Source organism: Fundulus heteroclitus, unplaced genomic scaffold, assembly GCF_011125445.2.
Source record: "Fundulus heteroclitus isolate FHET01 unplaced genomic scaffold, MU-UCD_Fhet_4.1 scaffold_41, whole genome shotgun sequence".
Taxonomy (NCBI): domain Eukaryota; kingdom Metazoa; phylum Chordata; class Actinopteri; order Cyprinodontiformes; family Fundulidae; genus Fundulus; species Fundulus heteroclitus.
Genome location: NW_023396824.1, coordinates 1,553,695 through 1,697,873, shown reverse-complemented (window position 1 = coordinate 1,697,873; position 144,179 = coordinate 1,553,695). Strand labels below are relative to the sequence as shown.

Sequence of the window (144,179 nt, the reverse complement as noted above, 5' to 3'; positions counted from 1 at the left end):
TGCTCCCAGTTTTAAACACACCTGAGATCAACATGCAACAACACAACATCTGAGCGGGCATAGGGAGGATCGGGGGTCTTTTGCACACCCCCGATCTCCTATCGTGGCACGGAGTCTGGGGCCTGGAGGAGGTTCGGGCCACTGGGTCTGGGGTCTTGGCGGGGGGCTGCTGCGGGTAGCCAGTGGCTTACCGGGTCTGGGGCTGACGCCTTTGCTCTCCCCAGGAAGGGATGGGGGGCAGGGGTGGCTAGGGTAAGGTCGGGGTGGGAGGGGGTTTATTAGGTATATAGTGGATGAGGGGGGGCTCTGGTGGGTGGCCCGCACGGGTCGTGTCGGACCCCCCTCTTTGGGGGGCCTGATCCGGGGGGCGTCTGGTCCGGGGGCGGGGCCGGGGGTCGGGCACAGGCAGTCGTATTGTTGAATTGTGGTGACCCCCCCCCCCCCAACTTGGGATTTTTGGATGTGAATGCTATGTGGGAATGTGTGTACAGCGTCCTTTTTTTTTGTGTCTGTGTGTGGCGAGTGGGGCACAAGGGAGGGATGGTGTGAATGAGTTTTTTTTTTTTTCCAGGTTCGGGTCCGGTCCGCTCCCTCTCCCAAGAACATCTCAAGTCTCTGATAGGTGCGGAGCCCATCCCCCCACGTCCTGCCCTCCTCCGCTGCGTTGGCAGGCGCCTTGGCCCTCTGGCGTGTTGACGGTCCTTGGGTTTGGGGCGGGCGCCAGCCCTTTCCCGGTGGTGGCTTCGCGGGGCCTGGCCCCCCGGGGGGCGGCCGGGGCCCCTGCCGCGGGGGCAGAGCGCCCCTGGGGCCTCTGGCCCCCAGGGCCCATGGCCAGGACCACTTCAGCGCGGCCGGCTGCCGGCGGAGCCCACGGGCTCATCCCCGCGGCTCTTGGGGGTGTCGGCATTGCGGTGGCAGGGGAATTTCCTTGAGGTCGTCTCTCCTCTTTCCTTGGGGGGGGGGGGGGGGGGGTGCAGATTTCCTGTGAAGGCCCCTCTCGGGAACACTGCTTTGGGGGCCCCTTTGGGAGTCCGGGGTTACGGGTCCTCGGTGCTCGGGGAAGGTGGGTCTTCGGTTCTCCACAATCACTATCGAACTATTTCCTTCTGGATAATTTTCACCTAAACTAGTGCACTCTCACAATCTCCCACAGGTGCTGGGTCCCAGGTATTAAATGTTTACTTATATACAGAAAGGCTATAATTTATTTACTTATTTTCTTTTACTTTCTTTTTTAGGTATCACATTACACATGTCAGCTTAAATAATAATACATATGATTTAGCAATGGTATCAAGGTGTTACACGATTGTATCTGTTGCTTTATGTCTGTTGGTTGTGCTGTTCTTTTTGTGTCTCTTTCCAGGTGATGGAGCAGACAGGACATTTTATCATTCTCTTCCTTTTATCTCTTCTTTCTTTCACCTCTTCTTTTTTTTCTCTCTTCTTGTTTTTCTTTTACTCTCCTACTTTCCCATTGTAGTGTCCATATAATTTGAAATTCTCCCTGCAGGAATCACAATAAAACTATTTACATGCACAAATCAAGCGGAGCATTATGGCGAAAGCTGTTTGCTCCACTTGTGAAAGTAAAATCTTTCGAGCTCTATTTGGCTTTAAGATATCAATTCTTATTGCAACATTGCTAATCAGGACACTGGAAAAAAAAAAAAAAAAGAACTGACAGAAGGTGAAGAATCATAGAAATGTTTGGGTACCTCTTCATATTTGTTATCCTTAGAATTTCAGGGAGAGAGCTGGGTTTTTCCACTGATGATGACCACTTTGTGTGCCACAACTTCACTTCCTGCTTGAATGTTGATCCTGATGGTAGATCATATTTATATGATGTAAAGATCTCTTTCTCACTCTCATTGTTCATCATATGCAAGTTGCTTGGAAATAGTTTTAATCGCGTTGTAATAACGCAAGATCTGAGCTGTGAGCAATTCAAATTCATGCTCGGACAGACCTGGCTACAGAAACAAATTAGAGGAGGGCATTACATTTTTCAGGGGGGCACACTTTAAAAAAAAAAGAAAAAGCATTTTACATGCTTCAGGCTGAACAGTGGCTCTGTGACAACTCCTACAGTGTTAAGAAACAAACTCTCAATAAAATCCCAAAATCTAAAAAAATCTAACTAACAAAAAGAAATAGTGTATTCAGTGTTACCAAATTAGGCAGGTTTCCACCCAATTAGGCTTCATTTGAACACAATGAGCTGGAACTAAAATAGGTTATGGGCAGGTTGTAAAAATTTTGGAAGCTTTTCACATTTGTTGGGCTTTTAGAAAGAATTACTAAAAAAATATATATCTAAATAGTTGTCTATGTCTGGAAGTAGTGGTGATGGACTCAGACCTGAACCTTCAAAAGCATCTAAAGACAATTACAAGGTCAGCTTTCTATCACCTGAGGAACATTTCTAGGATTAAAGGACTGATGTCTCAGCAGGATCTGGAAAAACTAATCCATGCGTTTATATTTAGTAGAATTGATTACTGCAACGGTGTTTTCACAGGACTTCCTAAAAAGTGGGTCAGACAGCTGCAGCTGATCCAGAACGCTGCTGCCCGCGTCCTCACTAACACTAAGAAAGTAGAGCACATAACCCCAGTTCTAAAGTCCTTACACTGGCTCCCTGTATCTCAGAGAATAGACTTTAAAATACTTCTGTTAGTCTATAAATCCTTAAATGGCTTAGCACCTAAATACATCACAGACTTGTTATCAGTGTATCAACCCTCCAGACCACTAAGGTCTTCTGGCTCCAGTCTACTCTGCATACCTAGAACCAGAACTAAACATGGAGAAGCAGCATTTAGTTCCTATGCTCCGCTTATCTGGAACAAACTTCCAGAAAACTGTAAAAGTGTGGAAAGCCTGAGTTCTTTTAAATCAAGATTAAAAACACATCTGTTTAAAATTGCCTTTGACTGTTCTAGTTAAACAGTTTTACTGTTTTTAATGTTCTTTTTTGTTACTACATTCTATCCCTACTTGCTTTTATTCTATTTTCTATCTACATTTTATTTTTTGGTATATCTTAATCATGTAAAGCACTTTGTATTGTCTTGTACTGAATTGTGCTATATAAATAAATTTGCCTTGCCTTGCCTTGCCTTGCCTGGAAGAAAACTAAAACACTTAACAAAATGCCATCTCATTGAACTCATTGTACTGGTCAATTTATTTTTTAAATGAGTCGAATCGGACATCATAATAGTTATAATGAATAATATTGATTGTTATAATAAAACAAGAAAAGAATAATGGTTAACCTGACGTCACTTCCTGTTTGCGGTAAGGCGTATTGTATCACTTCCTGTTTTCACTGCGTGAGCAATGGTTTGTTGCTCCAGATTCTCTCGCTTTTATCTTTAATCTCTTTGCTGTAACATCTGTTTCTAACACATAAGCACTTTTAAAACATTTTCTGTTGCTGCACATCACGCTTGGGAACTCCTCGTGTTTCACGGTTTGCTCTCTTGGCGTGGTAGAAGGGCGCTAGCCTAGCTTTAGCCTAGCCTAGCTTTAGCCTAGCCTAGCTTTAGCTCCACAATGGCTTCCTCTCCTACTATTACTTCAGCTTCTCCGTCTCTGACTAAGTCTCCCCTTATCTCCTGCTCTCTGTGTCAGATGTTTAGCTATTCCTCTGCCTCCTTTAGTGATAATGGTACTTGTAATAAATGTAGTGTTTTTGTAGCTTTGGAGGCGAGGGTGTCAGAATTAGAGTCCCGGCTCCTTGCTATGGAAAGACCAGCTGATAGCCGCCCCTCTGCTAGCGCGGAGCCACATAGACCTAGCGTTAGTTCACTTAGTGGTCCTCCAGAAGCACCGAGCAGCCGGGTAAGCAGGCCGGCTGGGTGACAGTTCGTAGGAAGCATAGCTCTAGATTTCAGCCCCCAGTTCACCACCAACCCGTCTGCGTTTCTAACAAATTTTCCCCACTCAGCGACACACCCGCTGAGAAGCCGACCCTGATTATTGGGAGCTCAATAGTCAGAAACGTGGCACTAGAGACACCAGGGACCATAGTTAAATGCCTGCCAGGGGCCAGAACGGGCGACATAGAATCTTACCTAAAACTGCTGGCTAAGGATAAGCGTAAATACAGTAAGATTGTTATTCACGCTGGCGGTAATGACACCCGATCACGCCGATCGGAGGTCACTAAAATTGGTGTTGCTTCGGTGTGTGAGTTTGTTAAAACAATGTCGGACTCCGTAATTTTCTCTGGTCCCCTGCCTGATTTGACCAGTGATGACATGTTTAGCCGCATGTCATCATTCAACCGCTAGTTGTCTAGGTGGTGTCCTGAAAACGACGTGGGCTACATTGATAACTGGAGAACTTTCTGGGGAAAACCTGGTCTGATCCGGAGAGACAGCATCCATCCTACTTTGGATGGTGCAGCTCTTCTTTCTAGAAATCTGGCCGGATTTATTAGTCCTCCTAAATGCTGACAACCCAAGGTCCAGACCAGGAAGCAGAGCCGTAGTTTAACACACCTCTCTGCAGCTTCTGTACTGTTACCCACCCATTATCCTATTGAGACGGTGTCTTTCCCACGGCCAAAACTTAACAGATCAAAAACTTATCTAAAAGGAACAAATCATAAAAACCTAATAAAATCAATACGGTTCACCTTGAACCTAAAAATAAAACAATTAAATGTGGTCTATTAAATATAAGGTCTCTCCCTCCAAAGACTTTGTTAGTTAACGAATTGATTTCTGATAAACAGATTGATTTGTTTTGTCTCACAGAAACCTGGCTACAAGAGGACTACGTTAGTATAAATGAGTCAACTCCCTCCAATTATTCAAATTTCCACATTCCCAGATCTGTGGGAAGAGGAGGAGGAGTGGCAACCATCTTTCAGTCTGATTTATTAATTAGTCCCAGGCCAATTAATAACTACAGTTCTTTTGAACATTTAACCCTCAGTTTCCCTCATCCAAACTGCAAAGCAATAAAACCTCTTCTGTTTGTTGTTTTGTATCGTCCACCAGGCCCTTACACTCAGTTTTTGGATGAGTTGTCAGATTTCTTATCTGATTTGGTGTTAAATACTGATAAGGCTATTATAGTGGGTGATTTTAACATCCATGTTGACACTGAATGTGATAACCTTAGTGTAGCCTTTAAAACTATCCTAGATTCAATTGGTTTTGCTCAAAATGTGCATAAACCGACGCACTCTTGGCTCCATACTTTAGACCTTGTTCTGACATATGGCAGTGATTGTGAAGAATTAACAGTATTTCCTCACAACCCTGTCCTATCTGATCATTTTTTAATAACATTTGAGTTTAATCTAACTGAGTTCTCCACCCCCAAAAGAGGGTTCCATTATAGTAGATCTTTATCGGATAATGCTGTATCAAAACATAAAGAGTCTGTCCCCTTTTTAATATCCTCCGTATTGCAGAAATGCCCTGTAGATGGCAGCAATGTTGTTTCTTCCAATTCACAAATAGATGTCTTTGTAAACGGTATGACTTCGTCATTGCGTTCTGCATTAGACAATGTAGCTCCCTTGAAAAAGAAGTTGATTATTCACAGGAAGCTGGCTCCTTGGTTTAATTCAGAGCTGCGTTCCTTGAAGCACAATGTTAGGAAATTGGAGAGAAAATGGCGCTCTACACACCAAGAGGAATCCTACCTAATCTGGAAGAACAGTCTATTGTTGTATAACAAGACCCTTCGCAGAGTTAGAGCAGCATATTTTTCATCATTAATTGAGGAGAATAAGAATAATCCTAGATTTCTCTTCAGTACAGTTGCCAAACTTACCCAGAGCCACAGCTCTGTTGATCCATCCATTCCCTTAGCTCTTAGCAGTAATGATTTTATGGGATTCTTCATAAATAAAATTGATTCCATTAAAAATAAAATAATTGGCATCCTCCCAAACATGATTACCTCATCCTCAGTAAGTGAGGCAGCATTGGAGGAATCCTTAGAACCTCCGCAGTGTCTGAACTGTTTAAAAGCAGTAGAGCTTTCTGAGCTATCTAAAATTTTAGCTTCATCTAAACCTTCTACCTGTATGTTAGACCCAATCCCAACCAAGTTGTTTAAGGAGGTATTCCCTCTGATCAGTGGTCCTATTTTAGACATGGTTAATCTATCCTTGGTAAATGGATATGTACCACAGGCTTTTAAAGTAGCTGTTATTAAACCTTTACTTAAGAAACCATATCTTGATCAAGATGAGTTAGTAAATTACAGACCTATATCTAATCTTCTTTTCTTATCTAAAATTCTTGAGAAAGTAGTTGCTAATCAACTATGTGAACATTTACAAAGTAATGACCTACTTAAGGAGTTTCAGTCAGGCTTCAGAGCTCATCATAGCACTGAAACAGCTCTGGTGAAGGTCACCAATGATATTCTCATGGCCTCAGATAATGGACTTGTGTCTATACTTGTCCTGTTAGATCTCAGTGCTGCATTTGATACAGTTGATCACAATATTCTCCTACAAAGACTTGAGCATACTGTAGGGATTAAGGGAAAAGCATTAGGCTGGTTTAAATCTTATCTGTCGGACAGATTCCAGTTTGTTCATGTTAATAATAAATCTTCCTCAAACTCTAGGGTCACTTGTGGAGTACCACAGGGTTCAGTCCTTGGACCAATTCTATTTACTATATATATGCTTCCGATTGGCAAAATTATCAGACAGCATGGGATTAATTTCCACTGTTATGCTGATGACACTCAGCTATATTTATCCATAAATCCTGATGAATCCAATCAGTTACTTCGACTGCAGTCATGTCTTGATGACATCAAAAGCTGGATGACTTTAAATTTCCTGCATTTAAATTCTGACAAGACAGAAGTTGTAATCTTTGGGCCAGAGTCTTCAAAAAATAAAGTTCTTAATCAATCACTTAATCTGGATGGCATTAACTTGGCCTCTGGTAATAAAGTAAAAAATCTTGGTGTTGTTTTCGACCAAGACATGTCATTTAAATCCTATATTAAACAGGTTTCCAGAGTTTCTTTTGTTCACCTCAGGAATATCGCCAAAATTAGAAACATTCTGTCCAGGAGTGATGCTGAAAAACTAATCCATGCATTTGTTACTTTAAGGCTGGACTATTGTAATTCTTTACTATCAGGAAGTCCACAAAATGCAGTTCGAAGTCTTCAGCTGATTCAAAATGCTGCAGCAAGAGTTCTGATGAAAATCAACAAGAGGGATCATATTTCTACTGTTTTAGCCTCCCTTCATTGGCTTCCTGTTAAATCAAGAATAAAATTTAAAATTCTCCTTCTAACGTATAAAGCCCTTAATAATCAAGCTCCATCATATATCAGAGCTCTGATTACCCCGTATGTTCCTAACAGAGCACTTCGCTTTCAGACTGCAGGTCTGCTGGTGGTTCCTAGAGTCTCTAAAAGTAGAATGGGAGGCAGATCCTTTAGCTATCAGGCTCCTCTCCTGTGGAACCAACTCCCAGTTTTGGTCCGTGAGGCAGACACCCTATCTATTTTTAAGACTAATGTTAAAACTTTCCTTTTTGACAAAGCTTATAGTTAGAGTGGCTCATACCCTGAGCTATCTCTATAGTTGTGCTGTGATAGGCCTAGGCTACTGGAGGACATCAGGGTCTAATTTTCTCACTCTACTGATTTCTACTGTTCTTCAGTCTACTGTTCTCCAGTTTTGCATTGCATTACATTGAAATGACTGTCGTCATTTCAGCTTTTAACTTTTTGCTCTCTCTCTTTTTCTTCATAGTAGGTACACCTGGTCTGGCGTTCTGTTAACTGTGACATCATCCAGAGAAGACGGCTCACCCGCTACTACCATCTAATGTAGAACAGATTACTAGATCAATGTGTGCTTCTGTGCTTTTTTGTCTCTCCTGTTGTGTCTCTGCTCTGTCTTCTGTAACCCCAGTCGGTCGAGGCAGATGACCGTTCGTACTGAGCCCGGTTCTGCCGGAGGTTTTCCTTCCCGTTAATGGGGAGTTTTTCTTCCCACTGTCGCTTCATGCTTGCTCAGTATGAGGGATTGCAGCAAAGCCATGTACAATGCAGATGACTCTCCCTGTGGCTCTACGGTTCCCCAGGAGTGAATGCTGCTTGTCGGGACTTTGATGCAATCAACTGGTTTCCTTATATAGGACATTTTTGACCAATCTGTATAATCTGACCCAATCTGTATAATATGATTGAACTTGATTTTGTAAAGTGCCTTGAGATGACATGTTTCATGATTTGGCGCTATATAAATAAAATTGAATTGAATTGAATTGAAAGTTAACCAAGTGTCACTATGAAATTGTATTGGTCAATGTAAACGCCCCAAGAGGGGTTGAGTTCTACTGATCAACTTAAAAATATTTCATGGCTGTGTGAAAGGTAAATGTTTGATTGAGCTATATTCTGTAAGAGAAATTACGTTTATATTAAGGTAGATTTATTACTCATGTTGGGAAGCTATTGATAAAAGTTTTTTTTTCTTTTTTTTTTTTTCCGGTTGATATATCATGATTGTTATAGTGATCTTGTGTGTTATTTGGTTGACTGCTTGTAGATTTTGTGTACATTGTGGCATGTTCTCATGTGTTTCATACTTCTGGCTTTTAACATGAGAGAGTTTGAGATTTGGGCTTGTTTTTTTCTTTTAAGTTGGGCAGGTTTTATGCTGGTTTGGGATAGAAACTAACAGTAAAATACAGCGACCTGTAGAGCTGTGTCTTGACTCAAAAGTCAAGCATTAGCATACATAAACATGAGCACTGGTGTCAGGCTGAACACTGACTGAAATAAAAATTCATACTAGAAGAGGTTCTGTAATTACAGCAGCTGGGAGCACAATGATCAGAACAAAGCAGAGTTCCCTTCTGCCTGCAAGGAACCCAAGTTTCTTCAGTTTAGCAGTTTTCCTGCTTGGTTCTGCTCCTTGTGCTGCTAGCTGTCTAGCTAACCCTCCTCGCTGTTTAGCTAACCCTCCTAGATGTCTAGCTAACCCTCCTAGCTGTCTAGCTAACCCTCCTAGCTGTCTAGCTAACCCTCCTAGCTGTCTAGCTAACCTTCCGAGCTGTCTAGCTAACCCTCCTAGCGTCAATGTTTACGCCAGTGTTGACTTCAATGCTGACATTTCAAACAGAAATTAATAGCGCTACTTCCAGGTCGTTTTCACTTGCTTCTTTGTTACTTCTTGTAATTGTTTGGTAATCAGACCGAATATCCATCCCGCACTACCGACACCAACGGTCTGCTCCATCACCTGGAAAGAGACGCAAAAAGAACAGCATAACCAACAGACATAAAGCAACAGATGCAATCGAGTAACACCTTGATGCCATTGCTAAATCATATATATATTATTATGTAAGCTGACATGTGTAATGTGATACCTGAAAAAAGAAAGTGAAAAAAAATAAATAAATAAATTACAGGCTTTCTGTATATAAGTGAACATTTAATACCTGGGACCCAGCACCTTTGGGAGTTTGTGAGATTCCCCAATTTAGGTGAAAATTTTCCAGAAATAGCTTGATAGTGGTTGTGGAGAACCAAAGGCCCGCCTTCCCCGAGCACAGAGGCAGGGGTCAGGGGACCCATAACCCCGGACTCCCAAAGGGGCCCCGAAAGCAGGGCGCCCAGGAGGGGCCGACACAGGATATCTGCACCCCCCCCCCCCAAGGAAAGAGGAAAGACGACCCCGAGGAAATCCCCCAGCCACCGCATTGCCAAAGCCCCCAAGAGCCGCGGGGACGAGCCCGTGGGCTCCGCCGGCAGCCAGCCGCGCTGAAGTGGTCCCGGCCATGGGCACTGAGGGCCAGAGGCCCCAGGGGCGCCCCTCCCCCGCGGCAGGGGCCCCGGCCGCCCCCCAGGGGGCCAGACCCCGCGAAGCCGCCACCGGGAATGGGCCGGCACCCACCCGGGAACCCGCCCCAAACCCGAGGACCGTCAACGCGCCAGAGGGCCAAGGCGCCTGCCAGAGCAGCAGAGGAGGGCAGGACGAGGGGGGATGGGCTCCGCGCCTATCGGAGACTTGAGATGCAAGAACAGCACCTGCTTCTTGAATAACACTGCTCAAAACAAACATGCCCAACATGACAATCAGAATCCATAAACCCAAAATCAGCTTCTGCTGAATTAACCAATTACCCAATTTCCGCTCCGTTTGTAACTTCATACATAAACCGGAATACTCTGTATTGAAAAAATTGTATCTTTAGATCGGGGTACACTTACTCCTTCACCTGAAAAAATGTTATGACAAAGTATGAAACAGAAAACAACCCTCTTTTGAGGTCAAAAAAATCCTAAAACTATTACCAACTTACCATAAAGGCCCTTCAGCAAATGTAACCTGAGAACAGTGTTCTTAGCCCAAACAAGTCAAAATAATATAACACCAAAAAATATTGTAAAAACTAGATCATTATCCCAACATTTCTTATAGTTAAATCTAGAAGAGTAAAAAAGCATATAAAATCACTTAAATGTTTACAAAGTTGTCTCTTTTTTTTTTTTTTACAACAACGTCGCCTTCTTTCTTCCAGACGTTCTTAGAAGGGTGGCGTCCCACAACCACTCAATATGACCATGATGAATTTTCAGGCTGGATCTTCACCACACGTGTAGACTGCCTGTAGTGTCAAGAACCAGAGGATTTTATTCTGACCCTGAGTCTGGTTACATTTACAGCTGACTGAGCCCAATCAGCTGATCCGCTCCTTCAAACCTCCTTCAACGACCTCTGAGGTTCTGCTGCTGGTGCACACTGGCTCCAATGAAACCACGTATTACCTTTTCCTCCCAACCTCACCGCATGTCAGGTTCTCTCGATCACCTTGAAGGGTCCCGTGAACCTTTGCTCTGACCACTTCCTTTTGATGACCTTGAGCCAAACCCAGTTGACGTCCGGAGGTGGTGTTCCTCTTTCTCCTTCCTTGGGATGTCCACGTATCTTGGTGTACGCCTCCAGCACAGCCTGCAACTGTGAGAAGTACTCCTTACTTGTCAGACTCTGCAGGTCGTCTGCATTTCCTGGTGGTCAACGTTGGGGCCCAGGAAAGCTTCTTCCCGTCTCCAGCTCGTAAGGAGTAAATCCTGTGGTGGAATTAACCGAAGACCTGATTGACATCAGAGCGAGAGGCAAGGCATCAACCCATGATAGTTTTGTCTGCGCACAGATTTTATCCAACTTGTTTTTCAGGTTCAGGTTCATTCTTTCAACCTTGCCCTGTGACTGTGGGTGATACAGGGTGCCAAACCTGTGTGTGAGCCCTAAACTGGACTCCACTTGTTGCAGGTCCTGGTTCTTGAAGTGGGTTCCATTATCAGTCCTTATGTTTTCAGGGAACCCGTGCCTGGGAATGTAATGGTTAATGAGGCATTTTATCACAGTTTTGCTGTCCTCTCTTCTAGTAGGCCAGGCCTCTGGCCATCCTGTAAAAGCGTCCACACAAACCAACAAATACTTAAAACCACCAGCAGGGGTCACCATGTCCGTATAATCAAGAATCACTTCCTTCCCAGGAACTGTGATCAAAGGAAATCTGCCCTGCAAAGGTTTCAAAGTCTTCTTTGAGTTAAATTGCCCACACAGTGTACAACTTTTTACAAAATGTTTGACCATATCTGACATAAATGGATGCCACCAATGGTTCAAGTTGTCCATCATCTGTCTGACACCCACATGTCCAACACCATGTGCCTCAGAAAAAAGGTCCTGTTTCAAACCTGGAGGAAAAACCAGTCTGCCATCTGGCCCTCTCCAGCAACCTTCCTGCTCTGAAGCTCCTCTGAGACTCCACATATTCTTCTCCTCCGGAGCTGCTCTGCTCTGCAACAGTTTAATGTTACTCATGCTCAACTCTTCTCTCAGCTCCTCTTCCACCGTCACCATCATCATCTGAGGCGCATATCCAGCGGCTGCTTTGGCAGCCTGGTCTGCAGCCTGATTCCTTAATGCAATGTCTGAATTACTGGTATCATGTCCTTTGCACTTTATCACGGCAATTCTGGCCGGTAATAACAAAGCATCGGCCAGTTCTCTCATTTCCATCTCGTGTTTTATAGGTTTACCCCCCGCTGTCAAAAATCCTGCTCTCAACCACTGACATAACTCCACATGAACTGCTCCTGCTGCATATGCTGAATCTGAATATACATTTACCTCCTGATGTTCTGCCAACTTTAATGCCTCAATCACTGCTGTTAGCTCTGCTCTCTGCGCTGACTGAGGTCCTTGTAACCTTTCTGCCTTCCTTGTTATGAATCCTGTGTCTGTTTGTTCCACTACACTACTATACGCTGCTTTCAGTCCTTCACTTTCATGTCTGAAACAGCAGCCATCTGTGGACAACTGTCTCACCTGTGGGCCTTCAATAGGACTGGCTTCTATATCTGGTCATACCTTCTCCATCCTGGAAACCAATTCTTCACATTGATGAGGTTCGCCATCCGTCATGCCATCTGCCATGTTCACACCTTCATGTGTAAATGTGATGTTGGGTGCTTCCAATATTTTGGACAGCCTGTGTTGTCTGAGTTCAGTCATAGTGAAGCTTTGTGAATTCACATAAGCCACAACACTGAGTTGTCAAAATGGTTAGACTGTGTCCCATGACTAAATGTGCAGTCTTTTGAATCATTCTGGCTATTGCTGCTGCATATTGCGTGCACTGGGGGTGACGTATTTCCATGTTGTCCAACATTACTGATATATACATCATGACTCCCCCCCCCCCCTGTTCTGGAACAAAATGCCGTTAAGGGCGAATTTTGTTGCAGAAACATCAAGAAAAAATGGGATAGAGTAGTCTGGAAGAGTCAATTCAGCAGCAGATGCAAGTCGTTGTTTAAGCAGAACAAATGCTCCTTCCGCTTCCTGAGTCCAAATCAAAACATTATTTAGTTTTCTTGCGCCTTCACGAGGTCCCTCAAAGGCTGCGTCAGGTCTGCATAGCCGGGAATATAGTTACAGCTGTAACCAGTCAATCCCAGAAAAGACAGCATGTCTTTCACGCGCAGCGGTTTAATTCAATTCAATTCAATTCAATTTTATTTATATAGCGCCAAATCATGAAACATGTCATCTCAAGGCACTTTACAAAGTCAAGTTCAATCATATTATACAGATTGGGTCAGATTATACAGATTGGTCAAAAATGTCCTATATAAGGAAACCAGTTGATTGCATCAAAGTCCCGACAAGCAGTATTCACTCCTGGGGAACCGTAGAGCCACAGGAAGAGTCATCTGCATTGTACATGGCTTTGCTGCAATCCCTCATACTGAGCAAGCATGAAGCGACAGTGGGAAGAAAAACCACCCATTAACGGGAAAAAAAAACCTCCGGCAGAACCGGGCTCAGTATGAACGGTCATCTGCCTCGACCGACTGGGGTTACAGAAGACAGAACAGAGACACAACAAGAAAAACAAAAAAGCACAGAAGCACACATTGATCTAGTAATCTGTTCTACATTAGATGGTAGTAGCGGGTGAGCCGTCTTCTCTGGATGATGTCACAGTTAACAGAACGCCAGACCAGGTGTACCTACTATGAAGAGAAAAGAGAGAGAACAGAAAGTTAAAGCAGAAATGACAACACATAATGCATAATTGAAGAACAGTAGAACTCAATATAGTGGGAAAATTAGATCCTGATATACTCCAGTAACCTAAGCCTATAGCAGTAAAACTATAAAGGTAGCTGAGAGTAACATGAGTCACTAGTTATAATTTTTGTCAAAAAGAAAAGTTTTAAGCCTAGTCTTAAAAGTAGACAGGGTGTCTGCCTCACGGACCAAAACTGGGAGTTGGTTCCACAGAAGAGGAGCCTGATAGCTAAAGGATCTGCCTCCCATTCTACTTTTAGAGACTCTAGGAACCACCAGCAGACCTGCACTCTGAGAGCGAAGTGCTCTGTTAGGAACATACGGGGTAATCAGAGCTCTGATATATGATGGAGCTTGATTATTAAGGGCTTTATACGTTAGAAGGAGAATTTTAAATTCTATTCTTGATTTAACAGGAAGCCAATGAAGGGAAGCTAAAATTTGAGAAATATGATCCCTCTTGTTGATTTTCATCAGAACTCTTGCTGCAGCATTTTGGATCAGCTGAAGGCTTTGAACTGCATTTTGTGGACTTCCTGATAGTAAAGAATTACAATAGTCCAGCCTTGAAGTAACAAATGCATGGACCAGTTTTTCAGCATCACTCCTGGACAGAATGTTTCTAATTTTGGCGATATTCCGGAGGTGAAAAAAGGAAACTCTGGAAACCTGTTTAATATGGGATTTAAATGACATGTCTTGGTCAAAAATAACACCAAGATTTTTTACTTTATTACCAGAGGCCAGATTAATGCCACCCAGATTAAGTGATTGGTTAAGAAGTTTATTTTTTGAGGACTCTGGCCCAAAGATTAAAACTTCGGTCTTGTCAGAATTTAGATGCAGGAAATTTAAAGTCATCCAGCTTTTGATGTCATCAAGACATGACTGCAGTCGAAGTAATTGATTGGATTCATCAGGATTTATGGATAAATATAGCTGAGTATCATCAGCATAACAGTGGAAATTAATCCCATGCTGTCTGATAATTTTGCCTATCGGAAGCATATATATAGTAAAGAGAATTGGTCCAAGGACTGAACCCTGTGGTACTCCACAGGTGACCCTAGAGTTTGAGGAAGATTTATTATTAACATGAACAAATTGGAATCTGTCTGACAGATAAGATTTAAACCAGCCTAATGCTTTCCCCTTAATCCCTACAGTATGTTCAAGTCTTTGTAGGAGAATATTGTGATCAACTGTATCAAACGCAGCACTGAGATCTAACAGGACAAGTATAGACACAAGTCCATTATCTGAGGCCATGAGAATATCATTAGTGACCTTCACCAGAGCTGTTTCAGTGCTATGATGAGCTCTGAAGCCTGACTGAAACTCCTCAAGTAGGTCATTACTTTGTAAATGTTCACAAAGTTGATTAGCAACTACTTTCTCAAGAATTTTAGATAAGAAAAGAAGATTAGATATAGGTCTGTAATTTACTAACTCAACTTGATCAAGAGAAGGTTTCTTAAGTAAAGGTTTAATAACAGCTACTTTCAAAACCTGTGGTACATATCCATTTACTAAGGTTAGATTAATCATGTCTAAAATAGTGCCACTGATCAAAGGGAATATGTCCTTAAACAACTTGGTTGGGATTGGGTCTAACATACAGGTAGAAGGTTTAGATGAAGCTAAAATTTTAGATAGCTCAGAAAGCTCTACTGCTTCTAAACAGTTCAAACACTGCACAGATTCTAAAGATTCCTCCAATGCTGCCTCACTTACTGAGGACGAGGTAATCATGTTTGGGAGGATGCCAATTATTTTATTTTTAATGGCATCAATTTTATTTATGAAGAATCCCATAAAATCATTACTACTAAGAGCTAAGGGAATGGATGGATCAACAGAGCTGTGGCTCTGGGTAAGTTTGGCAACTGTACTAAAGAGAAATCTAGGATTATTTTTATTCTCTTCAATTAATGATGAAAAATATGCTGCTCTAACTCTGCGGAGGGTCTTGTTATACAACAATAGTCTGTCCCTCCAGATTAAGTAGGATTCCTCTTGGTGTGTAGAGCGCCATTTTCTCTCCAATTTCCTAACATTGTGCTTCAAGGAACGCAGCTCTGAATTAAACCAAGGAGCCAGCTTCCTGTGAATAATCACCTTCTTTTTCAAGGGAGCTACATTGTCTAATGCAGAACGCAATGAGGAAGTCACATTGTTAGCAAAGGTATCGATTTGTGAATGGGAAGAAACAGCAATGCTGCCATCTACAGGGCATTTCTGCAATACTGAGGATATTAAAAAGGGGACAGACTCTTTAAGTTTTGATACAGCATTATCCGATAAAAATCTACTATAATGGAACCCTCTTTTGGGGGTGGAGAATTCAGTTAGATTAAACTCAAATGTTATTAAAAAATGATCAGACAGGACAGGGTTGTGAGAGAATACTGTTAATTCTTCACAATCAATGCCATATGTCAGAACAAGGTCTAAAGTATGGAGCCGAGAGTGCGTCGGTTCATGCACATTTTGAGCAAAACCAATTGAATCTAGGATAGTTTTAAAGGCTACACTAAGGTTATCACATTCAGTGTCAACATGGATGTTAAAATCACCCACTATAATAACCTTATCAGTATTTAACACCAAATCAGATAAGAAATCTGACAACTCATCCAAAAACTGAGTGTAAGGGCCTGGTGGACGATACAAAACAACAAACATAAGAGGTTTTATTGCTTTGCAGTTTGGATGAGGGAAACTGAGGGTTAAATGTTCAAAAGAACTGTAATTATTAGTTGGCCTGGGACTAATTAATAAATCAGACTGAAAGATAGTTGCCACTCCTCCTCCTCTTCCCACAGATCTGGGAATGTGGAAATTTGAATAACTGGAGGGGGTTGACTCATTTATACTAACGTAGTCCTCTTGTAGCCAGGTTTCTGTGAGACAAAACAAATCAATCTGATTATCAGAAATCAATTCATTAACTAACAAAGTCTTTGGAGGGAGAGACCTTATATTTAATAGACCACATTTTATTATTTTATTTTTAGGTTCAAGGTGAACCATATTGATTTTTATTAGGTTTTTATGATTTGTTCCTTTTAGATCAGTTTTTGATCTGTTAAGTTTTGGCCGTGGGAAAGACACCGTCTCAATAGGGTAATGGGTGGGTAACAGTACAGAAGCTGCAGAGAGGTGTGTTAAACTACGGCTCTGCTTCCTGGTCTGGACCCTGGGTTGTCAGCATTTAGGAGAACTAATAAATCCGGCCAGATTCCTAGAAAGAAGAGCAGCACCCTCCAAAGTAGGATGGATGCCGTCTCTCCGGATCAGACCAGGTTTTCCCCAGAAAGTTCTCCAGTTATCAATGTAGCCCACGTCGTTTTCTGGACACCACCTAGACAACCAGCGGTTGAATGATGACATGCGGCTAAACATGTCATCACTGGTCAGATCAGGCAGGGGACCAGAGAAAATTACAGAGTCCGACATTGTTTTAGCAAACTCACAAACCGAAGCAACACCAACTTTGGTGACCTCTGATCGGCGTGACCGGGTGTCATTGCCGCCAATGTAGGATGTGACAAAATGCTCTGCTTATGACTGGAGGACATGCTGGTTGTTCCTGCGGAGATGACACGGCCCAGGAAAGAAACCTGTTTTCTGGCAATTTGCAGTTTATCCTTACTGACCTTGAACCCATGTTCATGGAGGTGTCTCAGAACCAGTTCTGTAGCCTGAAGAGAGATCTCAGCAGTTGGTGAAGCCAACAGCAGATCGTCCACGTACTGAATCAGGGTGGTGTTTCTTGGCAGAGGACATGTCTGCAAAACATCTTTCAAAACCTGATTAAAGATACCTGGTGATAAGGCAGTCTGGTGTAACGCAGCTGGCGACCTTTATAAGTGAATGAAAAAACGTCTCTGCATTCTTCAGCTAAAGAAAGACAGAAAAATGCGTTCGCCAAGTCGATACATGTGTACCACTGCTGAGAGGGCTCCAAACTGGAAATGGCCACATATGGGTTAGGTACAGGGATTGTAGGTGTTTGCAAAACAGAATTTACATCTCTAAGATCATGTGCCATGCGATATTTACCAGTTTGTTTCTTTTCCACTGGCAGAATGGGTGTGTTCCAGGCTGATACAGAGGGTTTTAAAACTCCAGCTGTCAAAAGGCCTGCGATGGTGTCAGCAATGCCTTCCTCCGCTTGAGAGTCAGTTGCAACCTGAAATGAAACTGGAGCACATGAAACTAATCCCACATCCGTGGGACTGGTTGCCCAGAGTTGTGATGGGAGAGCATCCAACATCTCCGCTGCTTTATGATGGTCGGTACGTTCCCTGCCATGGTGTCGAGTTAAAAGCTCATGTTTCAAAAGAACCTTGTCAGTTACATCACAGACAATTTGATAAGTGTTGGTGGAGTTTGAAAACAGCAAATGGAACGCTTAACCATACCACCTAACACCTTCGCTTGATGCTCAGCATGGAGAGAAAGAGAGATATGAGGAAATGCTTCATCTGACATCATATACCATTGCTGCTGTTCAGGAGAAAGCATCACTGCGGCTGCCACCCCCTCAGGGGCCACATATATGTTCTTAGATGTGACTGTCCATGCGTTACCTTCAAGTTCTGCAGCAAATGATTCCTGATACCAGTCTGTGTGATTTCTGTCGTAGAACAGAGTGACGTGTGGCGGATCAGGTGGAGTCAGGTAGGAACTTAGGCTTTGAATCCAAGGCTTCCACAGCTGGAACACCGAGAGAACACCAGCTTCAGCAGGTTCTGTTAAAAGTCTCCAGTAGATGTCAGCAAACTCTTCCCCCACGGGTCGAACCAGATATTGTCCATCCTGGAAAGTGTGACCACATGCTAGAGAAGAACCGTCCGGAAAGGTAACAGTCAAACCTTGAGGTCCACAAAGCACTGCGGCTCCCAGTTTAACCAACAAGTCTCTTCCCATCAAATTGACAGGTGTAGATGGAGACCATACGAATGAATGATGTAGTTTCTGGTTTCCCACTTCTACCGGAAGTGGTAAAGTCACCGGCAGACGCTGTTCCTTCCCTGAGAAACCCATTAGTGACACAGTCTTAGTCGACAGCACAGAGGCAGATGGCTGGTTGATAATAGTGAAATATGTGACTCCAGTGTCGACTAAAAAGTTCATGTGATCTTCTCCAACTTTCGCTGGCAGCATGGGGTCTGCGGTACTCACGCTGCTAGCGTCATTTTCAGGGGTGTGTCAAAATTGTCCATAAAAGTTTTCTCCGTGCTGGAGGTACTGACCTTGCGGAGGCGGGGCCATATTAGGATTCGGCGGCACAATAGCACCTGCCTGTGAGGCAAGACAATCCCTCGCCCAGTGTCCAACTTGTCCACAGTTGAAGCAAATGTCGACAGGTGTTCTCAAAGGTCCGCTATATCCACCTCGTCCTCTCAGACGGCGGCCCCAACATGACCGTCCACGCTGATCACCAAATCGCCACCTGAATCCCCGCGTAGGACCAGCAGACCTGTAGGTATATGGAGGATAAAAAAACAGGAAGGGGAATGCCTTCCCCTTGTGTTCGATTAAACTGAGGTGTCACCATCGGGGATGGAGCCCCAGGAGATGCAACTGCTGTGACCATAACATGTTCAGTTTTTTCTGGTTTACGTTTACTCATCTGCCGTTTTGCGTCTAATAATTGCAATCTGATTAATTGATCATGAATGTCCTCTTTCTCTTGTTTTTTCTTTTTCTCCGCATCCTGAGCAACATGCAAATGATGTACTAAATGTTTTTCCCAGCGGGCATACTCACAACCAGGCATCTCAGGATTCTGTTTTATCAGCTGTGACACTAAAGAAGGCACACCTTTCAGGACTGCTTCCCTGAATAATTCACCCAAGTTAGATCTATCCCCTTTTGGATTTACACCTGTGTGTTTAATCCAACTCTCTTCAGCTTGAGTAATGAAATCCTTTGGGTGCTGTAAGGGATCCCAGTAAAACTTGGGAACTGCTGCAGGGGTCGATAATGGGAAATGTTCTCTAATTGCGTTCCCCCAAACGAGTGATAACTGAAGAGAATAAAGTTTCATCTCTAATGGTGGACGTCCGAGCCTCATATTCAATGTCATCTGCAGTTGAAGCAGGAACACAACGGCCTAGAACAGCTCTAAAATCACCCAAAGCCAGTTTTGTTCCTTTAGTTAGATTATCAAGTTCGGCAAGCCACAATCTGCCACCAGCTGCAATACTAGGCAATTTGTCCACCAAGGCTTGTACATCACCAAATGAATAAGGGACATAGTTTTCTGTGCCCATATTATTTTGTAATATAGGCATCTGCACTCTAGTGGAACCTTGAGAACGAGTTGTCATTAAATGCATGCTGTGAAAGCTATCCTTTAAATTACTTCTCACACCACGAGTGTGTTGTGTTCTCTGACTCCTGGCAAATTCTGCTTCTTCAGTAGAATGATACAACCCATTATTGTCAACCATGCCTTTTCAGCATGCGTTTCTCCATCTAAGGAGAAATCCAATAGTGGCACGTTTAACAATTCTGTGGAGTCGTCCTCCTGCCAAACACCTTTAAGCGCCATTTTAACTTTAATCTCTGGTTCTGCTGACTGTGGGTTATTAAACCTGACATAAGTCAAAACTGCTGGTGGTCTAATCCCTGTTTTATTAAGATCAACTTGATTTAAGCCTGTTGCTTGTTGTGAGGCCTCTGAACATACAGAAGGACAGCCCCTAGAGTCCTCAACACATGTTCCTCAGGGCCCGCTTTCGTCATCTGAAAAATGGGATGGGCTGTAGGCGGGGAGGAAGGCCCGTTAACAGACTGAGACGAGTTCTCGCGAGCAGCTCGAGCGAGAAAAGGCTCACATGACTTCAAAGGGGTGAGGGATATGGGTGGATCATTAAATGACGTATGCGGGTGTTGAGTGTTTTCTAAAAATGTGTTGCCCCTGGGGGTGTAACCCTGGACCGCTTCTACCACTAGTTCTCCGCCTCTTACATCCAAGACTGGATACAGTCCAGAAGAAGGAGTGTTTAAATTATATGGGGGTGGAGATTGTGCTGTTTCTTCTTTTGTTTCGAACAAATGTTTAATTCCCTGCCAAATTACCAAAATTTTTTCCCATGATTTAACCTCTCTGTCTGCCTTTTCCTGGTCACGTTTCCCAAAATGCAACAAACCAACTGACTTTTGTCTTTGTATACAGTCATTGAGGTGTTTCTTAGTTTTAGCATATTGTTTGACCAAATACTTGCCCAGCGGTTTGCTATGTTCCAGTCGTTTTTCCTCTGCTGTGACAGCTTCGAGAACTTTCTGTCTCCACTCCGACTGCGTCTTTTTGTCCAAGTTTTCATGTGTTTCAACAAAACCCATCAGCGCCTCGACTTGTTCTCCTAAGGGCTTCCAAGGAGCGGATCCCCATGCGTCGTCCTGAAAATCCTGATCAAATGCTCCTGCCATAATCCTGGCTATTGTTACCGGCTACACACAGCTTCCTAACTCAGTACTTTTCCACCGTAAAAACAACACGTGCAAAGCGATTCACAGCCAAACATACGCAAGCGTAACCACCCGCTCACACACGCACACACGACACTTCGTGTGTGTGTGTGTGAGCACCCGCGCACACACACAGAGACAGACTCACACCGGAGCCGTGGACCGCTCCTGATTCTCACAAAATGGATCCCATTTTTAATTCAATTCAATTCAATTTTATTTATATAGCGCCAAATCATGAAACATGTCATCTCAAGGCACTTTACAAAGTCAAGTTCAATCATATTATACAGATTGGGTCAGATTATACAGATTGGTCAAAAATGTCCTATATAAGGAAACCAGTTGATTGCATCAAAGTCCCGACAAGCAGCATTCACTCCTGGAGAACCGTAGAGCCACAGGGAGAGTCGTCTGCATTGTACATGGCTTTGCTGCAATCCCTCATACTGAGCAAGCATGAAGCGACAGTGGAAAGAAAAACCCCCCATTAGCAAGAAGGAAAACCTTCGGCAGAACCGAGCTCAGTATGAACGGTCATCTGCCTCGACCGACTGGGGTTACAGAAGACAGAACAGAGACACAACAAGACAGACAAAAAAGCACAGAAGCACACATTGATCTAGTAATCTGTTCTACATTAGATGGTAGTAGCGGGTGAGCCGTCTTCTCTGGATGATGTCACAGTTAACAGAACGCCAGACCAGGTGTACCTACTATGAAGATAAAAGAGAGAGAACAGAAAGTTAAAGCAGTTTCTAGGGTGTGAGAAGAGCCCTGTGAATTTGGTGTCCCTATTCAATTCAATTCAATTCAATTTTATTTATATAGCGCCAAATCATGAAACATGTCATCTCAAGGCACTTTACAAAGTCAAGTTCAATCATATTATACAGATTGGGTCAGATTATACAGATTGGTCAAAAATGTCCTATATAAGGAAACCAGTTGATTGCATCAAAGTCCCGACAAGCAGCATTCACTCCTGGGGAACCGTAGAGCCACAGGGAGAGTCATCTGCATTGTACATGGCTTTGCTGCAATCCCTCATACTGAGCAAGCATGAAGCGACAGTGGGAAGAAAAACCACCCATTAACGGGAAAAAAAAACCTCCGGCAGAACCGGGCTCAGTATGAACGGTCATCTGCCTCGACCGACTGGGGTTACAGAAGACAGAACAGAGACACAACAAGAGAAACAAAAAAGCACAGAAGCACACATTGATCTAGTAATCTGTTCTACATTAGATGGTAGTAGCGGGTGAGCCGTCTTCTCTGGATGATGTCACAGTTAACAGAACGCCAGACCAGGTGTACCTACTATGAAGAGAAAAGAGAGAGAACAGAAAGTTAAAGCAGAAATGACAACACATAATGCATAATTGAAGAACAGTAGAACTCAATATAGTGAGAAAATTAGATCCTGATATACTCCAGTAACCTAAGCCTATAGCAGTAAAACTATAAAGGTAGCTGAGAGTAACATGAGCCACTAGTTATAATTTTTGTCAAAAAGAAAAGTTTTAAGCCTAGTCTTAAAAGTAGACAGGGTGTCTGCCTCACGGACCAAAACTGGGAGTTGGTTCCACAGAAGAGGAGCCTGATAGCTAAAGGATCTGCCTCCCATTCTACGTCCCTAGCCGCCACAGGGACTGAGAGACTGTTTTGCCTGGCCCAAATGACAGGTCCAAAAATGGAATGCATTTCGGGCCTACAAACATTTTTCTTTAGCAACCTCAGTTGCCAAATAAAGCTTGACAGATTTTGTTTTCACAAGTGGAGCAGTCAGCTTTTGACCTAGTGCTCCGCTTGATTCATGCATGCAAATAGTTTTATTATGATTCATTCCGGAGGTAATCACATTATGTGGACAATGGGAAAGTAGAAGAGTAAAGGAAGAACAAGAACAGAAAAAAAGAAAAGAGGTGAAAGAGATAAAAGGGAGAGAGTCATAAAACGGCTTCAGTCTGCTTCATAACTTGCAAAGAGAGATGTAAAAAGAACAGAACGGTAAGAAAGAACTTCCTGTTTGCGTTAAGGCGTATTGTGTCACTTCCTGTTGTCGCTGTGTGAACTGCAGTGTGTTGCTCCAGGCTCTCTCGCTTTTATCTTTAAACCTCTTTGCTGTAACATCTGTTTCCAAAACATAAGCACTTTTAAAACATTTTCTGTGGCTGCACATCACGTTTGGGAACTCCTCTTGTTTCATACGGTTTGCTTTTTGGCATGGTAAGAAGGCGCTAGCCTAGCTTTAACCTAGCCTTAGCCTCATAATGGCTTCTCCGTCTCTGACTAAGTCTCCCCCTATCTCCTGCTCTCTGTGTCAGATGTTTAGTTAATCCTATTCCTCCTTTAGTGATAATGGTACATGTAATAAATGTAGTGTTTTTGTAGCTTTGGAGGCGAGGGTGTCAGAATTGGAGACCCGGCTCCGTGCTGTCGAAAAACCAGCTGATAGCTGCTCCTTTGCTAGCGCGGACCCACATAGAGTAACTTCATGTAGCGAACCAACAGCAGCACCCGAGCAGCCGGGTAACCAGGCTGGCTGGGTGACAGTTTGTAGGAAACATAGCTCTAGATTTCAGACCCCAGTTCACCACCAACCCGTCTGCGTTTCTAACAAGTTTTCCCCATCAGCGACGCACCCGCTGGGAAGCCGACCCTGATTATTGGGAGCTCAATAGTCAGAAATGTGGCACTAGAGACACCAGGGACCATAGTTAAATGCCTGCCAGGGGCCAGAACGGGTGATGACATGTTTAGCCGCATGTCATCATTCAACCGCTGGTTGTCTAGGTGGTGTCCTGAAAACGACGTGGGCTACATTGATAACTGGAGAACTTTCTGGGGAAAACCTGGTCTGATCCGGAGAGACGGCATCCATCCCACTTTGGATGGTACAGCTCTTCTTTCTAGGAATTTGGCCGGATTTATTAGTTCTCCTAAATGCTGACAACCCAAGGTCCAGACCAGGAAGCAGAGCCGTAGTTTAACACACCTCTCTGCAGCTTCTGTACTGTTACCCACCCATTATCCTATTGAGATGGTGTCATTCCCACGGCCAAAACTTAACAGATCAAAATCTAAAAGGAACAAATCATAAAAATCTAATAAAAATCAATACGGCTTACTTTGAACCAAAAAATAAAAGTATTAAATGTGGTTTAATAAATATAAGGTCTCTCCCCCCAAAGACTTTGTTAGTTAATGAATTGATTTATGATAACCAGATTGATTTATTTTGTCTCACAGAAACCTGGCTATAAGAGGACTACGTTAGTATAAATGAGTCAACTCCCTCCAATTATTTAAATGTCCACATTCCCAGATCTGTGGGAAGAGGAGGAGGAGTGGCAACTATCTTTCAGTCTGATTTATTAATTAGTCCCAGGCCAATTAATAATTACAGTTCTTTTGAACATTTAATCCTCAGTTTCCCTCATCCAAACTGCAAAGCAATAAAAACTCCTCTATTTGTTATTTTGTATCATCCACCAGGCCCTTACTCTCAGTTTTTGGATCAGTTGTCAGACTTCTTATCTGATTTGGTGATGAACACTGACAAGGTTATTATATTGGGGGATTTTAACATTCATGTTGACACTGAATGTGATAACCTTAGTGTAACCTTTAAAACTACCCTAGATTGAATTGGTTTTGTTCAAAATGTGCATAAACCGACACACTCTTGGCTTCATACTTTAGACCTTGTGCTGACATATGGCATTGATTGTGAAGAATTAACAGTATTTCCTCACATCCCTGTCCCATCTGAACATTTTTTAATAACATTTGAGTTTAATCTAACTGAGTTCTCCACCCCCAAAAGAGCGTTCCATTATAGTAGATCTTTATCGGACAATGCTTTTTAAAAACTTAATGAGACTGTCCCCCTTTTAATATCATCAGTAGCCTATTACAGAAATACCCTGCAGATAGCAGCAATGCTGTTTCTTCCCATTCACAAATTGACACCTTTGTTAACAGTGTGACTTCCTCATTGCATTCTGCATTAGATAATGTAGCTCCCTTGAAAAAGGAGGTGATAATTCACAGGAAACTGTCTCCCTGGTTTAATTCAGAGCTGCGTTCCTTGAAGCACAATGTTAGGAAATTGAAGAGAAAATGGTGCTCTACACACCAAGAGGAATCCTAATAAATTTTATGAATCCTCATAAAAAAGACCCTTCGCAGAGTTAGAGCAGCATAAGTTTCATCATTAATTGAGGAAAATAAAAATAAAATTGATTCCATTAAAAATAAAATAATTGGCATCCTCCCAAACATGATTACCTCGTCCTCAGTAAGTGAGGCAGCATTGGAGGAATCCTTAGAACCTGCGCAGTGTCTGAACTGTTTAGAAGCAGTAGAGCTTTCTGAGCTATCTAAAATTTTAGCTTCATCTTAACCTTCTACCTGTATGTTAGACCCAATCCCAACCAAGTTGTTTAAGGAGGTATTCCCTTTGATCAGTGGTCCTATTTTAGACACTATTAATCTATCCTTGGTAAATGGATATGTACCACAGGCTTTTAAAGTAGCTGTTATTAAACCTTTACTTAAGAAACCATCTCTTGATCAAGATGAGTTAGTAAGTTACAGACCTATATCTTATCTAAAATTCTTGAGAAAGTAGTTGCTAATCAACTTTGTGAACATTTACAAAGTAATGACCTACTTGAGGAGTTTCAGTCAGGCTTCAGAGCTCATCATAGCACTGAAGCAGCTCTGTTGAAGGTCACCAATGATATTCTCATGGCCTCAGATAATGGACTTGTGTCTATACTTGTCCTGTTAGATCCCAGTGCTGCATTTGACACAGTTGATCACAATATTATCCTACATAGACTTGAGCATACTGTAGGGATTAAGGGGAAAGCATTAGGCTGGTTTAAATCTTATCTGTTGGACAGATTCCAGTTTGTTCATGTTAATAATAAATCTTCCTCAAACTCTAGGGTCCTGATCATCCTGATGAATCCAATCAGTTACTTTGACTGCAGTCATGTCTTGATGAAATCAAAAGCTGGATGACTTTAAATTTCCTGCACTTAAATTCTGACAAGACAGAACTTGTAATCTTTGGACCAGAGTCCTCAAAAAATAAGCTTCTTAATCAATCCCTTAATCTGGATGGCATTAACTTGGCCTCTGTTAATAAAGCAAAAAATCTTGGTGTTATTTTTGACCAAGACATGTCATTTAAATCCTATATTAAACAGGTTTCCAGAGTTTCCTTTTTTCACCTCAGGAATATTGCCAAAATTAGAAACATTCTGTCCAGGAGTGATGCTGAAAAACTGGTCCATGCATTTGTTACTTCAAGGCTGGACTATTGTAATTCTTTACTATCAGGAAGTCCACAAAATGCAGTTCAAAGTCTTCAGCTGATCCAAAATGCTGCAGCAAGAGTTCTGATGAAAATCAACAAGAGGGATCATATTTCTCCAATTTTAGCTTCCCTTCATTGGCTTCCTGTTAAATCAAGAATAGAATTTAAAATTCTTCTTCTAACGTATAAAGCCCTTAATAATCAAACTCCATCATATATCAGAGCTCTGATTACCCCGTATGTTCCTAACAGAGCACTTCGCTCACAGACTGCAGGTCTGCTGGTGGTTCCTAGAGTCTCTAAAAGTAGAATGGGAGGCAGATCCTTTAGCTATCAGGCTCCTCTCCTGTGGAACCAACTCCAGGTTTTGGTCCGTGAGGCAGACACCACGTCTACTTTTAAGACTAATCTTAAAACTTTCCTTTTTGACAGAGCTTATAGTTAGAGTGGCTCATGTTACCCTGAGCTACCTCTATAGTTATGCTGCTATAGGCTTAGGCTGCTGGAGGACATCAGGGCCTATTTTTCTCACTCTACTGATTTCTACTGTTCTCCAGTTTTGCATTGCAATGCATTGAAATGACTGTTGTCATTTCAGCTTTTAACTTTTTGCTCTCTCTCTTTTTTCTTCATAGTAGGTACACTTGGTCTGACGTTCTGTTAACTGTGACATCATCCAGAGAAGACAGATCACCCGCTATTACCATCTAATATAGAACAGATTACTGGATCAATGTGTGCTTCTGTGCTTTTTTGTCTGTCTTGTTGTGTCTCTGCTCTGTCTTCTGTAACCCCAGTCGGTCGAGGCAGATGACCGTTCATACTGAGCCCGGTTCTGGTTCTGCTGGAGGTTTTTCCTTCCCGGCAATGGGGAGTTTTTCTTTCCACTGTCGCTTCATGCTTGCTCAGTATGAGGGATTGCTGCAAAGCCATGGACAATGCAGATGACTCTTCCTGTGGCTCTACGGTTCTCCAGGAGTGAAGGCTGCTTGTCGGGACTTTGATGCAATCAACTGGTTTCCTTATATAGGACATTTTTGACCAATCTGTATAATATGATTGATTTTGGCTTTGTAAAGTGCCTCGAGATGACATGTTTCATGAATTAGAATCAGAATCAAGTTTAATCGCCAAGTAGGTTTGCACATACAAGGAATTTTACTTGGTGATGATACAATAAAATAAAGTAAAATTGAATAAAATCGATATATATACAGAAGTAATACATTCAGTAAACTGTGCGATAATGTAACGCAGAAGCTTGTAAGTCCTGAACGGGGGAGAGAGACAGTGTCCAGTTTCACAGGCGGCTCTTGGCCTTGTTCATAAGGCCGGTAGGGGTAGCTGGGGCTGAGATGAGAAAAAACTGTTCTTGTGGCGTGATGTTCTGGTCCTGATGGAGCGCAGCCTCCTGCCAGAGGGAAGTGACTGAAATAGTCTGTGACTGGGGTGAAGGGATCAGCCACAATCTTCCTGCACGCCTCAGAGTCCTGGAGGCGTACAGGTCCTGCATAGATGGAAGATTGCAGCCAATCACCTTCTCTGCAGACCTGATGACACGCTGCAGTGTGCTCTGGTCCTTAGCGGTGGCACCAGCGTACCAGATGGTGATGGAGGAGGTGAGGATGGACTCAATGATGGAGGAGGAGAACTGCACCATCATTGTCCTTGGCAGGTTGAAGTTCTTCAGCCACCTTCTTCAGGAAGTCCATCCTCTGCTGGGCTTTCTTGGTGAGGGAGTTGATGTTCAGCTCCCACTTTAGGTCCTGGGACATGATAGTTCCCAGGAAGCAGAAAGACTCCACAGTGTCCATGGTGGAGTCACAGAGGGTGATGGGGGTAGCTGGGGCTGAGATCTTCCTGAAGTCCACAACCATCTCCACTGTTTTTACAGCGTTGAGCTCCAGGTTGTTCTCCCTGCACCAGGTCACCAGATGGTCAGCCTCCCACCTGTAGGCGGACTCGCCTACAGGTGGGAGGTGAGTCCCATGAGAGTGGTGTCGTCAGGAACTTCAGGAGCTTGACAGACTGATGACTGGAGGTGCAGCTGTTGGTGTACAGGGAGAAGAGCAGAGGAGAAAGAACACAGCCCTGGGGGGAACCAGTGCTGATGAGCTGGGAGTCAGAGTCATGTTTTCCCAGCTTCACCTGCTGCTTCCTGTCAGACAGGAAGTCTGCGATCCACCTGCAGCTTCCTGTCAGACAGGAAGTCTGTGATCCACCTGCTGCTTCCTGTCAGACAGGAAGTCTGTGATCCACCTGCAGGTGGAGTCGGGCACATTCAGCTGGGAGAGCTTCTCCTGAAGCAGAGCTGGGATGATGGTGTTGAAGGCAGAGCTGAAATCCACAAACAGGATCCTGGCGTAGGTTCCTGCAGAGTCCAGGTGCTGGAGGATGTGGTGAAGGGCCAGACTGACAGCGTCGTCTGCAGACCTGTTGGCTCTGTAGGCAAACTGTAGGGGGTCCAGGAGGGGATCGGTAATTTCTTTAAGGTGTGAAAGTACAAGGCGCTCAAAGGACTTTATAACCACTGAGGTCAGAGCGACGGGTCTAAAGCCTGTGGTCCTTGGCTTCTTGGGAACAGGGATAATGGTGGAGGATTTGAAGCAGGCTGGAACATGACATGTCACCACTGAGGTGTTAAAAATGTCTGTGAACACTGGAGACAGCTGATCAGCACAGTGCTTCAGGGTGGATGGAGACACAGAGTCTGGTTCAGCAGCTTTCCGGGGGTTCTGTCTTCTGAAGAGTTTAACATCTCTCTCGTGTATGGAAATAGATGTCTCTGAGGAGGAGGTGGAGGTGATCTGTTGGGTGGAGTCGTGGGGGGTGGTTGCAGGACTGTCCCTTTGTCTGTTGAAACGACAGTAGAAGTTGTTCAGGTCATTGGCTAACTGTCGGTCGTTCATGGAGTGGGGGGCTTTAGGCTTATAGTTTGTTATCTGCCTAAGCCCTTTCCAGACAGAAGCAAAGTCGTTGGCTGAAAACTGGTTTTTCAGCTTCTCAGAGTACAGCCGTTTAGCTTCTTTCACTGCTCTTCTAAACTTGTATTTTGCATCTCTGAATCTGCATTTGTCCCCACTTTTTAAAGCATTTTCTTTCTCCAGCCTTAGCCTTCTAAGTGTTGCTGTGAACCAGGGTTTATCATTATTGTAACTAACCCTGGTTCGTGATGGAACACAGCAGTCCTCACAGAAGCTGATATATGATGTCACGGCCTCTGTGAACTCATCCAGACTGTTGGTAGCAGCCCTGAAAACGTCCCAGTCAGTAGAATCCAAACAAGCCTGAAGATCCTCCACAGCCTCACTGGTCCACTTCTCTGATGTCCTCACTACAGGTTTGCAGAGCTTTAGTTTCTGCCTGTAAGCAGGAATCAGGTGAACCATGACGTGGTCAGACTGGCCCAGTGCATCATGGGGGGCCGCGTGATAAGCGTCTCTGACTGTGGTGTAGCAGTGATCCAGAATGTTCTCCTCTCTGGTCGGGCATTTAATAAACTGTCTATATTTAGGAAGTTCACGAGTGAGGTTTCCTTTGTTAACGTCAGCAAGGACAATAACTAAAGAGTCCGCATTTCTCTGCTCCACATTCAGTATCTGGTCTGCGAGCGTACGCTGTGCGGCCTGCACGTTTGCGTTTGGCGCGATGTAAACACCGACCAGAATGAATGAAGCAAACTCGCGGGGTGAATAAAAAGGCTTAAAGTTTATGATGAAGGATTCCAGGTCAGGAGAACAGTGCGCAATATAAATAAAATTTAATTGAATTGAATTGAAAGTCTCCCCCCCAACACTCGACCCGTTCCAGTTTGCCTACCAAAGGAACCGCTCCACTGAGGACGTCATTTCCTCCGCTCTTCACCTGAGCCTGACACACCTGGAGGAGAAGAACACGCACGTACGGATGCTGTTCCTGGACTTCAGTTCAGCGTTCAACACCATCATCCCACAGCATCTGGTGGAAAACTGGAACATCTGGGCTTCAGAACACTCCTTCAACTGGCTGCTAGACTTCCTCACCAACAGACCTCAGTCAGTCCGGGTTGGTCAGAACATCTCTGATGTCATCACCCTCAGCACGGGCTCCCCTCAGGGCTGCGTCCTGAGCCCCCTGCTGTTCACCCTGATGACTCACGACTGCGTCCCCAGGTTCACCACCAATCACATCGTGAAGTTTGCCGACGACACAACGGTGGTGGGCCTGATCAGAGACGACAACGACCAGGACTACAGAGAGGAGGTGGAGCAGCTGGTGGACTGGTGCAGAGACAACAGCCTGATCCTGAACGTGGAGAAGACGAAGGAGATCATCGTCGACTTCAGGAAGAACCGGCCTCACCACGCTCCACTGCTCATCAACAGCTCAGCTGTGGAGGTGGTCGGCAGCACCAAGTTCCTGGGGGTGCACATCACGGAGAACCTCACCTGGCCTGTGAACACCATGTCACTGGTGAAGAGGGCACAGAAACGACTGTACTTCCTGAGGAGGATGAGGAGAGCCCGCCTGCCCCCGCCCATCCTCACGACCTTCTACAGAAGCACCATAGAGAGCATTCTGACCAGCTGTCTCTCTGTGTGGTGTGGAGGCTGCAGTGCCTCCGACTGGAAGAACGTGAGGAGAGTGGTGAGGACAGCAGAAGGGATCATCGGGGCTCCTCTTCCCTCCATTAAGGACATTTCATCTCAGCGCTGTGTGTCCCGTAACATCATCAGGGACCCCTCACACCCCCACAATGGACTGTTCTCCCTGCTGCCCTCTGGGAAAAGGTTCCACAGCATCCGCTGCAGGTCCACCAGGTTTTGCAGCAGCTTTTTCCCTGCTGCCATCAGACTGTTGAACTGCTAGGGACTCTGAACTGCTGAGGCCGCAACATGGACTCTTTACCACATTCGCATAACTGCACATTTACACATGTGCACATATGCCATCAGACTGTTGAACTGCTGAAGCCACAAATGGACTCTGTACCACATTTGTATATTACGCGGTTTTAATAATACTCTTCTTGATACCGTGAATAGCACACTTTCTATTTCCCCTGCATTGTGTACATTTCAATTGTTTACATAAATCGATGCTGCATCTTTATCCTGAAATTTAGTGCAATTTACTGTGATTGTTCAAGCTACATGCAATCGAAATTTCGTTTTGTACGCAGCCAGTCTTAAACATCTTGTAGACAGTTAAAAAGAGGCTGCAAAGGAGAGACAAGACTATTAAAAGAAAATATATTTAGACATCATCAGCATAACAATGGAAGGGAATCATGTGCTTTTTTTAAAAATTTAACCAAAAGGCAAAACTATCAGGTGCAAACAGAACAGGGCCCAGAATAGAGCCTTGAGGTACTCCACAAGAAATCTGTTTTAAGGAAGGAAATTATTCCCCATAGACACTGAAAAAGATGTGTCACACCATACAAGAACTGTCCCTCTGAGACAGAGTCTTGACAACAGAATGTTGTGACTGACTGTATCAAAAGTAGCCGTTAAATCTAAAACAGCCAAAACCACTGAGGAGCCTGAGGCTGAAACCTAAAACTGTGGGAGATTTATTTAACTATTAAACCTTTAAAAAATCAGAAAGAAGACTCGGAGAGAAGGCGTTCCTTCGTCTTGTCAGTGAGAACTCATTTATTCCATTTCATCTTCGCATGTACAAACGGGTGTGAAGCATGAGTTCTAACATTCATATCTTGAGCTGGCCTTTTTAAGGCCTACAGATGTGTGTGCGTTAAACAAGAGTCTGTGTGTCTCCATTGGTGTGTGTGTTGCAAGCTGGTGACATCCAGCGCTTGGCAGCTGGACCAGACTTCTGGGAAATGTTTATCACAAAAAGTACAAAACAGAGCGATTAATTCCGCTACTTGACAGATCTTGGAACACTACAGTTAAACAATGATATCAAGATGTTTCCTTTCTTTGCTGGCTGCTGGGAACAGGTCAGAATGACCTGAACTTCGGCACACCCTCCCTTGGCACGTTACAACGTGACACATCTAAAAGACCTCTACATTGAAAATCTGACTCCACACTGATCAAGTCTAGCTGTAATAATAACAAACATGTAAAAAGATGTAATTGCTCACACAACCAATGGATAACATACTAATGTAATCAAGGTGTCTACACAAGTGCTGATATAAAATGACATATAATAAGTGCAGATTACAATTAATAATATATTTCCAATAATAGAGAGAGAGAGAGACAGAGAGAGAAAGAGAGAGAGAGCCAGAGACAGAGCGAGAGTGAGAGGGGAAAGGACAGAGAGAGACAGAAAGAGAGAGTATGCAAACCATTCATTACTTTCACATTATCATCAATTCCAATCAATATGGAAGTGAAAAAACCTTATCGACCGAAGGCATCAATTGGAAATCAGCCATGCTACTCGCAATGACATCCAGCACTTGTCATTCAACAAGAGTATATAAGCATGATATAATATAACATAAAATAATAGAATGTTACATCAACATATCAACTACATGGAATATATATATATATATATATATATATATATATATATATATATATATATATATATATATATATATATATATATATATACTGTATATGTATATGTGTGTGTGAACTATCTTGCTAATAATACTGATATGGAGTGTTAAAAACAAAACAGATGTTAGAGTATAATGTTATGACAGTTTAAACTAACCTGCTGCCTGTGCTACCTTATCTATTAAAACTTCATTATATTGTATTTGTCATGGTTTTAAGGTGTTTCGCCCACATGCAGACACGAACGGGACACGACAGTCAGTTTAAGATGTTTGCAAACAGCAAGTTCAACGATACGAGTAATGTGACGAGGCCTGAACGTCAAAGCGGGGAGACTGCAGAGAGAGGGGAAAATGTTACTCGAAGGCAAGAACCAGGAAATAGCCAGAACGTGCGCTGCTTACCTTTAGCTGGATAGACCTAACTGGGGGAAGGGGGGTGCCAAGGTAACTCTGTGAGCCTACTCTAGTTGGTGGCTAGTGGCTGGAGGACGGCAGATGTTTACTGGCGAAGGATCCGGAGCAGACCTCTGCGAAGGCGAGTGACAGATGGATTGACAAGGGAGAAACGGGAACCACCAGAATCCGGGAAGGGAACCTCGAGCCTGACTGGGTAACTTCCAGGAAGCAAGAGGGGGAACACCAGAGCAAAATCTGAGCCTTGTGATTCTGGAGGTGAATTCTTCGGACGGAGCGTCAAGGCAGGTAAGTGCTACAGCACTTACTGTGACAAAAACAGGAGAGCCAGAATTAGTTCAAGGTCAAAGAGAAAAAGGCTTACAAGCAGGTTTCCTAGAACTTGGTCAGAGGCCACGTCGTACCACGACTGGTTTAAGGTTCTGGCGTCTTCCATCTGTCCGAGCTCTGCTTAAGAAACCAGAGGAAGCCGCCTTCAACGAGCTGCAGGTGTGGGCCACGCCCCCTCAGCCAACTACAACCACCTGAGGAACAGAGTTAGACCAAGGCAACACAGAGAACCCTGACAGTATTTTATTTAGTTATTTATTTATTGCATAACTTAAACAAGGTTAATAGGGTTAGTCATCTTCAGTTCGTGTGCTTGGCTTGAATGAGTTCCTGGACACGTAGCAAAACAAAAAGAGTCCGTCCCGATCACGGGGCTCCTTTTCATGTGGCATGAGTCTGTAGCACACGCATGAGTCCATGGACGTGTCCAGGCGGCCGGGGATCAGCCCTTCGGATGGCTGCTGCCTGATGTCATCCATCTATACATTGTCCCCACAATCCACCTTTTCAAAACAGGCACAACACAACACAAAAACAAAAAGAATACAATCAGCGTTATCACCAAAATTATTCCTGTTTTTGCAGCCAATGCTCCCCATTCTCCTAAAATTTCTTCCAGACTTTTCCACGACCAGTTTTTTCTTCCAGCATTCTCTTTTACTTCTTCTCTAAGTTTCATAAGTTTAGCCATTACTACCCTAAACGAACCTTTAGGAGCTGTGTTCATGGGAATATATGTACAGCACTCATTGCCAAACATGTGACAAACACCTCCCTTGCTTGCTAAAAGCCAATCTAAGGCTTGCCTGTTTTGTATTGCCATTCTACTTGTTTCATGTAATTGGTCTCCTAGTGCCATAAATCCTTCCACCGTGAAATTTATCATCCCCTGCTGATTATAGTAAATGTAATTTATCCATTTAACATTTTTATTAATAGTAATTTGAAGTAAAATAAACTCAAAACCTGCTTTAACTTCATGTTGTGCTTTAAATTCATCTGGAATTCCTCTTGGTTGACCTATAAGATTTAAATAAACTTCTTCATTTAATCCGTAATCTCCTAGACTCCAACGAGACCTAGTTTTACCTGTTTCAATTTGAACTAATTCTTTTACCCCTTCATACACTAAAGTTATCGGTACTTTAATTCGTACTAATGCACAGAGCCCTACCCACTTGAGTGGTAAGGTGTTCATTAGCATGTCGTCACCACACATCCAGTAACTGTCTGCCACTGGATACGTTTGATCTCCTAAAAAGAAAAGTTTGGGAATAGTCATCAGGGTTTCCCGCAGCGCTGTGTTGGTGAGGCGGCCGCCTCGCCAAACTCACGCTACCGCCTCGCCAACATTCCCAAAAAAAATAATAAACACACAAAAAAAAAAACTAACTCGATATGCTTGCATGTTTATTTGACGTTAACACGCGTTTTTTTTGTTGTTGCTTTCGCGCGTGCATATAGTGAATGGCAGGGAAAAAACACATGGATACGCCCCCCCTCGGTCTGCGCAAACTTGTCGTCGCATCTCCCCCCCCCAACTCACCGCCTCGCCTAAGAAAATTCCTGCGGGTCATAGTTATATTTTTACAGTCCTCTTCTATAAAATCTGGGTTTTCAAACCAAACGGGCTTTGTAGCAAACATGCTTATCAACATTTTTATTAAAACATACTGTGATAGCACAGACAAAAGTCAGACAACTGTCAGTAAACCGCCTTCACAACATAGATTAAACATTTACACAAAATACCCCTAAACAACACTTAGACAGACGTACACAACATTTCGACATTTAGACAAACATACACAAACTTTTGTATGTTCTAGATAATCTTGCCGGCATTTATTCTATTGATTGCTATAGTTAAACAGTTTTGTGTTTCTATAAGTTACTTGTCAGCGGTTATCTAAAAGCATGTGTGTGTGTGTGTGTGTGTGTGTGTGTGTGTGTCCCCGCTTTCACACAGCGAGTTCGCTCTGCATTACGATTGAAGCAACTGTTAATGCTTAAAGCAAAACATGCAATGTTAATACCTTATCACATGCATTTCACATATTGAAATAACCCCATACGTCACATCACACGTTCAATTAAACATCCATTCTAAGTAGGCCCCAACTCAAACTCAAAATAAATGATAGATCCAGTGAACCTTAATGACGACAGTAGGGCTATTAATGGGTTAATGTTCTTTGAAAAGAGCAAGTTTAATTTGGCAAACGGAAGGGGTTGCCAAGGAGGTACCAAAGGGTTAAAGTTTTTGCAAGATACTCTTACATTTCAACTCTACCCTGTAATTTTTCCTTTTGTTTTTCTTTGGCCAGGGGAGAGCAGAGCAAACGCAGGCTCTCACTGACAAGTGGGTGGGGGTGAGGTTTCTTGCAGTAGTACAGCTGACGCGTACATGTTTTTCTTTTGGCTACATACAGGTAAAATTCTTTATCGTAGTCTGGCAATGCCAAAGTTGGTGCCATTTGCATTTCCTGTTTTAGTGTCTCAAAAGCTATTTTAGCTTCAGTTGTCCATATTAACACTGCTTTCAACGACTTGTTTCCTGCTTCTTTTATGAGTTCTCATGTGTTTACATGTACATTTGAAAATCCAGACCTGTTTTATCAACATACAAACCCTGAGGAGAACACCAAATTAAGAAAACAAAAAATTGAGAGATTCTGCGGGGTTAACTTCTCTCGCAGAAAAAAGGCAAACTCTGCAGTCTAACCTGCCTTCTCCCAAAGATTTGTGTGGGTCTGTGAGGGCGGGGCAGAGCAGAGGAGCTCTATAGAGAGGGAAAGGAGGGGACCTCTTTGGCTCGGGACAGCTGTGTGTGTGGGGTTCCTCTGCCTGAGGAGAACTTAGTGTGTGTGTCCTGCTCTGCCTGCTCAGAGCTGAGAACCTTACTGTGTGTGTAGGATTTTCCTATGGGCGGGGGAGAGCTACTTGGCACTGGTCACTGACGGTCTAAAAATAACTCAGTCTGCACTGTTTTCTCTCTCCCACTGACAGGCATAAAAGGCAGACAGGGCCGTCGGCTTCCCCAAACAAAACAGTCTTTCAAATGCAAAGTTTAAATATCTGCACCCACATCTTTTCAACACAGCAGCTTCAGAAAACTATACACACTTTGGTCCACCAATATTTCCTTACAACAATAAAAGTTTCCAAGCACTTTTTACCTCATCAACCTAGACAACTTTACCTCGGACAGTGGAACTTTGAATAGAAAAAACAGAGCAAAAGCAACCATCCAGTTTCATACATGCGGTTTAGTCAGACAATAAAGCTCTCATCATTTATAATCACACGTAAACAACAATCACTCATTCTGAATCATCACTTCTCATATCACTTCTCATCATTCTCACATTCTCACTCTCCTGGGAAACTTATTGATTTTTCTTTTTTTTCATGGAATGATCCGAGAAATGCCTTATTCTTCTTCAAGCACTTGCATTAACAGGGACAACGCCCTAAAAGACTCCGACCAGCCGAAAATTTCACGATAATCTCTTTGATTCTAAAGAGTTATATATTTAGTAGAATTTCAGCAAAACCACAAAAGTTAGATCCATTCTATATACGCCGTCGCTTCTAACGTCATTATTTAACGGGACGTCCAATGAAAGCGGCTGGGAGTAACCAATCACTTCCTTTAAGTTGTCGTGTGTGCTCAATTTTGGAGGAATGCCATATTATTCCAAATCTTCTGGTGTTTAGGACAACCCTTTTACCGCGCAGAAAAATATCGATAGATGGCAAGACAAAGGAACAACCACTCCATATGTCAAACAATAAAAAAAAGCACTCTTCCAAACTCAAATGTCACAGGCGGCAGTTTTGTCATTAACAAGCGGAGAAGAGGAGACAGAGTAGTACAAAAAAATGTATTTACACTCACCTCTGTCCTCTCTCCTCTACCACAGCTCCGAGTGGGGGAAACCCAAGCCGTCTGTCCAGGAAGGCAGATCTCCCTTTTTCTATCACGTCGGGGTTCACCAATTATGTGGGAGAATTATTTAACTATTAAAAAAGAAAGAAGACTCGGAGAGAAGTCGTCCCTTTGCCATGACAACGAGAACTTTAATCACACTTGGACGTACGAACGGGTACAAGCGAAAAGTTCTAACCTCCACATCTTGAGCTGGCCTTTTTAAGGCCTACAGATGTGTGTGCGTTAAACAAGAGTCTGCGTGTCTCCATTGGTGTGTGTGTTGCAAGCTGGTGACATCCAGTGCTTGGCAGCTGGACTTACAATTCTGGGAACTGTTTATCACAAAAAGTACAAAACATAGCGATGAATTCCACTACTTGACAGATCTTGGAACACTACAGTTAACCAATGATATCCAGATGTTTCCTTTCTTTGCTGGCTGTTGGTAAACAGGTTAGAATGACCTGAACTTCGGCACAATCTTAATTTCTACTGGATGTGATGTAAACAAGATGTCCTGTGACATCTGTGACCTTTAACAGAGCTACTAGACTGCCTGATAACTTCCCATCAATATCAAAGACTAATGGCTGTAAATGCTGTCAGGGACATTTCACAGACTAACACACACATGATTACACTAAAACACACACTGCCTCTACGGTGCTTTCTTTCCTGCTTTCTGTTGTAGTTGATGTATCAATAAAAGTAGTGAGATGATCCATTGATGGTTCAGACAGGTAAAGCTTCTACATGTTGATCACAAATGAAGGGTTTCATTAAATCTGACCAGAATCATGAGCATGACTGTTCCTGCCCCACTGTTCACATTGGGCTGTGATCTCCTCTCAGGTGACCAGGAGGAGGTGAAGGTGACTGAAGGTGCAGAGTCTGTCCTCCTGCCCTGCAGAACATCACCTGACCTGCATGAGAAAACATCAGTGGACTGGACTCGGTCAGAACCAGCAGTAAATGTGGTTCACATGTATCCAAGCAGAGACCAGAAAAACCAGGACAGCCTTTACCGCGGGCGTACAAAGCTGAATGAAGACCTGCTGAGAACTGGAGACGTGAGTCTGACCCTGAGGTTCCCCACAGACAGAGACAGTGGAACCTACATCTGCACCGTCTATAGGGGCGAGGACATCCTGAGATGGAAGGTGGTTCTAAAACATGTCAGAAAAGGTCAGTGCACAGCATCAGGTTGGAGCTACTGATGAAGGTCAAAGGTCAGAGTAAGAGCAACATGATTTTTGTTTTTCCACAGAACCATTTCCATCCTGGGCCACAGCTCTCCTGGTTCTCCTGGTTCTGGTTATTGTATCTGCAGGACTTTTGTATTATTTTCGATGCAATTTAATTCCAGGTAAGTCTCACTTATAATGCTGATGTGTGAACTCTCTCTAGTGTCATGAACCCAAGGCAGAGGACACAGTATTCAAACCAGACAGCAGGATGAGTGATTAACAAGGTTTATATAACAGGGACAGGCAGGCTGAGTGGTCAGAATAACAGTCCAAAGTCAAAAACTGGGTAATCAAAAAAGAGCAGGATAATCAAGAACAGAATCCGGGTGCAGAGTCGGGATACAGATCCAAGTTCGGTACACAAGCAGGCAGGATAAGACAGGTAGGGATCAGGAAAGCTAAGAAAATCCAAAAACAGAACCAGGTCAGGCAAAACAGGCAGGCAGTCAGATCAGGCAGGAAAAACAGGTTCCAGGGGCAGGCTGGGTCAGAATCAGGAGGCAATCGGGTTTGCATCGATAGGTCAATCAGAAAAGAGAACCCTGGAACAAAACTTACCAAAGGCTCGTAAATGATCTGGCAGATTGTAGCAGGATGAAGTGGGTTTAAATAAGGAGGTGAACAGGTAAACAGAGCAGAGTGCTAATTGCAGAAAACAGGTGGGCCTAATAAAGGAAGTGACTGAAAGTAAACTGGAGCTGATTGGATGGTGACTGGTGAAGGGGAGTGACAGGCAAAGAGATTGAGTGGTGAAGTGAGCTGACAGATTGCTGGGAGGAGACAACTGAACTGGTAACAGATGTGAACTGATCAAAATAAATCAAAAAACAAACATAAACCAAAACAAAACCCAAATTGTGACAATTAGGTGTGTATTAATTCATGTATTCATGATTCCTAACGCTTTAAACTGGTTATGAATCGTTAATCGTTGAAGTGGCAGATCAGAGAGATTTTTCTCACAGATGATGTCCACATAGTTATTAATTACTTCTGATCATTTTTTTTCGGTCTCCTACCTGCATCTCTCGTTTTTTGCGTTCCTAAAATCCATGTAATCAAAACGATCTCGCACGGTGGACTTTCCCAGTGACGTCATAGCATGAGTTGCTAACCTGGAAGCCAGCCTCTGCTATACTGTCTGAGTACTAAATGGATAGGGTTGTTTTGCTTTCACGTTTTTTTTACAAGATGCCTCGTCGTTGTGTCGCTGTGTACTGTTCCCATGAAGATGGAAGATTGCATGAGTGGCCAAAAGACACACTTAGAGCCCGTTTGTGGCTCGTCATTTTAAAGACGACTGCCTCGGTGCTCCAGGCAAGGGGGTCTTTGGCTCTTCACAACCTCTGTTCTTCCTCTTTAGATTTTAACGGCAGCTTGCATCCATTATTGTTGCACTACTGCCATCTATTGGATCGTAATATCTATTCCTCAAATTCTCTGATCCCAGTATTTTTTTTAAACCGAAGAATCTCTCTAAATACTTTCCTCTAATTTCCTCTAAATACTATTTAGCTTATAAACCACATTCTCAATTTTAAATTCCTATTCAAACCTAATTCCGTTTTTAATAATCTTTGATTTACATATCTTCTACAATTAATACAAACATGTTCTATTGTTTTTACATCATGACACCAACTACAAAAGCCAGTAAGATGTTTCCCCATTTTACAAAGAGTTCCATTTAAGAGAAAAACTGTGACCGGTTCTTATTCTATTTATATATTTTTCCTCCCTCCTGTTTATTCCTCTAATCCTTACTACATCAACTGTATTTTGTATCCTATATAAGTGCCTTCCATTTATTTCATTATCCCACCTACTTTTCCATATCTTCTTGCTTTCTCTCCAAACTATACTTTTGCCTTCAGATTTAGATAACTTTACTGGCATATCAATATATTATTTTTTAATAGCCTCCTTAGCCAACCTATCTGCTCTTTCATTACCCAAAATACCTACATGAGCAGGAGTCCAAAATAATATTACATTTCTATTTTGTTCACATATTCTATGATGAACAGCCATAACCTCATATAATATATTTTGATGATTATTTGTACATCCCATGCAATGTCCAAACATTTAGACACACCGCTTCCATGCCAGGATGGTCTGTGTCAGAGATTTCTCCATCCATCTCCTCTGGCTTCTTCCATCTTAGCAACAATCAAGCCCATTTCCTGGCAACAGATGCACTCTCTCACAGAATCCATTATTGGCCGTGAGAACAGGAACACCTAAAAAATAAGATAGATTAATTGTATATTTGTATATGAATTACACACCATAACTGATTTGCTAAATTCACTATTAATGCATTTATGGTAAGTTGGAAACGGATTTACATTTCAGGAAATATTTAGGCCTCAATATTACTCAGTGTATATTTTTGATATATTACTATTTTTGACTTTTGTTATGTTAGTATGTAGGTAGGCTAAATATTATTATATGTACCGATACTGTTTATAAAATGTTGTCAAGTGATTCTTTATGATAAGTAGCAGCTCATCATTGGGCCTAACTAGGCCATGGCATAAATTCATTTTTAGTTGTGAATAAATGCTCATTCATTTTAGTGATACAGTTTGTCCTCATCTCTTCATTTAAGATAAGATAAGATAGACTTTATTGATCTCACAGTGGAGAAATTCGCTTGTCACTTCGGCTCAATAAAAGTGACAAAAGACCGATTATCTTGGCGTTTAAAATAACACAAAACAGCGCAAGAAGACCTCGCTTATATATTTTTATTTTATAATTTTGTAGACAGCTGCCGATTAAACTAATGTTACAACCTTGATATGATTATATGCGTTGTTTTACCGAAAAATCAATTATAAGCGCCGTGAAAACGGCAGCAATGCGCGCTCCCGACAAGGGGGGGGGATAGATTTTCACAGGGGAACTGAATTTCAATTCAATTCAATTCAATTTTATTTATATAGCGCTAAATCATGAAACATGTCATCTCAAGTCACTTTACAAAGTCAAGTTCAATCATATTATACAGATTGGGTCAGATTATACAGATTGGTCAAAAATGTCCTATGTAAGCAAACCAGTTGATTGCATCAAAGTCCCGACAAGCAGCAGTCACTCCTGGGGAACCGTAGAGCCACAGGGAGAGTCATCTGCATTGTACATGGCTTTGCTGCAATCCCTCATACTGAGCAAGCATGAAGCGACAGTGGGAAGAAAAACCACCCATTAACGGGAAGGAAAAACCTCCGGCAGAACCGGGCTCAGTATGAACGGTCATCTGCCTCGACCGACTGGGGTTACAGAAGACAGAACAGAGACACAACAAGACAGACAAACAAGCACAGAAGCACACATTGATCTAGTAATCTGTTCTACATTAGATGGAAGTAGCGGGTGAGCCGTCTTCTCTGGATGATGTCACAGTTAACAGAACGCCAGACCAGGTGTACCTACTATGAAGAAAAAGAGAGAGAGCAAAAAGTTAAAAGCTGAAATGACGACAGTCATTTCAATGTAATGCAATGCAAAACTGGAGAACAGTAGACTGAAGAACAGTAGAAATCAGTAGAGTGAGAAAATTAGACCCTGATGTCCTCCAGTAGCCTAGGCCTATCACAGCACAACTATAGAGATAGCTCAGGGTATGAGCCACTCTAACTATAAGCTTTGTCAAAAAGGAAAGTTTTAACATTAGTCTTAAAAATAGATAGGGTGTCTGCCTCACGGACCAAAACTGGGAGTTGGTTCCACAGGAGAGGAGCCTGATAGCTAAAGCATCTGCCTCCCATTCTACTTTTAGAGACTCTAGGAACCAGCAGCAGACCTGCAGTCTGAGAGCGAAGTGCTCTGTTAGGAACATACGGGGTAATCAGAGCTCTGATATATGGTGGAGCTTGATTATTAAGGGCTTTATACGTTAGAAGGAGAATTTTAAATTCTATTCTTGATTTAACAGGAAGCCAATGAAGGGAAGCTAAAATTGGAGAAATATGATCCCTCTTGTTGATTTTCATCAGAACTCTTGCCGCAGCATTTTGAATCAGCTGAAGACTTCGAACTGCATTTTGTGGACTTCCTGATAGTAAAGAATTACAATAGTCCAGCCTTGAAGTAACAAATGCATGGACTAGTTTTTCAGCATCACTCCTGGACAGAATGTTTCTAATTTTGGCGATATTCCGGAGGTGAAAAAAGGAAACTCTGGAAACCTGTTTAATATGGGATTTAAATGACATGTCTTGGTCGAAAACAACACCAAGATTTTTAACTTTATTACCAGAGGCCAAGTTAATGCCATCCAGATTAAGGGATTGATTAAGAACTTTATTTTTTGAAGACTCTGGCCCAAAGATTACAACTTCTGTCTTGTCAGAATTTAAATGCAGGAAATTTAAAGTCATCCAGCTTTTGATGTCATCAAGACATGACTGCAGTCGAAGTAACTGATTGGATTCATCAGGATTTATGGATAAATATAGCTGAGTGTCATCAGCATAACAGTGGAAATTAATCCCATGCTGTCTGATAATTTTGCCAATCGGAAGCATATATATAGTAAATAGAATTGGTCCAAGGACTGAACCCTGTGGTACTCCACAAGTGACCCTAGAGTTTGAGGAAGATTTATTATTAACATGAACAAACTGGAATCTGTCCGACAGATAAGATTTAAACCAGCCTAATGCTTCTCCCTTAATCCCTACAGTATGTTCAAGTCTTTGTAGGAGAATATTGTGATCAACTGTATCAAATGCAGCACTGAGATCTAACAGGACAAGTATAGACACAAGTCCATTATCTGAGGCCATGAGAATATCATTAGTGACCTTCACCAGAGCTGTTTCAGTGCTATGATGAGCTCTGAAGCCTGACTGAAACTCCTCAAGTAGGTCATTACTTTGTAAATGTTCACATAGTTGATTAGCAACTACTTTCTCAAGAATTTTAGATAGGAAAAGAAGATTAGATATAGGTCTGTAATTTACTAACTCATCTTGATCAAGAGATGGTTTCTTAAGTAAAGGTTTAATAACAGCTACTTTAAAAGCCTGTGGTACATATCCATTTACCAAGGATACATTAATCATGTCTAAAATAGGACCACTGATCAGAGGGAATACCTCCTTAAACAACTTGGTTGGGATTGGGTCTAACATACAGGTAGAAGGTTTAGATGAAGCTAAAATTTTAGATAGCTCAGAAAGCTCTACTGCTTTTAAACAGTTCAGACACTGCGCAGGTTCTAAGGATTCCTCCAATGCTGCCTCACTTACTGAGGATGAGGTAATCATGTTTGGGAGGATGCCAATTATTTTATTTTTAATGGAATCAATTTTATTTATGAAGAATCCCATAAAATCATTACTGCTAAGAGCTAAGGGAATGGATGGATCAGCAGAGCTGTGGCTCTGAGTAAGTTTGGCAACTGTACTGAAGAGAAATCTAGGATTATTCTTATTCTCCTCAATTAATGATGAAAAATATGCTGCTCTAGCTCTGCGAAGGGTCTTGTTATACAACAATAGACTGTTCTTCCAGATTAGGTAGGATTCCTCTTGGTGTGTAGAGCGCCATTTTCTCTCCAATTTCCTAACATTGTGCTTCAAGGAACGCAGCTCTGAATTAAACCAAGGAGCCAGCTTCCTGTGAATAATCACCTTCTTTTTCAAGGGAGCTACATTGTCTAATGCAGAACGCAATGACGAAGTCATACCGTTTACAAAGACATCTATTTGTGAATTGGAAGAAACAACATTGCTGCTATCTGCAGGGCATTTCTGCAATACGGAGGATATTAAAAAGGGGACAGACTCTTTAAGTTTTGATACAGCATTATCCGATAAAGATCTACTATAATGGAACCCTCTTTTGGGGGTGGAGAACTCAGTTAGATTAAACTCAAATGTTATTAAAAAATGATCAGATAGGACAGGGTTGTGAGGAAATACTGTTAATTCTTCACAATCAATGCCATATGTCAGAACAAGGTCTAAAGTATGGAGCCGAGAGTGCGTCAGTTCATGCACATTTTGAGCAAAACCAATTGAATCTAGGATAGTTTTAAAGGCTACACTACGGTTATCACATTCTGTGTCAACATGGATGTTAAAATCACCCACTATAATAGCCTTATCAGTATTTAACACCAAATCAGATAAGAAATCTGACAACTCATCCAAAAACTGAGTGTAAGGGCCTGGTGGACGATACAAAACAACAAACAGAAGAGGTTTTATTGCTTTGCAGCTTGGATGAGGGAAACTGAGGGTTAAATGTTCAAAAGAACTGTAGTTATTAATTGGCCTGGGACTAATTAATAAATCAGACTGAAAGATAGTTGCCACTCCTCCTCCTCTTCCCACAGATCTGGGAATGTGGAAATTTGAATAATTGGAGGGAGTTGACTCATTTATACTAACGTAGTCCTCTTGTAGCCAGGTTTCTGTGAGACAAAACAAATCAATCTGTTTATCAGAAATCAATTCGTTAACTAACAAAGTCTTTGGAGGGAGAGACCTTATATTTAATAGACCACGTTTAATTGTTTTATTTTTAGGTTCAAGGTGAACCGTATTGATTTTTTTTAGGTTTTATGATTTGTTCCTTTTAGATAAGTTTTTGATCTGTTAAGTTTTGGCCGTGGGAAAGACACCGTCTCAATAGGATAATGGGTGGGTAACAGTACAGAAGCTGCAGAGAGGTGTGTTAAACTACGGCTCTGCTTCCTGGTCTGGACCCTGGATTGTCAGCATTTAGGAGGACTAATAAATCCGGCCAGATTTCTAGAAAGAAGAGCTGCACCATCCAAAGTAGGATGGATGCCGTCTCTCCGGATCAGACCAGGTTTTCCCCAGAAAGTTCTCCAGTTATCAATGTAGCCCACGTCGTTTTCAGGACACCACCTAGACAACCAGCGGTTGAATGATGACATGCGGCTAAACATGTCATCACTGGTCAGATCAGGCAGGGGACCAGAGAAAATTACGGAGTCCGACATTGCTTTAGCAAACTCACACACCGAAGCAAAACCAACTTTAGTGACCTCCGATCGGCGTGATCGGGTGTCATTACCGCCAGCGTGAATAACAATCTTACTGTATTTGCGCTTATCCTTAGCCAGCAGTTTTAGGTAAGATTCTATGTCGCCCGTTCTGGCCCCTGGCAGGCATTTAACTATGGTCCCTGGTGTCTCTAGTGCCACGTTTCTGACTATTGAGCTCCCAATAACCAGGATCGGCTTCTCAGCGGGTGTGTCGCTGAGTGGGGAAAATTTATTAGAAACGCAGACGGGTTGGTGGTGAACTGGGGGCTGAAATCTAGAGCTATGCTTCCTACGAACTGTCACCCAGCCGGCCTGCTTACCCGGCTGCTCGGGTGCTTCTGGAGGACCACTAAGTGAACTAACGCTAGGTCTATGTGGCTCCGCGCTAGCAGAGGGGCGGCTATCAGCTGGTCTTTCCATAGCACGGAGCCGGGACTCTAATTCTGACACCCTCGCCTCCAAAGCTACAAAAACACTACATTTATTACAAGTACCATTATCACTAAAGGAGGCAGAGGAATAGCTAAACATCTGACACAGAGAGCAGGAGATAAGGGGAGACTTAGTCAGAGACGGAGAAGCTGAAGTAATAGTAGGAGAGGAAGCCATTGTGGAGCTAAAGCTAGGCTAGGCTAAAGCTAGGCTAGCGCCCTTCTACCACGCCAAGAGAGCAAACCGTGAAACACGAGGAGTTCCCAAGCGTGATGTGCAGCAACAGAAAATGTTTTAAAAGTGCTTATGTGTTAGAAACAGATGTTACAGCAAAGAGATTAAAGATAAAAGCGAGAGAATCTGGAGCAACAAACCGTTGCTCACGCAGTGAAAACAGGAAGTGATACAATACGCCTTACCGCAAACAGGAAGTGACGTCAGTAGCTGTAACAGGCAGATGAAGAAGATCGCGCCAACACCGGCATTTTAGCCATTAAATATCTATGGTGCCTAAAAGAAAATTATGACAACATACGAAAAAATATTTGAACTGTGTAGTTAAAAGAAAAAACTTGTCCTACCATTCATCCAATCTCCACTCCTTGTCCGACTCGCTGTTGTTCGTCCGCTGCCTTCTCTTCATCTGAAACGTCTGGTTTCACAAATATTGAAACACAAATATTCTTCCTCCGATACATCAGAATGGTCTCTTGGTAGGAATCGCTCGGTTGAAGTTGAAATTTCGCTTTCAGATTTCTCGTTTCGGCTCTCGCATGTAGAAAAGTGATCAGAATCTTTTCCGATTTTCTCTTAAATGTGAAAAAAAAATGTGGTGGTATATTTATTTGTTCATATTTTGCTATATATATACGTAAGGTTAAGTCAAACTGACGGACGCTTCATAACCGGTTTAAATGTTAGAAGGAGAATTTTGAATTTGACAGTTGCCCAGGAGTTAGAGAGTTTGCAATTGCCGGGTTGCCTGTTGGATCCCCTGCTCCGACCGTCTGTCATCGAGTCCTTGGGCAAGACACTTTACCCGGATTGCCTGCTGGCAGTGATCAGAGCGCTGGGTGGTGCTGATGTCAAGCAGACATTAGGTGCATAAACATTCCCTAACAAGATATCCTCACCATATCACACTCCCCTTACTAAGACACATCTTCCCTCTGTGAACTTTAAAGGAGAAGTCCGGTCTACAAGGAAAAATCAGGGGATCATTAGCTACACCTAAAACTAATACGTCTGGGGTGATTTAATGTGTATGGGGCGTATGGGGGCAGCCATTACTGCCAAAATATGGGTAGCAATGGATGCCTGACATCACTTCCTGTGATGTGGATAAGCGGAGAGCTGACAGCAGTTCTCCGCGCTCTACAAGCTAATTCAACAGGAGCTGTTGTACACAGCTGAGAACAGAAACAATTATGTCAGATTTCGAGAGGACTTCACCACTGAAAATCATGAGAGCTATTGTTGAAGCAACAATGCTCACGAGCAGGGCAGTTTGATGTTCAAATACATCGGATAAAAGTGGAAAAACATTAGCTTTTTCACCTTTCCGATTCATCATCCACCTTGGGCTGTTTTGTTGGATTACCAACGTGAAGAGGGAGGATTTACCATCTAACTTCTGGCCAGAGAGAAAACACGTCGTCTGTTGCCAACATTTTCGAAGAAGAATGTCTTCAAGATGACATGAGAGCAAGACATTTAGGTAGGTTTTTCTTTTTTATGATGTAGAATTTGCCGGAACATTTCTGTACAGATCAGAGCGGCGGAGGGATACAACACACTTAGAAAGTATGCTCGCTGTTGTGAAGCCCACTTATTTTATGCAACTTTAGTCTTATTTTTTCTAAAGTCACTTGTAACTTTCATGAGTTGTGGGTTGCATTTTTTTTTGGGCTTGTTTCTGAAAGTGTAGTCGATTGTTTGGGCTCTAAACTAAGTGATGCTGAAATATCCCTCCGCCTCATAACGAGCTGCAGCTCCTCCTCACAGCAGCAGAGAGTAAACTCAGAAGGAGCCGCTCTGCCCGTATTTTCTGCAGTTTACGGTGCAATAACTGATGATAACAGCTGAAAGTAGATTAGGCGGTGCAGATCACCATTTAGACCAGAGACTGGTTGTAAAGATGAGTTTTATACGCCTCTTATAACATTGCAGAACCCAACCCATAAACCGTACTTTAATGCTTATTTGTTGTCTTTTTATGTCTCTAAAATGTAAAATTAGTATTACTTTAAACTTAAATGTTTAATACCATGTCTATCTTTGTTCAAGGGGTTAAAAAAATATTTTGGCATGAAAACGGATATTTATTTACAAGGGGACAGATAGGGCATCGGGACTTGCTCTACAGCCGATACCGCACAGTGACGTCACAAACTGGGAGGAGGCAGTACTGTTCCTCACCAAGATGGCGGCCCCCATGAAAGGACCTTCAAATGAAAATTACTCTTAATTTAAAAAGCTTATGATGTAATAATTTTATATTTAAAGTACTTTCAGCAGTTTGAATTCTGATTTTGACCGTACTTCTCCTTTAATGAGGCTGTTAAAGTGATGGGCAACCTTTTGTGTATTAGAATACAAACTTTCCTTTTACAACTTGAATAAATTGAGAAACTGTCCTACCCAATCAATACAATCGATTTATTTGTCACCACGTGTTACTGCAACAGAATTTCTCTTTGCTCACTTTGCTCACTTTGCCCGCAGTCGAAGTAATTGATTGGATTCATCAGGATTTATGGATAGATATAGAGTGTCATCAGCATAACAGTGGAAATTAATCCCATGTTGTCTGTAATAAAGACAGTCGGTACATATGTCCACCCATGTAGAGTCTTCAATTATAACCGTCCATCCATCGTCCTCCTCTTATCCGGGGTCGGATAATAGCTTCAGTAGGGAGGCCCAGACGTCCCTCTCTCCAGCCACTTGGGCCAGCTCCTCAGGAGGAATCCCAAGGCGTTCCCAGCAGAGAGACATAGTCCCTCCAGCGTGTCCTGGGTCTTCCCCTGGGCCTCCTCCCGGTGGGACGTGCCCGGAACATCTCACCAGGGAGGCGTCCAGGAGGCATCCTGACCAGATGCCCGAGCCACCTCAACTGGCTCCTCTGGACGTGGAGGAGCAGCGGCTCTACTCTGAGTCCTCCCCGGATGACTGATCTCAGAATCAGAATCAGACATACTTTAATAATCCCAGAGGGAAATTACTTTTGTTACATGCTCCAGACATACACATATTCAATTCAATTCAATTCAATTCAATTTTATTTATATAGAGCCAAATCATGAAACATGTCATCTCAAGGCACTTTACAAAGTCAAGTTCAATCATATTATACAGATTGGGTCAGATTATACAGATTGGTCAAAAATGTCCTATATAAGGAAACCAGTTGATTGCATCAAAGTCCCGACAAGCAGCATTCACTCCTGGGGAACCGTAGAGCCACAGGAAGAGTCATCTGCATTGTACATGGCTTTGCTGCAATCCCTCATACTGAGCAAGCATGAAGCGACAGTGGGAAGAAAAACCACCCATTAACGGGAAAAAAAAAAAACCTCCGGCAGAACCGGGCTCAGTATGAACGGTCATCTGCCTCGACCGACTGGGGTTACAGAAGACAGAACAGAGACACAACAAGAGAAACAAAAAAGCACAGAAGCACACATTGATCTAGTAATCTGTTCTACATTAGATGGTAGTAGCGGGTGATCCGTCTTCTCTGGATGATGTCACAGTTAACAGAACGCCAGACCAGGTGTACCTACTATGAAGAGAAAAGAGAGAGAACAGAAAGTTAAAGCAGAAATGACAACACATAATGCATAATTGAAGAACAGTAGAACTCAATATAGTGAGAAAATTAGGTCCTGATATACTCCAGTAACCTAAGCCTATAGCAGTAAAACTATAAAGGTAACTGAGAGTAACATGAGTCACTAGTTATAATTTTTGTCAAAAAGAAAAGTTTTAAGCCTAGTCTTAAAAGTAGACAGGGTGTCTGCCTCACGGACCAAAACTGGGAGTTGGTTCCACAGGAGAGGAGCCTGATAGCTAAAGGATCTGCCTCCCATTCTACTTTTAGAGACTCTAGGAACCACCAGCAGACCTGCGGTCTGAGAGCGAAGTGCTCTGTTAGGAACATACGGGGTAATCAGAGCTCTCATATATGATGGAGTTTGATTATGAAGGGCTTTATACGTTAGAAGGAGAATTTTAAATTCTATTCTTGATTTAACAGGAAGCCAATGAAGGGAAGCTAAAATTGGAGAAATATGATCCCTCTGGTTGATTTTCATCAGAACTCTTGCCGCAGCATTTTGAATCAGCTGAAGACTTCGAACTGCATTTTGTGGACTTCCTGATAGTAAAGAATTACAATAGTCCAGCCTTGAAGTAACAAATGCATGGACTAGTTTTTCAGCATCACTCCTGGACAGAATGTTTCTAATTTTGGCGATATTCCGGAGGTGAAAAAAGGAAACTCTGGAAACCTGTTTAATATGGGATTTAAATGACATGTCTTGGTCGAAAACAACACCAAGATTTTTAACTTTATTACCAGAGGCCAAGTTAATGCCACCCAGATTAAGTGATTGGTTAAGAAGTTTATTTTTTGAGGACTCTGGCCCAAAGATTAAAACTTCGGTCTTGTCAGAATTTAGATGCAGGAAATTTAAAGTCATCCAGCTTTTGATGTCATCAAGACATGACTGCAGTCGAAGTAATTGATTGGATTCATCAGGATTTATGGATAAATATAGCTGAGTATCATCAGCATAACAGTGGAAATTAATCCCATGCTGTCTGATAATTTTGCCTATCGGAAGCATATATATAGTAAAGAGAATTGGTCCAAGGACTGAACCCTGTGGTACTCCACAGGTGACCCTAGAGTTTGAGGAAGATTTATTATTAACATGAACAAATTGGAATCTGTCTGACAGATAAGATTTAAACCAGCCTAATGCTTTCCCCTTAATCCCTACAGTATGTTCAAGTCTTTGTAGGAGAATATTGTGATCAACTGTATCAAACGCAGCACTGAGATCTAACAGGACAAGTATAGACACAAGTCCATTATCTGAGGCCATGAGAATATCATTAGTGACCTTCACCAGAGCTGTTTCAGTGCTATGATGAGCTCTGAAGCCTGACTGAAACTCCTCAAGTAGGTCATTACTTTGTAAATGTTCACAAAGTTGATTAGCAACTACTTTCTCAAGAATTTTAGATAAGAAAAGAAGATTAGATATAGGTCTGTAATTTACTAACTCATCTTGATCAAGAGAAGGTTTCTTAAGTAAAGGTTTAATAACAGCTACTTTCAAAACCTGTGGTACATATCCATTTACTAAGGATAGATTAATCATGTCTAAAATAGTGCCACTGATCAAAGGGAATATGTCCTTAAACAACTTGGTTGGGATTGGGTCTAACATACAGGTAGAAGGTTTAGATGAAGCTAAAATTTTAGATAGCTCAGAAAGCTCTACTGCTTCTAAACAGTTCAAACACTGTGCAGATTCTAAAGATTCCTCCAATGCTGCCTCACTTACTGAGGACGAGGTAATCATGTTTGGGAGGATGCCAATTATTTTATTTTTAATGGCATCAATTTTATTTATGAAGAATCCCATAAAATCATTACTACTGAGAGCTAAGGGAATGGATGGATCAACAGAGCTGTGGCTCTGGGTAAGTTTGGCAACTGTACTAAAGAGAAATCTAGGATTATTTTTATTCTCTTCAATTAATGATGAAAAATATGCTGCTTTAACTCTGCGGAGGGTCTTCTTATACAACAATAGTCACATATTGTTATATATATATTTACAACATTCCACACAAGGTAATATGATATGTACATATATATATATATATATATATATATATATATATATATATATATATATATATATATATATATATATATATATATATATACACACACACACACACACACACACACACACACACACACACACACACACACACACACACACACATATGTGTATATATATATATATATATATATATATATACATATGTATAACTCTGTCTGAGGGTCCTGTTTTAAAACACCGGGCCAAACATGTCCCAACTAAAACAGAAGTGAAACAGAAGGAACAGAAACACATCAGAGACGCCCTCCAAACCTGTGGCTACCCTAACTGGGCTCTTGTCAAATCGGCAAGAAAATCCAAAAGACCCGCTGCAGAACATAATGGTGAGAAGAAAAAACGCAAAAACATTGTCATCCCATATGTTGCTGGAGTCTCTGAAAAACTCAAGAGGATTTTCTCCAAACACAAAATCCCAGAACATTTCAAACCTCACAGGACCCTCAGACAGAGGCTGGTGCATCCCAAGGACAAAACCCCCAAACCTAAGATGAGCGGAGTGGTGTATGCAGTTCAGTCAGCGAGGAATGTTCTGATCTTTATATTGGAGAAACCAAACAACCTCTCCAAAGACGCATGGCTCAACACAGGAGAGCTACCTCCTCAGGACAAGACTCTGCTGTCCACCTACACCTAAAGGACAAAGGACACTCTGTGAGGACCAACATGTCCACATTTTGGACAAAGAAGACAGATGGTTTGAAAGGGGTGTGAAGGAAGCCATCTACGTCAAGAGAGAAAGACCTTAAACAGAGGAGGAGGCCTTAGGTTCCAACTCTCAAAAACTTACAACACAGCTATAGAATTAATTTCGGCCAATCATCACCTTAACTTTCACCCTCATTCAGGTGATCAAACATTGTTCCTTTAAGCCAAGCCAATAACGACCCTAACGACTCCTCGTTACAGAGGAGTTGACCATTTTCTGTTCAATCTGCTGGCTTAATGGCTTTAACGACCGCCCATTACTAAGGGGTGGACCTGTTTCTGTTGAATCTGCATGTTAGCTAGCCACTGGTTTTCAATAAGTGAGGCGCGCATCCCCTGGGGGGCACCAAAGAGTCACAGGGGAGGCGCGAGAAGACAGAGAAGAAGACAGCGATGCCACTCAGCTCTGTGAAACTATGTAGCGATATTTTTGCCTTTTTTCTGAGCGCGCAGGAACCAATCAAGCGCGCAGTGAGACGACTCTCAACGCTCAAAACCAGTCTGGCGCTTTGCTGTGAGCTCGCTCGGCTGTTTCTGCGCTCGCGACTTCAGAAACTGTCCATTCCACCAGCCAATCACAGACAGGTTTCTTTCCATCCAATCAGAGTAGGTCTTGCAAATACTGCATTCAGATGGATTAAATCAAAATGCTGCCTTTGGCAGAAATTACTAAACATAACGGTGGGATTGAAGAAAAAAAAGAAAAAAAAAAAAGAAAAAGTTTAATCTTTTAACCAAAAATATTTAGTCTAAAATATTTAGACTAAAATATTAGAGTTACTAAGAGTTACTAAGTGAGGTGTGAAAAATACTTTTGTCTCTTTTCTTTCTATCTTCTGGGAGGTGATGCAAAAGTTTATTCTGATCATAATCATCATCATTGTTATCGTTATGTAAAGAGCACTTTAACACGAGATAAAACAAAGTGCCAAACATCAGAAATACATCAGATAAGAGATAATAATGAAATGCTTGGTTGTTAAAATAGCAATAGGTTTAAATTGTGGATGAATTGCCTAAAAAGTAAATCGGAATATGGATTTGTTGCCATCTGTTAAATTCAGGTTTTCTTTTTTATTATTATTTCAACTGACGTCTCCTGTTGACGTGAGTTCAGATTGACATTGGCGTCTGTTTAGTTCAGTTTGTCTGCTGTTGAAATCAACAGTTTATGAATTTTGTGTAATGACAGGTTAATTTTAAAAGTAGTACCGCTGTTCATGATGTAAAACTAACATGTAAGATGGAAATAATTGGATGGATATTTTATGAATAGGCCATTTTTATGAATGTACTTTAAATAAATACAATAAAAACATGTATTGGGCTATCAGATGTTTTTTAAACAGCACAAAAGAAAGATGTATTTGCTGCAGGGACCTGTGTGGGGGGGTTATCTTTACCTATTCCAAGGGGAGGCTCACATTCAATGAATTTGAAAACCCCTGCTCTAACCCATTACAAGGCCTTTGTTGGGCAGTAGTATAAAACTTGGTACGCCACATTACTCCAGACTTTTTGAATTGAGAAAGCTTCCTGGAGAGGAAGCGAAATGTCTTCAACTACGGAAAACAAGTCCAGTTGCTTTGTTTTTTACCTTTTTTTTTAAATATTTGTACTTTGTTACTTGACACCTCTGATTCTGACTCCTGAGGAAAAAAAGTTCTTCATCAGAAACTGGTTTAAACCAGTTTCTGTGAGACAGGAGACAGGTGAGCTTAGATCACCTGGTTGGTCCTCAAACAACCTGCTGGACCTTCTTCAGTCTGAACTCTGAGTCAGAGAGACAGGGAGGAGACGGTCATGTGACCATCAGAGCTGCTGCTGATGTCCATCTCATCTTGTCCTCTGTTGTCCTCTCAGTCCCGAAAGTGGTGGTGGACTCGAACGTGGATTCCGTCGTGCTGCCCGTCATAACCAGACCACTACTGCCTGAAGACACTAAAGTGGAGTGGAAGGACGGATCCAACAGGACGGTCCATGTGTATGAGAATGGTGAAGATCATCCTGAAGATCAGGACCCGTTCTACAGCAACAGAACCATGATGAATGAAGACCCACTGAGAACTGGAGACCTCAGTCTGACTCTGAAACACCCAACAGATGAAGACACTAACATCTACACCTGCATCATCTCCAGCAGAGAGGGAGACATCCCAGAGAAGAAACGAGTTCATCTGGAGGTCAAAGGTCAGTGGGTTATATCTCCGGGTCAAAGGTCAGTGGGTTATATCTCTGGTTTAATGTTTCCTGGTTTTCACTGAACACACTAGAATGAGTGAAGATGAGGAACTGAGGCAGAGGTCCAGTCCAGACACAGACTTTAGCTCCCACAGCTTATCTCCACTGAAACCCAACCGTGTCCAGTGGTCTCCTTTCTCTGTCCTGGGCCCATGATCCATTAGTTGTCATATTAAAGACAGGAGAACTGAGGGAGCGGTTAATCCTGACAGGGGACCATTAGACCAGTTAATAGTCTCAGCAGCACTAACTGGTTAACGTTTCTTTCCATGAACTTACTGGGTTAAAATATGAATATGGACTTTTAAGCAGGTTGAAACATTTGCCTAAAGAGCAGAAATGGAGTGAAAGTTTTAGCTTCACCTCCTCTCCTGGATGTCAGAGCCTCTGTCCTCCTCACCAGCATTATGCAGATTTATGATCACAGGAATCAGGGTTAGGAGTTAAACTTGGTGTGCAGGGTTGGGATTTTTCCTCCTTTTATTATTGTAATTTGTTAAAAATGGGCTATATAGGCACATCGCTATGTTTGTTAGGGACAGCATGTGTTACGTCATGCACTGTTTCTGAGCACCACTGGGCTTTACATTGATGTGGCCTGTTGATGTGGCTCAGGAGAGGAGCTGCAGGTTTATCTTATAATGTCTCTGTTTCTGTGTTCCTCGCCCATCACACCGTAGGAGGAGTGTTGGTGTAGCTCAGGTGGGTCAGTGGAGACGATTTGGCCTCCAGGTAGAATCCTGCAGACACCCCAGATTAAAGTCAGGTGGTTAGAACTGAGTTTACTTTGAGGGAAGAACAGGAAATTAACTGCAGCCTTTATACGTGACTTCCTGTTAATCATGGGGCGGTTAACAAGTCTCTGACGTCACCCAGCAGGGTTCATAGAAGCGGAGAACATAGAGCGCAGAGCCAGTTTATATCACATAAAACTACTGAAACGTTGTCAAGTCTGCAGCACAGAGAAAAATACATGAGCAGACGTAACATTTGTGTCCTTGACAGGTATCTGTTAGTCGATGCTAGATATGGACTTAAATTATTTGAAATAATTTCTTTATGTAATATTTTTGATTATTCAGGTCTGCTGGAGTTTCTGAATTAAAGCCCTCCAAAATTGCTACATTAAAGGCATACTATGCAACATTTTTCAATTAATTAATGTGTTCCATACCGTTTTGGATGATTAAATGAGTCATTTCAGGTCGAACAAAGGTTTTCTCGCCCGCCCTGGTGGTCTGTGGGGGAAATACCGTACTTGCAATTGCAAGAGCTCACGGCCTGCACCCACAGGCTCAGAAGTCTCGTGCAAGACCGCGAGAGTCGGTCTTGCTTTACGGCGAGAACTCCATGTGTTTTTGCCCTGCCATTCACTATATGCACGCGCGAAAGCAACAACAAAAAAACGCGTGTTAACGTCAAATAAAGTTGCAAGCATATCGAGTTTTTTATTATTATTATTATTATTATTTTTTTTTATGTTGGCGAGGCGGTAGCGTGAGTTTGGCGAGGTGGCCGCCTCGCCAAGACAGCATGCGGAAAACCCTGATGTTCATACTTTCACTGTGTAAGTCATTGTTTGTACTGCCGTTTTTTTCACTTTTCGTTGCGTTCGCCTTTCTGCTAAGCTCAAAACAACCGCGCCTGGCTTGATGGAGAAACCAGAACAGCTGAGCATATTTATGACAGTGCACTTTTACTTTCGCCCTCTGGGGGAAGCCTCGCTGGAAAATCAACCCCGGTTGCATAGTATACCTTTAAATGAATTTGATGTAATGAACAGAACTGGACGACCCAGAATTCTTCCAGAGAAGACAGGTTGTGTTTAAAGAGACTTTATAGGTCACTGCTGCAGGGGGGCATTGGTGGCTGGTCACCTGACTGGTGATTGGAAGTCAGGAACACTCTACAGGAGTCTCACCAGAGACTGGTAAGAGTGTCAGGAGACAGGTGACAGGCAATGGGTCAGAACCTGGAAGACAGAGGCAGAGAGGAGGATCAAGGGGATAAATCAGAGTCTGTAGTCCGAGAGGTATTGCAGAGTCAGAGACAGGTGATCAGAGATCCAGGGACAATCCAGAGTAGAACCCAGGAACATTGTTAGAGCGCAGAAACAGGTTAGGTAACCAGCAGGCAATCAGGTCTGACAGGGGTAAGGTAGGCTCAGAGAATCAGGAGACAGAATCAGATTTGATCACAGACAGAAAACATTTGATTAGACTCACCAGAGGTTCGTAATGATCTGGTAGAGAAGACAAGGCTGAGGCCGGTATAAGTAGGTGAATGAATAGGTGACCGGAGTTGGAAAACTGAAACAATTCAATTCAATTAGATTTATTAAGCGCCAATTCATGAAACATGTCATCTCAAGCCATGTTACAAAGTCAAATCAATCATATTATACAGATTGAGTCAGATTATACAGATTGGTCAAAAATGTCCTATATAAGGGAACCAGTTGATTGCATCAAAGTCCCAACAAGCAGCATTCACTCCTGGAGAACCATAGAGCTACAGGGAGAGTTGTCTGCATTGTACATGGCTTTGCAGCAATCCCTCATACCAAGCAAGCATGAAGCAACAGTGGAGGGGAAAACTCCCCATTAGCGGGAAGGAAAAACCTCTAGCAGAACCAGAACCAGGCTCAGTATGAACGGTCATCTGCCTCGACCCACTGGGGGTTACAGAAGACAGAGCAGAGACACAACAAGAGAGACAAAAAAGCAAAGAAGCACACATTGATCCAGTAATCTGTTCTACAGTAGACTTAGACTTAGACAACTTAATTGTCATTTTGTATGCACAGAGTGCATACAGAACGAAAATCCGTTTTGCATACAGCTTGAAAAAGTTTTGGTAGATTGCAGTAGATTTACAGAATAAATTGCAGCTAATTTCAGTATAGAAGATTGCAGTAAGTTACAGGATATATTGCAGTAAATTACACAATATTGCAGTTAAATTACAGGATAAATTGCAGCAAAAAATACCAGGACGCAGCAGTGATTTCACAGTAAATCGATTAAAATGTAAACAAAGAGACAGTGATTTTTCAAAAACCATTTGTATGTTCAGAAATGATTGTGCAAGGGCATTTATGGCAGAATGCATTTTTGAAACTAAGAGTTCAGCAGCATTTGTAATGCTAGATAAAGATGCAATGATGCAAATGTGCAAATATGCAAATGTGGTACAGAGTCCAGTTTATAGTTCAACAGTCTGATGGCAACAGGGAAAAAGCTTTTGCAGAACCTGGTGGACCTGCAGCGGATGCTGGAACCTCTTCCCAGAGGGCAGCAGGGAGAACAGTCCATGGTGGGGGTGTGAGGGGTCCCTGATGATGTTACGGGACACGCAGCGCTGAGATGAGATGTCCTTGATCGAGGGAAGAGGAGCCCCGATGATCTCTTCTGCTGTCCTCACCACTCTCCTCACGTTCTTCCAGTCAGAGGCACTGCAGTCTCCACACCACACAGAGAGACAGCTGGTCAGAATGCTCTCTATGGTGCTTCTGTAGAAGGTCGTGAGGATGGGCAGGGAAAGGTGGGCTCTCCTCATCCTCCTCAGGAAGTACAGTCGTTTCTGTGCCCTCTTCACCAGTGAGGTGGTGTTCACAGACCAGCTGAGGTTGTCCGTGATGTCCACCCCCAGGAACTTGGTGCTGCTGACCACCTCCACAGCTGAGCTGTTGATGAGCAGTGGAGCGTGGTGAGGCAGGTTCTTCCTGAACTCGGCGATGATCTCCTTCGTCTTCTCCACGTTCAGGATCAGGCTGTTGTCTCTGCACCAGCCCACCAGCTGCTCCACCTCCTCTCTGTAGTCCTGGTCGTTGTCGTCTCTGATCAGGCCCACCACCGTTGTGTCGTCAGCAAACTTCACGATGTGATTGGTGGTGAACCTGAGGATGCAGTCGTGTGTCATCAGGGTGAACAGCCGGGGGCTCAGGACGCAGCCCTGAGGGGAGCCCGTGCTCCCTCAGGGTGATGACATCAGAGGTGTTCTGATGACCCGGACCGACTGAGGTCTGTTGGTGAGGAAGTCTAGCAGCCAGTTGAAGGGGTGTGCTGTAGCCCAGATGTTCCAGTTTTCCCACCAGATGCTGTGGGATGATGGTGTTAAACGCTGAACTGAAGTCCAGGAACAGCATCCGTACGTGCGTGTTCTTCTCCTCCAGGTGTGCCATGCTCAGGTGAAGAGCAGAGGAGATGGCGTCCTCAGTGGAGCGTTTACGTCATAGCAGGTGATCTGTCTCGCTGGATGATGCCACAGTTAACAGAACGCCAGACGTGGTGTACCTACTATGAAGAAAACAGAGAGAAGTTAAAAGTTGAAATGACAGCAATGATAATTGTTGAAATACAGCTTTTTCAATAATCTTACTGATAAAGTAGCTCCACCGGCTCCTGTTTAGAATCAGTATAGAGATCAACATCCTTCTGGACCCATTCAAGGCCATCCAAAACCCTACCTTTCTGATCATCCTCACATCTCTAGCTTTCCTGCACCCTCATATCCTCCTCCATCACTTCACTGTTCCTCCTTCCCTCTCTGATCTTAGACTGTGGATCTCTCCCTCCAGACATCAGAACCACCAATACCCCCACCAGTTCAGGTCTGAACTCAGAAGCTGCATTTGTCACAGCGTGTTACTGTGGTAACATTTCCTTCAGGACATACTCCAGTTTAAAACAAATAAGAGGTAATTAGCAATATAGCAAACAGGGCTCTGATATCAGTGCCTTAATGAGTGATGTCAGCCCTGTTACATGGATCAGTCCCTCCTCTATGAATCTCAAGTAATAAGGTCATTTTCGTGCCGTCACTTTGAGGCTTCATTTACAGAAATGTGCAATTTTGTATTCCTGAGAGAGGAGTGTGCACAAAGGCAATAACAGTACAGTGATTGTAACAAATTTAACATATGGTAACATATGGTGCACATATGTATTGTGACATACGATGGACAGTTGATCGACTAACTATCTGCTGAGAAACCACGGCATTGACAGTGGAGTGATTGATGGACCACAGTTTCTCAGCAGGGGCGATTGCCCTCACAGCTCTGGGGAAGAAGCTGTTTCTAAGTTAATTAGTTCTGACATTGAGGTTCTGAAGCGTTTACCATACGGGAGTGGAACAAACAGAGTATTGCCTGGGTGGGTGGGTGGGTGGGTGGGGGGGGGGGGGTCAGTGGAGATGTGTCTGGACCTTCTTTTGACTCATGCTGCATAAATTCAGTTTAGATCCTGCAGACGGCATCCCACAATCACCTGCTCTGTCCTTTGGTGGAGCTCAGACCCACTACAGTGGAGTCATCCTCAAACTTCTCCACTGTGTCTGTGGGGGGGGGGGGGGGGACAGCAGGACAGTCCTGGGTGAGAAGTAGAGGGTGACGCGGGAGTGGATTTTCACTCCTGTCCCATCCCACCCCCACAGATAAAAAAACATGTCCCATCCTAGACCCGGACCAGAGTAAAAAAAAAATCCGGTCCCATCCCACACCTGGTAAAGTTACTCCCACTCCCACTCAGAATGATTCACACTTTTGCATCACTCCAATTGTTGTTGTCTTCATTAATTTTCCTGACAATACATTAAACCTGAATGTCCATGAAGGGTCGGTCTAGTTCCCGATTTAGTTGTAGTAAAGGCCAGTTAAAGTAAAATAAATGATAATAATAAATAAATAATAAAAGTAACAAACAAGGAAAAAGACCATGCCAATCTTAGTTGACTAAACAAAATGTACAATGTTGCCTTTTACTAATTCATTAAGTGGTTGTTTCACATGAACAATGAAGTTACTTTTATGTTTCAAATTGCTGAAACTAAAGAATAATGCATCAAGCAAGAGATCTGTACTCAATCAAGAAAAAAGTGCATAAAGGCATTACTTTCACAATTTAGATAATGTAACTCAATGGTTCAAAAACTCATCATTCAAGCATATTAGTATTTTTCCATTTGCTATGGAATCAGACCCGGCTGCAGAAACAAATTACAGGGGAGGCATTCCATTTTTTTAGGGGGGCACACTTAAAGAAAAAAAAAATAATTTTATATATATATACTTTAGACTGAACAGTGGCTCTGGGACTACTTTAACAAACAAACAAACAAACACATAGCTATAGTGTATTCAGTGTTGCCAAATTAGGCAGGTTTCCAACCAATTGGGTTACATTGAGCTGGAACAAAAATAGCTAATGGGCAGATTGACAAATTTCGGACGCTTTTCACAAATTTTTGTTGGGTTTTTAGAAAGAATTAATAACGAAACATCTGCATCATCAATGAATAATAATTAGAATGAATAATATTGATTGATATAATAAAACAAGAAAAGAATAATGGTTAATCAAGTGTTTGGTCAATGTTAACGCCAAGAGGGGTTGAGTTCTACTGATCAACTCAAAAATATTTCATGACTGCATGTAAGAGAAATGTTTGATTGAGCTATACTGAGAGAAATTAAGTTTATATTAAGGTAGATTTACAACTCATGTTAAGAAGCTATTTATATATTTTTTTCCGGTTGGTATATCATGATTGTTAAAGAGATTTTGTGTGTTATTTGGTTGTCTGATTGTACATTTTGTTCCAAGCCTGTATGCTCATTTTTTTTCTTTGCTTCAGCGCAGTTAATGGCATGTTCTTATGTGTTTAATAGTTCTGTGCTTTTAACATGAGAGAGCTTGAGATTTAGGCTTGTTTGTTTTCTTTTAAGTTGGACAGGTTTTATGCTGTGTTTGGATTACTGTAAACTAACAGTGACATAACCTGTAGAGCTGTCTCTGGACAGCATCAGCTACACACTGATTAACATGAGCGCTGTTGTCAGGCTGAACACTGACTGAAGTAAAAATTCATACTAGCAGAGGTTCTGTATTTACAGCAGCTAGGAGAACAAGGATCCGAACAAATTAGAGTTCCCTTCTGCCTGCACGTAACCGTTCAGTTTGGCAGAGTATTCCTGCTGAGTTCAGCTTCTTGTGCTCCTAGTTGTCTAGCTAACCCTCCTAGTTGTCTAGCTAACCCTCCTAGTTGTCTAGCTAACCCTCCTAGCTGTCTAGCTAACCCTCCTAGCTGTCTAGCTAACCCTCCTAGCTGTCCTAGCTAACCCTCCTAGCTGTCTAGTTAACCCTCCTAGCTGTCTAGCTAACCCTCCTACCTGTCTAGCTAACTCTCCTAGCTGTCCTAGCTAACCCTCCTAGCTGTCCTAGCTAACCCTCCTAGCATGAATGTTTACTCCAGTTTAGACTTCAATGCTGAAATTAGAAACAGAAATTATTAACTCTGCTTCCAGCTCTCTCTCCTTTGCTTCGTTGTCACTTCTTGTAATTGTTTGGTACTCTTTGGTAATCAGCCCAAATTTCCATCCCGCGCTGCCGACACCGACGGTGAACACAGCCGAACCGCGGCGGCGACTGAAGGCTATGACTCAATGTTCCGCTCCACTCCAGCTGTGATTGGCTAGCATGTTGCCTTCAGTCGTTGATTTGATTAGTTAAATTGTATGATTGACACATCAAAGATGGTACTAAAAGGATGATGGCCACTCCGAGGTAAAAAAAACAAAAAGACAGCTCCCAGTCCAGGGCGGGCACGGCCCCCCAATGCCCGCCCATGCCGCCAGGTCTGTATGGAATATCAATAAACTAATTATGGTTTACTATCGGAACCATTACATTCATCGAACATTAAGACCTTTCAACTTTTATCAAAAACTGAGAGTAGGATTATGTTAATTTTGGTGGTGTGGAGCTGAAAGCGGAACTAACTGGAGCCAGAAAAAGCCGGTCCAGTCATCTCCGTCTCATTTTCATCCGACAAGACATGGAAGTAGACATGTTTTACTTTTGTCAGAAAGTGAAAGAGAAGTGTTAACATGTCGTTAGTTAACCCAGTTAGTGGGTTAAAATGGAAAAAAACCACCACCGTTCAAATAATACTAAATAAAATAATAAGGTAGTTTTAAGTTATTGGCCGTATTATTACACTGTTGCACATTGGAAAATTAGTCCTGGAAACAGAATCAGAATCAGACAAACTTTAAAACATTCCACACAAAATAATAAATATATAAACATATTTATATAAAAAAATATATACATATATAACTCTCTCTCTCTCTCTATATATATATATATGTATAAAGATACATATGTATAACTATAGATCTAAAATAAAGTGAGTAGTGACATTGTGCGAGGCAGTGCAAAGACTGAATGGGGGGGGGGGTCTGAATCACTGAGGGACGCGATGTAAAGATTGATGACCACAGGCAGGAATGATTTCCTGTGGCGCTCTGTGGTGCAACTGGGTGAGAGGAGTCTTCTGCTGAGTCAGTGTGTCATGGAGAGGGTGTGAGACATTGTCTAAGATGGACTGAAGCCGGGACAGCATCCTCCTCTCTGTGTCCAGCTCCTCCCCCACAACATCCCCGACCCTCCTGATCACTTTGTTCAGTCTGTTGTTGTCAGCGACCCTCAGCCCACTGCCACAGCATGTGACAGCAAAGAAGATGGTACTGGCAACAACAGACTCATAAAACATCCTCAGCGTCGTCCCACAGATGTTAAAGGACCTCAGCCTCCTCAGGAAGAAGAGTCGGCTTTGTCCCTTTTTGTAGACCGCCTCAGTGTTTCTAGTCCAGTCCAGCTTATTGTTAAAGTACACTCCAAGGTCCTTATACTCCTCCACAGTGTCAACAGGGACCCCCTGTAAGATAAGATAAGATAAGATAGGCTTTATTGAGCTCACATTGAAGAAATGTACTTGCCGCTCCTGGTTTCTCTCTCTCTCCCAGTCTAAGCAGTGCAGCGCAGCGCAGTTGTTTATGAGAGACACCAGAGAGCTGAGTGGGCGGGCCAGGCTGAGCGTGCGTGCTGATTGGCTGGCGCCGCTGAGCCATGTACCAGAGGGGAGGGGGAGCAGCAGAGTGCTCCTGTGACAGCGCGGAGACTTTGGATGAAGCTGCGCACTGACTCACACTCTGATGACCATTTTAATGGTCATCAGAGTGTGAGTGTCAGTTTTGCCCCCCCCCCCCCCCCCCCCCCCCCCTCTGTCCTGGGCCCGGGACAACTGACACAGTCACACAACCACAAACCCCCCCCCCCCCCCCCCCGGCGGCGGGCGTGTGTATATATATATATATATATATATATATATATATATATATATATATATATATATATATATATATATATATATATATGCTCTACGCTGTTCATCTGTGTCCCCTGAGTAGAAAGCACTCTTCTTATGGTTCAGGAGGACTTTCAGCTCAGGGGTCTCCCAGGGGTGGTTGTTAGCAAAGCACCGTAGCCGTCGTGTAGGCACAATGCTCTCCACATAGACGTTCATGTAGCCAGTGATAAATTTAGTCAGGCTGTCTATGTCATCACCATGAGAGCTTTGGAACATGCTCCAGTCTGTGGATCTGAAACAATCCCTCAGTGTCTCAGTGGCTTCGTCTGACCAAACTTTCACTGACTTCTTCTGTGGTATTGTCCTCACCAGTGGAATGTAATGGGGGAGCAGATAGATGAGGTTGTGGTCTGAGCATCCGAATGGGGGAGGGGGGCGGAGGTGTAGGCGTCCTTAATGTTAGCATAAAAAAGGTCCAGAGTTTTGTTTTCCCTTGTAGAACACGTGACGTACTGGGTGAGTGTGGGGAGGGTGGAACGGAGGGAGGCGTGGTTAAAATCCCCTGTGATCAGCAGGAGAGCGCTGGGGTGCTGTGTTTGCAGATTGTTTACTGCGGCGTGGATCCGCTCACACGCGGCGGTAGTGTCCGCTGAGGGAAGTATATAAACACAGAGCACGATCACGTGGCCAAACTCTCGCAGCAAATAGTAGGGTCTTAAACTCACTTAAGATTGAGGTGATGATGGGCTGGAATTAATCCTATAACAGTGTTGTACGTTTTTGAGAGACTCAGCTGTCCACGTACACCTTAAGGACAAAGGACACTCTGTGAGGACCAACATGTTCATATTTTGGACAAAGAAGACAGATAGTTTGAAAGGGGTGTGAAGGAAGCCATCTACGTTAAGAGAGAAAGACCAACCTTAAACAGAGGAGGAGGCCTTAGGTTCCAACTCTCAAAAACTTACAATACAGCTATAGGATTAATTCCAGCCAATCATCACCTCAGTTCTCACCCTCATATGGGTGATCAAAACATCGTTCCTTTAAGCCAGGCCAATAACGACCCTAACGACTCCTCGTTACAGAGGAGTGGACCAGTTTCGGTCCAATCTGCTGGCTTAATGGCTTTAACGACCGCCCATTACTAAGGGGTGGTCCTGTTTCTGCTGAATCTGCATGTTATCTAAGCCATTATAGGCCTTTGTTGGGCAGTAGTATAAAGCTTGGTACTCATCATTACTCCAGACTTTTTGAATTGAGAAAGCTTCCTGGAGAGGAAGCGAAACGTCTTCAACTACGGAAAACAAGTCCAGTTGCTTTGTTTTTTACCTTTTTTTGGAATAGACAGAGCTGTGAACGGGTCACCGCAGCCCAGATGGGCTTTGTGATTTTTATGTTATTTTTAATTTATTTGGTACAAAGATTTACTCGCCATGTGGCAGCTAGCCTTCTGAAATCCACTCGCCAAACGGGAAATTTACTCGCATTTGGCGAGTGGCGAGTGTTAATTTCGGACCCTGGATGGGGGCCTCCACCTGCATCGCCGTCATCTTCTCACCCAGTAGAGCCGGACGGATGGTGTTGAAGGCACTGGAGAAATCAAAGAACATGATTCTCACAGTGCTCGCTGGCTTGTCCAGATGAGTGTAGACTCTGTTCAGCAGGAAGATGATGCTGTCCTCGACTCCCAGGCGGGGCTGGTAGGTGAACTGTAGTGGATCAGTGAAGGGCCTGACCATGGGCCTTAGCTGCTCCAGGACTAGCCTCTCAAAGGTCTTCATGATGTGGGACGTCAGTGCCACAGGTCTGTAGTCCTGAGGGCCACTGGACGCGACGTCTTTGGCACAGGAACAAGGCAAGACGTTTTTTCTCCCTGTCTAAGGTTAAAAACAACAGAACCTTCCTGAAACAAACTCTTAAACCAAACTAAATACATGTAACTTAATAAAAATAAAATTATTACATTCACATTTCCTAACATTTCCCTCCTTTTAATAATTTTATTTACAATGAAAGCTTAACTTAAACAACTTCAAGTATTAATTTCTTGCATTCTGTATTTTCAATGAGACTGTCATTTTGTTAAGCATTTAACGTGGGAAAACTTAAACTACAGGTTGTATTTCTTCAAGAGGGATTTGTGAAAGCATTTGATATTGAAACATTATATTTCCCATAGTTTTAGCAATCATAGACTTTAGGCATGGGATTACACAAGCAGTAAAAACACAAAAAATAATAAGAACAATAATAATGGGTGTCATAATTTTCAGCAAGAGGTGCCAACCAGGATCATGAAAAGAACCAGGAGAGAAAGTCCATACTTAGAGGAACAGCATCCTGGGACATCGCTTGTTTCAGACTCTTTAAAGCAGACATAGCTTCAGTAACATGATTTTCATTGGCATTAGAAATATACATACAGCAGGATGTTCCAATCATCACACATACGCCACCCTGACTAGCAGTTAACATTTCCAAAACCATTCTGTTTTGCAGTACCATTAGACGCATTTCACTTAGCTGTTAGTTTTGTCCTTTATTAATGTCCATCGTCATGTTTACCAGGGTCTTCATTCTGTAGTCCAGTGTCTCGATCATCAGCATAGATTTACCAACTCCAAACCACGGGAAAAGTGAAAGTCCTTTTCCATTCGCTGTGCTCCAGTCCAGTTCTCAGAGGGAACATTGGAACCCCATATAGGATCATGGGGCTGGAACACTGAGCTGGAGCTGAGTTCTCTTTTCATCCTATTAAAGGAGTGATGGTCCTTTACAACCTGAGCTGAGATGATGATAGTGTGGTCCGAAACAAACACAGAAGCACATGTACATGACCAGCTGAGGGGCAGTGATGGATAAATGCTGTCTCCTCCACACAGGAACCAGCCACCCTCTGTAGGAAAGTTAACTTGTGGTTTCCAAGTAGAACAGCTGGAGTACGTTCCATTAAGGGGGATGCCGCAGACAAAGTCAGAGTAAAAGTCAGTGATGATACTCTGGCATCCTGCTGCATGTCCTACCTTCACCATATCGTTCTCTCTAGGTAAGTGAATACACACTGGATGTTTCATTCCTTTAGACATGACAGCCTTCATCTTCTTGGGATAGCCTGTGAGATTACTGTTAGAGAACAGTGACGACTTTACTCCTTTGCACACTTGTTCCATCATAATCTCCCCAGTCGTGGCCATCATAATCTCCCCAGTCGTGGTGTTCATTAGTTGAGCAGGCATAAACTGGAATGCATATGATGCAAAACAAATAGCCTGTGAGGTGTTCATGGGGGTTATGTAGAAGGTAGGCTGCTTGGTAGATTTAGGCATGACAGAACACACGTAGCAATCAGTCTTGTTATGCTACTGGACTGCAGCTCTTGCAAACGTTTCCCATAGGTTGTCATCGTAGTGGTTTGGGATATCACCCAGCCAAATCTTCATGGCAGCGGAGTGGATGAGCCTCTTCCTCTCTCACTCAGCAGGTCTGGACTCAAACAGATAATGCACGGAACAGCCACAACGCAAAAGAAGTCCCATTTCCATGGGGACCGCATTTTTGCTAGGTTAGCAGAGATGTTAATTTTACCCAGGACTCTAAAGGATCAGTCGATTTCTTCACCGACGTTGAGACGAGTGGCCCTAAAAAACCAAACCCCTTTGCAGTAGGACTTCCCCACTGCTCAAAGTAGGTATTTAACACTCCCTGTAACTTACAGTGGCTGAGGTGACTCCAGAGAGGTCTTTCAGTGATCTTCACAGCTGTTGCCGTGGTCAGGAGCACTTGGAATGGTCCTTCCCACCATGGGCTTGCCCAGTTCTTTTCGATAGGGTAGTTCACGCGTGACGTCAGCGCTACATCCGGGTCACGGTGGTTGGCAAAAACAGTACTGCTGTCGTCTACTACATGACAAAACGGGTGATTTAGAGCGTACTTTTAGTTAGTTTATTTTTGGAATCTAAACAATGCCTACGACTTGTTGTGCTCCCGGTTGCACAGAGAGGCATTCCAAATCGTTGGATGTACGTTTCTGTCGTTTACCGAAGGAGGAAGGACGAAGAAAGAAATGGATATTTTCAATGAAAAGAGCGCAGGCAGACACTCCCAATGGACTGGGGGAGCCATCATATTACGACAGAATTTGCAGTCTACACTTCATCTCCGGTAAATACAACTTAATTCTGCTCTAGTCATTGTTCTACTTAAATAGCGGTGGAGGGGGGGTGGCGATCGCTACACGGGCCGGAGAAGCGGCTGCTGCAGCAGCCGCTTCTCCGGCTGCATTACGCCCCCGTTCACAGGCGCTAGTACTTCTGTGTTTACGCTGCAATGTCGCCGACACCCCCACCCATTTTAACAAGACAAAAAACACCAAAATAATCCGTAGTGAACAATGTTTTTTTTAACCTACCAGGCGGGTCTTCCTCTCTGCTGAGACGCGGCCTGTGTCCGACGCCGCTTTGTGCTGTTGCAAAAACGTGTGAACAACATCCATCCATTTTCTGACCACTCAACCATCAACTTACTCTTAAAACGATCTTGTGATACGTTATCTAAAGAAGAAAAATACTTGAAGAACTCGTCAGTTTCTCTGTTTGCGTCCGCCATGGTGTTCGTCTTTTGCCAACTAGTTCGGCGGGCATGCGCGAAAAACCCGGATCAAAACAATAACAATGAACTGGTCTATTGTAAGTTATATCTGTAAAGTCTCTCTTTATAGATGTCGTAGTGAACCTGGAGTCTGTTCTTTCTCCACCTGCGTTCAGCTTTTCCACATTCCCTTTTTTCACTTCTAACTGCTGGAGCATTTCTCCAAGGAGATTTTTTCTTCCCGGAAAAAACTTTCATTTTAACTGGAGCAATGCAGTCAATGATGTATGAGACTTTAGACTGAAAGTTATCTACTAGCTCATCTACTGAGTTACGCTCAAGGTTGAAGTAGCAGAATAAGCTTGACAAGAGGCCCAAGCTGATTCTGGAAACTGTCATGTCTGATAAACGTACTGCCAGGGCCCGGTGAATATCACAAGGAAGTTATCTTAAGGTCCTCAAGACAGGCATGTTCTGTGATATGTAGAGGAGGAGGAGGATCTGGACCTCTGCGTCCTTTGGAAGATGCTGATTTAGTCACAGAACTGTGGTTTTCAGAATGGCTATGTGGAGAGGATGTCAACTGTAGACCAATCTTAAATACTTTGTTCATGTTATGAGAAAAATCCAGAAAAGGAACGTCTGGGCTTTGTGGAGAACAGGGAGAGGGGGGTGCAGTCTTTACAGGTGTTCGTGACGATGGCGGTTCTTGGTCCTCTCTTTGTCCTGCTGAGATCTGGGATGAATCCTCCTGTAATTCTGATGTAGCCTCTTTCTGTGTCATCTTTCTGGCCATCTTTATCTTGGCTTGTTCGGGCTGCACTGGGCTTATCTTTTATTTAGGCACTGGATGTACTTTGTTTTGGGACAAAGCTGATGGCGTATGGTTCACAGAATAGAAGATGTTTGAAATCAGCCGTTTTGCACCTGACCTATTTAGAGAGAAACCATCTCTGTTGAACAGATGTCTTCTTTCCCAAAAGATGTTAAAGTTGTCTATGAAGGTTACAGTTGTTTGTTTGCATGTTTTTTCCAGCCATTTGTTTAGCATCAAAATTCTGGAAAAAATCTCATCTCCACAATTAACGGGCGAACAAGGCCCGCTGAGAAACACCTTGACATTAAGACCATCAACTAGATTTAGCAGACGAATGTAATCCTCTTTCAATACTTCTGATTTTCTTATCCGGTTGACGTCGCCCAGGGCTTCAGCTTGTATTATGAGTTTTTCCAGGGTCGGGCGCTCTTTCAAGATCCTTGAAAGGATGTCTAATAAGTCAGACACCAGGACAAAGTTAGAAGGGCTATAAATCAACATCTCTGTGTTTTTCTTGTTACAGAAATGTTTAATCCCACTTACAGACCCATTGCATTATATCAGGGTCCTTGGCCCTGTGGCATGTCTTTTTTCTGTTAGCTTAGAGTAAAGATTGTTGACATACCTTTGATTGATGTCATGATCTTCCTGGTTCACTCCTATCATTTGTTGTGGGAACAGCCCGCTGTTGTTTCACTTGTCCTGGGACAGTTCTCTGTAGTCTCGGCCAGTTTTCTTTGTCTAGGCGTGGGGTTCGTTGATCCTTTGGTCTTGCACCCAGAGTGGTCCAGGGATTCTCATTTTCCTCCGGGGACTGTTTGTTCGCCGAGTCGCTGGGCTGGTGGTCACCGCTCGGAATCACGGGCAGGGTCGTATCATTTCCATACGCGCCCTTTATATCATAATTCAGTTCAAGTTGGCAGATTTTCTGTTCCATAACAGCTATCTTATTTAGAAGCATGTCAAAGTCCTCTGTGGTGAAGGTAGGGATCTTTTAAAAATAAAAATAAAAAATAAATAAAATAAACTAAATAAAATAACTTAATCCAACTTTCTGTGGTTTTGGCTAAGAGATAAAAAGGAGATAAAAAGTAAAAAGCAGGAAAATGCAAGCAAGCAGGGAGCAGAGAAAAAGCGTCTGAGCAGGCAGAGAGGCGGAGCAACGTATGGAACTGACCATAAAAAAGGAACTCTATGACCGTAACTCTCTGATTGAATGTTGTGGCTTAGTGACCGGAGGGCTGGCAGATGTAATGCAGGCACGGGGCCCTAAGAGCACCAAAGCAGGAGGCAGGAGGAGTGGCTGGAAGAACCAGAGTGTGACTGACGATCCAGGTTAATCCAGGGAAGGGGTCTCACGCCCGGCTTGGTACCACCAAGGGAATATGAGTGGAGATGCCCGAGTAAGATCTGAGCGGCAGGGATTCGGATGTCTGGTCCTCAGTACACAGAGCCAACACAGGTGAGTAAATCCAAAACACGACAAAACTGAAGAAGACAGAAGACAGGATTAGTCCAAAAACTGGGTTTCCAAAACTCACAAGTATGAAGCACAATGAAGTCCTTACAACTTCTTCTCCTAAATTAGACTTTTCACTGCATTAACTACTGACATCAAAAATGGCCTGTAGGAAAAGATGTTTCGAAACTAAGACTATTTAAAAATGAAATGTAACTTTTTTTTATTATTCAGAATATAATTATTCAAGAGAATAGCTTGTTGAGCTGGACATCAATCCTTGTTGAACATAAAGAGCAACCAACAAAAACAGGTCCATGTATTAAAATGTTTGACCACTACTTAATGCTGTGGTGAGATTTCTGAACATTTCTGGTAAAAAGTATTGATTACATAAACTCTAAAACAAATAATGAAATTAAATTATCTCGCTGCTGCAGCTTTCATTACTTCTTTGTAGAGCACACACACTTTAAACATCACCTAAAGGACCCAACTCATCCATAATTTGTAAAAATTGCGATTATATTTTAAATCTGATTAATAGTCCAGCCCTAATTCATACCAGGGGCGTAGGAAGGTTTTAAAAAGTGTGGGGGGGGCAAATAAGATAGATAAGGTATTATAGCCAAATGGCGAGCGGAGTGAACCAAAACATCTTTTGGGTCCATAGGCAAGGAAAAGTGAAATGCACTCCTATTTAACATGTTTAATGAGCATGCTGATTAAAGAGGCAATCAGTACATTTACATCTATATCAGCACTGTAGGCTTAAGAGTTATTTTTTCGAGGCACATCATTATCTTCTCAACATTTAGGAGGTATTTACCAAACAAAGAACTACCGCAAGAGGCATAGGCAACCACAGGTCATTAAACTTAAGGTTGTGCATAAAATGTAAAAATGACCAGAAAGGCAAAATTATCAGCAGCATTAAGGAAACCTTTAATGTTTTGTGACATAAAAACTGGAGTACAGATAAATGGTCTGCAAAATGGGTAATACTGAACTACAGCAAACAGTAATATCAACATTCTTAAGGAGATGATTAGTCAAATTTGCCAAAAAACCTGAGGCGACGGTCATTCTTGCGGGCAAAGTCTATGGCTACTTTTTTCAAATCAAGTTCATCTGTCAAGTCTTTATGGCCATGCAGAATCAAACAATTATTAAGCCTGTCTTGCCGCATTGTTGAACGGAGATAGGTCTTGATTTTTCTGTGTGGAGAGCGTGCTGACGTAGCTGTTGTGACAGGGACGGTCAGATAGATCTTGATGAGTCTTTTCAACTCAGACACCAAGGGGAAGTAACCAAACCTCAACTAGGGTATAACTATGCCCTCTATTGAGCCCTCAAAGGAACTAGGTTCAAAGACTACATGGACAGGTGATTTCAATTAATTTTATAAAATACAAATATTTTAGTATTATGATTTTGTAAAACATATCATAATGCAGATTATACAATTTCCATAATTTTGATATATTACTCAATTTTGGATGATAAGGGAAAACAACAGATATTGACAGATTAAATTTGGCATTATCTGAAAGACAAAGAACAATGTTTAAATATACTATTATTACATACTGTTCCATAAATGATAAGCTTTTTTAGTTAAGAGTAATTTTCATTTGAAGCTCCTTCTATGGGGACAGCCATCTTGGTGAAGAACAGTACTGCCTCCTCCAAGTTTGTGACGTAACTGTGTGGTATCACCTGTAAAGCAAGTCCCAATGCCCTATCTGTCCCCTTGTAAATAAATATCTGTTTTCATGCCAAAATATTTTTTAACCTCTTAAACAAAGATAGTATTAAGCTTTTAAATTAAAATTAATACTAATTTAACATTTTAGAGACATAAAAAGAAAAATTCAATTCAATTCAATTTTATTTACATAGCGCCAAATCATGAAACATGTCATCTCGAGGCACTTTACAAAGTCAAGTTCAATCATATTATACAGATTGGGTCAGATTATACAGATTGGTCAAAAAAGTCCTATATAAGGAAACCAGTTGATTGCATCAAAGTCTCTCCAAGCAGCATTCACTCCTGGAGAAGCGTAGAGCCACAGGGAGAGTCGTCTGCATTGTTGATGGCTTTGCAGCAATCCCTCATACTGAACAAGCATGAAGCGACAGTAGAGAGGAAAACTCCCCATTAACGGGAAGGAAAAACCTCCGGCAGAACCGGGCTCAGTATGAACGGTCATCTGCCTCGACTGACTGGGGTTACAGAAGACAGAACAGAGACACAACAAGAGAAACAAAAAAGCACAGAAGCACACATTGATCTAGTAATCTGTTCTACATTAGATGGTAGTAGCGGGTGAGCCGTCTTATTTAGCCGTCTAAATAAGCATTAAAGTACGGTTTATGGGTTGGGTTCTACAATGTTATGAGTATAAAACTCATCTTTAGAACCAATCTCTGCTCAAAATGGTGATCTGCACCGCCTAATCTACTTCCAGCAGTTATCATCAGTTATTGCAACCGTAAACTGCAGAAAATACGGCCAGATTGGCTCATTCATTACTATTCTGAGTTTACTCTGCTCCTGCTGTCACGATGAGCTGCAGTGCCTTATGAGGCGGAGGGATATTTCGGCATCACTTAGCAAAACAGCCCAAGGTGGATGATGAATCAGAAAGGTGAAAAAACTAAGGTTTTTCCCACTTTTACCCGATGTTTGTTACATCCAACTGCCATGCACGTGAGCATTGTTGCTTCAAAAATAGCTCTCGTGAATTTCAATGGTGAAGTCCTCTGCAAATCCGAAATAATTGTTGTTGATCGCAGCTGTGTCCAACAGCTCCTACAGCTGCTAATGCGCGGCGAACTGCCGTCGGCTCTCCGCTTATCCACGCCACAGGATGTGATGTCAGGCGGTAATTACTGCCCATATTTAGACAATAATGGCCGCCCCCATACACAGTGATCCAGACAACAATTTATGTTTTTTTTCTTATTGATTAACGCTAAATTCATTAAATAACCACGAACGTATTAGTTTTAGGTATAGCTCATTATCCCCTGATTTTTCCTTGTTGACCGGACTTCCCCTTTAAAGTTACTAATATTGATTTCAGAGTAAAATGGTTTTGACATAACAAATATGCAAATATTGATAATAAAAATAATATACTACGCTGGGAATGGGTGGGTTCTTGTAAAAATTCAAGTTATCCTAGGTCTTGGTTTAAATCTTGTCTTCTTTGTCTTAATGGTTTTAAAGGAAGTGACTATAGCGCATGAGTCAAGAGGTCATTAAGTGGACAGACTCATAAAAGTTGGATACCGAGAAGATGCCCACACATGTTACTTATTAACTAGGTCCCAGTAAACAGTACATAGACATACAAGATGTAAACAATTTACACATACTAAGAGTACTGAAGCATAACCCATATTAAACAAAATAATAATAATGAATTTGAACATTAAAAAGATAATGAAATAACCAGTAGGCTTCAAATAATTAAAAATTGAATTAAGAGAAAACAAATTAATTAATAATAAGAATTAAATTCAATGACAGTAACACTGTCAATTAATTAGGTAGCCAAGTACTTCTTGTTGATATTGATAGCTTTCTTATTGTTGTATTTATTAAAATAATGTAAAAAGTTAAAATTAAATTTTATTTTATTTTGCCCCCCCCTGTCCAAAAAGTGAGGGGGCAACTCAGACCACACATAGGTAATTTAAAAAATGACATTGTGTCCATCCATTTTCCAACCTACTCATGGGGTCGGGGGAGGGGGGGGGGGGGGGGGGGGGTTGCTGGTGCCTATCTCCAGCATTCACTGGGCGAGAGGCAGGGTACACCCTGATCAGGTCGCCAGGGCAACACAGAGACATACAGGACAGACAACCATTCACACACACATACAAACTCCAGCTAAGGACATTTTAGAGACAATTTAGAGAAGCCAATTAACCGAACAGTCATGTTTTTGGACTGTGGGAGGAAACCGGAGTACCTCGAGAGAACCCACACATGCACAGGGAGAACATCCATAAATCCCGATGAATCCAATCAATTACTTCGACTGCAGTCATGTCTTGATGACATCAAAAGCTGGATGACTTTAAATTTCCTGCATCTAAATTCTGACAAGACCGAAGTTTTAATCTTTGGGCCAGAGTCCTCAAAAAATAAACTTCTTAACCAATCACTTAATCTGGATGGCATTAACCTGGCCTCTGGTAATAAAGTAAAAAATCTTGGTGTTATTTTTGACCAAGACATGTCATTTAAATCCCATATTAAACAGGTTTCCAGAGTTTCCTTTTTTCACCTCCGGAATATCGCCAAAATTAGAAACATTCTGTCCAGGAGTGATGCTGAAAAACTGGTCCATGCATTTGTTACTTCAAGGCTGGACTATTGTAATTCTTTACTATCAGGAAGTCCACAAAATGCAGTTCAAAGTCTTCAGCTGATCCAAAATGCTGCAGCAAGAGTTCTGATGAAAATCAACAAGAGGGATCATATTTCTCCAATTTTAGCTTCCCTTCATTGGCTTCCTGTTAAATCAAGAATAGAATTTAAAATTCTTCTTCTAACGTATAAAGCCCTTCATAATCAAACTCCATCATATATCAGAGCTCTGATTACCCCGTATGTTCCTAACAGAGCACTTCGCTCTCAGACCGCAGGTCTGCTGGTGGTTCCTAGAGTCTCTAAAAGTAGAATGGGAGGCAGATCCTTTAGCTATCAGGCTCCTCTCCTGTGGAACCAACTCCCAGTTTTGGTCCGTGAGGCAGACACCCTGTCTACTTTTAAGACTAGGCTTAAAACTTTTCTTTTTGACAAAAATTATAACTAGTGACTCATGTTACTCTCAGCTACCTTTATAGTTTTACTGCTATAGGCTTAGGCTACTGGAGTATATCAGGATCTAATTTTCTCACTCTATTGAGTTCTACTGTTCTTCAATTATGCATTATGTGTTGTCATTTCTGCTTTAAATTTCTGTTCTCTCTCTTTTCTCTTCATAGCAGGTACACCTGGTCTGGCGTTCTGTTAACTGTGACATCATCCAGAGAAGACGGCTCACCCGCTACTACCATCTAATGTAGAACAGATTACTAGATCAATGTGTGCTTCTGTGCTTTTTTGTCTGTCTTGTTGTGTCTCTGTTCTGTCTTCTGTAACCCCAGTCGGTCGAGGCAGATGACCGTTCATACTGAGCCCGGTTCTGCCGGAGGTTTTCCTTCCCGTTAATGGGTGGTTTTTCTTCCCACTGTCGCTTCATGCTTGCTCAGTATGAGGGATTGCAGCAAAGCCATGTACAATGCAGATGACTCTCCCTGTGGCTCTACGCTTCCCCAGGAGTGAATGCTGCTTGTCGGGACTTTGATGCAATCAACTGGTTTCCTTATATAGGACATTTTTGACCAATCTGTATAATCTGACCCAATCTGTATAATATGATTGAACTTGACTTTGTAAAGTGCCTTGAGATGACATGTTTCATGATTTGGCGCTATGTAAATAAAATTGAATTGAATTGAATTGAACATGCAAACTCCGTGCAGAAAGACCCAGGGTTGAATTTGAACCCAGGACCTTCTTGCTGCAAGGCAACAGTGCTACCCACTGTGCCACTGTGCAGCCCTGACACTGTGTCTTCTCTTGGAATGAACTTACCATTCCTACATTTTTCCTACTTTTCTGGAATTACCATAGGGACTGCTCCCGGATTTTTAGTTAACTGTCTTGCTGTATACCATGACCAGCTATACCATGTATTACGTATGGCTCTTTGCCATAAAGAATCACCCCTTGGTCTTATTCCATGCCATTTAATATCCTGTAATTTCTTTACTGATCTTGTTGTAGGGGCTTTTGGATGGTGTTTTTTTCATAGAATTTATCTAAACCTTCAGAGAAATCTTCACATCCTTCCTTTTTAGAACATCCATACTCTTTAGAATCTGGTTTTGTGAATTCTAATATTAGGTTGTTGTCATGGTCTGATGTTACGTCAACTGGACAAGTTGCTTTTGTAATACGGTTTGGAATCTGGTGTTGGAATCTTATTATTGAGGGTTCAGTAGTATTTAAAACTTCCTTTGTGGATTTAATTGTATTTGAAACTACTGCTATTGTGTGTTTATTTGTATTTGACACTCCTGTCCGTAGATTAATTTTTTTGATGCTGATGGGACTGTAAATGTCTTTACATTAAGGTTGTCGGTTTATTTAGTCCTGGTTTGGTGACTGAAGTAGGTAAAGTCACATTTCCACTAGGAATGGTCACTTTCTTCACTTCTAATGTAGTTCTAGTAGCCGCTGTTGTTGGGAAAAAAACAATTTACTTCTTCTGGTAAAACCTCTTTTTCGGTAAGTTCCATAATGTCATGTTTGCCTTGAGATGTCGGGCCCACATGCAGAAACACACTCGGTAACGACAGGTAAGTTTTAAAAGGTTTATTGTTTACACAGGCGAGAATGCTAGTCGGCGAAGCTAATCTGCGGGCAGGAAGATACTCGGGCAGGAACTCGGGCGGCGGGGACCAGGTCGATCTGGAGGGAAGGGGAGAACGTTAATTCTGGGAAGGGAAAGCCCCAAGGAAAGTATTCAGGGGAACGTAAGCTTACCACGAGGTGCAAGAAACCCGACCGGGGAGGACGGCAGTGTGGACTCAGCTGAATGTTGGTCGTAGGTGTCCGGGCGGCTGAGAGCGGGGCGAGAGGTCCGAGCAGCACCGGAGGATTCAGGACAGCGGATGGAACCTGGGAGTCGTCGGGAGTGCGTCTCGTCCGAGAAGCAAGGCTCCACTCAAGATGAACGGGGAAATCCCAAGAGGCAGCACGAGTAGGACTGAGGAGCTCGAAGGAGGACGAAGGAGCACGAGGAGGTACCACAACGGTAACACTCAGGCATCCACCCGCTGTCCGAGTGCAGATCTTATAGTGCAGCTCCGGTGCTGCTGACGAGCTGCAGGTGCGCCTACTCCGCCCACCAGCCAACCGCGAACACCTGTGGACGAAGCAAAGATGGCAACAGGCTGCATGGCCCTGCCAGCTGAGTCCTGACACCACCCCCCCTCAAGGGTCGCCACCTGGCGGCCCAGAGGAGGACGTAGACGGACGAGAGGAGAGAAACGAGTCAATGAATGAGCGGTCCGGGATGGCGGAGCCCGGGATCCAGGACCGATCCTCGGGACCGCGGCCCACCCAGTCGACGAGATACTGGAACCCCTTACCTCGTCGACGGGAGGCCACGATCCGTTGGATCTGACGTCCATGATGGTCCTGGGAGGGTGGTGGGGGTTCGGCCGGAGGGCACAAGGGGCTGGAGTTGACTGGCTTGATCTGAGAGACATGGAACGTGGGATGAACTCGGGAGTGGGATGGGAGGCGGAGACGGACAGTCGTGGGGCTGGGTATGGAGGTTATCTCGTAGGGGCCCGTGAATCGTGGGGACAGTTTGCGTGAGGCTGCTCGGGAGGGGAGGTCACGGGTGGAGAGCCAGACTTGTTGACCTGGTTGATAACTCGGGGCTGGGATGCGTTTACGGTCAGCGAACCTGCGGTTATTCTCGGCGGTGTCCTTTAAGGCCTGGATGGTTTGGGACCAGTAACGTTTGCAGCGGTCAATGTGATCCTTTACTGAGGGTACGGCGATCTGTCTGCTGTCATCGGGGAGTAGTGGTGGCTGGTAACCCAGAGAGACCTCGAAGGGGGACATTCCAGTTGCGGCGGAGACATGGCTGTTGTGTGCATATTCTACCCAGGGTAGATATTTGCTCCAGTCGGATGGGTTCTGTGAGGTGAGGCAGCGGAGGGCGGTCTCCAGCTCCTGGTTCAAACGTTCTGTCTGACCGTTGGTCTGCGGGTGGTAGCCCGAGGTTAGGGTATACCGGGCCCCCAGGGCCACGGCAAACTCCTTCCATACCCGCGATATGAATTGGGGACCACGGTCAGACAGAACCTCCTGTGGGATTCCGTGTAGGCGGAATACATGTTTGACCAGGAGCTGGGCCGTTTGAAGAGCTGAGGGTAGTTTTCTGAGGGGTATGAGATGACAGGCCTTGGAAAAACGGTCGATTACTGTTAAAATGACTGTCATACCTTGAGACGAGGGAAGCCCGGTAACAAAGTCCAGGGCGATATGGGACCAGGGGCGCTCTGGGACAGGCAGAGGCTGAAGGAGACCCGCAGGTGGCCGGTTTGAGGGTTTGCTTTGAGCGCACACGGGACATGAGAGAACAAAATCCTTGACGTCTTGGGACATGGAGGGCCACCAGAACTGCCGGGACAAAAAGGAACGGGTTCGATGAATGCCTGGGTGAGCCGAGAATTTCTCTGAATGAGCCCACTGTAGTACTCGGGTACGAGCTGAGGAGGGGACATAGGTTCGGTTGGGGGGGCCGGTTCCAGGGTCTGGATCCGTGAGCTGGGCCTGGGAGATTACGTCCTGGATCTCCCACTGGAGGGCTCCAAAAACACAAGACGGGGGAATTATTGTTGCAGGTTCCTTCTCTGCGTCGGGAGGTGAGTAGAGGCGGGACAGAGCGTCTGGCTTCTGATTCTTCGAACCGGGGCGGTAGGAGATAGATAAATTAAACCGAGAGAAAAAAAGGGACCAGCGGGCTTGTCTGGGGTTTAGTCTCTTAGCTGTCTGAATGTAAGCCAGATTCTTATGGTCAGTCCAGATGAGGACGGGCTGCTCGGACCCCTCAAGCCAATGGCGCCATTCCTCCAGGGCAAGTTTGATTGCGAGCAGCTCTCTGTCGCCCACATCATAATTTCGTTCAGCGGGAGACAACCGTCGAGAGAAGAAAGCACAGGGGTGCAGTTTGTGATCCTGGTCGGAGCTCTGGGAAAGAATCGCGCCCACTCCTGTGTCCGAGGCGTCGATCTCGACCACAAACTGTTTCTTTGGATCGGGGTGGATGAGGATAGGTGCTTGGGAGAACCTTCTCTTGAGGTCCATGAACGCCGTATTCGCTTGCGGGTTCCAGGAGAAAGGTATCTTGACCGACGTGAGGGCGTGGAGAGGGGCGGCGATCTGGCTGTAACCCCGGATGAACCGACGATAAAAGTTGGCGAAGCCCAGGAATCGTTGGAGCTCCTTCCGGGTCTCGGGGACCGGCCAGTCGAGGACCGCCTTGATCTTCTCGGGGTCAGATCTGACTCTTCCCCCCTCCAAAATGAGGCCGAGGAAGGACACAGAGGGTTTGTGGAACTCACATTTTTCAGCTTTGACGAACAGCTTGTTCTCAAGCAGGCGTTGCAGGACCAGCCGAACATGATGCTGATGTTCTGTGGGATTGTTTGAATAAATGAGTATATCGTCAAGGTAAACAAAGACGAACACATTGAGGAAGTCTCGGAGGACGTCGTTGACCAGAGCCTGGAATACTGCTGGGGCGTTGCAAAGGCCGAACGGCATGACTTGGTACTCAAAGTGGCCCAGTGGAGTCTTGAAAGCTGTCTTCCACTCATCTCCCCGGCGGATCCGCACCAGGTGGTAAGCATTACGTAAGTCTAACTTAGTGAAGACCGTGGCTGACTGGACCGGTTCTAGGGCTGAGGAAAGGAGTGGGAGAGGATACTTATTTTTTACTGTGATGGCGTTTAACCCTCGATAATCGATACAGGGGCGTAGGGAACCGTCCTTCTTGGACACGAAGAAAAACCCTGCTCCTAAAGGGGAAGACGAGGTTCTGATCAGCCCGGCTGCTAACGACTCTTTGATATATTTCTCCAGGGCCTGGCGCTCAGCCTGGGAGATATTATAAAGGCGACTAGCCGGCAGCGGGGCACCTGGTAAAAGGTCTATAGCGCAGTCGTATGGCCGATGCGGCGGCAAGGAGCAAGCTTGGGTCTTATTGAAGACCTGCCTTAAGTCATAGTAACACTCGGGTACCAACTTTAAGAGCTCAGGATCTACCTGACTAAGTGGTTTCGCGGGAGTCTGACACGAAGGCACCGCAGACTGTAAGCAGACGGCGTGACAGTTGGACGACCAGGTCTCAACTCGCCGCTCTGCCCAATTTAGATGTGGGTTATGCTGCTGTAACCAGGGGAAACCTAAAACCAAGGGCGCGTGCTTAACAGGGAACACAAAAAAGACCAGCCGTTCTCTATGGTTCCCAGAAACGACCAACTCTAACGGCGTGGTTCTATGGGTAATCTTGGGCAGAACTCCACCATCTAGTGCTGAAACTTGGAGTGGAGAGGTAAGTGGGACGGTCTCAAAACCAGCCCGTTGAACAAAAGCTTGATCAATTAAATTAAAATCGCACCCTGAATCAACCAGAGCGGAAAACGAAAAAGTGTCTCGGAAAGAGACAATCGCAGCCCTTAAACAAAGTCGCGGAGGAGAAGTTAGTGTTTGCTTGGACTGGTCCGCCGGTCCCTCCGGAATGACCGGCGGACCTACTCTTTTGGCCGCTCTGGGCAGTTCTTAATAAAATGAGCGGCAGAGGCACAATACAAACACAGCTTGGAAGTCATCCGCTTCTCCCTTTCGTCAGGGGTTAACCGAACCCGGCCCAACTGCATGGGCTCCGGAGGGGGAAGCGGTGACTCGACCGGTCTAGGAAAGCTTCGCTCGGGAGGAGGCGGCCGGGAAGCGAGCGGACCCACGGGTCGGTTCCTGGACCGAACCCGGAGACGGTTATCAATTCGGATAGCCAAAGCGATAAACTCATTAAGAGTGGCAGGTTCCTGCTGACGCATCAACTCGTCCTTGAGGGACTCATCTAGTGCTTGAAAAAACACGGTTTTTAGCGCGCGCTGCTCCCATCCTGCCGCAGCGGCCACCGTGCGAAACTCAATAGCGAAGTCGGCGACGCGCCTGCCCCGCTGTCGGAGGGCTAAAAGTCGCCGAGAGTCCTGAACCTCATCAACTTCAGCTGCAAAAACTGTCTTAAACTCGGAAATAAACTCGTTAAAAGAGCAACCAAACTGCTGGCAATTAGGGAATCGGGTCTCTGCCCACTTAAGGGCTCGGCCGGTAAGCAGCCGTAAAATAAAAGAAATCTTCACGTCATCCTGGTCAAACAAGCGAGGGGAACGGTTAAAAACTAGGGCACATTGGAACAAAAATCCTCCGCAGTCACCACTGTCTCCGGAGAATTTCTCCGGAGCAGGGGAGGAGGCTTGGGGATCGGGCGGTGACGTCACCGGAAACACGACTGGCTCGGGAGCGGGAGTAGGAGGGGCTGGAGCGGCTGCCTGCTGGCTAGCATTTAGCATGGCCGTGAGTTGGTTAATTTGGCCGGCTAAACTCTGTATCTGGCCTTGCAGACCTACGACAGTGGATTCTAACCCACGGATCTGGTCTTGCTGGACCGCTAGCGCCCCACCGAGTGTGCCTGCTGAGTCGCTTTGGCCTGAGTGTTCTTCTGTCATGTTTGCCTTGAGATGTCGGGCCCACATGCAGAAACACACTCGGTAACGACAGGTAAGTTTTAAAAGGTTTATTGTTTACACAGGCGAGAATGCTAGTCGGCGAAGCTAATCTGCGGGCAGGAAGATACTCGGGCAGGAACTCGGGCGGCGGGGACCAGGTCGATCTGGAGGGAAGGGGAGAACGTTAATTCTGGGAAGGGAAAGCCCCAAGGAAAGTATTCAGGGGAACGTAAGCTTACCACGAGGTGCAAGAAACCCGACCGGGGAGGGGATAATCCAACCACAATTTGCATTCCAAACAGTAATTTTACAATGAATGTTTTCTTAATTTTGAGCTGATAATTGATGGCTTACATTGGTATGTGAATTACACATCCTTCGTCTTTCACCTTTTTTGCAGTAATCTAGAAACAATCACATTTCTTTCAACCAAGTCATATTTATCACTGTCTGGCTCCACGTGTATCATAATACGGTCATTAAACATTTGAACTAAAGCAGTTAATTCCTTGTTTCCTATCCGTTCTAAAGCACCACTTAATGATACTACATTGGCGTTTTCTAGATCCGTCATTATTAAGTCATATTTATAATTTTCCTCGGAATCTCTGTAGGATTCTATTTTTGTTTCTACCTCAAAATTCTGTTCTGTCTCTCTTTGAGGTCGGTTGCATCTCAGCTCTCTCTCTGGAGCTCCTTATCTGCCTTCCCTGCCCCCTCTCTCCTGCTATATGCTTCGTCTTGTCTTTTTGAGCACTTTCTTCATAATAACCCGAACTCTGAAAAATCATGGATCTGGTAAGCTGATCTCTCAATGCTATTGATACATTTTTTTTGACGGGTAGGCAACGAAAGGGGGACCCGTCCTGTCCTGATTTGACTATTTTTGTGAGATACACCCTACATTCCTGGATAGAAAATGGTGTGTCCTTCGACTCTGTCATTCCTAGACGTTTAAAACGTTTGAATGTTTGGATTCAGGATACTTGGATTTCTACATATTGGACTCGGTGGATCTTTGATGTATCAGTAAATACAGTGGATGTCGGACAGCATGGGATTAATTTCCACTGTTATGCTGATGATACTCAGCTATATTTATCCATAAATCCTGATGAATCCAATCAATTACTTCGACTGCAGTCATGTCTTGATGACATCAAAAGCTGGATGACTTTAAATTTCCTGCATCTAAATTCTGACAAGACCGAAGTTTTAATCTTTGGGCCAGAGTCCTCAAAAAATAAACTTCTTAACCAATCACTTAATCTGGGTGGCATTAACCTGGCCTCTGGTAATAAAGTAAAAAATCTTGGTGTTATTTTTGACCAAGACATGTCATTTAAATCCCATATTAAACAGGTTTCCAGAGTTTCCTTTTTTCACCTCCGGAATATCGCCAAAATTAGAAACATTCTGTCCAGGAGTGATGCTGAAAAACTAGTCCATGCATTTGTTACTTCAAGGCTGGACTATTGTAATTCTTTACTATCAGGAAGTCCACAAAATGCAGTTCAAAGCCTTCAGCTGATCCAAAATGCTGCAGCAAGAGTTCTGATGAAAATCAACAAGAGGGATCATATTTCTCCAATTTTAGCTTCCCTTCATTGGCTTCCTGTTAAATCAAGAATAGAATTTAAAATTCTTCTTCTAACGTATAAAGCCCTTAATAATCAAGCTCCATCATATATCAGAGCTCTGATTACCCCGTATGTTCCTAACAGAGCACTTCGCTCTCAGACTGCAGGTCTGCTGGTGGTTCCTAGAGTCTCTAGAAGTAGAATGGGAGGCAGATCCTTTAGCTATCAGGCTCCTCTCCTGTGGAACCAACTCCCAGTTTTGGTCCGTGAGGCAGACACCCTGTCTACTTTTAAGAATAATCTTAAAACTTTTCTTTTTGACAAAAATTATAACTAATGGCTTATGTTACTTTCAGCTATCTTTATAGTTTTACTGCTATAGGCTTAGGCTACTGGAGTATATCAGGATCTAATTTTCTCACTCTATTGAGTTCTACTGTTCTTCAATTATGCATTATGTGTTGTCATTTCTGCTTTAACTTTCTGTTCTCTCTCTTTTCTCTTCATAGTAGGTACACCTGGTCTGGCGTTCTGTTAACTGTGACATCATCCAGAGAAGACGGCTCACCCGCTACTACCATCTAATGTAGAACAGATTACTAGATCAATGTGTGCTTCTGTGCTTTTTTGTCTCTCTTGTTGTGTCTCTGTTCTGTCTTCTGTAACCCCAGTCGGTCGAGGCAGATGACCGTTCATACTGAGCCCGGTTCTGCCGGAGGTTTTTCCTTCCCGTTAATGGGTGGTTTTTCTTCCCACTGTCGCTTCATGCTTGCTCAGTATGAGGCATTGCAGCAAAGCCATGTACAATGCAGATGACTCTTCCTGTGGCTCTACGCTTCCCCAGGAGTGAATGCTGCTTGTCGGGACTTTGATGCAATCAACTGGTTTCCTTATATAGGACATTTTTGACCAATCTGTATAATATGATTGAACTTGACTTTGTAAAGTGCCTTGAGATGACATGTTTCATGATTTGGCGCTATATAAATAAAATTGAATTGAATTGAATTGAATAGCCATTTGGCCTTGATAAGTCTACCGGCTACAAATGACGCGCTCACTAAGGCGGTGAACGGACAGACCTGGAAGGTGAAGTAGCTGAACTGAAAAGCTGGCTGTGCTGGAACGCAGACTGGCTTTGGTGGTTGAACTCAAGGGCAGATGGGACAAAACTCTGGAAGTAAATGTGAAAAAGCCCAACAATTTGGAATATTTGATTTATTTGGAGCCAGCAAAAACTTAAAGCTAACAGGAAAGTCAGAGCAGCTTGTCTCATACACAAATAAAGTATTTGGATTTTGCCTTCCCTTATCAACGTAACCCTGGATTGTTATGACGGGACTGCTCAAAACTCTCCCCTGCCCCCTCCTTTCCCGCTGACATCTGTGGATGTTTTCTGAACTGCTGGGCTAGCTAAATAACATCAAGGACAATGGCCTCTGGAGAGCTTCCACAGAAATATAAACACTTCACCCAAACAGACACACATAACTGATGCTCACAAATACAGATGAACTTACACGCGACTAGCCTCAAATGTTTACCTTCTGCATATATGTTGTCTCGTATTATTTTTGTGCTTGTGCTATGAGGTTTTTTACGTAGGATTTCTCATAATGTAACGTTTTTTACAATATGATAAATTCTTGTCTTGTTCTCCCTCCACTACCCTCATGTTTTTAATCTTCCTTGAAATCAACAGATTTCAAGGGCAGCGCCCCCCGACCCCGTTCAGGTCCGGGGCAGTTTGGAGGTAAACGCTCCTAACGGCTGCGCTGATGTAGCAGCGGCTGACTGGCTGTGTTCCTGGCAACGCAAGGCCTCAGTCAATCTTTCCCCCAAAATGTTTAAGTGTACGTGATGGACGGTTGTACTGGAACTGAATTTTCGATTGCAATGCAAATTGTAATTGACCATCATGCTTTATGTATAGAGTAAGAGCTGGTGGAAGATTGCAGTAAAAAATACCAGGATAAAGTGCAGCAGTGATTACAGAGGAGTGGACCAGTTTCGGTTCAATCTGCCAGCTTAATGGCTTAAACGACCGGCCATTACTAAGGAGTGGATCTGTTTCGGTTGAGTTTGCATGTTATCTAAGCCATTACAAGGCCTTTGTTTGGGCAGTAGTATAAAGCTTGGTACTCATCATTAATCCAGACTTTTTGAATTGAGGAAGCTTCCTGGTGAGGAAGCAAAATGTATTCAACTCCTGAAAACAAGTGCAGTTGCTGTGTTCTTTACCTCTTTTGGAATATAATAGGAGAACATTGGTTTATTCCATACTCTTTATATTCCAGTTTGACACTTTTTCCACTTTTTCCACTTTTTTGATCATTGTAATAAATTTTCCCCTCAAACTCTGTGTATAATTTTGTACGAAGTTCTGTATCGGTTACCGCTGCCTTCCATTTGAATTCAGCAATGGTGTTTCTTTTCTTACGCATCCTTTTCGCTTTCACTCTTAATTGTTCTCTAAGACCTAAATGAGTCAATAACTTTGGTTCAGCTGGCAAAAGCACTGGTGTGTACTTGATTGAACCCAATAATGTTGTGTTGTACTTATGATACCACGTATCACTCCCCACTAATTGAACTGTGGTTGCGGTCGCTTGTTTGACCTCAAATGGTCCATCCCATCTCGAGCCGTTCTATTTTCGACTGAACACCTTGACGTACACCAGGTCTCCTGGTTCGACTGGTCTGTTCACCACCGTCTCTGGACAGGAACTTCTGGCTTTTTCCTGCAGATAGATAGCTCTATGGATAGCAGTTAGTTAATCCATATATGCTTTCAACTCTGTTTGTAGCTGTTCAAGTGCCGGGCCTTTGAATGGAAGCCTCCATTCAGGCACTGGCATTGTTCTGCCTGTTAGCATTTTATGCAGGGTTAAATGTGTGCTGCGATGCATCTGCATGCGATAGCTCATTAGCGCAAGCGGCAAAGCATCAACCCAGTTTAGTTTAGTAGAAGCACAGATTTTATTTAGCTTAGCTTTCAAAGTCCCGTTGATCCTTTCTACTATACCCTGACTCTGTGGGTGATAGACTGCTCCAAAGCGTTGTTTAATTCCTAGCTTTGACAAAACACCTTTTAACACCTTTTGGATAAAAGCTGAACCATTATCTGAACTGATTTCTTATGGGATGCTAAATCTCAGAATCACCTCTCTTGTCAGAAACTTAATCACTGTATCAGCTCCCAATGTCTTTGATGGGACTGCTTCAACCCATCGGCTGAATCGATCGATCACAACCAGCATGTACCTTTTCCCTTGTACTGGCTTTATCATGTCAACATAATCTATCACAAGATGTTTAAAGGGTCCCTCAGGGACCGGAATGTGACCAATCGGTGATTTTATGCCTTTACGAACATTGTTTTCTGCACATATTTCACATTGGCTCAAGATTTCATCCAAAATTGCTTGCATGTAAGGTGACCAATAACCCTGCCTTTTCAACTTCTCCATCACTTTACCTCTACCACAGTGATCCAAACCATGGGCTTCTGAGATCAACATTGTCAGCAATGTTACTGGTGCAACTGAATGTCCACTTTGTGATCTCCACAAACCACTTTCACTCATTGTCGCACCTCTCTGCGCCCAGAGAGCATGCTCACTCGCACCTGCCTCCTGTTGCATCAGAATGATGTCTTCTGGTGTCACCATTGGTTCCAAGGTGACCACAGGCGCCAAGATAGCCATCTGGCACTTAGACGCTAGTTTTGCTGCCTCATCTGCGGCGTTGTTCCCCATACTGACTAAATCATTACCTTTACGATGCGCATTGCATTTTATTATTGCCAGTCTTGATGGCATCATCATTGATGCAATCAGCTCTTTTAGCTGTTTTTTGATGTAATACTGGACTACCGTCTGCTCGTTTGAAAACTTTTTGTTTCCAAACAGCAGCAAACAGATAACACACCCCATGGGCATAAGCCGAGTCTGTGAATATGTTTGCTGCTTTTCCTTTTGCTAGTTTGCACGCTTCTGTTAATGCTTTTAGTTCTGCTTTTTGGGCGGAGCAAGGTTGCCCACATTTTTCTGCTTTGACTGTTACAAAACTGTCTCCTACTTGTTTAACCACAGCATAACCTGCATGGTTTCCAAGATGATCTCTGAAACATGACTCGTCAACAAAATAAGTGACTTCCGCGTTCATTATCGAAGTTGACTCCAAATCGGGTCTCAGTCTTGTGAATTTCATTGTTTCTGCAAGACACTCGTGTGGTTCTCCTTCACAGTCCAGTGGTACCATGTCACCAGGGTTGTTTGTTGTACACCTCTGTACAATCACGCCTGAGTATGTTAACAGTGGCATGTACTATAAACATCTTGCCTGAGTCATGACAGACTTTCCTTGATTTATCAGTTCTGGGATTTTGTGGTGGGTCGGTATTGTTACCGGGTAACCCATTGTTATGGTTGACGCGTAGTAGACTGCTGCTAGACCTTGATAACATGGTGGCCAGCCTTGGGCCACATTGTGTAGTTTAGTGTTGTAATAAGCAATGGCTTGCTTTCGTGATCCTACACAAGTTTCTTGCATTAGTACAGCTGATGCTTACAAGTTTTTCCTGTTGGCTACATACAGGTAAAATTCTTTATCGTAGTCTGGCAATGCCAAGGTTGGTGCCACTTGCATTTCCTGTTTTAGTGTCTTAAAAGCTATTTTAGCTTCAGTTGTCCATTTTAACACTGCTTTTAACGACTGGTTTCCTGTTTCTTTTATGAGTTCTCTAAGTGGTGCTGCTTTTTCTGCATAGTTTTCATTCCAATCCGCATTGAAACCTGTCATTCCCAAAAATGTCATCATTTCGCCGACTGTCCGTGGACTTGGAGCTTTGCTGACACCTTCCAATTGAGAAGGTGAAACGCCGACTGTTCCTTGTGATATTTGTCTTCCTAGGTAATCTACCTGCGGTTGACAATACTGTAGTTTTTGTTTTGAGACCTTGTGTCCTCCCTATGCTAATCTTTGTAGAACTTTGATTGAGTCCTGATAGTGTGTTTCCGCAGATTAACACATCCACATACTATAACACAGTTCCAGTTAAATCAAGTCCTTTCAAATAATTTCTTAGCACCTGATTGAATATGTGCGGGCTAAGCTTAAACCCCTGAGGCAATCGACTATAACTGAGCTTCTTACCTCTGTAGGTAAATGCGAATAAATGTTGTGACCCTTGAGCTAGCACAATGCTGAAAAATGCTGAACAGAGATCCATCACAGTGAAAAAACGTGCTTCAGATGGTATTTTTTTCCCCGTGTCCTGTCTAGCATTGTGGCTATAAGAAGTGATCTCTCATTGCCAAATGAAGCTTGACAGCTTTTGCTTTCACAAGTGGAGCAGTCGGCTATTGACCTATTGCTCCACTTGATTCATGCTTGTAAGTAGCTTTATTGTAATTTATGTAAGATGCAAAAAACTTATGTGGACAATGGGAAAGTGAAACAGCGAAGGAAGAACAAGAAGAGAAAGAGAAGAAAAGAGGCAAAGGAAAGAGTTAAAAAGGGAGAGATTGACAATACGGCTTCAGTCTGCTTCGTAACCTGCATACTCCCAGTTTTGGTCCGTGAGGCAGACACACTGTCTACTTTTAAGACTAATATTAAAACTTTCCTTTTTGACAAAGCTTATAGTTAGAGTGGCTTAGGTTACCCTGAGCTACCTCTATAGTTATGCTGCTATAGGCTTAGGCTGCTGGAGGACATCGGGGCCTATATTTCTCCCTCTACTGAGTGCTAGTGTTCTCCAGTCTTGCATGACTGTTGTCATTTCAGCTTTTAACTTTTTGTTCTCTCTCTTTTTTCTTCATAGAGGGTACACCTGGTCTGGCGTTCTGTTAACTGTGACATCATCCAGAGAAGACAGATCACCTGCTATTACCATCTAATGTAGAACAGATTACTGGATCAATGTGTGCTTCTGTGCTTTTTTGTCTGTCTTGTGTCTCTGCTCTGTCTTCTGTAACCCCCATTCGGGCGAGGCAGATGACTGTTCATACTGAGCCTGGTTCTGGTTCTGCTGGAGGTTTTCCTTCCTGTTAATGGGGAGTTTTCCTCTCCACTGTCGCTTCATGCTTGCTCAGGATGAGGGATTGCTGCAAAGCCATGGACAATGCAGACGACTCTCCCTGTGGCTCTACGCTTCTCCAGGAGTGAATGCTGCTTGTCAGGACTTTGAAGCAATCAACTGGTTCCCTTATATAGGACATTTTTGACCAATCTGTATAATATGATTGATTTTGACTTCGTTAAGTGCCTCGAGATGACATGTTTCATTAATTGGTGCTATATAAATAAAACTGAATTGAAACAATCAACATTTCTACTTAAGTCAGGTAATGAAGAATTTCTTTGGTTCTGACTACTTCTTTGGTTGCTGCTCCAAAAGTCCTGAATAAGAAAACAGGTCTTTATCAGAAACTGATTTAAACCGGTTTCTGTGAGACAGGAGACAGGTGAGCTCAGATCCCCTATCTCCTGTCTCACCTGGTTGGTCCTCCAGCAACCTGCTGGTTCTTCTTTAACCTGAACATTGAGTCAGAGAGACAGGGAGGAGACAATCATGTGACCATCAGAGCTGCTGCAATGTCCATCTCATCTTGTCTTCTGTTGTCCTCTCAGTCTCACAGGTGGTGGTGGTGGACACGGACATGGAGTCTGTCCTGCCCTGCAGAACCAGACCACTACTGCCTGGAGACACTAAAGTGGAGTGGAAGGACGAAGACAACAGGACAGTCCATGTGTATGAGAACGGTGAAGATCAGCCTGAAGATCAGGACCAGTTCTACAGCAACAGAACCAGGATGAATGAAGACCCACTGAGAACTGGAGACCTCAGTCTGACTCTGAAACACCCAACAGATAAAGACAGTAACGTCTACACCTGCATCGTCTCCAGCAGAGAGAGATACATCCCAAAGAAGAAACGAGTTCATCTCTGGGTCATAGGTCAGTGGGTTATATCTCTGGGTCAAAGGTCAGTGGGTTATATCTCCGGGTCAAAGGTCAGTGGGTTATATCTCCGGGTCAAAGATCAGTGGGTTATATCTCCGGGTCAAGGATCAGTGGGTTATATCTCCGGGTCAAAGGTCAGTGGGTTATACCTCCGGGTCAAAGGTCAGTGGGTTATACCTCCGGGTCAAAGGTCAGTGGGTTATATCTCCGGGTCAAAGGTCAGTGGGTTATATCTCCGGGTCAAAGATCAGTGGGTTATATCTCCGGGTCAAGGATCAGTGGGTTATATCTCCGGGTCAAAGGTCAGTGGGTTATACCTCCGGGTCAAAGGTCAGTGGGTTATACCTCCGGGTCAAAGGTCAGTGGGTTATATCTCCGGGTCAAAGGTCGGTGGGTTATATCTCCTGGTCAAAGGTCAGTGGGTTATATCTCTGGGTCAAAGGTCAGTGGGTTATATCTCTGGTTTAATGTTTCCTGGTTTTCACTGAACACACTAGAATGAGTGAAGATGAGGAACTGAGGCAGAGGTCCAGTCCAGACAAAGACTTTAGCTCCCACAGCTTATCTCCACTGAAACCCAACCGTGTCCAGTGGTCTCCTTATTCTGTCCTGGGCCCATGATCCGTTAGTTGTTATATTAAAGACAGGAGAACTGATGGAGCGGTTAATCCTGACACCAGTTAATTGTCTCCGCAGCACTAACTGGTTAACGTTTCTTTCCATGAACTTACTGGGTTAAAATATGAATATGGACTTTTAAGCAGGTTGAAACATTTGCCTAAAGAGCAGAAATGGAGTGAAAGTTTTAGCTTCACCTCCTCTCCTGGATGTCAGAGCCTCTGTCCTCCTCACCAGCATTATGCAGATTTATGATCACAGGAATCAGGGTTAGGAGTTAACCTTGGTGTGCAGGATTGGGACTTTTCTTCCTTTTATTATTGTAATGTGTTAGAAATGGGCTATATAGGCCTATCTCTGTTTAGGACAGTGTGTGTCACGTCATGCACTGTTTCTGAGCACCGTTGGGCTTTACATTGATGTGGCCTGTTGGTGTGGCTCAGGAGAGGAGCTGCAGGTTTATCTTATAATGTCTCTGTTTCTGTGTTCCTCGCCCATCACACCGTAGGAGGAGTGTTGGTGTAGGTCAGGTGGGTCAGTGGAGACGGTTGGCCTCCAGGTAGAATCCTGCAGACGCCCCAGATTAATGTCAGGTCGTTAGAACTGAGTTTACTTTGAGGGTGTAGTGTACAGGAACTGGACCCTAGATTCAACCACAACAGGTCAGTGATGTTTCAAATCTTTGTTAAACAAAGGCAAGCGCGGGCTCTCGCCTGGAAGCAGAGAGATAGGTTAGTGACCAGCAATGGACGGCAGGCAAATGTGAAAAGAGCTGGATCACTAACCTGATGGAAGAGGAAACAGGGTGCTGTGAACCGGCTTGTAATGAGAGGGACAGCCGTTGAGCGGCTAACAGAGCAGCAGACAATCTGTGTGGGAAAATCCGGGGGCTTTGTCCAGAGGCGGTCCAAGTCTGGTAATGGGGAGGCTCAAAGATTTACAGGAGTTAGGAGGGATCCAGTACTCACAGACAGGTTGATACAGGGGGTTCAGACTCTCATTCCAGGTCGTGCAGGTTCCAGGGTCCAAGATCCAATGGTGCATGTCTCAGGCAGGCAGACGGTAGGCAATAGGCTTGATCAGGGTTCGGGCAGGCTCAAAAACAGAAGGCAGAAGCAGGTTGGGCAAACAGGCAGACAGACAGAGAGGTGGAGAGTGAGCAGGTGTAATGATAGAGAGCAGGGTCAGCTCCAGTGCCAGAATCATCACAGAGGGAAGAACAGTAAATGAACTCCAGCATTTATACGTGACTTCCTGTTAATCATGGGGGAGTTAACGAGCATCAAGTCTCTGACGTCATCTAGCAGTTTTAATAGAAGCGGAGAACAGAAAGTGCAGGGCCGGTTTATATCACATAAAACCTACTTGGTCTTATGATTTCTATAGTGGGTCTCACCATTGTTGGATATAAGACCCACCACAGAAGTGTCATCCACATGTTTCTGACCAGAGTGTTAAAGAATTAGCTGATGCCCACAAAGAACATCCCACCATAGGTGTAGATGAGTCAGAGCTGAGTGAAGGGCCAACAAGACAGCATCCTCTGTAGGCTGTCCAGGCCAGCAGGAATGGTATCCTTGGTATACTTCAGGATACTCTCAAAACTCTTCATGATGACAGGCAGGGCAAGGCAGGTTTATTTATAAAGCATGTTTTAGTAACAAGATAATTCAGTGCTGAATGTACACTGCATAGGTGCTTTCTGGATCAGATCTACACAGAGCTTATTCAGCTGTTGTCCTGACAGGGGTCAGGGGTCCTAGCTCTTCTCTTGCTTTTTTTTTTTAATAGAGAGGGAGCAATCACAAAGGACAGCAGTCATTGTAACCAATTACGAGTAGTGATGGATACCCACTGGACCAACCTACCTACTGCCAAAAATAATAACCCCAAGGAAACAGAAGAAGCAAGTTCCAGTGAGCAAGCAGCTTGATTGAGCTCACATGAGAAGTGGGTTCCTTTAAATTAAGGTTAAAAACCTAAACAAAAAAAAACACTGATTTAAAGGAACTCTGGGCTTTAGTACTTCTGTAGTCCTCTGAGAGTTTGTTCTAGATACCTAGAGCATAGGAACTAAATGCTGCTTCTAAATGTTTGGTTCTGGGGATGCAGAGTAGACCTGAGCCTCTGATGTAAACTTATATCCTGACCTACTGGTTCCATCCTAATACCCTCAATAACAGCTCCTAGCTCCTGTTCTGTAACCTATCAATGGGTCAACATAAAGAACTCTATTGTGGGAAGGAAACGAGCTTTGGACTGCTGTGTGAGAGAAAGCATACAGACTACTTTTCCTACCTCCTTCATTGCTGACTGCACTATTCAGACAGCCCTTATAATAGTGACCATCGACACTCCGCTTTGGCTAAAGAGTCCTTACCCTATAGAGGTAATCGAATTGAGGCCCTAGGATATAAACCAGTCAAGTTTAACAGAAAGACACAGTTTTCCAGGCGATCTAATAGAATGGAGTATTAAACAGTGTCAAATTCTGCACTCAGGTCCAATAATACCAGCACTGTTGACCTGAGTATTATTGGGCCTGAGTCAAATAATATTACATAATTAAATATTTTATTTCACCCAAAACATAGTCTGTAGTAGTAATGACCTCCGTTTCTAGACAATGTGTTGCTGTCATGTTTTGTAAGGATTTAGCCCACATGCAGAAATGGTTCGGGAAGCCAACACACAGTTTAAGATATTTATTAAAGGAGCAGGAAGCAAAACAAGACGGAGACTGCTAGACACTGGGCGGGGTTGACTGCAAGGGAAGAGGGACTAATGAGTCATGTGTCGAAACCAGAGAAGGTGCCAGATAATGTGCGGCTTACCCTTAGTCGGAGAACAACGAACTGGGAAGAGTAAGGGCCGAGGGGGGGCGCCAGAGCAAAATCTAAGCATAGAAAACCACTGGAACACTCTTCATCAAAAACTCCAGGGCAGGTAAGTGCATCCAAGCACACGCAACTGTGACAAAAATATAGAGACCAAAAATTAGTCCAAAGTAGCAGAATCAAACAGACTCACAAACAGGACTCCAGGACTTGGTCAGGCCACGTCGTACCACGACTGATTAAGGCTCCGGCGTCTTCCATCTGTCTCAGCACTGCTTTTGAAGCCAGCAGAATCTGCTCCAGATGAGCTGCAGGTGTGGGGCATGTCCCCACAGTCACCAACACCACCTGTGGGAAAAGACCCAGAACCAGAGCAGACAAACAGCACCCTGACAGTTGCAATACCTGATACAGAAGAACCAAAAAGTTCAGTTGAACAACATGAGCTGCTTCAAAAAAATTACAGAAATAAACGTTCTGTGTGAGTCATTAAAACAACCAGGGACACTCACGGGAACCACTGAAATGGAAATAGGTTAGTTAGACAAGTTAATATCTGTGAAGGACTCTGTGAGTCCTAGTGAACACTAAAATAAAGCCACCAACCTTATCAGAGTCCAGGAGGGTGCACTGGATCCACTAAGTAGGCCCTGGGGCTCCGTCTGGGTCCTGGTAGTTATGAAGGTGAAGTTACAGGAAGTCGGTTGTAGGTTCACTTCACGATCAAGGGGAACAGGCCTGAAACAGAAAGGGGATCTGAAGCCAAGTGGGGGTCATACACAGAGAGCAGAACCAGACAGAGGTATCCACAGGAGAGACAGAGGACTTGGTCAAAAACAGGTCAGCAGGTTGGTGTCCAGAATTCAGAGGCTAAATGAGAGTCTGACCAAGTAAAGGCAGGCAAGACACGCATAGAACGCTGCATGGTCTACTCTCACTATGGATTTTCAAGAAACTGGTGGAGAATGACTGTGGGAGCCCGGTATATAAAGGCAGGAGTACAGGTAACAGGAATGAAGGTAATTAGGGCAGTAACAGGTGCTGCTGCTCCCACTAATTAGCAGAGCAGAGTGGAGCAGGTCAGAGAATGGCAAACAGTCAGCTGGTCCACAACACAACAGATAGACAACTATCTGCTGCACAGAAGATTTATGACACATTCCTTTAAAACCAATATATATACTGTCAGTATTGGATTTTAATAGGCTTATGAAATCTAGTGTGCAAACCCCCACTGAAAAGATTAGAAATAGTTCTGATACTTTGTGTCTCACTGAAGTGTCTCCTCTTGTGTCTTTATTCAGCTGTTTTTGGTCAGTGTCAACAAGAACTTAAAGAGTTTCTGAAGGAGAATTTCCAAAGTCTGAATGAAGTCACTCCCAAAGCTGGAAAAAAAACCTTTCTGGATCAAATCTACACAGAGCTCTACATCACAGAGGGAAGAAGTACAAAGGTCAATGATGAACATGAGATCAGACAGATTGAAACAGCATCCAAGAAAACCAGTGGACTAGAAACAACAATCAGACGAGAAGACATCTTTGAACTCCCACCTGGAAGAAAAGATCCAATCAGAACAGTGATGACAATGGGCGTGGCTGGCATTGGCAAAACAGTCTTAATACAGAAGTTCATTCTGGACTGGGCTGAAGACAAAACCAACCAGGACATCCACTTCATATTTCCCTTCACCTTCAGAAAGCTCAATGCACTGAAAGGAGAAAAGTTCAGCTTGGTGGACCTTGTTCATCACTTCTTCACTGAGACGAAAGAAATCTGCAGCTTTGAACAGTTCAAAGTAGTCTTCATCCTTGATGGTCTGGATGAGAGTCGACTTCCTCTGGACTTCCACAACAACATGACTGTGACAGATGTCAGAAAGTCCACCTCAGTAGATGTTCTGCTCACAAACCTCATCAGTGGTAATCTGCTTCCCTCTGCTCTCCTGTGGATAACCACGAGACCTGCAGCAGCCGGTAAGATCCAAAGGCAGTTCATTGATCTGGAGACAGAGATCAGAGGGTTCACTGACCCACAGAAGGAGGAGTACTTCAGGAAGAGATTTGATAAAAATGAGGAGAAGGCCAGCAGGATCATCTCCCACATCAAGACATCACGAAGCCTCTTCATCATGTGCCACATCCCAGTCTTCTGCTGGATCACTGCTAATGTTCTGGAGTATGAGTTAAAGATCAGAGACCAAGGAGAGCTGCCAAAGACCCTGACTGAGATGTACATCCGCTTCCTGGAGACTCAGATCAAACAGAAACAGATCAAGTATGAAGGAGGACCTGAGCTAAAAACACTCTGGACTCCAGAGAACATAGAGAAGGTTCTGCCTCTTGGAAAACTGGCTTTTGAGCAGCTTCTGAAAGGAAACCTGATCTTCTGTGAATCAGACCTGGAAGAGTGTGGCATTGATGTCCAAGATGCTCCTCTCTATTTAGGGTTCTTCACTGAGATCTTTACAGAGGAGAAAGGGATGGACAGTGACTCGGTCTATTCCTTCGTTCATCTGAGCATTCAGGAGTTTCTGGCTGCAGTCTACATGTTCCACTGCTTCACCAGCAGGAACACACAGGTGGTGGAGAACTTCATGGGAGAAGACCAGAATTACTCATCTCTGGAGGACTTCCTGAAGAGAATCATGTATAAATCCCTCAGTAGTAAAAATGGCCAACTGGACCTGTTTGCTCGCTTCCTTCATGGCCTCTCTGTGGAGTCCAACCAGAGACTCTTAGGAGGCCTGCTGGGTCAGACAGAGAACAGTCCAGGAACCATCCAGAGAGTCATCACCAACCTGAAGGAGATGAACACTGGTGGAATCTCTCCTGACAGAAGCATCAACATCTTCCACTGTCTGATGGAGATGAAGGACCTCTCAGTTTATCAGGAGATCCAACAGTTCCTGAAATCAGAGAACAGATCAGAGGAGCTCTCAGAGATCCAGTGCTCAGCTCTGGCCTACATGCTGCAGATGTCAGAGAAGGTTCTGGATGAGTTGGACCTGGAGAAGTACAACACATCAGAAGCAGGACGACTGAGACTGGTTCCAGCTGTGAGGAACTGCAGAAAGGCTCGGTGAGTCCAGATGTCTTCGCTGTGTGATGCTGATTCATCATTATTGCCGTCCGGTTTATTCTTCATTATTCATGTCGATTCTGGACGTTTTTGGCCCTTTAACTACATAAATAAGATAATAAACTAGTTCATAGTTTAAAATGAGTCCAAGTAAATCCATGCTACCAATAGTTAAAAAGGTTTGGGTGTGATATTTAATCAGAGTGAGACCTCCCATCTTGGTCAGATCTCTGAATAAAGGTTCCTCAGAGAAGTGGAGGACATCAAGCCTTGTGTGGAGAACTTTTTTCATCTTGGTGGCTGTCTAGCTTCACATAGTCTCCTGTTGTGAGGACAGCAGCAACAGTCCATGACAAGCCAAGCCTAACAACACCACAGTGTCTCTCAGGAGCCCTTTGGCTTGTTCCACTATGTTATGGAGCTGGAACAGAGCTAGAAGAGAAAGATTTCAGCTAACTAGATCCGCTATCATCACACCTCTCAACTTTTAGGGAAAGTTAAGAGTGAGATTATGTTCATTTTTTGGGCTGGGGGAGCGGTGGAGAATGGATCCAGTCAACTGCATCTCATTTTTAACTGACTAGACATGATGTTTTCCTTTGGTTAAAAAGTGAAAGAGGAGTGTCAACACCTTACTGTCCAGTTAGTGGGTTAAACAGAAAAACACAGAACTGTTCTCCTGTGATTGTTCCAACATACCAAGACTGCCTGATATGAGCAGAATCACGTCTGTTTAATCTCTATTCACAACATTTACGCTCAATATTGCACCTTCTCAGTAAACGGCTCTGTGGTCCATTCCAGATTTCTGAGGAAAATCCAGTTTGCTCTGATTTTGGCTCATCTCCAGAAATTCTATCTGCTGCAACCAAAACTCCACCTTACTGAGTCCATTCAGCTGCTGCTTTATTCTTGTAACATAGATTTTGTTACTAGATAGACCCGCATCAATGGATCAAATGAAACAGACCCCACATGTACAAATAATCACTGAATAAAGGTATAAAATAGTTGTAAGTTGCCGCTCAGAAATACTTTAATAATCCAGAGGGAAATTATTTCAGAATGGAGAACTAGTCCCACTAATGCAGAGTGCCTCAGGGCTCCATTCTTGGCCTCTTCCTCTTCTCTCTTTACCCCGTCCCTTTGGGGTCAGTTATGAGAAACCAGTGTTTAGCTTTTTTAGCCAGAAAACAGACTTTATTCAATTCAATTCAATTTTATTTATATAGCGCCAAATCATGAAACATGTCATCTCAAGGCACTTTACAAAGTCAAGTTCAATCATATTATACAGATTGGGTCAGATTATACAGATTGGTCAAAAATGTCCTATATAAGGAAACCAGTTGATTGCTTCAAAGTCCCGACAAGCAGCATTCACTCCTGGGGAACCGTAGAGCCACAGGGAGAGTCATCTGCATTGTACATGGCTTTGCTGCAATCCCTCATACTGAGCAAGCATGAAGCGACAGTGGGAAGAAAAACCACCCATTAACGGGAAGGAAAAACCTCCGGCAGAACCGGGCTCAGTATGAACGGTCATCTGCCTTGACCGACTGGGGTTACAGAAGACAGAACAGAGACACAACAAGACAGACAAACAAGCACAGAAGCACACATTGATCTAGTAATCTGTTCTACATTAGATGGTAGTAGTGGGTGAGCCGTCTTCTCTGGATGATGTCACAGTTAACAGAACGCCAGACCAGGTGTACCTACTATGAAGAAAAAGAGAGAGAGCAAAAAGTTAAAAGCTGAAATGACGACAGTCATTTCAATGTAATACAATGCAAAACTGGAGAACAGTAGACTGAAGAACAGTAGAAATCAGTAGAGTGAGAAAATTAGACCCTGATGTCCTCCAGCAGCCTAGGCCTATCACAGCACAACTATAGAGATAGCTCAGGGTATGAGCCACTCTAACTATAAGCTTTGTCAAAAAGGAAAGTTTTAACATTAGTCTTAAAAATAGATAGGGTGTCTGCCTCACGGACCAAAACTGGGAGTTGGTTCCACAGGAGAGGAGCCTGATAGCTAAAGGATCTGCCTCCCATTCTACTTTTAGAGACTCTAGGAACCACCAGCAGACATGCAGTCTGAGAGCGAAGTGCTCTGTTAGGAACATACGGGGTAATTAGAGCTCTGATATATGATGGAGCTTGATTATTAAGGGCTTTATACGTTAGAAGGAGAATTTTAAATTCTATTCTTGATTTAACAGGAAGCCAATGAAGGGAAGCTAAAATTGGAGAAATATGATCCCTCTTGTTGATTTTCATCAGAACTCTTGCCGCAGCATTTTGAATCAGCTGACTTTATGACACTAAAAAGAAAAATAGTTGTTTTATATATAAACCTCTCAGTAGTTTATGTTACAGCGTCTTCTGTAACCCCCAGTCGGTCGAGGCAGATGACCGTTCATACTGAGCCCGGTTCTGCCGGAGGTTTTCCTTCCCGTTAATGGGGAGTTTTTCTTCCCACTGTTGCTTCATGATTGCTCAGTATGAGGGATTGCTGCAAAGCCATGGACAATGCAGACGACTCTCCCTGTGGCTCTACGCTTCTCCAGGAGTGAATGCTGCTTGTCGGGACTTTGATGCAATCAACTGGTTCCCTTATAAAGGAAATTTTTGACCAATCTGTATAATCTGACCCAATCTGTATAATATGATTGAACTTGACTTTGTAAAGTGCCTTGAGATGACATGTTTCATGATTTGGCGCTATATAAATAAAATTGAATTGAATTAAATTGTTTGGGTGCATTGATGTCTCTAACATCAGTGTTGACCCTATAGTTAGAATCTGACACTGACTGCTACAGACCTGGGAGTAAGACTAGAGAATAATCTTAGCTTTGATGCTTAGTTAAAATCTGTGGTCCAGTCCAGCTTTTTCAAACTAAAACAGCTGACTAAAGATTTTAATCTATGCTTTAATTAAAACTTGCTTAGATCCCTACACTGCACTTTATTCTGGGCTTAATAAAACTCTAGAGCAGGGGTGTCAAACTCATTTTGGTTGAGGGGCTGCACACAGCTTAATCTGATCTCAAGAGGGCCACACGAGTTAACTCATTGCAAGATTAAATAGAACTAATAAATGTGGACTTGTTGATTTTTATATTAAATTAATTTCACTTTTACACAATATATTATGAATAACCTCAGTGTTTTTAAGAAAAGTATGTGCAATTTCAACAATACTTTTACTCATTTAAACATTTACTTGTGCATTATGCATAAAAACTGATCACAGTGATTGTACAATGTTGAAAAACATTTATTCACATTTTTTGGAACTTAAAAACACTGTCCTGCATGACAAAATACATTAAACAGATAAAAATTAAGAAATTATTTAAATTTTTCCACACCTGAAGCTTAATCTGCTAATTACTGTGAATGCAGTAGGCATTCACAGTTCTTGAGATCCTGTTTCTCTTTATTCTTTATTATTATTATTATTATTATTATTCCTGTTTATTCTTCCAAATGCGTTTTTACTGTTTAAACTTTGCTTCGCTTCTCCTCCTACAATTTTTCTCCCATTTCAACCATTCAACTTTTAAACTATTCAGCTTCTTCTGGAATGGATGGCTATGTCTTTTTGTACTTTTAACTCTTCAACTTTTTAAAATATTCAGCTTTTTCTGCAAATTTTCAGCTTTTTTTCTCCCATAGGAAATGAATGTAATTCACTAAAATTCCGCTCATTTCAGCTGCTTTTTGACAGCTTACTGCTTCAGCCTACTTTCAGCTAGAAACGCCATTCAACTTTTAAAATGTAGTGATATCTTTCAGCTATTATGGTCTATTTCAGCTTTTTCATATCTTTTACCATTTTCATATAGTACCTCCTTAAAATAATTTTGGCTTTTCAAGAAATTCAGCAAATAACATGCGTTGCTATGGTCGTCAAGGAGGCAGTTATAGAGTGCGCACTCTAGAAATTCAACAAATTCTTCTTCTCCGAACAACTTCTTCTCACTCGCTCAATTTTCAACCTATCCACATAAATTATACATCAAAACGTAGGAATTTTTGTCTGGATTCAGGAAATGTAACCCTCATTGGTGTAGCATTTATAGATTTTTCGCAAATCACCTCAGAGCGACACAAACCCGAAACCTCCCCCATTCATTTCCTATGGAGCGGTTTTGAAAAAAGACGTCTGAAAATCCAAAACATCACACGTTTTCACATCGTCGCTTCTCCTAAACCGTTTGATGTACAGGCATGAGACTTTCACATATGAATGTCCCAACCCTTCTGGCACTCACAAAAAAGGAATTTTGTGGATAACTGTTACGGTTTTTCCGCAGGAACAATTTGTTCGGGAGTAGCGAATGTGCAAAATCCTGAAAATGCTTTACAGCTGCATTGTTCCACATGATCCACCTTTTTACATCGTCGCTGTGCCTACACCGATTTTTGTACAAACATAAAAATGACCAACATAGTCCTCAAAAGCCTGCTGATACTCACAGTGAAATAATTGTTTTGATATCTCTTATACTTTTTCAGCTAGAGCGATTTGTTCGGGACTGTTTTTAGAGGATTTTGCAAATTCCTTAAAAAACCCCTTTAGATCATAATTTTTTACGCCTTTATTAAACTTTTTCCAGCAAAAACCGATAGCTTTTCTTCTTCCCCTATCCGTTACGAACTAAACGCAGAAAAAATTACGTCTCTACCATTTAGGGATCAGGAGATATGAAGCGTTGTTCGGGGCAAAGTTCTCCATTATAATCCAATGGGACTTATTGTGAGCAAAGTCTCTGCACTTGGCTAGACTGGCCGCTGCAGGTGTGTCAGTGAGTTTCCATGACGACGGAACTCTGAGGCCCAGAGGGAGAGGATCAATTGAGATAGAATGGCAACTTTCGACGCTCACCGCAGTTGCTGTGATTAATGTAGGAATCTGAAATTTGCACAGTCACTTCCTCTTGACATTTTAAAATTTTCAAGTGACTTTCAGCTATGTGTCATTTTTCTGTCCAATTTTGGATTTCACATGCTTTCCTATTGGGCCTTTGCTTCCAACAGGACCTGGCATGATGCCCAGACACGACCCAATTGGCCAATACAGCACCACCCACATGTGGGAAATGGCGCTACTGACCATTTTGGTCAAATATTGAGTTCTGGGCCCAGATGTGGTGAGGCTGAGTTGCTAAAGGAGGCCAATCTGACCCATGAACTTTGGTGACGTTTGGCGACATTAAGTATTGGCACCCCTATTTGAGGCACTTCCCAGTACAGGATTTGGACCAAACTGACAGAGTACAATCACCCGGTGATCCTGAGGACAACCATGTTAGCGGCTAATGGTTAGCATGTTGCTAATTGGAAGTAGCTCTAGGAAGCTCGGACAAACTTCTGCTTTACAAAGTCTGTACCTCCTTTATACAGAATGCTCCACAATAAGTTTGGGCCTCGTCACGTAAAGCATCTCCAAGTTAGGAGGTGTCAAACATCCAATGCTTTTCAATGGGGGCGAAACCCCTTATACTCCCTAGAAATGCAGGCCCACATATGGCTACAGTATATTCAAGTTTGAAATTCTACTTATGCTTTGTTAAACGATTCAGTGTTTAGAATGAGTTAGGAAATGTTTGGTGCCTTTCCCTCAGTTTTTTTCTTCTTCTAATAATTCAGCTATTGTTCTTTCATGTTCAAATTCTTCAACTCTTTCAAATTCTTCAACTTTTTCAACTTCTAACACTTTTTCAACTTCTTCAATGCTTTTCAGCTATTTTTTCTCTTCTTCAAAGATCTTCTGCATCTTTTGCTCAATCATTCAGCAATCTGCATTCACAGTGCATTTTCGCAGGAAATGCAAATTTTTCTAGTTAAAACACAGTGCCCCTCGTGGACAATATAGGAACTGCATATTTTCAATTAAACGAAGTACGTGTTTTTTTCAATAATTGTTTCATCATTCTCTTCCTTTTATCTCCTCTTTCTTTCACCTTTTTTTTTCTTATTGTTCTTCCTTTCCTCTCCTACTTTCCCATTGTAGTGTCCATATCATTTGAGATATTCCCCACATGAATCATAATAAAACTATTCACATTCATAAATCAAGCGGAGCACTATGGCAAAAGCAGTACTGCTCCACTTGTGAAAGTCAAATCTGATGAGCTCTTTTTGGCATTAAGACAAGTTAATTCTTATTGCCACATTGCCAGACAGAACACTGGGAGAATTTTTTTTTTTTTTTAATAATGATAATGCATTTAGCCACAGGGCCGGACTAAATTGTTCGGCGGGCCGTATGTTTGACACCCCTGCTCTAGAGGGTTGACTGCAGCTGGTCTAAAACGCTGTTGCTCTTCTTTTAACTGCTACCAGAAAATGAGACATTTCTCCAGTTTTCCAGCTCTCCAGCAGCAGCACAATGTGTGGCAGCAGCAGCTACTAGTGGCACTTCTGCTGCCACCTTCACTGGCATGAGTCTGCCACCAGGGGGCAGCGCCAGCTGCCACAGCTGCTGCTGTATTTGGGCTAACAGTTTGTTATGGATGTCTGTTAGTCTAGAACTACTTCCAAATAATCATGTTTTATTATTAATTAGATTTTAATTCAAGCACAAAGTGACGCATCAACCGCCCCACACTAAGTGGTGTTAACGGAGGTCAGAAAGCGTTCCATTTAGAGCGTCTTTGATCCTGTCCAAAGACACCAGGCTACAGACTTCAGCTGAGATGCTTTAGCAGCTGTCTAAGAGCTACTGGATTATTTTGTGGAGTTGGATTTCATCATCAACCATGATTGATAATTTAATCATGTTCACCATTAGACTGATTGCCTGAAGGTTGTAACTCAGGAAATAATAACTGATTACTGACTTACTAATTAAAAGGAAACAGTGATTTTATCAAGATGCAGCAAACAGAAACAGAGCAGAAGTAAAGCCACCCTCATCATCATCAGCAGCAGCAGCAGCATTAGCAGCAGCCTTAGCATTAGCAGCAGCAGCAATAGCAGCAGCAGCAATAGCAGCAGCAGCAGCGGCAGTAGCAGCAGCAGGAGCATTAGCAGCAGCAGCAGCAGGAGCAGCAGCAGCGGCAGCAGGAGCAGCAGCAGGAGTAGCAGCAGCATTAGCAGCAGCAGGAGCATTAGCATTAGCAGCAGCAGCAGCAGCGGCGGCGGCGGCATCAGGAGCAGCAGCATTAGCAGCAGCAGCAGCAGCAGCGGCAGCAGTAGCAGCAGCAGCAGGAGTAGCAGCAGCAGCATTAGCAGCAGCAGGAGCATTAGCAGCAGCAGTAGCAGCAGCAGCAGCTAGCAGCATTAGCAGCAGCAGCAGCCTGCTGCTCTCCCAGCTCTGCTCTGATCTCAGCAGCACCTTTCACATTGCTATAGCAGACTGCAGCTTTGGGCCCTGAATCAATAACACATAACACACAGAAGCCAAACACTGATGCTCACCCACACACAGAACATCAGCCATGGCCTTGTGAAAGAGGGCAAAGTGGAGCCTGGTAGCAGGTGGAGCTTACCTGAAGCTGAGCCGGCCTTCTCCTTTGCCTCCATCTGCAGGTGTGAGTGGCTTTAATGCTCAGAGTGGCTCAGAGCTGATAGGTCTGGCTTTAAAACACCAGAGGCCTTTGCTACTACTACTACTACTGACTAGATAAAGGAGCTATTCACTTACTTTATGTGATCTAACATGTCAAAGCATTAGGACCACTTTCCTGTTAGTGGAACTTTAAAACAAATTCAGAGTTCAAGGGTCATATATAAAATACATAATAATGAATAAACTAGAAACTTTCTGAAGACATTTAGCAAGCCGCCTGCCTCGTGGTGCGTACCGTAAGTAAAACTGCGAATTTCAGTTTCCTACGGTCTTCACAGCACCCGCAGCAGCCGTCGAACAGTGCCATGTTAGGTCAATGGAGCTATACTGTAGCCATATATGGTCATGCATTTCTGGGAATATAAGGGGTTTCGTCCCCCATTAAAAAAGCATTGGATATTTGACACCTCATAGTTTGAAGATGCTTTATGCGACGTAGCCCAAATTTGTTGTGGAGATTTCTCTCTAAAGGAAGTACATACTATGTGAAGCAGAAGATGGTGAGACCTTCCTAAAGCTACTTCCAGTTAGCCGTTAACCATTAGCCGCTAACAAGGTTGTGTTCAGTATAACCGGTTGATGGTACTCTGTTAGTTTGGTCCAAATCCTCTACTTGGAAGTGCCTCAAATAGGGAAAAAATACGTTGTTTATAACGTTGCCATGGTAACTCAAACTGGCGGGTGGTACAAAAAATACTTCATGAGGTCAGAACACATGTTTTGATATACACTGTGGGGAATATAATATAAAACGGTTAGTTTCCCACACCAGGATTCAATCCTGTGACCTCTTGCATGCAAAGCTTGCACTTTGTGTCTGAGCTTTACTGTAGCCATATATGGTCATGCATTTCTGGGAATATAAGGGGTTTCGTACCCCATTAAAAAGGCATTGGATATTTGACACCTCATAGCTTGGAGATGCTTTATGTGTTGTAGCCCAAATTTGATGTGGAGCTTTCTCTCTAAAGGAAGTACAGACTCTGTGAAGCAGAAGTTTGTAAGAGCTTCCTATAGCTACTTCCGGTTAGCAACATGCTAACTTTTAGCCGCTAACAAGGTTGTGTTCAGTATCACCAGGTGATGGTACTCTGTTAGTTTGGTCCAAATCCTGTACTGGGAAGTGCCTCGAATAGGGTGCCAATACTTAATGTATCAGGACGACAGATGTAAATTAGCATCTATGCTATAATCTGGCTCATTTACAATCTGTACAAGAGTATATGACTGTTCATTAATGTGCACTGTCCTGATTAAAAAAAAAAAAAAAAAAAAAAAATGTCACCAAAGGTCACCAAAGGTCATGGGTCAGATTGGCCTCCTTTAGCAACTCAGCCTCACCACATCTGGGCCCAGAACTTAACATTTGACCAAAATGGTGTGTAGCGCCATTTCCCACAGGTGGGTGGTGCTGTATTGGCCAATTGAGTCGTCTCTGGGCATCCTGCCAGGTCCTGTTGGAAGCAAAGGCCCAATAGGAAGGCATGTGAAATCCAAAATGGGACAGAAAAGTGACACATGGCTGATAATCACTGGAAAATTTAAAAATGTTAAGAGGAAGTGACTGTGCGAATTTCAGATTCCTACATTCATCACAGCCACTGCAGTGGGGGTGGAAAGTTGCCATTCATTGTTAATGGGGCCTGTCCCTGACCTGTAGTAACCTCTGGCCAGCAGAGTTCCATTGTTATGGAAACTCACTCACACCTGCAGCTGACGAGTCTACTGCAGGCATGACACTTTGGGTCAGACTATGTCCCATTGGATTATAATGGAGAACATTGCCTCGAACAACACTCGATTTCTTCGGAACCCTAAATGGTAGAGACGTAATTCTGCGTTTATCTCGTAACGGATAGGGGAAGAAGACAAGCTATCGGTTTTTGCTGGAAATATTTTAATAAAGGCGTAAACAATTATGATATAAAGGGGATTTTTATGGAACTTTAGAAATCCTCTAAAAATGGTCCCGAACAAATCGCTCTAGCTGAAAAAGTGTAAGAGATATCAAAATAATTCTTTCACTGTGAAAATCAGCAGGATTTGAGGACTATCGTGTACATTTTTTAATGCTTGTACAAAAATCGGTGTAGGCACAGCGATGATGTAAAAAAGTGGATCATGTCGAATGATGCAGCTCCAAAGCGTTTTCAGGATTTTGCACATTCGCTACTCCCTAACAAATTGTTCCTGCGGAAAAACCGTAACAGTTATCCAAAAAATTCCTTTTTTGTGAGTGCCAGAAGGGTCGGGAAATTCATGTGTGAAAGTCTCATGCCTGTACATAAAACGGTTTAGGAGTAGCGACGATGCAAAAACATGTGATGTTTTGGATTTTCAGGTGTCATTTTTGAAAACCGCTCCATAAGAAATGAATGGGGAAGGTTTTGGGTTAGTGTCGCTCTGAGGTGATTTGCGAAAAATCTATAAATCCTACACCAATGAGGGTTACATTCCCTGAATCCTGACATAAATTCCTAAGTTTTGATGTATAATTTGTCTACGTAGAGTGAAAATTGAGCGAGTAGGCTGAAGTTGTTCGGAGTTGTGAAATCTTTGAAAACGCTAGAGTGGGCCACTCTGAGACTCTGAGAATTCCGTCATTGACTTCCATTATAAACGATGATTTCGCTGATTTTTGGACATGTGCTTTGATGAGTCACTGTGAAGAGACAATAAAAGATATCCACATCCCGTTTTCACTTCTGAGTAGTTCACAGATATATCTACAAACTGAAAGTTAAACGGTGTTCGTAGGTGAAAGCATGACAATACAGTACAGTGCTGAAAATGGCCATTTGGAGGCTTTTTTGAGGCTTTCTTTCGACCCGACTCCATTCATTCCTATGGGTTTTTTTGGGGTAGTCTTTCGCTTATTGTGTTGACATGGTAACTCGAAACCCCAACACGCACGGCACTGCCTCCTCATTGCAAATGCTAAGGCAGGTGCCTAATATTGAATGGAGCATAAATCTGAAAACATTGTCCACTAATCTACCATTTTAGTGTGTGGTGGCACAAGTGAGTCTAGAGTCAAGACATCTATCAATTTTCTATGTAGATATGATTATTATTATACTCAATTTTCATCATAGAAGAACAATAAATAAACCAAATGTTTTTGAACCAGCGGAGACGGATGCGGGTTACTGACCTGGTAGCTGCGCTCCCGCTGGGCGGGTCCGGGGTGGTTTCAGGTCTCATGGGGTATGCCGCTTGGGGTCTGGGCCGGCGTTTGCCCGGGTGTCTGCTCCGCTCCCGCTGGTGTACTGGGAGGGCCTGTTGTGCTGGCGGGGGGCGGTGCATGGACTTCAACATCTAGGGGCAGATGCTCTCCCCCCTCTTGGGCTGTCTGCCGGAGGGGGGGGGGGGGTTGGTGGTCTGCATATGGGGGGGGGGAGTGGATCTAACCAAACCTGGATGTCTTTTGTGGCATGTACGGTGAGTCGTATGAATGTTAGTACTGGGGTGGGATCTGGCCTACGGGTGGGGGGTAGTGGGGGGTATAAGTTTGAAGGGCTCGATCTCCAGGCCCCTGTTGTGTTCCTGTTCCGGGCTCCCTCGGTGCGTGCCGTTCTGGAGGGGGTTCCGGGTGGCCCGCGCGGGCTTGCTGGCCGGGATCTTCCCCTCCCCTTTTTATGGGTTTGGTGGGTGTGTTGGGGGGGGGGGGGGTTGGTCCCGGCAGGTGTTGGTTCGTGGACCCTGGCGCCTGTCTCTGGCTCCCGGGCCGTGGTGGGTGGAACTGCTGGCGGGGCCCCCTTCTCTTTGCGGGCTCCCAGGGAGCGGGGCTGCCTAATGGAGTCAGTAGGGGAGCTGGCTCCCTGGGAGGGCAGCAGGCCCACCAGTTTTTCCTCCCCATCCCCGTGGCCTCCCTCCGCCGGCTCCATCATACTGCCATACATGTAAAAATTTGGGGAGGGGGCGTTACTGGAGGTTGCCACTTTCTGGTGATGTCCCTACCCCAATTTTATTATGCATTTTAGACACTTTCATTTAAAACATTCTCACAATGCATATATATGGAGGGGAGGGGGGCAAGGACGTCTGTGGGGGGGCTCATTTTATGTGCCCTCGCCTCGGATGTCTCCCTCCATCCCCTCCCGCATTTAGACATCGACAGTTCTGGGCAATTGCTCGGGGGGGGTGCGCTGGCACCAGCTGCCTTCCGGAGGGGGGGCGGTCTGTGCTGGGCACCCACTTCAGCACTCCCAGTTTTAAACAAACTTAGGAACAACATGCAACAACACAACATTCGAGCAGGCGTAGGGTGGACCGGGGTCTTTTCCACGGCCCCGCTCTCTGGCCGCCGCTTGGAGTTTGGGGCCTGGAGGGGTGGCGGTGCGCCGGGTTCAGGGTCTGGGGGGAGGTTGCTGTGGGGCCGGTGCCAGGGCTGGTGGCCGGGGCTGGCGCCTCTGCTCTCCCCAAAAGGTGGTGGGGGGGTAGTATGGCTTGGGTGGGATGTAGGGAGAGCAGGTTTTGGTAGATAGCGAGGGGGGGGAAGGGGGGGGGGGGTTCGGTGGCCCGTGCGGGTCATTGTGTCCCCCCCCTCCCTGGGGCGGCTCGGGCCGGGGGCGTCCGGTTCGGGGCGGGATAGGGGCCCGGGTTCGAGCAGTTAGTGAGGATGGTGGTTCCCCCTGCCCCCCACTAGTGGTCAGTAGTATGTATGGAAGAATCACGTGCAAGTGTGTGTAATGCGTCCCCCTTTTTTGTGTGTTGTGAGTGTCGCACTAGGGTGGGAAGGTGTGAATTAGTTTGTGTTCCTTTATTTATTTTTTTATTTATTATTTTAGAGGTTTGGGTCGGGTTTGCTCCCCCTCCCATGAACATCTCAAGTCTCCCCTGTCCTGGCCCCCTCTGCTGGCTGGGGTTTGGGCTTGCTGGTGCATTGGTGGCGCTTGGGGTTGGGGCGGATCTCCGGGTGGGTGCCGGTTCGGCCCTGGTGGCTGCTTCTCGGGGCCTGGCTCCCAGCGGGGGGTGGGGCTCCCCTGGGGTCTGGGGGCTCTGTGGCCCATGGCCGGTCCCGTTCCAGCGGGGCTGGCTGCCGGCGGGGCCCGCGTGCTCGCCTCTGCGACTCCTGGGGGCTTCGGCACTGCGGCGGCTGTGGGTTTTCCTCGGGGCCGTCTCTCCTCTTCCTCGGATGGGGAGGGGCAGTGCCCCGTGGCTGGACCCTCCTGGGCGCTCTACTCTGGGGGCCCCTCTGGGGTCCGGAGTTATGGGTCCCCCGGGGCCGTCCTGTGTGCTCGAGGAAGGCAGTTCTTTGGTTCTTCATATCCACTTTTGAGCCCCTTTTCCTTGTATAAATTTTACATACACAAATGCACTCTCCAACACCTACGGGGGCTAGGCTCCAGGTACTCAGTGTTCACTTCTATACAGAATGCCCGTCATCCTTTTCAACAATTAGTTCAAATAATACATGTAATTCAGCGGCAACATCATGGTGTTACTTCACTGTTTCTGTTATACTAAATCTGTTTGCTGTTCCTTTTACATATCTCTTTGCAGGTCACGAAGCAGACTGACACCGTATTCTCAATCTCTCCCTTGTTAACTCTTTCCTTCACCTCTTTTGTTCTCTTTCTCTTCTTGCTTTTCCTTTGCTGTTTAATTTTCCCATTGTCCACATAAGTTGTTTGCATCTTACATAAATTACAATAAAGCTTCTTACAAGCATGAATCAAGCGGAGCAATAGGTCAATAGCCGATGCTCCACTTGTGAAAGCAAAAGCTGTCAAGCTTCATTTGGCAATAAGACATTAATTCTTATAGCCACATTGATAGACAGGACACGGGGGAAAAAACAAAAACAAAAAAAGAACTTGATCATTATTGCACATTAACAAGCTGCAAGCAGCTATAAATGGTTGTAACAAAATCTTCTCTTGCAGCAATATATTAAGCTAAAACAGACTTTGTAGTAAATGAAATAGGGCCCCCTCCACTGCAGACAGCAGCAGGTAGAATGTACTTCAGCTATTACACTGTGTTCTATTGGAAGTAACGTAACGCCGTTATCTGTTACATTAAGTCATGACTCTCTTTACTAAATGAAAACTGGAGCCTCCTGGTTTCTTTTTGATACATTACCAGTAATTTTACCCAGTTTGGTCACTTCCAGTAAAAGGAAGAGGCGTCACTTGTATGTATATGTGGGACCCGAGTGGTAAACTTAAGATTATTATCAATAACAAAACTAATGAGTCCACCAAACAAATTAAACTAAGAATAAAACAGGTTTGATATTGCAGGAGTGAGCAGTGCATTTAAAACCAACAAGATTAAAATTTTAAACACTTTATTACAATAAAAGTAAAGCCTAAAAACTGTACAGCAAATAACCCTAAAAGCTTTACTTAAAAATGCAAACACCCTAAAAAATAATAAAAAGTCCAGCACCAAACAATCCTGCAATTCCTGTAGGTAGAGTGGGTCAGCTATTTATGCTCAGCGTCCTTCTGCATTCCACCCCCCAAGTTATTGACCCAGCGGTTGAGCAGAGGGGGCCAGCGTCTCCTCCATCCTGCCCTCGTCCCTGGCTCGGATGGGTTCCTCCCCGTCCGGCCATTGTCCATAGCAACTTGAGCGTCAGTTCTCGGCCCAGGTGCGCCTCACCATTGCCCCACTGTGGTCTCGTTGCTCTTGGTCCTGGGGTTCACTTCTGCTTGGACTCGATCTGGATCTGCCGCACATCTTTCGCGTCGCAGTGTTGCTGGACAGCGCTTCTCTCAAGATGCCTCTTCAGGTTCCTTTCGATCACTGCTCGTCGGTCAGCTGCTGCCCAAGCACTGGCCGGGCGCTGGCAGCCCTCCACAGCCTGCTCTGTCAGTCTCTGCCCTCTCTCCTGCTTCTCTGACTGGGTGTGGCCGCCCTTTTTCTTCCTGCCTCATCACTCTGGATGAGATACACCTGTGTAATCAGTCAGTGGCCAGAGGAAAGGGGTAGGATCTGGTGTCTCCAAAAAGCATGCAAATAAATATACATACAACCATGCAACCAAACAAAGCTGAAACAAAAAGACATGCACATACAAAAAATCCACCTTCCTACATCCCCCCACACTAAAACAGTGCCAGTCCCTGGACCACTAGAATAGTCTCCAAAACCAGTTCTTTTTATCATTCTTCAAGATCTTGGCCTTCACAGAGCAACGGAAGAAAAGAGCATAAGAGAGTACAAACAGATGAAATTAAGATCTCTATTAAAAACACTACTCACAAACCTGCGATCCTGTCAACAACGCCAAATTATGTGGGACCCGAGTGGTAAACTTAAGATTATTATCAATAACAAAACTAATGAGTCCACCAAACAAATTAAACTAAGAATAAAACAGGCTTGATATTGCAGGGGTGAGCAGTGCATTTAAAACCAACAAGATTAAAATTTTAAACACTTTATTACAATAAAAGTAAAGCCTAAAAACTGTACAGCAAATAACCCTAAAAGCTTTACTTAAAAATGCAAACACCCTAAAATATAATAAAAAGTCCAGCACCAAACAATCCTACAATTCCTGTAGGTAGAGTGGGTCAGCTATTTATGCTCAGCGTCTTTCTGCACTCCACCCCCCAAGTTATTGACCCAGCGGTTGAGACGAGGGGCCCAGCGTCTTCCCTGAGCCTCTCCTCCATCCTGCCCTCGTCCCTGGCTCGGATGGGTTCCTCCCCGTCCGGCCATTGTGCATAGCAACTTGAGTGGCAGTTCTCGGCCCAGGTGCGCCTCACCATTGCCCCACTGTGGTCTCGTTGCTCTCGGTCCTGGGGTTCACTTCTGCTTGGACTCGATCTGGATCTGCCGCACATCTTTCGCGTCGCAGATAATCTGGTGATAATTTACATAGAGGAGACGGCCAAATGCTAACATGGACATCCAGATAGATTTAGTCAGTTCTGTTGTTTTACTCTAGATGATCTTTCTTCATCTCTGTGGTTAAATGAAGCTTTTAACCAAAGCAGAGACACAGCAGCTCTGCAGTAGAACCAAGACCTGAAGAGACTGAAGAGATTCTCTGTGTGGGTCAAACAGGACATTAATGTGAAGAGCAGATGTTCATCTGATGATGACATCACTGTTTAGTCATCATCTTTTAGTCTGTTTATCAGTGTTTATTAGTCTGATTTAACTACAACTGATCTCATTCTTTCTCTCATCACAGACTAGTGGGCTGTAGTCTCTCACTGACTGAATGTGAAGTTGTGGCCTCAGCTCTGAAGTCCAACCCCTCCCTGACTGACCTGGAAATAGATCAGATCTATAATAGAGGAGGAACCTTTGGAGACTCTGAGATGAATCGTCTCTGTGAGATCCTGGAGACTCCATTCTGTAAAGTAAAGAAGCTGGGGTAAGTTTTGTCTTCACTGCTATTTTAAAACTTATTTTAATTAATAGTTTTGTTCTGACAGTTTTTCTTTACAGACAACCTGCTGTCCAAATATTTTGCCTTGTCAATTATTTATTTTCTTCTTTGATATTTTCAGTATTGAACATTTAACACTTAAAATGTTTTTGAGTGAAGAACAAAAATTAGGAAGAGAGATAAGATAGGCTTTATTGATCTCACATTGGATAAATGTACTTGTCACATGGCTCAATAGTCAGAAGACGGTGCCAAAAGAAGGAAAAAGGTGCATCAGTTATATACAGTGTGTCTTCATATATACAGTGGATCAAAGCAAAATAAGAATAAAAAAATCAGAGTAGGCAGATGATGTCAAGTGTACATACACTAAGATGTGCATATATGTATATATACATATGTATTGACATATATTCACGTGGTGGTAGCAGCAGAAGTCACTTCTTTCAGGGTTATTGCATGGGTTATAGCACAGTGTATTAAATAGATTATTGCACATTCGTTATTACAGTTACAGTTGCAGTTATAGTGCAGCATTGTATAATCTGGTAGCAGCAGGAATGAATGACCTGCGGTAGCGCTCCTTCTTACAGACAGGATGTCTGAGTCTGGCACTAAAGGAACTGCTCAGCTCCTCTACAGTCTGGTGCAGGGGATGGAAGGTGTTGTCCATGATGGATGTGTGCTTGGACAACACCCTCCTCTCAGCCACTTCCTCCACTGAGTCCAGAGAGCAGCCCAGGACAGAAGTGGCCTTCCTCACCAGCTTATTCAGCCTCTTTCTGTCCCACTCTGTGCTGCCAGGAGCCCAGCAGACGACAGCGTAGAGAAGAGCTGAGGCCACCACAGAGTCATAAAAAGGTTTTAGCAGAGGCCTGCTCACACCAAAGGACCTCAGCCTCCTCAGGAGGTGGAGGCGGCTCTGGCCCTTCTTACACAGAGCATCGGTGTTATGAGTCCAGTCCAGTTTATTGTTGACGTGAACACCCAGGTATTTGAAACCCTCCACAGTTTCTATGTCCTGCCCCTGGATGTTCACAGGTGAGTGAGGTGGGGGTCTTCTCCTGAAGTCGATCACCATCTCCTTGGTCTTACTGGTGTTTAAGCACAGATGGTTCTTCTCACTCCAGTCCACAAAGTTCGTGATGACTGACCGGTACTCCAGCTCGTTCCCTTCAGACACGCAGCCCACATTGGCCGAGTCATCAGAGAACTTCTGAAGGTGGCAGCTGTCTGTGTTATAGGTGAAGTCCGAGGTGTAGAGGGTGAAAAGAAATGGAGACAGGACGGTGCCCTGGGGGGCCCCGGTGCTGCAGAGTGCCACCTCTGACTATCAGCCATCTAGCCGCATGTGCTCAGGGCGGTCAGTGAGGTAGTCTATGGTCAGTGAGGTAGACCATGGTCAGTGAGGTAGCCGATGGTCAGTGAGGTAGTCGATGGTCCAGTCAGCCAGATGCTTGTCCACTCCAGCGTCCTCCAGCTTCTCCCTCAGCAGCACCAGTCTGATAGTGTTGAAAGCGCTGGAGAAGTCAAAGAACATGACTCTCAGAGCGCTCCCGGTGAGCGCCCGCTGCAGCAGGTAGATGATGGCGTCCTCTACCTGTATGTTGGGCCGGTAGGACAACTGCAGCGGATCCAGGGTGAGGCTCACCACAGTGCGCAGGTGAGCAAGGATGAGGCGCTCCATGGTCTTCATCAGGTGGGAGGTTAGAGTAACTGGTCTGAAGTGGGCCGGTTCCCTGGCGTGGGGTGTTTTGGGAACCGGTACCACACAGGAGGTCTTCCACAGGGTGGGCACCACCCCGAGGCTGAGGCTCAGGTTGTAGATGTAGCTGAGGACCTCACAGAGCTCATCTGCACAGGTCCTCAGCAGCCTGGGGGGATGCTGAGGCTTCCCCCCAGGCTGCTTCCCCCCAGAGGCTTTCCTCTGTTTCAGCCTCCACAGCTCACCTCTCACCTGCATTGGTGTGACTGTGAGGGGGGTAGGGCTGAAGGTGTGGATGGGTCAGTCATTGATAGGAGTGGCCGTGGGGGGGTGGTAGGTCTCTGGAGGGCTGGAGGTTGGAGACGTGTGGGGAGTTGAGGGCAGGGAGGGGGCCAGTGTGAGAGGAGTCAAACCGAGTGAAGAACCTGTTTAACTCATCTGCAAACTTGGTGTCACTGTCTGCAGCCCTGCTGGTCCTCTGCCCAAAGCCGGGGATGTTCTTCAGACCTCTCCACACATCTCTGATGTTGTTCTGTGTCAGCTGCTCTTCCATCTTCTTCCCATTCTTTCCTGCCCTGATTCTCCACTGAAGATCTCGCTGGACTCTACGCTGCTCCTCTCTGTCCCCTGAGTAGAAAGCCCTCTTCTTCTGGTTCAGGAGGACTTTCAGCTCAGGGGTCACCCAGGGGAGGTTGTTTGCAAAGCACCGTAGCCGTTGTGTTGGCACAATGCTCTCCACACAGAAGTTCATGTAGTCAGTGATACATTCAGTCAGGCTGTTGATGTCATCACCATGAGAGCTTTGGAACATGCTCCAGTCTGTGGTTCTGAAACAGTCCCTCAGTCTCTCACTGGCCTCATCTGACCAAACTTTTACTGACTTCTTCTGTGGTATTGTCCTCACCAGTGGAATGTAATGGGGTGGGGGGGGGGGCGCAGATAGATTAGGTTGTAAATGCTCCCCTCCCTAAACGTCCGAGTTTAGGGAGGGGGGTGGAGGTGTAGGCGTCCTTAACATTAGCATAAAAAAGGTCCATTGTTTTCCCTCGTAGCACACGTGACGTACTGGGTGAGCGTGGGGAGGGTGGACCAAAGGGAGGCGTGGCTAAAGTCCCCTGTGATGAGCAGGAGAGCGCGGGGGGGGGGGGGGGGGGGGGGGGCTCTGTTTGGAGGTTACTTACCACCACGTGAATCCATTCGGACGTTGCGGTAGCGCCCGCTGAGGGCGGAAAATAACACACAGTACTGCTGGTTTGAAACGTTTTACTACAGAAGTTAAACTTTGCAGAGCGGCAGAAATCAGCAAGAACGGAAAAGTATTTGGGAAAATAATTAAAGGACAGATCCCAAAGTATTTATTCTGTGTAGACACGTTCTTAAAGTCCCACTAAAGAGCAGCATGACTAAACACAGTGTTGATAAAATCTATCTCAGCTGGAGCTGTTAGTGGGCTAATCCATGCTTTTTTTCTTCTTTTTTTTCTTCAATCAGATATAAATTAGGTGTATACCCTAAACAAGGGTTTACAAATTATAAAAATCTTTAATTTCAATTAATCTTGTATTTTATCTTTTTATTTCTGAAAGTGTAAAAACCTATTTGGCCATTTTAATATGCAATTTTGCAATTCAATTCAATTCAATTTTATTCATATAGCGCCAATTCATGAACGGATGTAAGCTCATCTGCACGGACAGAAATTTGGCGGAGAGGGGCTGGCTGTGTTTGTGAATGATCGTTGATGCAGCGCGGCTAACGTTCACATGAAGCAGCAGATATGCTGCCCAGATGTCGAACGTCTGGCAGTAGCGTTAAGACCTTATCACTTGCCGCAAGAATTTGGCCACGTGATCGTACGTTTCCGTGATGCACATAATATTCGCGTCTCTGCACCTTCTTTGGAAACGGGTTAATGCTGCGAGCTCCTCTGCTTTAATTAATTAACTCAGCACTAGAGTCCCAAAAGTATGCATCTTCAGTGCACATAATCCCGGAATGCCAGATACGACAATCACCAATATAAAAACACTCCAAAAAACACTATAAAGAAGAGAAAGTAGGAAAATTAAAGACCCAGCCGAGGTGACTGGCAGCTGTGAAAAAAGTAAACTCATTGCAAGATTAAATAGAACTAAAAATAGTGGACTTGTTGTTGTGTTTTATAATAAATTAGTTTACAAAATATTTTATACATTTTTGGTAAATTGCAGTAGATTTACGGGATAAATTACTGTAAATTTTCAGGATACATAGATTGTAGTAAGTTACAGGATATGTTGTAGTAAATTATACGATATTTCGGTAAATTCCAGGATAAATTGCAGCAAAAAATTCCAGGATAAAGTGCAGCAGTGACTTCATAGTAAATCAATTGAAACGTAAACAAGGAGACAGTAATTTTTCAAAAACCATTTGTATGTGCAGAAATGATTGTGCAAGGGGATTAATGCATTTAAATTCTGACAAAACAGAAGTTGTAATCTTTGGACCAGAGTCCTCAAAAAATAAACTTTTTAACCAATCACTTAATCTAGATGGCATTAACTTGGTCTCTGGTAATAAAGTAAAAAATCTTGGTGTTATTTTTGACCAAGACATGTCATTTAAATCCCATATTAAACAGGTTTCCAGAGTTTCATTTTTTCACCTCAGGAATATCGCCAAAATTAGAAACATTCTGTACAGGAGTGATGCTGAAAAACTAGTCCATGCATTTGTTACTTCAAGGCCGGACTATTGTAATTCTTTGCTATCAGGAAGTCCACAAAATGCAGCTCAAAGTCTTCAGCTGATCCAAAATGCTGCAGCAAGAGTTCTGATGAAAATCAGGAAGAGGGATCATATTTCTTCAATTTTAGCTTCCCTGCATTGGCTTCCTGTTAAATCAAGAATATAATTTAAAATTCTTCTTCTAACATATAAAGCCCTTAATAATCAAGCTCCATCATATATCAGAGCTCTGCTTACCCCGTATGTTCCTAACAGAGCACACCACCTCAGACTGCAGGTCTGCTGGTGGTTCCTAGAGTCTCTAAAAGTAGAATGGGAGGCAGATCCTTTAGCTATCAGGCTCCTCTCCCATGGAACCAACTCCCAGTTTTGGTCCGTGAGGCAGACACCCCGTCTACTTTTAAGACTAATCTTAAAACTTTCCTTTTTGACAAAGCTTATAGTTAGAGTGGCTCATGTTACCCTGAGCTACCTCTATAATTATGCTGCTATAGGCTTAGGCTACTGGAGAACATCAGGGCCTATTTCTCTCACTCTACTGACTTCTACTGTTCTCCAGTTTTGCATGACTGTTGTCATTTCATCTTTTACCTTTTCGTTCTCTCTTTTTTCTTCATAGTAGGTACACTTGGTCTGACATTCTGTTAGCTCTGACATCATCCAGGGAAGACAGATCACCCACTATTACCATCTAATGTAGAACAGATTACTGGATCAATGTGAGAATCTGTGCTTGTTTGTCTCTCTTGCTGTGTCTCTGCTCTGTCTTCTGTAACCCCCAGTGGGTCTATGCAGATGACCATTTATACTGAGCCTGGTTCTGGTTCTGCTGGAGGTTTTCCTTCCCATTAATGGGGAGTTTTTCTCTCCACTGTCGCTTTATGCTTGCTCAGTATGAGGGATTGCTGCAAAGCCATGGACAATGCAGACAACTCTCCTGTAGCTCTACGCTTCTCCAGGAGTGAATGCTGCTTGTCGGGACTTTGATGCAATCAACTGGTTACCTTATATAGGACATTTTTTTGACCAATCTGTATAATCTGACTCAATCTGTGTAACCTGATTGATTTTGACTTTGTAAAGTGCCTTGAGATGACATGTTTCATGAATTGGCACTATATAAATAAAACTGAATTGAATCGAATCAATGCAGAATGCATTTTGGAAACTAAGAGTTTTGGCAGCATTTGTAATGCTAGATAAGGATACAGTGATGCAATGTGCGATTATGCGAGTGTGGTGCAGAGTCCAGTTTTTTAGCTTAGCAGTTCAACATTCTGATGGCAACAGGGAGTAAGCTTTTGCGGAACCTGTTGGACCTGCAGCAGATGCTGTAGAACCTCTTCCCACAGGGCAGCAGGGAGAACAGTCCATGTTGGGGGTGTGAGGGGTCCCTGATGATGTTATGGACTCAGGACAAACAGCGCTGAGATGAAATGTCCTTAATGGAGGGAAGAGGAGCCCTGATTATCTCTTCTGCTGTCCTCACCACTCTCCTCACGTTCTTGTAGTCGGAGGGACTACAACCTCTGCACCAGACAGACAGACAGACAGCTGGACAGAATGCTCTCTATGGTACTTCTGTAGAAAGTCGTGAGGATGGGCAGGGGCAGGTGGGCTATCATCATCCTCCGCAAGAAGTACAGTAGCTTCTGTGCCCTCTTCACCAGTGACGTGGTGTTTACAGACCAGGTGAGGTTGTCCGTGATGTGCACCCCCAGGAACTTGGTGCTGCTGACCACCTCCACAGCTGAGGTGTTGATGAGCAGTGGAGCGTGGTGAGGCCGGTTCTTCCTGAAGTCGACGTTGATCTCCTTCGTCTTCTCCGCGTTCAGGATCAGGCTGTTGTCTCTGCACCAGCCCACCAGCTGCTCTACCTCCTCTCTGTAGTCCTGGTCGTTGTCGTCTCTGATCAGGCCCACCACCGTTGTGTCGTCTGCAAACTTCACAATTTGATTGGTGGTGAACCTGGGGACGCAGTCGTGAGTCATCAGGGTGAACAGCAGGGGGCTCAGTACGCAGCCCTGAGGGGAGCCTGTGCTGAGGGTGATAACATCGGAGGTGTTCTGTCTGACCTGGACTGACTGAGGTCTGTTGGTGACCAAGAGTGCATAAACCGACGCACTCTTGGCTCCATACTTTAGACCTTGTGCTGACATATGGCATTGGTTGTGAAGAATTAACAGTATTTCCTCACAACCCTGTCCTATCTGATCATTTTTTAATAACATTTGAGTTTAATCTAACTGAGTTCTCCACCCCCAAAAGAGGGTTCCATTATAGTAGATCTTTATCGGATAATGCTGTATCAAAACTTAAAGAGTCTGTCCCCTTTTTAATATCCTCCGTATTGCAGAAATGCCCTGTAGATGGCAGCAATGTTGTTTCTTCCAATTCACAAATAGATGTCTTTGTAAACGGTATGACTTCGTCATTGCGTTCCGCATTAGACAATGTAGCTCCCTTGAAAAAGAAGGTGATTATTCACAGGAAGCTGGCTCCTTGGTTTAATTCAGAGCTGCGTTCCTTGAAGCACAATGTTAGGAAATTGGAGAGAAAATGGCGCTCTACACACCAAGAGGAATCCTACCTAATCTGGAAGAACAGTCTATTGTTGTATAACAAGACCCTTCGAAGAGTTAGAGCAGCATATTTTTCATCATTAATTGAGGAGAATAAGAATAATCCTAGATTTATCTTCAGTACAGTTGCCAAACTTACCCAGAGCCACAGCTCTGTTGATCCATCCATTCCCTTAGCTCTTAGCAGTAATGATTTTATGGGATTCTTCATAAATAAAATTGATTCCATTAAAAATAAAATAATTGGCATCCTCCCAAACATGATTACCTCGTCCTCAGTAAGTGAGGCAGCATTGGAGGAATCCTTAGAACCTGCGCAGTGTCCGAACTGTTTAAAAGCAGTAGAGCTTTCTGAGCTATCTAAAATTTTAGCTTCATCTAAACCTTCTACCTGTATGTTAGACCCAATCCCAACCAAGTTGTTTAAGGAGGTATTCCCTCTGATCAGTGGTCCTATTTTAGACACGATTAATCTATCCTTGGTAAATGGATATGTACCACAGGCTTTTAAAGTAGCTGTTATTAAACCTTTACTTAAGAAACCATCTCTTGATCAAGATGAGTTAGTAAATTACAGACCTATATCTAATCTTCTTTTCTTATCTAAAATTCTTGAGAAAGTAGTTGCTAATCAACTATGTGAACATTTACAAAGTAATGACCTACTTGAGGAGTTTCAGTCAGGCTTCAGAGCTCATCATAGCACTGAAACAGCTCTGGTGAAGGTCACTAATGATATTCTCATGGCCTCAGATAATGGACTTGTGTCTATACTTGTCCTGTTAGATCTCAGTGCTGCATTTGATACAGTTGATCACAATATTCTCCTACAAAGACTTGAACATACTGTAGGGATTAAGGGAAAAGCATTAGGCTGGTTTAAATCTTATCTGTCGGACAGATTCCAGTTTGTTCATGTTAATAATAAATCTTCCTCAAACTCTAGGGTCACTTGTGGAGTACCACAGGGTTCAGTCCTTGGACCAATTCTATTTACTATATATATGCTTCCGATTGGCAAAATTATCAGACAGCATGGGATTAATTTCCACTGTTATGCTGATGACACTCAGCTATATTTATCCATAAATCCTGATGAATCCAATCAGTTACTTTGACTGCAGTCATGTCTTGATGACATCAAAAGCTGGATGACTTTAAATTTCCTGCATTTAAATTCTGACAAGACAGAAGTTTTAATCTTTGGGCCAGAGTCTTCAAAAAATAAAATTCTTAATCAGTCACTTAATCTGGATGGCATTAACTTGGCCTCTGGTAATAAAGTTAAAAATCTTGGTGTTGTTTTCGACCAAGACATGTCATTTAAATCCCATATTAAACAGATTTCCAGATTTTCCTTTTGTCACCTCCGGAATATCGCCAAAATTAGAAACATTCTGTCCAGGAGTGATGCTGAAAAACTAGTCCATGCATTTGTTACATCAAGGCTGGACTATTGTAATTCTTTACTATCAGGAAGTCCACAAAATGCAGTTCAAAGTCTTCAGCTGATTCAAAATGCTGCGGCAAGAGTTCTGATGAAAATCAACAAGAGGGATCATATTTCTCCAATTTTAGCCTCCCTTCATTGGCTTCCTGTTAAATCAAGAATAGAATTTAAAATTCTCCTTCTAACGTATAAAGCCCTTAATAATCAAGCTCCATCATATATCAGAGCTCTGATGGTCTGCTGGTGGTTCCTAGAGTCTCTAAAAGTAGAATGGGAGGCAGATCCTTTAGCTATCAGGCTCCTCTCCTGTGGAACCAACTCCCAGTTTTGGTCCGTGAGGCAGACACCCTATCTATTTTTAAGACTAATGTTAAAACTTTCCTTTTTGACAAAGCTTATAGTTAGAGTGGCTCATACCCTGAGCTATCTCTATAGTTGTGCTGTGATAGGCCTAGGCTGCTGGAGGACATCAGGGTCTAATTTTCTCACTCTACTGATTTCTACTGTTCTTCAGTCTACTGTTCTCCAGTTTTGCATTGTATTACATTGAAATGACTGTTGTCATTTCTGCTTTAACTTTCTGTTCTCTCTCTTTTCTCTTCATAGTAGGTACACCTGGTCTGGCGTTCTGTTAACTGTGACATCATCCAGAGAAGACGGCTCACCTGCTACTACCATCTAATGTAGAACAGATTACTAGATCAATGTGTGCTTCTGTGCTTTTTTGTCTCTCTTGTTGTGTCTCTGCTCTGTCTTCCGTAACACCAGTCGGTCGAGGCAGATGACCGTTCATACTGAGCCCGGTTCTGCCGGAGGTTTTCCTTCCCGTTAATGGGGAGTTTTTCTTCCCACTGTCGCTTCATGCTTGCTCAGTATGAGGGATTGCAGCAAAGCCATGTACAATGCAGACGACTCTCCCTGTGGCTCTACGGTTCCCCAGGAGTGAATGCTGCTTGTCGGGACTTTGATGCAATCAACTGGTTTCCTTATATAGGACATTTTTTGACCAATCTGTATAATCTGACCCAATCTGTATAATATGATTGAACTTGATTTTGTAAAGTGCCTTGAGATGACATGTTTCATGATTTGGCGCTATATAAATAAAATTGAATTGAATTGAATTGAAAGTCTAGCAGCCAGTTGAAGGGGTGTGCTGAAGCCCAGATGTTCCAGTTTTCCCACCAGATGCTGTGGGATGATGGTGTTGAACGCTGAACTGAAGTCCAGGAACAGCATCCGCACGTGCGTGTTCTTCTCCTCCAGGTGTGCCAGGCTTAGGTGAAGAGCGGAGGAGATGGCGCCCTCAGGGGAGCGGTTTTGTCGGTTGGCAAACTGGAACGGGTCGAATGTTGGGGGGAGACTGGAGACGATGTGTTCTTTTACCAGCCTTTCAAAGCACTTCATCATGATGGGAGTCAGTGCAACAGGCTGGTAGTCGTTGTAGCAGGTGACTTGAGGTTTTTTTGGCAGCGGAATGATGGAGGCAGACTTGAAGCATGCTGGCACTGTGGCTTGGTCCAGCGAGGTGTTAAAAATGTCTGTGAGGACACCAGCCAGCTGACCTGCACACTCCTTGAGCACCCGCCCAGGTTTGTTGTCGTGACCTGGGGCCTTCCGCGGGTTGACTCTCCTTAGATTCTTCCACATGTCGGAAGAATCCTCATCCCTGAGGAGGGCGTGTTGGATTCTGTTAATGCCCGTATGCCTGTCCACATGCTCCTTGTGTTGCTTGCATCGTGGAAAAGCTCCTGGATTTTCTGACTGTGGTTCTGCTTTGCTAGCCTGATGGCACGGTTCAGGTTGGCTCTCGCTGTCCTCAGTGCCTCCTTGTCACCAGACTTGAAGGCTGAGTTCTGCTTTTAGCGCTTGACAGACCTCATCAGTAATCCAGGGTCGTTGGTTGGCTCGGGTGATGATGGTCTTGGTGGTGCTGACGTCCTTAATGCATTTGTTGATGTAGGCTGAAACAGTCATGGCATACTCATCGATGTTGATCTTGTCTTCATAAGTTGCTGCAGCTTTGAACATGTCCCAGTCCGAGCACTCAAAACAGTCCTGGAGCTCCATGGCTTCCTCAGTCCACACCCTTACCTGCTTCATTGTAGGTTTAGCTCTGATCAGCAGGGGCCTGTATGCAGGAATAAGCATCACAGTAAGTTGGTCTGATAAGCCCAGGTGGGGGCTGCTCTGAATGCTCCTTTTATGTTTGTGTAAACTAAGTCTAGTGTTCTCTCCCTGAGTTGCAAAATCCACGTGTTGGTAAAAATGGGGTAGGACAGTTTTCATATTTGCCTGGTTAAAATCCCCAGCAATGACGAAAACACCCTCTGTGTGGGGAGATTGCAGCTTGGAGATTTTCTGATAGAGAACGCTCATAGCCTGTTTTGTCTTAGCACTTGGAGGGATGTAAACCGTTGTGATGATAACAACAGTAAACTCTCGAGCCAGGTAAAAGGGTTTGCAGCTAATAATCAGTAGCTCAATGTCCGGAGAGCAAAAACTTGTGACTATTCTAGCATTTTTACACCAGGTGTTGTTGATGTAAACGCAGAGTCCACCCCCTCGGGTCTTACTGCTTCGATGTTTACATTGGTCGGCACAGAAGGTAGCTAGCCCCTCCAGGCTAACGTCGTTGTCCAGTATTGCTGATGTAAGCCATGTCTCTGTCAGGATCAGAGCGCAGCAGTCTCTAAACTCCCTCTTTACAGAGAGCTTGAGTTGTAGACAGTCTATTTTGTTGTCCAGTGAGCGCACGTTGGAAAGCAAGATGAATGGAAGCGCCGATCTGAATGGGTTAGCCTTTAGCTTAGCTGCTAGCCCTCCGTGGCAGCCGCGCTTTTTTGGCCGGCTCAACCGCTTCTGCTTCACTCTTCTTCGGCCTGAGTTGCCCGTCGGGTCCGCAGCCTCTGGGTCTTGTGACCGGATTACTCCGAAGCCACGTAAACAATCGAACGTAGTAGTGGTTACAATTCCAAAAACACTGCATGATCGTAATTCCAGCAGGCGTTGGCGGTCATGCACTAATCAGCTCGGTAGATTTTAATGAAAATGTCCGTGAGTTGGTCGGATCTGTATGCCAAGACGCTGCCCGCAGGCGCAGCCGGTACTTCAATTTTATACACATTAACATTCACGGGGTGCTTTGCATTGACCGTTTCTGCTTGAATCTGGGCGTGTAGAGGGCAGAACCTCAGCCAGAACCTGGTACCAAATGTATCGCTACAGCTCTGATCTAGAAAGGAAAATGGCTGCTGCTGTGCCTGAGCATGGTTTGATTGATCTGAATATTTTTGCCATACTCCATTTTTTTTCTTATTTACTTTTAGTACAGATTCCACACAAAGTTTCTAAATGAGAGCCAGGACTGTAAAAACTGCTAAACAAGTTTTAACTGTTGAAAGTTCTGATATTGTTGATTGTTGAAGAGCTTAGGTCAGCAGGTCTTTATTCAAGCAGCAGCTTGTTGTCATTAATATTAATGAGAGTTCTTTAACTGGTTCTGTTGGACTGTTAGAACCTCCGTCCCGGTGGCTTCAGCTCACATCTTTTATTTTTTATTCAGATTGAAGAGTTGTAGTTTGTCAAAGACCAGCTGTGATTATCTGGTATCGGCGCTGAAGTCCAACCCGTCCCATCTGACACAACTAGACCTGGAAGGAAACAACCTGAAGGAGTCAGATGTTCAGCAGCTGCAGGATCTTGTAAAGAGTCCAGACTACAAACTAGAATCTGTGTAAGTAGATGGTTGGAGTGAGTCCAGCTGCTGTCAGCAGAACTGTTCTGAACCCAGTTAGTACCAAAGCAAAGATCCAGTGTTTCCAGTAAAGCTGCAGCTTCTCAGTGGGAGGAGAATGGTGACAGGCTTCCTGATTGGACACAAATACAACAATGAGCCAATCAGAGGAGCCAGCAGCTTGTTGTCTTCCTGTCTTTGTGTCCATGTGAAGATGACTGTTGTTGTTGTGTTCATGTCTCCAGGAAATGCAGCTGGATTCTATCTGACAGCCCTCCACCATGTCTAGAGACAGTGGTCCTCCTTCATCAAGCTGTGGAGCATCAGATTTGATCGCAGACTCTGTTCTCTCATTTCAACAGCAAACAGCTGATCAGTTTCATCTTAGTCACAGCTCTGAGATCAGTCTGACTGCAGCCTGCAAATCACTGATTTCACAGCGATCATTACATTTAGTCACCATGTGGTCTTTCTACAGAGCAGAATCTCTGCTGAAGTCCACTCAGCACATCTGGACATGTGTCCTTCTCTCACTAGTTTCATCCAGATGTGTTCAGGGACAGCCTCCATGTTTCTTAGTCAGCTGATGTTTCAGGAACAGATGTTCATGTTCAGCTTCCAGAGCCTGAAACACTCATTGATCTCCTCTGTTGCTCCTTCTTCTCTCTGCAGGGGGTGGAAGTGATGATCTTTACAGAGGAGAGAAGCTGAGCTGTCCTGATGATCCAGAGGTTGAAGCTGCAGCAGTTTGACTTTAAAGAGACTCTGACTGGATCCTGATGATGAACTCTGACCTTAGAGATGTTGATCCTGTTTATCTGATCCTGTCTGTCATTTAGTGTCTGATATTGTTTCTCTGTGGACCAATGAGGATCAAATGAAAACTAAGCTGCATTTAGTGGCTCCATGGAGTTTTGATCTGAATCTGATGAAAATGCAAAGTTGATCTTTTTTCTCTCTGCTTCATTTTCAGCCTGTAACCCAGAAATCTGAAATAAAGCTCAACTATAAAGTTTTCAGGCTGCATGTTTGCTTCATTGTGATGCAGTTTCTGCAGGTTTTTCAGCATATTTTAGATGTTTTCTGCAAATGTTTGGGCAGCTCTGCTCCTTTTATCTGTTGCTGCAAACAGCTCAGTGAGTAAATTCTGGTTTCTTCAATCGGAGGATGAAGCTTTTCTTCAGGATTTTATATCAAATCTTCTTATTTCCTTCTTTCTGAAGGTAAAATCTAAAGCAGAGTAAAGAAAAAGTTTGATATGCTGCAGCTTCTCCTTTGGTGAGTATGGAGACACTTTCTGCAGCAGCTCAGAGACTTTCAGATCTTCTTTGCAGGATTTTCTCTGTTCTTCCTGCAGAACGGTTCTGGTTCTGTTGGATCTGCTGAGGTCAGAACATAGATTTTAATGTTGTTTAGGGACTGTGGGGGTAAAACCTTCACCTGCCGCTCCTCATAAAGTCCACTGTGGACGTTGGAGAAGGAAAATATTTTCTCTTTTCATCATAAATTCAAACATGAATTATTATTTTTTTTCTAATTTCCTGGACATTTCAGATGGGCCAGAACCTGGATCCTCACATCGTCTCCCTGTTACATAAATAACTTTATAACCTGCGAAAGACGACATCTGGCATTCAAGCAGAAAATAATTTTTTAGATGTGTTGAATTTTAAAGTTAAAGTTGGGTTAAAATGAGGAAGTAATTAAATGATTCATGCATCAAACAGGGATTACTAGATTTAGTCAGAACTGAGTTTAAAAGCAGAAGTTTAACAAGTTATCTGGATCCTTTGGTTCAGTTTCTAGCTTTAAAACATCCATTAGAACCAAAGATCAGCAGGTGGTGTCTCACTTGATTCCTACTAAAAATCCTTGAGTGGAAATGAAAAGCTGGACTGTCAGTGTGGTTCAGTCAGAGCAGCTTTAGAGACCATTCATCTGATGGAAACGTGGGAACCTTAGAGGAACATTTCTCTGTTCATTTGTTCTTAAACATTTGTTCTCTGGATGTTTCCTCTGGTTTCCAGCCTTCATTCTGTCTCCATCAGGATAGGAGACCAGCAGGTGGCGCTGTTGACCAGCTTCAGCTTTCTATGGAGCCACATTAGCAGAACCTTAATGGATCCAAACTGTTAGGCCAGATCCAGGCAGCCTTCGTGTTCTCTACATGATCTGGGATGAAGAGAAAAGCTCGGAGCACATTGTTGGAAACTGTGGCACAAATAATGGAGTGAATTATTTCTTCATGTGCAGGTATGTACGTAGGATGAAACATCTGCTATAATTTGGCTAAATAGTTTTAGTCCCAGCAAATAAAAAATAAGCTGAGCCAGCAGTTTATGTCCGTAAACATGAAATGCTGCTACAGCCATGGAGAAACCTTTAGGAAGAGCTTCTCTGGTTTTCTAATCAACACAATACAGTGGATTATTAATATGAACAGAAATATTGAGTCAAACATTCAGGAAGATGCTCACATGCATCTGTGAGAAAAGTTCCCACGCAGCGTCGTCTATGAAATGCAGATGAATGTTTATGTCCTGACATCTTTTCAGCAGTTCACTGATGACAGATTCTGGATCTGCAAACTGATAAATACATGAGAAAATATGAAAATACAGAGAATTCAGCATTTCTGGACAGTATCTGAGGGTTTTCCATCTTTAACCACAGGTAACGACTTCTGCTCAGATTAATGAACGCACCTTTCTCCACCAGTTCAACAACATTAATGGTATTTCATGGCGGCAGCAGCTCCAGATACACCAGTTACGTCACGTTTGCTTTGCTGGTTCTGGATCAGAGTAAATTAGCAGCTTTGAAGTTGCTACAGTCCTGATCAATGGAGAAAACAAAACTGGAACAAAATCCAGATTATGTCAAAGAAACTCAAGATCCCAACACTGAACATCTTTGAATGCAGAAATCAGTTTGTTCTCTATCAGAAACATCATTTAGAGGCAATGAGGACTAATGATAGGAATGGCAGCAGAAATATGACAATATTTTCTCCCTTCAGTTGGTTTGGAGCCATCAGGATGTGACAGCAGATCTTCTCCATCTTCATCATCCTCACAAACACGCTGCTACCAACAAGGCCTCTGTCCCACTTCTTCAAGTATGCAACTATGTGGCCTATGAACTGATGTGGGAAGTGACTATGAAGCTGTGAACTATTACCAGGTCCACATCTGCTCAGAATCTTCCCCTTCTTTCCTTCTGAGGCAAAGCAGCAGCTGCAGTGATCTTTGTTCAGCTCCAGGCTGTCAGGCAGCAGTTTGTAGATGAAAAGCTGATGAAGACGATGGTTGGACTTCTGAGACCAGAGGAGCTCTTTAGTCCACGGAGGCTGTTGGTCTGACATGAGGACCGTCACTGATCCACCAACCGATAGAATGAGGAGAAAAATGGCTTTTCACTGCCTTTGTTCATTGGATTTGGCAGCTGGAATATTTTCTTATTAAACTCAGAAAATTAAAAATAAAATGAAGGTTTTTCTTCTCCTTTGTTGTGATGTTGTTGAACAGTTTATGTTAAACTTCTGTTGACAAAACAGAGTTTTTCTTTTTGTCAGGTCTAAATACCTAAAACATCAGACAACACAGGGAAAGAAAGGCACAAGGACAATTAGTTGGTTTTACTCGCAAGGAGAGTCAGCAGATCTCAGGATCTCCTCACAATTTTATTACGTTTGGGTTGCTTCCCAAGTTACATCACTGAGGTTGTACTGAAGGGTGGGGAGAACAGATTGTTACAGCCTCAGTTACCAAACAAAGATACACAGGATGAGCAATCACGCTCAGTCAGCAAATAATCTTGTAGCTGAGTCTTCTTGTTTCAAGAAGCAAAGAAACAGAGCATCCTCTGTTTCCTCGCACGGACATGATTAAGCTGTCATGTGATTAATATGATTATATCAGAAGCTTACATTACTAGATCATAACAAGATAAATCAATTAATGAAGTATGAACATTTATCCCAACACTTTTATTTTTATTACACCAAATAATGTCTTTAATAAAGGACAAGTTCAAAAAGCAGAAGTTCTCCATTAAAACAGTTTCCTGGGTCTCTGCAGAGATTATGTGGCAACGGTTCTGACTGAGACTGCGTTTAGAAAATGAAACCATAACCTGTCCAGGCTGCCACAGGTCCTGGTTCCATGTTTCTTCCATTATTTTAAAGATGTTCACATGAACAGATAAGCTCATTGCCATTCTTTCTATCTGCATTTCTCCACATAGCATCCTGCCATTGGTGAGCAGCGCTTTGGCACATTGTAGCTGCCTTTGGGACCATGATGACAGACTAAAATTGAGTGAAGTTATTTTAGTTTTTCTCAATCACACTTGTTGTGGAAGTTATTATTCTAAAGTCACCATGGCCTCACGCCACTCGGACATTGTAGGCCAGCAGACCTGATGTCTGTGTATGTAATCCACTGTTGCTAAGTGCAAGGCTGAATGCTGCGTGGTTACTGTGCTGCATGGTGATTGTCTATGATAGACTGTCTCTGTTATGTCTCATGTCAAGGCCACCGTACGGTATTAGGGAGAGCCGGAAAGCGCGGACGGGAGACAGGGGCAGAATGCAGACTGAAGCGGGACCGCGGTTACTTCCCAACCATGTGAATCTCTGCTCTGTCTCACAATAAAAGTGCTGGAACTTCATCACCACCGTCTCCTCATTTAGTATAGATGGGTATTCAGTATTATCATTTAGAATTACCATAACACTTGGCATCAACGAACAAGATCTCCGACCGACGAGCCGGCGAGTCCAAGGACAGGAGCTGCTTTGGTCGGCCCGGAGAGTTTTATCCGGCCTCTGGTACCCCGAATGGATTTTCAAGGGATGTGGAGGAGCTCCTGGTCTCGGAGCGTCTCTGGGGCGTCGGCGCGAAGATCCGAACCTTTCTTACATGAGACGGTAAGGGGATTATTTTCAAGCTCTTTTAAAAAACAAACGCAATTGCTAGAAAAAAATGCTTGCAAGCTTTTAAAAATCTAACCCCATTTAAAGAATATCTCAAGAAAATTTCAAATTTGAAACTGTAAACCTAAAGAGGTAGTAATAAGTAAAAGCGGGTTGAAACAATGTATTATATTCAATCCTTAAGGCAAACAAAACAGGATTTTACAGGTTTTAACATTAAACTAAATTCAAAATTTAATTAGAATACTGTCAGAAGTTGTCTTCATGAACCCATTGTTCATATTTTCTACAGTAATTTTTTGTCCATAGTATGCTTGATTTTAAGTGTTAATTAAGTTTGTAAGTTGAAATGTTAACCTTACCATTTTCCTCTTTGGTTTTTCCATTCCTGTGTTCTCTTACTATCTTTGATATGGCAACGTTCTTCTCGTCTCCCCTTTATCATCAACCTGCAGGCTGTATTAGCAAATGTCTCAGCATTTTAAATCTCTGATTTCGTCATTCAAAGACTTACTATTGGCAATCCTTCCGCATTAAGTACCTTCAATGTCATTCACGTTCAGTTTAACCGGACAGTAGGGTTGAGTTGTTACTTAACCTATTTTATTTCAGAAGTGCATTTTAAATCCAGCGATTTATACCAATTGTTGTGCCCTTCACAAGCTCTGCTGCTCTAGCCAGGCGTTCATAAAGTATTCTGTCAAATTCTCTTCACCCCCTTTCATCGTGCACTGCCACGTGCTACGTTGTGTGCCCTGTCTCGTACCCCGCTCGTACCTGTCTCATACCCCTGCCATGTGCCCTGCCATGTGCCCCGCCATGTGCCCCGCCATGTGCCCGCCATGTGCCCTGCCATGTGCCCGTCTCCTACTCCTCATGTACTCTGTATGTGCCTGTTTCGTGTCCTTCATGTCATGAGCATTCATTCTTTCATGTCCCCATGCATCAGCCCCATGCATCAGCCCCATGCATCAGCCCCATGCAGCAACCCCATGCATCAGCCCCATGCAGCAACCCCGAGCACCGGCCGAGCACCTCACCATTCATCTCACCTCATCTCACCATCCATCTCACCGTTCCCCTCACCTCACCTCACCATTCACCTCACCTTCATCTCCCATTCCACATCACTGTTTCGTAGGCCTTCGCGGCAAACGGCCCTGTTTTGTAGGCCTTCGCGGCAAACAGCCCTGTTTTGTAGGCCTTCGCGGCAAACGGCCCTGTTTCGGTAGGCCTTCGCGGCAAACGGCCCTGTTTTGGTAGGCCTTCGCGGCAACGGCCCTGTTTTGGTAGGCCTTCGTGGCAACGGCCCTCTCATTAAGCTACGCTGCTTCTCCTTTTCATTCTTCTCTGCTGTCTGGAGCACGCTTTCTCTGTGGTGCCTGAATTAGCACAATGTTCAATTGGTGAATCCTCTTTGCTAGGTTGGTGAGACTTGATTGGGCTACTGGGCAAAATGAAGATAGAAAGAGGCTAAGGAACTATTTGCAAACAAAACAAAGAAAGGACAAACAAGGGTGGTTGATCAGGATAACTCTGTGAATCCTTGTTCACTGAGAGTCTGATTCCAAGAACATGGAATGGAGTTGAGACATTTGCCATGTATTTCAATCTATTCACAATGCGGGGCCCAAGTTAAACAGAACATTATTTGTTGAAATAATGGCTCGGACATGTTCCCCAGGCGTTGAGAGCCTCTCCAGATGCTGAAGCAGGCAGTCGAGTCTAGCAGACCTTGGATCAAGCGTGGCTGGCCAGGCACCTTTCCCAGCTGCTGGCTTGTGTGTTGGTCAGGGCCGACCAGGCCTCATGGTTGGCCTTCTTTGTCTGCTCTGTGAGAGCTGCTAAAGAAGTCTGCAGGAGTGAGCTGAAGAAAGAGAGCTCTTTGTCTGTGGGAGGAAGGTTTTATTTGTAAAGAGGGTTTTCAGCAGGACCCCGGTGGGAAGAAAGGCCGTCCAAGCCTTGAGGGTCTCATGTTGCAGCAGGATAGAATTCCTGTTACCTTCCCCATACCACAGTTCAGAATTCAACCCGAGATCAATTATTTATCATGCAGTTATTGTATAACATTAGTTTAAATTACGGATCCTGTCTGCAGACTGGTGAGGCTAATTAAGCTAATAAGTAATGAAGATCAGTTTTATCAGAATGTAGTAAGAATCTAAAGTATTTTCATTTCAAACATCATGGAATGAGCTTAATAGCTTAATCCGTTCATGACAGCATTTATTATGCGCTCGGCAGTTTATGCATTCATGAGTTAAGCAAACATTATTATAAATTATGTCTTAAGTCATGTAACCATCTTCATCCTCTTCATTCATTCATCTTGTGGTCACTTCCTCTCCTAGATCTTTCTTTCACTATTCTCAGTTTGTCCTTTTTAAATTAAACCTGTCGGCCTGCAAATCGAGTTCTAGGTATTGATCTCAACTTGGTTCCAGCATGGTTCCTGCCTGCAGTTCAGCTCTCGAATTCACAAGATATCAGTCTCATCCCATATCAGTTATTTTCAACTGTCAGCTGCCCTCCTTGCTCGGTCACCTCAATCTCACAAATGCATCACTGCCAGAGTCATGCTTTATTTCCAGGTAGCTAGAGTTCGCTAAATTTGTCCTTTCCTTCTTGAACAGGATACTCTGGTTGAGAGCTGCCGTTCTGACCGTCTGGTCTGCTTCTCGCCTGGATCGAAATATATTTCTATAATGCCTTTCTGTCGTGGATGTGTTTACAAATGTACGGATGCTGCCATCCGTAGGTTTTGGGGGGGTTCTTTATAATTGTTTCACAGATTCCTGATCACTCAAACAATGGGCTATGGTCATCATCATCATCATGCCTCACATATCGTTCTGAGCATCCATTCATTTAGCTGCTCAATGCCCTCTCGGCTCTAAGGTAATCTAACTGCAAATACTGGTGGTGGATTGAACTTTTCACATGTCTCGCCAGACCCTTCATGTTTCACTCTTTCGAATTGAGTTTATCATTCATAATCATCACAGTCCGTAACTCTCCTATCATATTGTTGATCTTTTATGCTTCTTTCATATCATCATTCATCACATGTATACTTTCGTTCATATCGTAACTCATATTGTCAGTTTATCCTGTCACTCATTCTGTTATGTATCCTTTCATGCATCTGTCATGCATTCGTTATGTATCCTGTTGCACTCTCTCGTACGTCTTGTCGCATCTGGTCCTGCGTCTTGTAATGTGTTCTCTCATGCATGCGTCAAGCATTCTGTTATGCATAAGCAAGACATCTTCCGCAAGAAAAGCATCCATGCTCACATTTTCCGCAAGGAAGCTTACGCAAGACATCTTCCGCAAGAAAAGCATCTATGCTCACATCTTCCGCAAGAAAGCATACGCAAGACATCTTCCGCAAGAAAAGCATCTACGCTCACATCTTCCGCAAGAAGCATACGCAAGAGATCTTCCGCAAAAAGCATACGCAAGAGATCTTCCGCAAAAAGCATACGCAAAAGATCTTCCGCAAAAAGCATACGCAAGAGATCTTCCGCAAAAAGCATACGCAAGAGATCTTCCGCAAAAAGCATACGCAAGAGATCTTCCGCAAGAAAAGCATCTATGCTCACATCTTCCGCAAGAAAGCATAAGCAAGACATCTTCCGCAAGAAAAGCATCCATGCTCACATCTTCCGCAAGAAAGCATAAGCAAGACATCTTCCGCAAGAAAAGCATCTATGCTCACATCTTCAGCAAAAAGCATACGCAAGAGATCTTCCGCAAGAAAGCATAAGTAAGACATCTTCCGCAAGAAAAGCATCTATGCTCACATCTTCCGCAAGAAAGAATCTCTGCTCACATCTTCCGCAAGAAAGCATACGCAAGACATCTTCCGCAAGAAAGCATACGCAAGACATCTTCCGCAAGAAAGCATCTCTGCTCACTTCTCCTTGTTCATTTCTTTCATTTCATTCACCTAATCATCTCCCATTCAAATCACTATCCCGTCACACTGCCTTATGAGTCAGGCGCTCTGACCTCGGCATTTTTGGGGGGAACATCCCTGTTCTCATACATCTACTTATGCATATTAAAGTATAATTCAGCATTAATGTTCCTGCCGAGGTCTGAGCGCCAAAGACTTAAAATATTGTATCAATAAAATCCTTCTAATTGCCATTTCTTTCTCTGTGAGTTTTTCAGATTGAAATGAAGCTGAAGGCGCAAGTTCAATCGAAGAAACTCATCGCCTGCCTCCATTCAATCAGAGTCCGATACGCCTCTGATGTGAGCCAATCAGCTACGAACCGCACCTCCATGAAGCCAATCAGCATCCCGCGCTCATCTTAAAAGCAACTTCAGGGCCCATGGCCGGGACCACTTCAGCGGGGCCGGCTGCCGGCGGAGCCCACGGGCTCGTCCCCGCGGCTCTTGGGGGCGTCGGCATTGCGGTGGCTGGGGGATTTCCTCGGGGTCGTCTCTCCTCTTTCCTCAGGGGGGGGGTTGTACATTTCCTGTGAAGGCCCCTCTCGGGCGCACTGCTTTGGGGGCCCCTTTGGGAGTCCGGGGTTATGGGTCCCCTGACCCCTGCCTCTGTGCTCGGGGAAGGTGGGTCTTCGGTTCTCCACAATCACTATCAAGCCATTTCCTTCTGGATAATTTTCACCTAAACTAGTGCACTCTCACAATCTCCCACAGGTGCTGGGTCCCAGGTATTAAATGTTCACTTATATACAGAAAGGCTATAATTTATTTACTTTCTTTTACCTTTTTTTTTAGGTATCACATTACACATGTCAGCTTAAATAATAATACATATGATTTAGCAATGGTACCAAGGTGTTACACGATTGTATCTGTTGCTTTATGTCTGTTGGTTGTGCTGTTCTTTTTGTGTCTCTTTCCAGGTGATGGAGCAGACAGAGGAAGTTTTATCATTCTCTTCCTTTTATCTCTTCTTTCTTTCACCTCTTCTTTCTCTTTTTTTTTCTCGTTTTTCTTTTACTCTCCTACTTTCCCATTGTAGAGTCCATATAATTTGAAATTCTCCCTGCAGGAATCACAATAAAGCTATTTACACGCACAAATCAAGCGGAGCATTATGGCGAAAGCTGTTTGCTCCACTTGTGAAAGTAAAATCTGTCGAGCTCTATTTGGCATTAAGATATCAATTTTTATTGCCACATTGCTAGACAGGACACTGGGAAAAAAAAAAAAAAAAAAGAAAAAAAAAAGCAACTTCAAATCCACGTCTCAGCCTGCTAACCAGCAAGCGCAAACGGATTGCATGTTGGATTTCGAATCAGATGTCCGATTCAACCCACCCCCAACCCCTTCTCCACCATCATAGCTGAGTTCATCTAGCTTCCAAGACGTTCCTCCATCCTCAACCCATCAGAGTGTTTTCTCCCTTCAGTCTTCATCACTCCCTATCGCCTGTTATTGGTCCGGCAGAAGACCACCATGTTGGGCCCGGTTCTGCCAGAGGTTTCTTCCCAAAGGGGAGTTTTTCCTCTCCACAGTCGCTTCAAGCTTGCTCATCATGGACAGTTCATGCAAACCTGTGTTTATCAAGTTGGACATCTATCTTAAACAGATCATCATATGGACTGAACAAACTTCTTCTATCTCCACTCCACCACCAGTTTCAGACCTGGGGGGAACATCCCTGTTCTCATACATCTACTTATGCATATTAAAGTATAATTCAGCATTAATGTTCCTGCCGAGGTCTGAGCGCCAAAGACTTAAAATATTGTATCAATAAAATCCTTCTAATTGCCATTTCTTTCTCTGTGAGTTTTTCAGATTGAAATGAAGCTGAAGGCGCAAGTTCAATCGAAGAAACTCATCGCCTGCCTCCATTCAATCAGAGTCCGATACGCCTCTGATGTGAGCCAATCAGCTACGAACCGCACCTCCATGAAGCCAATCAGCATCCCGCGCTCATCTTAAAAGCAACTTCAGGGCCCATGGCCGGGACCACTTCAGCGGGGCCGGCTGCCGGCGGAGCCCACGGGCTCGTCCCCGCGGCTCTTGGGGGCGTCGGCATTGCGGTGGCTGGGGGATTTCCTCGGGGTCGTCTCTCCTCTTTCCTCAGGGGGGGGGTTGTACATTTCCTGTGAAGGCCCCTCTCGGGCGCACTGCTTTGGGGGCCCCTTTGGGAGTCCGGGGTTATGGGTCCCCTGACCCCTGCCTCTGTGCTCGGGGAAGGTGGGTCTTCGGTTCTCCACAATCACTATCAAGCCATTTCCTTCTGGATAATTTTCACCTAAACTAGTGCACTCTCACAATCTCCCACAGGTGCTGGGTCCCAGGTATTAAATGTTCACTTATATACAGAAAGGCTATAATTTATTTACTTTCTTTTACCTTTTTTTTTTAGGTATCACATTACACATGTCAGCTTAAATAATAATACATATGATTTAGCAATGGTACCAAGGTGTTACACGATTGTATCTGTTGCTTTATGTCTGTTGGTTGTGCTGTTCTTTTTGTGTCTCTTTCCAGGTGATGGAGCAGACAGAGGAAGTTTTATCATTCTCTTCCTTTTATCTCTTCTTTCTTTCACCTCTTCTTTCTCTTTTTTTTTCTCGTTTTTCTTTTACTCTCCTACTTTCCCATTGTAGAGTCCATATAATTTGAAATTCTCCCTGCAGGAATCACAATAAAGCTATTTACACGCACAAATCAAGCGGAGCATTATGGCGAAAGCTGTTTGCTCCACTTGTGAAAGTAAAATCTGTCGAGCTCTATTTGGCATTAAGATATCAATTTTTATTGCCACATTGCTAGACAGGACACTGGGAAAAAAAAAAAAAAAAAGAAAAAAAAAAGCAACTTCAAATCCACGTCTCAGCCTGCTAACCAGCAAGCGCAAACGGATTGCATGTTGGATTTCGAATCAGATGTCCGATTCAACCCACCCCCAACCCCTTCTCCACCATCATAGCTGAGTTCATCTAGCTTCCAAGACGTTCCTCCATCCTCAACCCATCAGAGTGTTTTCTCCCTTCAGTCTTCATCACTCCCTATCGCCTGTTATTGGTCCGGCAGAAGACCACCATGTTGGGCCCGGTTCTGCCAGAGGTTTCTTCCCAAAGGGGAGTTTTTCCTCTCCACAGTCGCTTCAAGCTTGCTCATCATGGACAGTTCATGCAAACCTGTGTTTATCAAGTTGGACATCTATCTTAAACAGATCATCATATGGACTGAACAAACTTCTTCTATCTCCACTCCACCACCAGTTTCAGACCTGGGGGGAACATCCCTGTTCTCATACATCTACTTATGCATATTAAAGTATAATTCAGCATTAATGTTCCTGCCGAGGTCTGAGCGCCAAAGACTTAAAATATTGTATCAATAAAATCCTTCTAATTGCCATTTCTTTCTCTGTGAGTTTTTCAGATTGAACTAAAACAAGGTGGAAAAACCGAAAACCAATGGCAACAAAAGCCAAATCAAAACTAAACCATGACATTACCCCCCCCCCCCTCAAGGCCGGTCTCCGGACGGCCTAGCAAACTAAACAACAACCAACCTAGGGTGGGTGGAGCGTGGTACGGATGGCGGGCTAGGGTCAAACCAAACAGATCAAAGCAGGGTGGGTGGAGGGTGGTACGGATGGTGGGCCAAAATCAAACAAAAAACTACCCACTCAGGGCGATCCGAAACAAAGGAAAAACAAAAGCGGACTAAAAGGGGTTTCTAACAACCCCTGGTAGGCAAAACAAAGAACGTCTAGCAGATGCTGAAAGGCAAACATCGCCACAAGGAAAGTCAGGCGAACATTGCCACAAGGCAAAACGGGCAAGGCCAGACGTACTAACGCCAGAGGAAAGGAGTAGGCGCGCTAACGCCAGAGGGAAGAACGGGCGCACGACAGCGCCAAAGGGAAGGAACGGGCGTACTTAACACCAAAGGGAAGGAACAGGCGTACTTAACGCCAAAAGGAAGGAACGGGTGTACTTAACGCCAAAGGGAACGAACGGGCGTACTTAACGCCAAAGGGAAGGAATGGGCACACCACAGCGCCAAAGGGAAGGAACGGGCGCACCACAGCGCCAAAGGGAAGAACGGGCGCACCACAGCGCCAAAAGGAAGAACAGGCGTACGACAACGCTAGAGGGAAGAACAGGCGTACGACAACGCCAGAGGGAAGAACAGGCGTACGACAACGCCAGAGGGAAGAACAGGCATACTGAAAACACCAGGGCTCAAAACACACGCTGGAGCACGACTGGCATACAGAAGCGCCAGGGGAACCCGCCGGGGCGTGCGGGAAACGCCGGGGCTTGGGGAAGAGAACGCTGGGGCGTGAGGGAAACGCCGGGGCACAAGGGAAGCAGGAACATCTAAAACGCCAGGGAACAAGAATGGAGGGCGTACCAACATGCTGGGGAACCAAGAATCAGAGGGCGTCCTAACACGCCGGGGAACCGAGAATCAGAGGGCGTCCTAACACGCCAGAGAGCCGAGAATCAGAGGGCGTCCTAACACGCCAGAGAGCCGAGAATCAGAGGGCGTCCTAACACGCCAGAGAGCCGAGAACCAGAGGGCGTCTTAACACGCCGGGGAACCGAGAAACAGAGGGTGTCCTAATACGCCGGAGAACCAAGAAACCCAAGACAGAAGGCGTTCTAACACGCCAGAGGACCAAGAAGTCTAAACGCCAGGAACAAGGAGGCGTTCTAACATGCCAGGGGACAAAATAAATCCAGAATACTAGGGAACGGAGGGCGTCCAAACACGCCAGGGGACTAAGGAACTAGGAGGCCAAAACAAAAACCAAGGAAGCTCGAACCAGCCAAAGCTGAGGAGCATGAAACAGCTCAGGACCAGGGGTCAGAAATCTAAGCGAGCGCTAAGACCTAAGGAGCGCTAGAAACTAAGAGCGCAGGACAAAAATAAAGAATCAAACCAAGAACTAGAAAATAAAGGCAAAACTAGAGCAGGGATAACACCACAAAAGAAAAACCAAGGCAAACCATTAAATCAAAACACTAAAGCAGAAAATGAAACTAAAGCTAAACTACAAATAAAGGAAAAACAAGAAAAACTAGGACTTGAACAAGTACACTAACGTGACAACCAGAGAGCTAAAGCTAAAATGTCAAAGCTAAGCAAACCTAGAAAACTAAGGCAAAATCTAGAATCCTAAAACAGAGCAGGGAAAATAAAAGCAATCAAAGACTAAGAACACGAAGAACCCCCTAACTAATTCCAAACTGAGGAATACTAAATAACTCTAAACTAAGGCCGAGCTTTAACAAAATAAACAGAAGGCACTGGCCTTAAGGGCACAGGCAAAAACGGCTGCTAACCAAAAAGAAAACTCTTCGTGGAGGTCGTCCTGGACGAGGCAGGCGGCGGAGCAGCATTGCCCGACTAAACCCTCGAGGAGGGCGGCCCCAACGAGGCAAAGTCAAGCGGCCCGGAGACCGCGGTCGGCGGCTCCGGCCGAGCAGGAAAGTCAGAGGCGGTCGCCGTGGTGGACGGCCCCGACGAGGCAAAGTCAAGCGGCCCGGAGACCGCGGTCAGCGGTCTCCGGGAGGCCTCCGGGAGGCCTCGGAGGCCTCGGCCTGAGCTGGCACAACTCCCTCGGAGGCCTCGGCCTGAGGCTGGACAACTCCCTCTGAGGCCTCGGCCTGAGGCAGGGCGGCTCGCTCGGAGGCCTCGGGCTGAGGCAGGGCGGCTCGCTCGGAGGCCTCGGGCTGAGGCAGGGCGGCTCCCTCGGAGGCCTCGGGCTGAGGCAGGGCGGCTCCCTTGGAGGCCTCGGGCTGAGGCAGGGCGGCTCCCTCTGAGGCGGCCGGCAGAGCGGAGCTTTCGGCGGCCGGCAGGGCCTGACGGGGTTCTCTGGCGGCCGGCAAGGAAGGACTATGAACACCCACGCATGCTTGGGTCGTGGCGTGCACAGCGGGAGCTTCGGTGGAGACTGCAGCAGGTGCAGCAGCAGGTGCAGCGGCGGGAGAGGCAGATGCTGCAGCAGTGGTGAAGACAGCAGCGGAGGTGGACAGACTAGTGGGCGGAGGTCTAGGTGGTGGCGGCCTGTGGAGAGACTGGGCGAGGGCTGTTGCTTGGATCCATTCCACCTCTTCTTTAAAGCCGACAATTCCCAGGCTGGACAGGAGCGTGATCTTGTCTCCCCACTGGTTCCAGAGAATCTCCACCGCTTGCAGCCGGGCCCACGGTGGATCAAAAGCGGCAAAAACATCCAGCGCCCTCCTGAGCTCCAGAAACAGAGACTCAAGGCTCAGTGTGTGTGTTGGGTTCATCTTTGGCTGGTCCGTACTGTCAGAAGTTGTCTTCATGAACCCAAGCACAACCACACAAACTGAGCACAGTTAAGGAGAGTTTATTTAAGAAGGTGAGTTGTGGAAGGTGAAAACCTGAGACTTCTCAGGGCTGGAGCAGATGATGACTGCGGGGGCTGGAGAGAGAGTCCGGTAAAGCTGGGTGGCGTGGCATGGATCTGAGCTTTCTCAGAGTGGCTAGTCAGGTTAGCTGTTCACGGGATACACCAGGGTACAGAGCAGAGCTTCTCCAAAGCAGCTTGTCAGGTTAGCATTTCACAGGAAATATCTGGACAAAAAGCAAAGCTTCACTAGGAACGGGCAGCAGAATACAAAGACTTACTGAAGGACTGGTATGGAGAGGGTGTAGAATGACGATGGACCGGCAAAGTAGTGACAGCAGAGTGAGGCTTAAGTAGTGAGGCTGGCAGGTGAAATGAGTCTGGCTAATTAGTGGGTGGCAGGTGAGACTAACTGCAGTGGCAGGGAAGGCTGAAGTGAGGGGAAGGAGAAAATAAAAACAATTAATAAAGTCAAACCCTAACTAAAACTAAAACAAGGTGGAAAAACCGAAAACCAATGGCAACAAAAGCCGAATCAAAACTAAACCATGACAAATACGTTTTCAGCTGAAATACAAACTCTTATGCTGGGAGCAGGGAAGGTCAGAATGATTTCACCTGGTGAACAGTGACTGGGCTGAGCTTTTTGCAGCTGGTCAGTTAAAGTCCTCTTGCCTTGGGTTTGAACAAGAGGCTGCCCACTATTGAGTGGGTGAAAGCTACAGGAATGCTTAAATTGCCTGACTTCTGCAGGGACGCCCGGGATTTGAAAGTAGGTACCTGACCATTATGCCAAGACGGACCATCAGATGTGAGGCCTTTTATTGTAGTTGGTTGTCGTGCTAAGGACAAAAATAGATTTAAAAAAAAAGGTATGATTGCAGCGTTGTTCATATAATTGGTTAAAGGCAGAGTTCGAAGGGTCAAGCCCTGCCCCAGGGTGAGACGTTCGATTTCATGCTTAAAATTATGGGCCCGAAAGCATGGCATGCATAAATTATTTGAAAAACAAGCAGATTTTCCAAATACGGGTTAATTATTTTAATATATTGCAGTACTGCTACTAAATAATAATAAATAAAAAAAAAAAAAAAAAAAAAGCGAAAATTTAATAAAATTAATAAAAAAAGGAAACGGAAACGGAACTTAAAGGGCGTTGCACCGGGGAAGCGTTTACATGGGGGATTAGCTTTTTCGAACACTTTTGGATAAAAGTGTTTGAAACAGCTAATAGCGACGTATAACTTTCAAAAAATCGATAAGCGTCCAGGTGTCTGCGAGACAGAGTTGAATCCTGACGGAACGGAAGCGTAAAACCGTGTTTGGACGAAACATTCGGGGGTTGTAGCTAGCGCACGCTTTTCCCTTTTTAAACTAAGCGGGAACTTAACAGGTTGAAAACATCTTTCGGCATTGCCACAGACATTTTGAAAAGTACGGGAAAGCACAGATCTTTGTAAGGTAGTGAAAAAACAGGCCTGCGTATGTTTGTTTGTCTAAATGTCATCGTTGTAACTGTATGTATGTATGTATGTATGTATGTATGTAACTGTATGTGTATGTATGTATCTTGTGTAACTAAAGTTGGTCTTTGTGAATTAATTCAGGTAAAATTATAAATGTTTCAGAAATGTTCATTTGTTTTGGGGAAAACTGCAGCTCCCTAATTCAAATGTTATTTTGAATCATGAACGGTGTTAACTAGAAGCTAAAACAGGGAAAAGAGAGACTTCAATAACATGAAGTTGTTTGGGTTTTCCACATTAAATATCCGGCCCAAAGTTAAATTGTTACGCTGAGAAATTACCATGGCTTGAACGAAAATATTTCAGCTTTGTTAGAAAAATTGGAACGGGTGATAAGCTGTACATAAAACTTGCTGAGTTACAGGGGGAAATTAAATTTAATCACTTGTTTTTAGCCCTTAAGTAATACAGAATTACTGAGATCTTATTGCTTGTAAAAATAATGATTTATCACAAACCAGTCCATTTAAAAGAGGGTTGGAATTCATGATCTTTGATTTAAAATAGATAGAAAAACTGTGTTTTGGCTTTGAACAAACTGTATGGAACTAAAGTTGTTGTTTTAAAGTTTTTTTATTCATATATTTTATTTCTTTTTTTTTCAATTGGAATTTGAATGCAACTAAAGATAAAATTTCAGAAGTGTCAATACATCAGAAGGCCAAATTGAACACGTCATCAGTTACAAAATCATCTGATGTTATTCAGTCATGCTGAGCTCAGAGGGGCAGTTTTCCTTGAAACAGGACAAAAGATATGATAAACAACTCTGACCATGATGTAAACATCTGAATGTTTGTGGCGAGGCTGGGTCAGTGTGTTCTGGCCTGGGGGCATGAAAAGTATATCAGCAAAATAAAATAAATAAGCTTCTGAAGGGTTAAATTCTAATTTTAATCTCAGTTTGTTTTGGTTAGTCTTCTCAATGTGCTTATGGGGAAAAATTTTATCATTTATGGAAAAACACAAAGCTCAAAAAACTAAAAGAGAAAATTGTGGCTTTAAAGTTTCACCCTTGACCAATTAAGATTGAAAAGTTATGTATGAATAAAAGTATTACTAAAAGTAAATACACATGGTCAATGGACGAGAAAGAACTCAAAGGTTGAAATAAGTCATTAATGAATGACATATTGGGATAGAAGTATATTGCCCTATAGGGGCCATTTTTTTGTTTTGTTATTTTTTCTTTTTTTTTCTTTTAGAGATGTCTTGAACAGAGTTTTACCTTCCGCGGATCAGCAGAAAAAAAATAAAAAAAATAAATCACATTAAAGTAACTGTAACGCTTCTTTCCCACTGACAGGCAGGCCAAAAGCTAAATCAACGGGAAGTCGTGGCTGACGACCGAACATCAATTCATAGGGGGTGTACCCAGTGACATCATTTCTGGTACAGTTATATGCATGTACTAATGGCTTGATGAAGTCTCTCCAATGCATCTTGTCCTGTTCTTTCAATGTTCCTAGCATGTTCAACAGTGTACGATTAAATCGTTCAACAGGATTTCCACGAGGATGGTAGGGAGTAGTTCTGCTTT

The 144,179-nt window shown here is 43.8% G+C and overlaps 1 protein-coding gene and 1 long non-coding RNA gene across 2 annotated transcripts; one reads left to right on the top strand and one right to left on the bottom strand.

Annotated features, from left to right (window-relative positions):
• The first annotated feature begins 53,364 nt into the window (after window positions 1-53,364).
• LOC118560219 (NLR family CARD domain-containing protein 3-like) lies at window positions 53,365-113,627 on the top strand. Its single transcript, XM_036131055.1, has 5 exons — window positions 53,365-53,389; window positions 54,835-55,161; window positions 90,827-91,153; window positions 95,919-97,695; window positions 113,438-113,627. Exons 1-5 carry the CDS (start codon window positions 53,365-53,367, stop codon window positions 113,625-113,627), a joined length of 2,646 nt encoding a protein of 881 aa, XP_035986948.1.
• LOC118560268 lies at window positions 77,659-78,835 on the bottom strand. Its single transcript, XR_004929227.1, has 2 exons — window positions 77,845-78,835; window positions 77,659-77,769 (listed from the first exon to the last, which is right to left on the bottom strand). It is a non-coding gene; the product is annotated as an uncharacterized LOC118560268 (long non-coding RNA).
• Window positions 113,628-144,179: the final 30,552 nt, after the last annotated feature.

Bases quoted from the DNA above. Each gene is read 5' to 3' on its own strand.
- LOC118560219 (XM_036131055.1), top strand. From the start codon at position 53,365: ATGCCACTCAGCTCTGTGAAACTAT. The intron at 53,390-54,834 runs GTAGCGATATTT...TTGTCCTCTCAG, and splicing joins ACTCAGCTCTGTGAAACTAT to TCCCGAAAGTGGTGGTGGAC. The intron at 97,696-113,437 runs GTGAGTCCAGAT...CTCTCATCACAG, and splicing joins AGGAACTGCAGAAAGGCTCG to ACTAGTGGGCTGTAGTCTCT.